Raw genomic sequence first — 144,179 nt, forward strand, 5'->3', positions numbered from 1 at the left:
TCTTGTGTGGAGAATAATCAGAGCTCGTCTACATCATGTTTTTAACGTTGACATAATAGGACAGTTCATTATAACTTTTCTTAATTGAAAGCTATAATCATACATACAATCCTATAGGCTATCTTTGATCTCTTTCAATTCATTATTAATTACATAACAAAACTAAAAAAATTATATTGATATATTTCGTATAAAAAGATATCAATAACATTAAATTTGTTGTCTTACAATATAATAATCTATTTTCTTATCAAATGGTTAATAAGATTGAAAACTGGATTCATAGACACAATCTTATAGGCTCTCTTTGACCCATTACATATTAAAATTATTCAATTCCATCATTAATTACATAACTAAATTACATTGGTATCTTCATTATCAAAAGATACTGATAACATTAAATTTGTAGTCTTACAATATAGTAACCAATTTTCTTATGAATTGCTCAATATGATTGAAAGCTAAAATAATAGGTTTATTGTATTGTTTTAGAGCCTATCTTTAACGTTGTGCATATTAATATTATTCAAATTCATTACTAATTACTTGTCAAAATTATATTAATGTCTTTAATATTGAAATAATACAATAAATAATTGATATTAAATATTTGTGTTCCTTTACTTATTAAACAACTACCAATAAGTTTGAAAGCTACAATGACAAGTTTATTGTCTTATATGATAGCCTCAAAGATGCATGGATTATTCTATTATATTGTCTATTATAAAATTGGGCTATTTTGAGATCTCCCCAATTCAAATAGTATTGATAGCATAAGGTTTATACTCTTACAATATAATAAAAAATTAAATAAAAATCCTAATGAATTACTTTTTGAAAATTTACTAAACTTGTGTTGTAATGGGATTTTCCATGTACAATTGATTATATAATCTATCACATGATTGATTTATATTAGTATCCTTCCTCTACAAATGATATCGTTAGTATAAAGTTTGTAGCCTTAAAAAATAATAGAGAATTAGAATAAAATTTTAATTAAAACATTACTTATTGAACAACAACTACTAATTTATTAGCACTTGTCCAATAAGTTTAAAAGCTATAATGATGGGTCTATTATCTTATAGACTATCCTTAACCTCCTATAGGTTAATATTATTCCATTCTATCATTTATTACATAATTGGGTGATATTGATACCCTCCATATTAAATTGGCATCAATTGCATAAAATTTAGAATCTTAAAGTATAATAAAGAATTGGAATAAAATCTTTTTGATTAAGGCTTAAATAGGTTTTGAAGGGACCTTGAAACCCATATAGCCTTACTTGCAAGATTTTCAAGACTACATAACCAATCAAAACAACTACTGAAAAGAAAGTAGCCCCCAAAACATAATCTTTATAGAAAAAATTTCAATCTATCCATAATAGCAAATAACACTACCACTAAACTAGCAACAACCCAAAAGTAATACTACTAAAGACATAAATAGTAGCACACAACCAAAAAGAACATCAGTGACCAACATGAGCCAAAGACAACACCAAATTGAGCATATGCACAAAGATGGTGTACAAAATAGTGGACACCATGAAAAAAAAGTCAAAAGTACACATAATGTGTACTTTTGATCAAATCTCAAAATGGGCCTTGGCTCATTAACTATTGATCTCTCTAACTATTATTGTCTATTAGTATCAACCACTTACTCATTTACTAGGAAGAGTTAGATGGTCATCACTACAACCAAGCTACTCTATATAGGTCGTCATGTAAAGACTTGTATATAGACTTGTATACCGAGCTCTATAGGAGTTGAGCAAGTATGTGGTCGTTGAGTATTCTCAATGTAAGCTGAGTCTAATGTTGACCAATAAGTTCAAGCATATGCAAGCCAAGTTATATAGAAGGTACCGAGCATAGAAGAGATCGAGCATCAACAACATATATAGTAAGTGTTGAGTGTTAGAAATAGTAATTTTCGAGCAATGTCGAATTTGCATTCAACTCAAGAATGATACAAACTTTGAGGTAAATCATTTCAAGCTAACATGGACATGGTATTTAATACTTGTAGTTTTTTTTACAGAGAATTTTATGCATTTTATGACGTGGGTCACAAACCCCTATGTTGTGTGATGAACATATCAAATGGATAGGTAAAACAAGGAGGCATCTAGAAAAATCTTTATGAAATCTTTAAAGAGGTTAGAACTTGACCTATTTTGATATAGTTAGATGGTATGGTGAAGAGTATGATATGAAGAAGCAAACAAGCTATTCATATGATTCATGTGTGAATGTCTGAACAATGCACTAGAGGCAAAAGTTTTGTTATTCCAGAACAAAGCATGTGACCTAGTCAAGTAGTGAACAATAGAAGAGCCATATCAAACCAGAGATAATATCATATTGGAAAGAGGAGATCCAACATTAGCTTATAAAAAAAAATTGAGGATCAAGTATTGAACCAATTTTAACAGATTGAGCCAGGGTAAATCAATTAATAAAGTGGTCTTAACAGATCTTTGTAAATCTCCTAACAATGTCTTTAATTTGTTGTAAGTGTGAAATCCTCTAATAGGGAAAGATCTAACAGTCTCAAAATCTTTTAACAGGGTAGACCCCTCATAGGGTAGATCATTGGATATGGTCAAATACTCTAACCCTAACAAGTTAACTTTATTACTACAGTATTGATGATTTGTGGGTGTCATCCCCACTTTAGTTTTACCTTCATTCTAAACTGTTTCTAGTTAACCAAAATCTTTGTGTCATGTTATCTCTTTTCATGCATGTGAATGATAGATTAGATCTTTAGGCTATTACAGCTTGATTTTATAAGTTATGCATGCATAAGAAATTCGATATGAGATGGTAAATATGGTGAATGCATTATAGAATTGTTGAATAGGTTAAAGTGTTATAGATCTTGATTCATCCCATCCCCCTCCCCCCACCCCTCTTAGTATCTTGGTGTCTAATTAAGACTTCCAACAATTGGTACCAGAGCTAAGTTCTCTTAGAGAATCTTAACAACTTGGAGTTTAGATCTTGGAAATGGGGACTTTTAGATAGGATAGAAGTATTGACAATCAAGTGACTGAAATTCAGCTCTTACTAGAGAAACTTGAGACAACAAGACAAGATATAAAGAAGTCCCTAAAAAGGAGAAAGGAATTGGCTATTCAAGATAAACAATATCATTATGAAGATTTTGAAATTGAAGGAATGTTTGAAGAAATCAATCCAAAGGACACAACATTTGTAGATCTACTAGGAAAGAACAAACTCCTATATGAAGAAGTCAAAGGACTAAAAAGGGAACATGAGATTTAATTAGTAAAGTTGTATGAAGTAACTGAGTAAAAGAAGAAAGATGAGGAAGACAAGGTTGTTGCTGAGGAAGAAAAAAGAGTAATGTCAACTAGACTTGAAGAAAGGATATTTGATATAAAAAGGCTCAAAAACACTCAACTTGACATGATGAATCAACTGATGATTGCAAATCAAAAGTTGAACAAAAAGGATGTGGAAATACAAAATCTAATATCGCAAAAGGACTTACTGAAGAATTAACTAAAAAATAAAAAAGAACTCTTGGATAGATTCAACAAGCCAAATGAAGCAATAAAATACTTTGAAGAACTCATGTGAGGTCATCTGGAAACACTACTAGATCTAGACACTCATCAATCGAGCAAGGAGAATCATCTTGGAATGGAGAACTGAGAAATGCAAAGTCAAAGGGAAAACCAACATGTTATCATTGTGGAAAACATGGTCATATTACAAATATTTGTAAAAGCAAAAATGATATGCAAAGTCCTAAACCTAAATTTACTGGTTATTGTTTTTATTGCAAGAAGCAAGGACATCAAATACATGAGTGTAAGTCAAGAATGAAGAATATATCTACTGCACCTATATTTGAAGGCTATTGTTACAATTGTCAAAAGTATGGACATAGAACATATGAATGCAAATCACAAACAAAAACCTACTGTACTAATCAAAGGGAGAACCATGCACCTAACAATGTATGTTTGAAATGTCACAAGTTTGGACATTCAAGCAAATACTATAGAACTCAAGTGACATCAACAAATCAAAAAAATACCAAGGGTAAAGGAAAAGTGGATATTGATCAAATAAGGAAGGAGATGACTCAAGCATGGAAAAAAAAGACATAAGATGGAAATAGTGGAATGAATGGAGTTGAGAACACCCAATCCAATGAAGAGGTGATCACATCATCTCAAAATAAGTAAGAAATATATGTATGGAGCTGTATATCTAATGATACATCTTACATCATTTCTTAACATAAAATATGAAAAAGTTCATATTTGCATAAGTAAAGATGCATAAGAAAAAATTAATGAAAGGATTAATGAAAAAGAATCATTTGCATAGTGAATGTCAAACATCAATAAAATTGTTTGTATTAATCAAGAATTGCAATATGGACTAAGCACTTTAGAAGCTAAATTGTTGTATAGGCCAAGTTAGATGGAAGATATTGAGTTGTATAGTGAAGACCTAGTTCAAAGGCACAACGTCAACTAAGACAACTAGCTTCCACCTACTTGAGTACACAATATTAATGGAGAACCTAAATTGAGAGAAATGAAGTATATATCAAAATATTAAGGCATTATTTCATACCTTGCATACAAAATTCAAGAGAATAGAGCAATTTGAGTGAAAAGAAATCACAAGGCAATTAAAGAGAAAATTTGAGACAAGAAGATTGATCGAGTGAAGATCTAAGCTGTGTCAAGTAGTCCTAAGGAAAAAATTCTTGAAACCCTAACAAAGAAAAAATGGCTACTTCATCATCTGCAAAAAAGGTTCAAGGAGTAGAGGTTAGTAAGATTCAATTGGCAAGGAGTGACACTTGTCCTCTACCTATATTTCATGATATTCTTGAAGTCGCAATGAAAAGTGATTCAATGAGTGCATTATCTTTAATACCACCCAAGGTAATCATGATACATGATGTGCAAAGTTGCTACATGTGTAATATTGGAGAATTAGGCAATTATGAAATTCAAGAAGATTATGAGGAATTGTGTGATGAAGGATTTTTGAAGGAGGATTTCAAAATTGTCGAGAGAAAAGGCTTAAATCATCTCCTAGAGTTCCCAAGGAATTTCAAGATCGAATGGATCAAGGTTGTGCTGAGCAGGATCCATGTCATGAAGTTTTGGCTACACAATGGACCAATTGAAATAACCAAGAAAATGATTCACAAGTGGTGTAGGAGCATCTAAGATCTAAGGTCAAGGGCTTGGCACATTTTGGCTTGTAGATGGTTCTAGCTAACCATCACTAAAAAAGGGCTAAATAGAAAGATCCAAGGGTGTGACTAGGGTTAGATAGGTAGGTGAATGAATGAGGAGTTGTTAGGTAGCAAATATTGCTTATAATGGTTTGCATAGGTCAAGGGTTGACCAAGAGTCAACCAAAAACTCTAATGTTGATGAATGGTGTTAAAAATTAGTTTTAGACCATATGGAACCCATATGTAAGGTTTTTTTGATTCATACAAGGTTAGAGGGAAACATTGCAAAAGTTGCATTTGACAACTTTTTGCCCAAACTAAATGAACTTGCATTTTTCAGTTGTTGAGTCCATACAGGAGGTTTCAACACATGAACAAACACTATATAATACCATCACATGCCCAGGAGAAGGGTTGGTCTTTAGATTGTACGAATTGGAGTTGAAGCAATAACACAAATTTGAAACATTTTTTGTTACTATCAACTTGCATACCCTAACATCAAATGTGAAGGGATTGAATAGACTTTCTTTATTTCATGGTAAGTTAGAGGTTTTAATGTAGTTAGTTTTGCATCATTTTTGGTATCTTGAAGTATTAACTAGGTAGGTGTTTTAAATTCATTTTTCCATTGTATAATTCACTGTCTTGTTTTGAGTTGCCACAAGAGAAATGAGTCTTTCTTGAATTCCATCGATCAAATCACTATGATCCTCTAGAATCAAGAAGAGAACTCTATAAATAATGTACAAATCCATTTTGAGGTGCTAAGAAGTTGGTTAGCTATAATTTCAAGCATACCCTAAGCAAGCCTAGTGTACCCGACTAGGAGTTTCATGCTGTTGTAGAGCTAGCAATTGAGTGATTGGGATTGATTTGTGCCAATACAAGAAGGGGAGGTGGAGAACAAGGTGTAGAGATATCTTGAACCAATTTTGGTGATCAAGAAAAACCATTTGGTGAGGCTTTGAATTCAGTACTAGCTATGGTCTATTCAAACCCTCAAAACCCTTAAAAATAGGGTATTTTACCTAAGGTCAAGTATGGGAAGGTTGGAAGTTTGAAACCTGCATAATCTTGAAGGTTTTTAAAAAGGGTATCTAGATCATTAGATAGTTTGGATGGTTTTTTTCAAGTTTTAGGAGTTATGGGTTATAAACCTTGACATGAGCCCTAATGGGGGGCTCTTAGGGCTACTAGGCCTAACAAGAGAAATTAGGAGTTTGGTGGAGTGGGTTTGTGAGCCAAGGCCCAAGATTTCTAAGGAATCTTATATCAAGCTTGAGGAAGAAATTTTTATTAATTTTGGATGCTACATAGAGATTTATGTCTTACCTTGCAAGGTAACAAGAAATTCCTAGTTAGGAGCCTTGGCGAGTTAAGGGAGAAAAGAAGTGAAGTACAAATTGGTGTAATAGATCTTGTAGAAGAGGAAGATTGTGAGAGATCCTCTTGGGAATAGGGTCAAGTAGTAACCATATAGGAATAGGATAAGCCTTAGAGAGTTTGGGTAATTGAGACCTAGAATAGAAAATTTGGATCTAGTTACATCAACAAGGTTATATGCTAGACAAGAAGAAGACAATGAGAAGTCTGAGTTGTGAGGAAGTTGAAGCAAATAGAGGTGTTGAGTGGAATGGAAGAGGGTTTTCCATCACAACATTCTAAATGCATTGATTGAATTTGTAGTGAGATTCATTTCTCGCAAATTCTATCAATCTAGCAAGTTGAACAATGTACCATGTATGGAAGTGAATAAAGGATGGAAGATAGTCATGAAAGATCATGAATATGATCTTGCCGAGCTGCAGAAGAATAATTAATAGAAAACCTAAAAGTCATCAGAAAGGAAAATAATTCAATATGTAAATTTGGTTCACTTGTCATGTTTATTTTCTTTTACATTTAGAAATATTTTTTTGGTATTGGAAACATCATTTGGGAACAAGGAGAACCAACAATAAGGAAAAGAAATTAGTATATAACTCAATTAGGAGAGAACTTTGAGAATATCATGGATACATATTTTGAAGAATTCAGATAAAGAATGCGGATGCGGATGAGGATACTAGAAGATTTGGTAATGAAAAATTATAATGATTTATATTTCTTGGTAGACACAGATAACGCATAGGTGCAGGTAGTTAAGCCGAGGAAGGCATGAATAAAATCATTTGATTATGAGATTGAAAGTGACACAATTAATGCAAACATTGTTGCATTACTAAAAGAAGATATTGACAATGAAGCAGAACCTTTTGGGAAGTATGAAGAAGTTAAGGAAAGAATCATGACAGCTATTAAGATAGCTTCCAAGGAAAAAAAGAGGAAGAAAATGATTGAATACCTAGAGGCAAAGCTAGGCACCCAAGACAAGAGAAATGCACCCCTATAGATTACATAAGGTCTTGGAGAAGATGAAGAAAATGGTAGTGGTGATGAGGAAGATGAAGAAGGAGTCAAGGGTAAAGCCTTAGTTGTTGTCACACCACCTACCAAAAAGGTTAAAGGAACTACAAAGAAGCCAGTGGTGACACCCCTCTCTCCTTCACCACCTACCAAACCAAGGACTAGGGCAACAACTAGGGTCCAACAATCTATAAAACAAAGAGTAGTAGAGACTACTGAGTCTAGTGGGTCAAATTAAAGAGAAGAAGATTGGTTAAAGGACCACCCATAAGGAGAATAAAAACCATTGATGAGGTATGTGCCAACCTAAGAAAATCTTTAGGATTATCTAGTTTTAGATTTATAAAGTATGATGCATTGGATAATACTGATAGAAAAAAAGTTGAGGAGACCATTATACATATGACGAAAAAATCATAAATTAGCTCCAAATGAAGTAGAGAAAAAGATACCTATATATTTTTTAAATAGATTTGATAGGAGGTGGCAGTAGGTAGAAGAAGAAGAAGAGAAAAACATTAGAACTAGCACATTTGCCAAGGTTATGCTTGATCTGTCATAAGAACATAAGGATGCATTTTTGGAGAGATATAGGAACATATTTGTTCCTAATTGCAAAATAAGATTGATGTTGTAATTCAACAAAATGAGTTACTCTAGAAGAGTATTTTTGGTCTCACAACAAAAGAAAATAATATTGAGACACTTACTATGCAATATGTTGAGAGTGATAAAATGAGCTCAAGTGTATCGAGTCTACATGAAAACATGTCACCAATTCATGCTAAAACCCCTAACACTCTAGAGAAGCCCTTAGAAGAAAACAAGGAGGAGAATGAGGAAGAAGAAATTGATAAACAAACTAGTGTAAACATTTCTACCAAAGGTCAAGAAGGACAAGATGTGTTAGTACCTCACATTGAGATAAATAGGGAGGAAACTAAGATAGTGGTAAGTGCACCTATTTTTGTCTCTAGCACTGATGCAGAAACACAACCAAGTGGTGATACCCCCTCACCATCTCCCAAAGTAGTGTTGAGTAGCAACACTTCTACACCTCGCACAAGGAAAGAAAGAAAGGACCTCTCTTAAGATATTGAATTTAGTCTTGATGAAGTGATTGAGATGCCATAATTAGATTTGGAAAATCTCACTCTTGAGAATTTTTTTTTTTTTTTGCAATAAATTTTGGCAAAGAAATAGAAACAGGAAGAGCTAAAGAGAGAACATCAACAAAGTTAGGTACTACATGATGTTAGAGTATTTTTGTTGAGATATTTGATATTCAAAATTTTTATGGGAAAGCCCCAATAATTTCCTAGCTTGTAAATATCATTGAACAAATAAATGATGGAGATATTGAATCCAATGAGAAATTAATGTATTGATCTACAAAGAAATTTGAGAAGAAGGTTATAGAAAAAATCTGTACAATAATTGTCGAGAACAAAGTTCAATTGTAGGAATGTGTACAACACACAACTAAACTAATTTAGAAAGTACAAGATTTGTACAATATTTTACATGATGTGGTAAGATTCACCAGTGATCTTCAAGAAAATATCGAGAAAATTTAGGTTGACATGAAGAAAACAAGAAACACTATTTTGTAGCCAGTTCAATCTAGCTCCCAACACTATAATAAGTTATTGAATGCTCAAGGAAAATTGGCCGAGCTTTAGGAAACTAATAGCAGCATGAGATCATAATTGATCTTTACTCAATTAAAGTTGATAATTCATATGGAGGTTATGTAGAAAGAAATCAAATCAGCCCAAGATCTTATTAATGAAGATCATAATCTTTTAGTGACTGGCAGTTTAATTGATTTGGTAGCTAGGTTATAGTTGCATAATCACACTTTGGAATCAGGAAGAGCCACTTGGGATCATGTAATTTCTATGATCACCCAAGTACACAAACCTTTTATTAAAAAATATAGTTTGATTCCACCCATTCAAACCCAACGATAGCCATAAGTGACAATAAAAGGGGTAAATGGAATAGTAATGATGATTACATATCTTGAATGGTGAAAAGAAGAAAAGAACAAGGGAATGCAATGATAATAAGAGTTCAAAAAGAAACATAAGAAAATCAAAATGTAGAAGGCAATCAAAATATGATACTAAAATAATCAGACTACTTAGAGTCATGTGTATACATTGTTCATTATTTATTTATTCAACACAAGTCAAAGTTTTTGTAGTTATACTTTTGAACTAAGTCATAGGCTTAGAGGGAGTACTCATATTTTTAACGAATGTAATCATGAAAAATATTTTTTTCCACTAATGTCAAAGGAGGAGATTGTTGATCTCTCTAACTATTTTTGTCTATTAGTGTCAACCACTTATTCATATACTAGGCAGAGTCAGATAGTCATCACTGCAGCTGAGCTACTCTATATAGGCCAAGTCATGCAAAGAGTTATATATGCACTTGTATATTGATCTCTATAAGAGTTGAGCAAGTATGTGGTCATTGAGTATTCTTAATGTAAGCTGAGTTACACAAAAGGTACTGAGCATAGTAGATACCAAGCATCAACAACATATACAGTGAGTGTCCAGTGTCAGAAATAATAATTGCTAGGCAACACAGAATTTATGTTCAATATAGGAATGATACAAATTTTGAGGTAAAAAATTTCAAGCTAACATGAACATGATATTTAGTACTTGTAGATTTTATTACAAGGCATTTTACATATTTTATGATGTGGATCATAGATCCCTAATTTCTGTGATGAATGAATCAGTACAAGAGGCAAAACAAGGAAGCATCTAGAAAACTCTTCATGAAATATTTATATAGGAAAGAACTTGACCTATGCTGATATAGTTATATGGTATGGTGAAGAGTATGATATGAAGGAGAAATCAAGTTATTCATATGATTCATGTGCATATGTATGAACATTATGTTATTCTAGAATAGAGCAAGTGACCTAGTCAAACAGTGAAGGATAGAAGAGCCATATTAGATCAGAGATCAGATCAGTTTGGAAATAGGAGATCCAATATCAGCTTATCAGAGAAAACTAAGGATTAGGTATTGAGCCACATTTAACAAATTGAGTCAAGGTAAATCTATTAACAGAGTGGTGTTAATAGATCTTTGTAAATCTCCTAATAGAGTCCTTACTTTTTTGTAAGTGTAAAATCCTCTAACAAGGTGAGATCTATTAGTCTCAAAATATTTTAATAGGGCATAACCCTCAAAGGGTAGATCATTGTATATGGTCAAACATTGTAGGGTATGTGCAGGATCATGTTCAACCAAACTATGGCCTTAAGTGGCAGTGAAAAACCAACAAATCAGGGTTATGTCAACTTGACACATAATTTTAAAGTGGTTATGGACTTTATGTAAAAAAGTTGTAAGAAAATAATCTGTAGGAATTGAATGTAGTTTCTAAACTACTAGGCCTTATCAGGAGAAAAAAATAATTGATTGGTAAAAAGTTTGAATTTTAATGCAGTACTACGAAAATTTCAGGGCAAAAATAAAAATTAGGTGTATGTATGACCACCTTAATCAAAATCAAATAATAATATTTTTAAAATATAATTATAGATATGAAAAGTAGACTCATGCCCAGATGTGATGCATATTTTTTGGTATTTTTATTCCAAATAAATAATAAAATATAAATTTTCTACCAAAACTTTTTCGAAAAAAAAAACTCCTGTGTTTGACCACCTTAACTAATAGAAAATTTTACCAAATTTAATTTTTTTTTTTTTTTCTTATACTACGTGAAGCATAGAATGTGACGCAACTTTTAGATTTAAAAAATGTTATACCATTTGAAAGTTATAGCTATTTTTCAATCAGTATGTCAATAAGCACTTTACAATAATCTTCATTGATAATTAACTAATAAATACTTATCGAACTTAGAATTTGACAGAAATTATATCGACAGATTCTCAAAAGCGATATTAAAAAGCCCTTTTCATTTCATTCAATTTCGATCAAAATAACATTGTCAAACAACTACTCGAAGTCTGAGTATCACTAAAACCCTCTTCAAACACGTATTTTGGGTTCACCGGGTAGGCTTGGTAAATACCAAGCCTAATTAGATATCGGATTTGAAATCGGATATCCGATATGGCTCGACGAATTTTGGTGAAAAATTTGAAATCCCAACCCATCCCATTTTGGAGGGAAAATCGGATTTCAGAGTTATAGCTTATAATTTATAATTTATTTTTGTTATATTACTATGTAAATATGTATTATAATATATTATATATATAATAACATAATGTAAAGATATAACATATAATATATTAATATATAATAATATATTATGTTATTCTCATTATAATCTATAAATATAATTTATATTATTATTATTTTTACTAAATATAATAACATAATATTTTTATTAAATATAATAACCTTATATATATATATGTTATTAATATATATGTATATTATTAATATATATGAGTCAAAGGGGGTCATAGGTTGACCTATGACACCCTTCGACTCATTATATAACGACATATGTCCCTAGGGGTCCTAAGACCCCTAGTGACATATTAGAATCGTTCCTAAGGACAGATTAGAATCATTCTTATGGGTCAAAGGGGGTCATAGGTTGACCTATAACCCCCTTTGACACATTATATGACAACATATGTCCCTAGGGGTCCTAGGACCCCTAGGGACATATTAGAATCGTTCATATAGGTCAAAAGGCGTCATAGGTTGACCTATGACCCCCTTCGACCCATTACATGACGACATATGTTCCTAAGGATCCTAGCACCCCTAGGGACATATTAGAATCATTCATATGGGTCGAAGGGGGTCATAGGTTGACATATGATCCCCTTCGACCCATTACATAATGACATATGTCCCTAGAGGTCCTAGGACCCCTAGGGACATATTAGAATAGTTCTTATGGGTCGAAGGGGGTCATACGTTGACCTATGACCCCCTTCGACACATTACATAATGACATATGTCCCTAGGGGTCCTAGGACCCCTAGGGACATATTAGAATCATTCGTATGGGTCAAAGGGGGTCATAGGTTGACCTATGACCCCCTTCGACCCATTACATGAAGACATTTGTCTCTAGGGTTCTTAGGACCCCTAGGGACATATTAGAATCGTTCATATGGGTCAAAGGGGGTTAGAGGGTGACCTAGGACCACCATCGACCCATTAAATGATGACATATGTCCCTAGGGGTCCTAGGACCCCTAGGGACATATTAGAATTTTTCATATGAATCAACCATTAAATGATGACATATGTCCTTAGGGGTCCTAAGACACCTAGGGACATATTAGAATTGTTCATATGGGTCAAAGGGGGTCATAGGTTGACCTATGACCCGTTTTGACCCATTACATGACCACATATGTCTCGAGGACCCCTAGGGACATATGAGAATCATTCTTATGGGTCAAAGAGGGTCATAGGTCCCTTCGACACATTACATTATGGCATATGTCCCTAGGGGTCCTAGGTCCCCTAAGGACATATTAGAATCGTTCATATGGGTCGAAGGGAGTCATAGGTTGACCTATGATCCCCTTTGACCCATTAAATGATGACATATGTCCTCAAGGGTCCTAAGACCCCTAAGGACATATTAGAATTGTTCATATAGGTCAAAGGGGGTCATAGGTTGACCTATGACCCCATTTGACCCATTACATGATGACAAATGTCCCTACGACCCCTAGGGACATATGAGAATCATTCTTATGAGTCAAAGGGGGTCATAGGTTGACCTATGACCCCCTTCAACGCATTACATAATGACATATTTTCCTAGGGGTCCTCCTAGGACCCCTAGGGAAATATTAAAATCATTCTTATGGGTCAAATGTGATCATAGGTTGACCTATGACCTACTTCAACACATTACATGATGACATATGTCCCTTGGGGTCCTTGAAACCCTAGAGACATATTAGAATCATTCTTATAGGTCTAAGGGGGTCATAGGTCACCCATTACAAGATGACATATGTCCCTAGGGGTCCTAGGGCCCCTAAGTACATATTAGAATGCTTCTTATGGGTTAAAGAGGGTTATAGGTTGACCTATGACCCCCTTCGATAAATTACATAACGACATATGTTCAAAGGGGTCCTAGGAACGCTAGGGACATATTAGAATCATTCTTATGGGTCAAAGGAGATCATAGGTTGACCTATGAGCCCCTTTGACCCTTTACATGACGAAATATGTCCCTAGGGGTCCTAGGACTCCTAGGGACATATTAGAATCATTCTTATGGGTCAAAGGGGGTCATAGGGTGACCTATGACACCCTTTAACCCATTACATGAAGATATATGTCCCTAGGGGTCCTAGGACCCCTAGGGACATATTAGAATCATTCTTATGGGTCAAACGGGGTCATAGGTCAACCTATGACCCCCCTTGACCCATTACATGATGACATATGTCCCTACAGGTCATAAGACACCTAGGAACATATTAGAATTATTTATAAGGGTCATTCGACCCATTAAATGATGACATATGTCCCTAGGGATCGTAAAAACCCTAGGGACATATTAGAATTGTTCATATGGGTCAAAGGAGGTCATAGGTTGACCTATGACCCCCTTTGACCCATTAAATGATGACAGATTTTTTTAGGGGTCCTAGGACCCCTAAGGACATATTAGAATTGTTCATATAGGTCAAACAGGGTCATAGGTTGACCTATGACCCCCTTTGACCCACTACATGATGAAATATGTCCCTAAGACCCCTAGGGAGATATGAGAATTGTTCTTATGAGTCAAAGGGTGTCAGAGGTTGATCTATGACCCCCTTCGACACATTACATGACAACATATTTCCCTATGGGTCCTAGGACCCTCAAGGACATATTAGAATCATTCATATGGGTCGAAGGCGGTCATAGGTTGACCTATGATCCCCTTCGACCCATTAAATAACAACATTTGTCCCTAAGGGCCTTAGGACCCCTAGGGACATATTAGAATTGTTCATATGGGTCAAAGGGGGACATAGGTTCGTCTATGACAACCTTTGACTCGTTACATGACAACATATGTCCTTAGGACCCGTAGGGACATATGACAATCATTCTTATAGGTCAAAGGGGGTCATAGGTTAACCCATGACCCCCCTTCAACACATTACATGATGACATATTCTTATGGGTCAAAGGTGGTCATAGGTTGAATTATGACCCACTTTGACCCATTACATGATGACATATGTCCTTAAGGGTCCTCAGAACCTTAGGGACATATTAGAATCGTTCTTATGGGTCTAAGGGGGTCATAGGTTGACCTATGACCCCCTTTGATCCTTACATGATGACATATGTACCTAGGAGTCCTATGACCCCTTAGGGACATATTAGAATACTTCTTATGGGTGAAAGGGGGTGATAGGTTGACCTATGACCCCCTTCAATGTATTACATGATGACATATGTCCAAAGGGGTCCTAGGACCCTTAGAAACATATTAGAATCATTCTTATGGGTCAAAGGGGGTCATAGGTTGAAGTATGACCCCCTTTGATCCTTTATATGATGACATATCTCTCTAGGAGTCCTACGACCCCTAGGTACATATTAGAATCATTCTTATGGATCAAAGGGGGTCATAGATTGACCTATGACCTCCTTCGACCAATTACATGACCACATATGTCCCTAGGGGTCCTAAACCCCTAGGGACATATTAGAATCGTTCTTATGGGTCAAAGGGGGTTATAGGGTGACTTATGGTCCCATTTGACCCATTAAATGATGATATATGTCCCTAGGGGTCCTAGGACCCTTAGGGACATATTAGAATCATTTTTTTGGGTCAAAGGGGGTCATAAGTTGACCTATGATCTCTTTTGACCCATTACATGATGACATATGTCCCTTGGAACCCCTAGGGACATATTAGAATGTTTCATATGGATCAAAGGGGGTCATAGGTTGACCTATGACCCCTTTCGACCCGTTAAATGATGACATATATCCGTAGCGATCCTAAGACCCCTAGGGACATTAGAATCGGTCATATGGGTCAAAGGGGGTCATAGGTTGACTGATCACCCCCTTCAACCAATTACATGACGACATATGTCCCTAGGGTTCTTAGGACCCCTAGGGACATATAAGAATTGTTCTTATGGGTCAAAGGTGGTCATAGGTTGACCTATGACCCACTTTGACCCATTACATGATGACACATGTCCCTAGGGATCCTAGGAACCCTAAGGACATATTAGAATCATTCTTATGCGTTTAAGGGGGTCATAGGTTGACCTATGGCCCCCTTTAACCCATTACATGACGACATATGTCCCTAAGGGGTCCTAAGAACCGTAGGCACATATTATAATCATTCTTATGGGTCAAAGTGGGCCATAGGGCGACCTATTATCCCCTTTGATCTATAAAATGGTGAAATATGTTCTTAGGGGTCCTAGGACCCCTTAGTAGATATTAGAATCGTTCTTATGGGTCGAAGGGGGTCATAAGTCAATCTATAAGCCACTTTGACCCATATGAATGATTCTAATATGTCCCTAGGGATCCTAGGACCCCTAGGGACATATGTCATCATGTAATAGGTCGAAGGGAGTCATAGGTCAAACTATGACCCCCTTTGACCCATATGAACAATTCTAATATGTCCCTAGGGGTCCTAGAACCCCTAGGGACATATGTCATCATGTAATCGGTCGAAGGAGGTCTTAGGGGTTATAGTTCAACCTATGACCCCCTTGAACTCATAAGAATAATTTTAATATATCTTTAGGGGTCCTAGGACTGCTAGGGACATATGTCATCATTTAAAGCGTCAAAGGGACCCATGACCCCCTTTGACCCACAAGAATGATTCTAATATGTCATTAGGGGTCCTAGCACCCATAGGGACAAATGTCATCATTTAATGGGTTAAAGGGGGTCATAGGTCAACCTATGAACCCTGTTGATCTATAAGAACAATTCTAATATGTCCCTAGGGGTTATAGGACCTGTAGGGACATATGTCATCATTTATTGGGTCAAAGGGGGTCATTGGTAAACCTATGACCCCCTTTGACCCATATGAATGATTTTAATATGTCCCTAAAGATCTTAAGACCCCTGGGGACATATGTTATCATATAATGGGTTGAACGGGGTCATAGGTCAACCTATGACCCACTTTAATCCATATGAATGATTCTAATATGTCCGTAGGGATCCTAGGACACTTGGGGACATATGTCCTCATGTAATGGGTTGAAGATTCTAATATGTCCCTAGGGGTCCTAGGATCCCTAGGGATATATGTTGTCATTTAATGGGTCAAAGGGGTTCATAGGTCAACCTATGACCTCTTTTGACCCATATAAAGCATTCTAATATGTCCTTAGGGGTCCTAGGACCCCTAGGGATATATGTTGTCATGTAATGGGTCAAAAGGGAATATAAGTCATCTTATGACCCCCTTTGACCCATAAGAACAATTGTAATATGTCCTTAAGGGTCTTAGGACCCCTAGCTATATATGTCATCATTTAATGGGTCGAAGGGGGTCATAGGTCAACCTATGACACCTTTTGACTCATATGAAGCATTCTAATATGTCCCTAGGTGTCCTAGGACCCCTAGTGACATATGTCATCATGTAATGTGTCGAAGTGGGTCATAAGTCAACCTATGACCCCCTTTAATCCATAAGAATGATTCTAATATGTCCCTAGGGCTCTTAGGATCCCTAGGGACATATATCATCATGTAATGGGTCAAAGGGGGTCATAGGTCAACTTATGATCCCCTTTGACCCATATGAATGAATCTAATATGTTTCTAGGGATCCTAGGACCCGTAGGGACATATCTTGTCTTGTAATATGTCGAAGGGGGTCATAGGTTAACCTATGACCCCATTTGAGTCATAAGAATGATTCTAATATGGCCCTAGGGGTCCTAAGACCCCTAGGGAGATATGTCATCATTTAATGGGCTGAAGTAGGTCATAGATCAACCTATGACCTCCTTTGAACCATATGAAGCATTCTAATATGTCCCTAGGGGTCCTAGGACCCCTATGGACATATGTCGTTACGTAATCGGTTGAAGGGGGTCATAGCTCACCCTATGACCCGCTTTGACCCATTAGAAAGATTCTAATATGTTCCTAGGGGTCCTAAGACCCCTAAAGACATATGTCATCATGTAATGGGTCAAAGGGGATCATAGGTCAACCTATGACCCCCTTTGACCCATAAGAACGATTCTAATATGTCCCTAGGGGTCCTAGGACCCCTAGGGATATATGTCATCATTTAATGGATCGAAGGGGGTTATAAGTCAACTTATGACACCGTTTGACCCATAAGAATGATTCTAATATATGCCTAGGGTTCCTAGGACCCCTAGGGACATATGTCATCATTTAATAGGTCAAATGGGGTCATACGTCACCCTATAACCCCCTTTGACCCATAAGAATGATTGTAATATGTCCCTAGGGGTCCTAGGACCCCTAGGGACATATGTCATCATGTAATAGGTCGAAGGGGTCATAGGTCAACCTATGACCCCCTTTGATCCATAAGAATTATTCTAATATGTCCCTAGGGGTCATAGGACCCTCAAGGATATATGTTGTCATTTAATGGGTCGAAGGGGATCATAGGTCAACTTATGACACCCCTTGACCCATATGAAGTATTCTAATATGTCCCTAAGTGTCCTAGGACCCCTAGGGACATATGTCATCATTTAATGGGTCAAAGAGTTTGATACATAAGAATGATTCTAATATCTCTCTAGGGGTCTTAGGACCCCTAGGGACATATGTCATCATGTAATTGGTTCAATGGGGTCATAGGTCAACCTATGACCCTTTTTAAACCATAAAAATCATTCTAATATGTCCCTAGGGTTCCTAAGACCCCTAGGGTCATATGTCATCATTTAATGGGTCAAAGGGGTTCATAGGTTAACTTATGACCCCCTTTGACACATATGAAGCATTCTAATATGTCTGTAGGGGTCCTAGGATCCCTAAGGACTAATGTTGTCATGTAATAGTTCGAAGGGTGTCATAAGTCATCTTATGACCTCGTTTGACCCATATGAAGCATTCTAATATGTCCCTAGGGGTCCTAGGACCCCTAGGGACATATGTCATCATGTAATGTCTCGAAGGTGGTCATAGGTCAACCTATGACTCCCTTTGACCCATACGAAAGATTCTAATATGTCCCTAGGGGTCCTAGGACCCCTAAGAACATATGTCATTATTTAATGTGTTGAAGACCTATGACCCCCTTTGATCCATATGAACTATTCTAATATTTCTCTATGGGTCCTAGGACCCCTAGGGACATATGTCATCATGTAATGTGTTAAAGGACCTATGACCCCCTTTGACCCATATGAAAGATTCTAATATGTCCTTAGGGCTCCTAAGACCCTTAGGGATAGGTGTCATTGTGTAATCCACATGAACAATTCTAAGACATCCCTAGGCGTCCTAAGACCCCTAGGGACATATGTCGTCATGTAATGGGTTAAAGGGGGTCATAGGTCAACCTATGACCCCCTTTGACCCATAAGAATGATTCTAATATGTCCCTAGGGGTCCTATGATCCCTAGGGACATATGTCATCATTTAATGGGTCGAAGGGGGTCATAGGTCGACCTATGACTCCCTTTGACCCATATGAATGAATATAATATGTTCACCCATAGGGACATATGTCATCATGCAATATGTCAAAGGGGGTCATAGGTTAACTTGTGACCCCCTTTGAGCCATAAAAATGATTATAATATGTCCCTAGGGGTCCTAGGACCCCTAGGGAGATATGTAGTCATTTAATGGGTTGAAGGGGGTCATATTTCAACCTATGACCCCCTTTGACCCATATGAAGCATTCTAATATGTCTCTAGGGGTCCTAGGACCCCTATGAACATATGTCAATAGGTAATGGGTCGAAGGGGGTCATAGGTCACCCTATGACCCCTTTTGACCCATTAGAAGGATTCTAATATGTCCTTAGGGGTCTTAGGACCCCTAGGGACATATGTCATCATGTAATGGGTCGAAGGGGGTCATAGGTTAAACTATGACCCCCTTTGACCTATAAGAACGATTCTAATATGTCCTTAGGAGTCCTAACACCCCTAGGGACAAATGTCCTCATTTAATGGGTTAAAGGGGGTCATAGGTCAACCTATGACCCCTGTTGATCTATAAGAACGATTCTAATATGTCCCTAGGGGTCCTAAGATCGGCAGAGACATATGTCGTCATTGAATGGGTCAAAAGGAGTCATTGGTCATTGGTAAACCTATGACCCCCTTTGACCCATATGAATGATTCTAATATGTCCATAGGGATCCTAGGACCCCTGGGGACATATATCATCATATAATGGGTCGAACGCGGTCACAGGTCAACCTATGAGGCACTTTAACTCATATGAATGATTCTAATATGTCCCTAGGGATCCTAGGACCCCTAGGGACATATGTCATCATGTAATTGGTCAAAGATTCTAATATGTCTATAGGGGTCCTAGGACCCCTAAGGATATATGTTGTCATTTAATGGGTTGAAGGGGGTCATAGGTCAACCTATAACTCTCTTTAACCCATATGAAGCATTCTAATATGTCTCTAGGGGTCCTAGGACCCCTAGGGACATATGTCATCATGTAATGGGTCAGAGGGTGTTATAGGTCAACCTATGACCCCCTTTGACCCATAAGAACGATTGTAATATGTCCCTAGGGGTTCTAGGACCCCTAGCTATATATGTTATCATTTAATAGGTCGAAGGGGGTCATAGGTCAACCTATGACACCCTTTGACCCATATGAAGCATTATAATATGTCCTTAGGTGTCCTTGGACCCCTAGGGACATATGTCATCATGTAATGTGTCGAAGTGGGTCATAAGTCAACCTATGACCCTCTTTGACCCATAAAAACAATTCTAATATGTCACTAGAGGTCCTAGGACCCCTAGGGACATATATCATCATGTAATGGGTTGAAGGGGGTCATAGGTCACCCTATGAGCCCCTTTGACCCATAAGAATGATTCTAATATGTCTCTAGGGGTCCTAGGTGATGCAAGAGCATCCTGGGTTGCCTTGTTATCCTGCTCTTTTTGCTTCTTTTGTATTTGGTGCCAAGTTTAGGTGTCGAGTTACTGTATCACTCTTCAAGTGTTAAGTTACTGTGACACTCGTCAGGTGTCGAGCTGCTGTCGCACTCTTTAGGTGCCAAGTTCCTGTTGTACTCTTCAAGTGTTGAGCTCCTATCACACTCTTCAGGTGCTGAGTTCCTGTCGCACTCTTCAGGTGCTGAGTTACTGTGGCACTCTTTAGGTGTCGAGCTCCTGTCGCACTCTTCAAGTGCCGAGTTCTGGTCGCACTCTTTAGGTGCCGAGTTACTGTAGCACTCTTCAGGTGCCAAGTTAATGTAGCATTCCTTTAGATGTTGAGTTACCCAGTGTATGCCGAGTGCCAGTATTTAGATGCGATTTCTGCAAGCTGACTTGCAAGAATTATTTCATTTGCGACATTTAATTTAAAATCTTTTCTTGGGATGAGTCCAAACCATTGTTGGGTCGACCCTCCTCTCATGTAATGTTCTAGAATGTTCTGTAAGCTTTTTTGGTGAGTATAAATAGAGAGTTTAGGCTTAGAAGCTAAGTAAGTTTTTGACAAGAAGGAAAGTTTTGAGGGAGCAGAACTGAAAGTGCAAATTTTTTGTTGGATATTTGAATGTGAATATATGGTAATTGGTTGTAACCCAAAAGGCCTCACAGCTGGGCATGTATGAAGATATTTTGGTGAATCAATAGAAGTATTTCCCTCTTCTCCTCCTTTGGTTACTGTCCACTTGTGTTTACTTCCGTTATGTTTACTCTTGAAGGGTGGTTTGGATAGCTAGGTGACCCTTTGGCCCTGGTTATTCATCCTTTGCCTGCGTCAGTTGGTATCAGAGCTTGGGATTCATCCTTGTAGAGATTGGATCATCTAAAACCCTGATTTGGGTTTGGTTGTAGGGTGGCAGATCTGTGGATTTGACCTATAACTTGTAGAGGGTTATGATCTTGCAGGAACCAGATTTGTAAAGATGGTTCATGGTAGAGGAAATCATGTTGATAATACTATATTGGATTAGTTGAGATAAATTGCAGCCATATTAGATGCTATGGAGACAACCCAGAGGAGAGGAGCACATCTTGATGATGTAAGTGATGATGAAGTAGTAACACCAAACCATAATCCATAACCTCAAGAAGACCAAGATGAAGCAAGATTGTTGAGAGTACTGTCTAGAGCGAATTCAAAGCCTACTATAGAATTTGTTCCTTATGATGGAAAATTGGACAATAATGTTGTACTAGATTGGATCTCTGATATGGAGAAGTTCTTTGAGTATGAAAACACTCCTGATAATAGAAAGGTGAAGATTGCAGTCACTAGGTTGAAAGGTCATGCATCATTATGGTGGGAACACTTGCAAACTGATAGACGAAGGAGAGGAAAGGAGAAGATCAAAACTTGGACAAAGATAGTGAACAAGGTAAAGAACAAATTCCTTTATGCTGATTACCAAGTTAGCTTGTTGAGAAAGATGCAAAATTTGAAACAAAAAGACATGACTGTGAAAGAGTATATTGAGGAATTCTATAGACCGGACATCAGATCTTGACATGTGGATGATGATGTTGAGAAAATTGCAAAGTACATTAATGGATTGAGATCTGGAATACAAGATGAAATAAGTTTTGTGAAGCTGGAAAGTGTAGAAGAATCATATCAATATGCCTTGAAAGTTGAGTTGATCCTGACAAAGAAGCATGAACAAAGAAAGAGAGGTAGAGGTGGTAGATTCCAGAGAGGCAGAGGTAGATCTTATGGAGAAAGTGACAGATCCAATAGTTCTATATAGGATAAAGACAAATCTGAATGGAAGAATGATGACAAAGGCAAGACTGAATGGAAAAGTGGTAATTCTTACTAAGGAGGCACTAATTCTTATAGAGGAAGAGGTAATTCTTATTCTAGAGGTGGATTTCATGGTAATTGTTTTAGATGTGGTAAAGAGGGACATAGATCTTTTGAATGTAGATCCTCTGAAAGTAGACAAGGTAACCGAAATGCTATGATACAAGAAGATGATGAGGGTTCACCAAGTGGACCTGAGGCTAGAGAAAATTTGATGGTGAGAAGAACCTTATGTAATAAGGGAGGTAATGAGGAACCTATTCTAAGGAGAATTCTTTTCAAGACAAGATGTAAGATGGCTAGAAAATGCTGTAAAGTGATCATTAACAGTGGAAGTTCTACAAATCTAGCATTAGAAGAGCTAGTTACAAAGTTTTAGTTGTAGAGGCTGAAACATCCCAAACCTTATCATGTTTCATGGATCAAAGATGAGCATAAGATATTGGTAAGTGAGAAATGCCTTGTGAAATTCGAAATTGGACATTATGTTGATGAAGTTTTGTGTGATATTATGCTGATGGATTGTTGTCATATTTTGTTGGGTAGATCTTGGCAATATGATAGATATGTTGTACATGATGGAAGATTGAATCAATATACTCTTTGGGTAAATGGGAAGAAACAAACATTGTTGCCTTTGATTGAAGTTCCAGATGAGGTTGATTGTACTGCTATAAAAATTTTCATGGTTAATGGGAAACAATTTGAAAAAGAAGTAAAAAAGAATCAAGTTTGTTTTGCTATAATTCTAAGAAAATTGAGTTTTGTCAATGGAGACCAAGTGCCAAAAAACAATGTTAACCAAGTGCCAGTCAAAGGTGACCGAGTGATAGATGGTAGTATTGACCAAGTGCCAGGAGAAATTGCAGAGTTACTGAATGAGTATAAAGGCATTATTGCTGAAGATATTCCTGATGGTTTACCTCCAATAAGAAGTATAAGTCATTGTATGGACCTGATCCCTAGAGCTATTTTGCCAAACAAAGCACCATATCGATTGACACCTATAGAGAATGAAGAACTTAACAGACAAGTGCATGAACTATTGCAGAAAGGTTTGATCAGAGAAAGCTTGAGTCCATGTGCTGTACCTACTGTATTAGCACCTAAAAAGAATTTAGAATGGAGAATGTGTACTGATTCCAGAGCCATTAACAAGATAACAGTGAAATATAGGTTTCTTATGCCAAGAATGGATGACATAATGGATTGTTTGAGTGGAGCAAAGTATTTTACCAAGATTGATTTGAAGAGTGGCTATCATTAGATCAGAATCAGAGAAGGTGATGAATGGAAGACTACTTTCAAGATAAAAGATGGTTTGTATGAATGGTTGGTTATTCCTTTTGGTTTGACTAATGCACCTAGTACTTTCATGAGGTTGATGAATGAAGTTCTGAAAAGATTCTTGGGTAAGTTTGTGATCATTTATTTGGATGATATTATGATATTCAGCAAGACTAAGGAAGAACATCTTGAGCATATTAGGCAAGTATTGTAGAGGTTGAAAGAGGAAAAGTTGATGATTAATCTAAAAAAGTGTTCTTTTATGCAAGAAGAGATTGTGTATTTGGGGTTTGTGATTTTAGCTGATGGTTTGAAGATGGATCCTAAAAAGGTTAAAGAAATTTTGGAATGGCCTACACCTGAGAATGTGAGTGAGGTAAGATCATTTCATGGTTTGGCTAGTTTTTATAGAAAGTTTAAAAAGAATTCCAGTGCTATTTGTAATGCTATGACTGAAACAATGAGGGGAGATAAAAAGGAACTCAAGTGGATGCATGGAGTTGATAAGAGTTTTGAGACTTTGGAACAAAAGGGTGTTGAATTACCTGTATTGGCTTTACCTGATTTCAACAAAGTATTTCAAGTTGAATGTGATACAAGTGGTAATGCAATAGGATCTATATTAAGTCAAGAAGGTAAGCATGTTGCTTTCTTTAGTGAAAAGTTGAATGATGCTAAAAGGAAATATTCTGTGTATGATCAAGAATTCTATGTCATTGTTCATGCATTGAAGAAATGGAGACATTATTTGATGCCTAAGGAGTTTATGTTGTACACTGATCATAAAGCTTTACAATACTTGGGAAGTCAACATAAATTGAATCAAAGACATATGAAGTGGGTTGAGTATTTGCAAAGTTTTACATTTGTGATCAAGCATAAGAGTGGAGTTACTAACAAAGTTGCTGATGCATTGAGTAGAAGACATTCTTTGTTGACTGAAATGAAGGTTGAAGTTCTCATTTTTGATGAGATGAAAGAGTTATATGATGTTGATCCTAATTTTTTTGAGGCGTGGAGAGAGTGTAGAGCACCAAATCTAACAGATCACATAAGTAAGTATGATGAGTATTTCATTCAAGAAGGTATGTTGTTCAAAGGCATTCAATTGTGTATTCCTAGAAGTCCTATGAGGTTGAATTTGATTAAGGAAAAGCATATTAGTGGATTAGCTAGACATTTTGGAATTGATAAAACATTGAGTTTGCTGAAAGAGAAATATTATTGGCCACAAATGTATAAGGATGTTCAGAAATTTGTAAAGAGCTGTGGAGTTTGTCAAGTTGCAAAGGGAGTGAGTCAAAATACTAGTTTGTATACACCTATTACTATTCCTGAGAAACCTTGGACTGATATCAGTATGGATTTTGTTCCTGGATTGCCTAAAATGGTAAAGGGGTATGATTCCATATTTGTTGTAGTGGATAGATTTTCTAAGATGGCTCATTTTATACCATGTAAGAAGACATCAGATGCTGAGCATGTTGCTGAACTTTCTTTAAAGAGATTGTGAGATTGCATAGATTACCAAGAAGCATTATTTCAGATAGAGACAATAAGTTTGTTGGTTATTTTTGGAAGACTTTATGGAAGAAGATGGGTACTAAATTGAAGTTTAGTTCTACATTCCATCCACAAACAGATGGACAGACAGAGGTTGTAAATAGAAGCTTGGGTAATTTGGTGAGATGTTTAGTTGAGAATAAGCCAAGAAATTGGGAGATGGTATTGGCACAAGCTGAATTTGCATATAACAATTCTGTGAATAGGAGTACAGGGAAGACACCTTTTGAGATTGTTACTGGAATGCATCCTAGAGGTATATCAGATTTGAGAGATGTTGTTGGTGAAGAAAAGAAAAGCGCTACAGGAGAAGAATTTGCTGACTTTATGGAGTCCTTGTATAGAGAAGTGAAGTTGAGGTTGGAACAAAGTAATCAGAAGTATAAGGAGAATGCTGATCAGTCTAGAAGACACCATGATTTTTAGGTTGGTGATGAGGTGATGGTTCATCTAAAGAAAGGAAGATTCCCAGTTGGAAGATATAGCAAGTTGACGATGAAGAAATTTGGACCTTGTAAGATCCTGAAGAAGTTTGACAGTGGTAATGCTTATGAAGTTGAGTTACCTGATGACATGGATATATCTCCTATATTTAACATTGTTGATTTGTATAAGTATCATGAGTTAGAGGATGAAGTTGTTATACTAGATGATTATCCTAAGAAATAGATTGAGGAAGTTGAACAGATATTGGATCAGAGAGTTGGTAAGAGTACAAGAGAAAAATATTACTATGAATATTTGGTGAAGTGGAAGAATAGACCTATTGAAGATGCTTCATGGATTTTTCAATTTGAGTTGGATTCAACTCAGGTTGGTACATCTCAATGATTTAGGAGAATCATTTCTTCCAACCTCGGTTGTCTGATACAGGAGCATCCTAGGTTGCCTTGTTATCCTGCTATTTTTGCTTCTTTTGCAGTTGGTGCCGAGTTCAGGTGCCAAGTTATTGTAGCACTCTTTAGGTGCTGAGTTATTGTGGCATGCTTTAGGTACCGAGCTCCTGTTGCACTCTTCAGGTGCCAAGTTCCTGTCACACTCTTCAAGTGCTAAGCTCTTGTCGCACTCTTCAGGTGTCGAGCTCCTATCACACTCTTCAAGTGCCGAGTTACTATGGCACTCTTCAGGTGTCGAGCTCCTGTCACACTCTTCAGGTGCTGAGTTCCTGTCGCATTCTTCAGGTGCTGAGTTACTATAGCACTCTTCAAGTGCTGAGTTCATGTAGCATTCATTCATATGCCGAGTTACCCAGTGTATGTTGAGTGCCAATATTTGGATGTGATTTCTGCGACCTGACTTGTAGGAATTATTTCATTTGCGACATTGAATTTAAGATCTTTTCTTGGGATGAGTCTAGACCGTTGTTGGGTCGGCCCTCCTCTTATGTAATGTCCTAGAATGTTCTATAAGCCATTTTGGTGAGTATAAATAGAGAGTTTAGGCTTAGAAGCTAAGTAAGTTTTTGAGAAGAAGGAAAGTTTTGAGGGAGCAGAACTGAAAGTGCAAATTTTCTGTTGGATCTTTGAATGTGAATGTATGGTAATTGGCCATAACCCAGAGGCCCTCACAACTGGGCATGTATGAAGATATTTTGATGACTCAATAGAAGTATTTCCCTCTTCTCCTCCTTTGGTTTATGTCCACTTGTGTTTACTTCCATTGTGTTTACTCTTGCAGGGTGGTTTGGATAGCTGGGTGAGCCTTTGGCCTTGGTTATTCATCCTTTGCCTGTGTCACTAGGACCCCTAGAGACATATGTCATCATTTAATGGGTCAAAGGAGGTCATAGGATGACCTATGACCCCCTTTGACCCATATGAAGCATTCTAATATGTCCCTAGGGGTCCTAGGACCCCTAGGGACATATGTCATCATGTAATGTGTCAAAGGGGGTCATAGTTCACCCTATGACCCCCTTCAAACCATATGAAAGATTCTAATATATCCTTATGGGTCTTAGGACCCTTAGGGACATATGTCATCGTGGAATGTGTCAAAGGGGGTCATATGTCACCCTATGATCCCCTTCGACGCATATGAATGATTCTAATATGTCCCTAGGGGTCTTAGGACCCATAAGGACATATGTCATCGTGGAATGTGTCGAAGGTGGTCATAGGTCACCCTATGACCCCCTTCAACCCATATGAATGATTTTAATATGTCCCTAAGGGTCCTAGGACCCCTAGGGATAAATGTCATCTTGTAATATGTCGAAATGCTTCATAGGTCATCTTGTGACCCCCTTCGACCCATATAAACTATTCTAATATGTCCCTTAGAGACATATGTCATCATGGAATGTGTCGAAAGGGGTCATAGGTCATCTTGTGAGCCCTTTCGACCCATATAAATGAATCCACTAGAAATAATATAGTAAAAATAATAATAATATAGTATAACAATCATATATATATATATAGATAATTTATAGATTATAATAATAATAACATAATATATTATTATATATTAATAATATAAGTCATAATATTAATAATATATTATAGATTATAATTTACATATGATAATAATAATAATAATATATTATAGATTATAATTTATATATGATAATAATAATAATATATTATAATTATATATATTATATTTATAGATAATAATAATAATAATAACATAATATATTATTATATATTAATAGATTATATATTATATCTTTATGTTATGTTATTATTATTATTATTTTTATATATATAATATTATATTATTATATAATATATAGATTATATATTATTTTATATATAATAGTTATGTTATTATATTATATATTTATAGATTATATATTATATCTTTACATATTTCATAACTCAAATTAGTTATATCACTTACAAATTTGTTTTTCCCTCTAATTTTTGTGCCTTTTCCCTCCAATTTTTATGCCGCCGATGTCAGATATTGGATCTCATATCGGATATCCGATATGAGATTCGATATCCGATCTCATATCGAATATCTGATCTCAAATCAGATATCTGATAAGGCTTGGGCCTTACTTTCCAAGTTTGGTACCTGGATAGGTGAAAAGAAGTTAGAGCGGATTTTGAAGCGCTTTTAGATGTGTTCAAACTCTATTTTTTTTCACATTGCCACTTTTTGGCACACCATGATCCTGCACATACCCTGCAACCCTAATAGGTTAAATTTGTTATTGTAGTAGTGAAGATTTGTGGGTGTCATCCTCAGCATAGTTTTACCTTCATTCTGAAGTATTTCTGGGTAACCAAAATCTTTGTGCCATATAATTGCTTTTCATGTATGTGAATGATATATTAGATCTATATGCTATTACAATTTTATTTTATAAGTTATGCATGCATATAAATTGGATATCAGATGGCAAATCTGGTGAATGCATTATATAATTGTTGAAAAGGTTAAAGTGTTACAGATCCTTGTTCATCCCCATCTTAGTATCTTGGTGTCCAATTAAGACTTTCAATAGTTAATGAGCCAAGAAAAATATTTTTAAAATTTGAACTTAATTTCAAGTAGATCTAGATTTCAATGCTTTTGTGGATCTATAGGCTCAAACACATGCCTAAAGGATCAAGCAAGAGAAAAGTGTGGCTATATATCAACTAATTACAAAATGTTCAATTGAGGAGAAAATATTGCAATGATAAAGAATTAAACTAGCCATGGAGAATCTAGTTATGAGTTCTATTAAGAATGAACCTATTAATGGACAACTCAGGACTAAGAGACAAAGCTTTCTTGGTTAGTGGGAAAGAGTGGGAAGAGTTTCTTGGACCCATAAAAAAGATTACAGATAAGAACTTGAAGAGATATGAAGGGGAAAACAATAAAGGAAATAAGTAAGATATGGATGTGAGCGTATGTTAGATGATGATGATGATGATGATGAATAATCACCATTTACTAGTAGCTCAAGTATTGATAAAAGGTCTTCAGGTCACATGTACTTAGAAACAAAATTTTAAGGGGTCATATGAGATTTTAAGGGATCTTCAGGGGTCCTAATGTCCATTTTGACACACTAGGACCCCTCATGACTTCTTCTGATACATTAGAGCCAACAAGTCTCTAGAAGTACTTATATTTTTCAATGGAGGAGATACACCCATTGGATTTGCAATAATCTTAGATAGCTCACCTTAATTGATGTCACTAGTTCTGAAGCTTTCTCCCAACTAGACCTCCTTATCCCTTTATAGTACCTACATGAAAATAGAAATCCTAAGTTTAGTGATAAGATCTAAAAATAAATTGAAAAAAAAGGTGCACTAAAACACAACTTAACATGATCTTATAAAAAAATATTGGAGGGATGAAAAAATTTAAATCATTCCGATTGTCAAAAGCCATATCAACCCAACTTGATTCAAAAGTGTTATTTGTATCTTGACTTGATACTTATGTTCATCTCTAGGTTAGTCTATTCTTGTTCTTTTTCTTTTTATTCTGAAGAATTTTGTGAATTAGGATTCAATGGTTGCACAAAAGCTTCATGATAAATTCAAAAGAAATATTTATTTTACAGAAGCAATAGTATTTACAGAAAATTGGCACTGATGCAAACCTAAATACCCCATTAACATATAGAGTCATTATTACATACTAAAATGCAAATACTTATATAGATATTTATTACAATGGAAACAACATCATCTATACAAGTGAAAAAATGATTGAAACATATGAAATTAAGAGTACCACATAAGATGATGTGTTGGAAACTACAATTGGAACAATTTTAATGCTGTCATTTATGTCAAACCTTACTTAAGCATTACCGAGAAAAAGATTAAGGAACTTATGTATCAATCAACCAAAATAGTATTAGGTGAGTGTTGGTAATGGATGAGAAAAATGAAGGTAAATTGAAGTAATGACCGTGAACAATATTAACCAAGCGATCCACTGTAAGTCAAGCTAGACAAATTAGTAGTGACCGAGTTGGAGAACATAGTGATGACTAAATGTCAACAAATTAATAGTTTATGAAAAAATCAAGATTTGAGTCTGACACAATTGAATTTACAAATTAGTCAAAACACATAAAAGATAAGGATTGATGAGCTAGAGTATTTAATACATGAATAGACTTTGTTATGAGATCTAAGGTGGGGATTCAATGAGAATTTTCTAGAATTTTTAAAGAAGGTGAAGAGGGAAAAAATGATGGATAGATTCAATGAATATGATCAAACCCTAAGATCTATAGTTATGTCTAAGAAGAAAAATATTCAACCTATCTATTTAAGGAGACATAAGATATTTTCTAAGGTTGTTCATTGGAAAAATTGTGAAGAATAGAGTTGCAAAGGAAAAGTGAGAAGTTAGTGAAAGAGGGATTGCTTGAAGGGTTGCCAAGCAGATCAAAGATGTAGATTGTGATGAAGTGCAATCAATAAACTAGGAATGAGCTGAATAGAGATATGAACTTGTAAAGTGAGTTGTATTTTATCAGATCAACATAGCCATTACTTTCTAACCTTTGTAGTAGTAAAATACTTTAATCAAGGTTGACCTAACAGTCATATTTTAAATCCTTCAATCAAGGTGACATTCCCTTGGAATATTCTAAATACCTCTAACAAGGCCACTCCTAATAAGGTGATTAAATTCTATAATAGGGTCACACCTAATAGTGAATTTCATAATTTTTAATAGGGTTTGTTCTTAACCAAGCTTACTTCAGAAGAGTGAAAAGTGGTAGCATGTTTCTTGTTGGTTTTTCCAAAATTGGGTTTTCATGTTAAATTCTAGTGTCAAGATGTGTGAAAGTTATTTTCATGTTTCATGTTATTTAGTGTTATATGTTTCTATTATTCAGCATATACTAAACAAAGAGCTAAGTGATAATATGAATAAGTTCAATTACTAATGAATTTTTATATTGGTTGAGTGGATTTATGAGTTTGATTAAGTTGTTTGAAGTTGTTAAAAGTTGAATTGGTACATCTAGATTTGAGGATAACTATTTTACATTGTCTCTCAATTATTCTAATCATTCTAACAATTGGTATCAGGTCCTTTGGTTCTTGTAAGTAAATTTTGAAGGGACTAAAGATTAAGGTCAAGATGTAAAAAGGAGAGGTACCCAAACTAAACAAAGAGAACTTCACAACATGGAAATGTCTAATGAGATTGCATCTATCTAGAGTTGGAGATTCTGCACTATACTACTTGGATAATGAATACATAGAATTTCCTAGACCCATGATAATTGAGAAAATCAAAGAGAAGAAAGAGTATAATCAAATGATGATAGATCTAACATCTTCCCTAAGTTATGTTGTATTTGATGATGTGAAGGATTGAACTAAAGAAAATGTGGGATAAGTTGGAACAAATTCATGGAGGAGACATAAATGTATTAAGGGATAAAGTTGAAAGTTTTAGAGGAAAGTTTGATGACATGAGAATGATAGAAGGAGATACTATTGCACAATATTATAGCCAAATCAAAGAAGTGGTGAATGCAATTAGAGGTGCTGGAGTAGACATATCTAAAGAGACTATGATAAGCAAGGTATTAATAACTTTACTTACTATCTATTCTATTAGTATCTACAATACAAGAATTGAGATGTACACTTGATAATGATTTTACCTTGGCTAGTCTAATTTGTAGACTCACTACATTTGAATTGTCAAATTTTGATAATTATACACCTTCTAGTGTTGAATGCTCTTTTAAGTCTCAACTAAACCTTGATGGATCTAAAAGACAGAAAAGTTCAAAAATTAAGCCTTTGGACATCGATAGTGAATCAAATGATGATGTTGACAATCTAGAAGCATTATTGGCAAGAAGGCTACTAAGAAGAAAAGGAAAATACAAAGGTAAACTTCCTATAACCTATTTTACATGCAATAAGGTTGGTCATATTGTTGCAAGATGTCCTAATAGAGATGAAAAGGAGGAGAGGAACGAAAACCAATACTAAGGAAGGGAAAATAATAGAGATAATCAAGGTACCAAAGAATACAAGGGAAAATGTAAGAAATCTTATTACATTACTGAAGAAGATGCTTAAGAAAGTGATCTTGATGAACATGACGAAGAAGTTGTTTATGTTGCAATAAAAAATAAATTTGATGAAGACAATTTTTTTGAGTAAACTACTCTTATTTTACATGTGAGTAAGAATGATAGATGGATAATTGATAGTGGGTTCTCACATCACATGGTTAGTGATACAAGTAAGTTTGAAAAGATAGAACACTATAATGGAAGTTGTGTTAAGTTTGGAAATGATGCACCATGTTATGTGAAAGGGAAAGGATATATTATTTTAAATGACAAGATCATATGTGATAATGCATATTGGGTTGATGGATTGAAATATAATCTATTGAGTGTGACACAACTTAATAGTTTAGGATACCAAGTTTAATTTCAAAACAAGAAGCTACAAATATATGATACTAGTGGTGAATTGATTGGAAGTGGAGAGAAAATAAGAGGTAACTTGTTCTATCAGAACTATCCTTAAATACATGTTTATTTACACAATCTAAAGATGTTTGGTTATAGAATAAGAGGCTATTTCATGTGAACTTTGATAATTAAATATGCATTATAAAGACAAAAAGAGTAAGAGGATTATCAAGATTGAGAAAACCTAATAAAGTGATCCACAAACAATGTCAAATGGGAAAAATGAAAAAGTCTAGTTTCAAGAGCAAGACCTATTCTTTTGATGATATTTTGGAGTTGGTCCATACTAATTTGTGTGGTTCTATTGGAGTGCAAAGTTATTATGGTGACAAGTACTTTATCCTTTTCATTGATGATTTCTTTAGAATGATGAATGTGATGTTTCTTAAAGAAAAAAAAGATGCTTTTCAAATATTTAAATATTATTTGGCTAGAGTTGAAAAGGAAATAGGTAAAAGTCTAAAATGTTTGAGATCAAATAGAGGAGATGAATTCATATTTTAGGAGTTTAATACATTCTACAATTATAAAGGAATCAAAAGACAAATGCCTACACCAAAGGCTCTACCACAAAATGGGATAGCTAAAAGAAGAAATAGATCAATCATGGAATTCCCATGAACAGTGATGGTGGAAAAGAATATTTCACAAAATTATTGGAAAGAAGTTGTAAGTATTTTTTTTGTACATTGAACCGATTTCAAGTCAAGAAAGGTACCAACAAAACCTCTTTTGAACTGTGGTATGGCTATGAACCTAATGTAAAATATTTCAAAGTTTTTAAAATCAAGTATTATATATTAAAAGATTCAAGAAAAGGAAAAATTGATGAAAAGAGTGATGAAAGTATATTATTAAAGAATATTCCACTAAAAGAAAGTCATACAAGTGTTTGAATACTAATACTAATGAAATTGTGAAAAGTGAAAATGTTAGAGTTGATGAATTTTCTGAAAAAGAATGAAGAAGAATGCATGAAGGAACCTAAAGATTAAAAAAAATTGCATACATCTATGAAGGAGAACCAAGTACCTTACTTGAACACAAGAAGGAGACTCCCGAGTATTAGTAGACATGAACTTCTAACCAACACCATAGAAGCTCTACTAAGCATCAGCAAGCTACTGAGTATTAGGATATAGGAGCCAAGTCACAAAGAGAGGAGACTGAACACTAGACAAAGGAAGCTGAGTTATAGTAGAAAAAACCTACAGTAGATGAGAAAGTTGGACCAAGTGAACCACAATAAGGAGAAGGAATATCTGAAACTATTTTAGAAAAATATGTGAGAAGACATTATACACTAAAACAAATCATTGGAGAAAAAGATTCAGGAGTCATAAAAAGAATTTTTTTAAAGAATGATACATGTTTACTATGTGAGTTTGAGCCAATAATAGTTAAAGATGCATTGGAGAATGAATATTACATTAGAGCAATGAATGAGGAGATTGATCAAATTGAGAAGAACAAAATATGGACATTGGTATAGAGGCCAAAGGATAAGAATATGATTGGAACCAAGTGGGTATCAACAAACAAGTTGAATGATAAAGGTGAAATTATAAGAAAAAAATCAACATTGGTTTTTAATGGCTATGCATAAGAGGAAGGAATTGACTATGGAGAGACATTTTCCCTAGTTGCAAGGTTGAAAGTGAGAACATTACTTGCATTTTCTTCTTACAAAGGCTCCAAGGTATATCAAATAGATGTTAAATCTGCATCTTTGAATGAAATATTGGATGAAAAAGTCTACATTAAATAACCTAAAGGATTTGTTGAACCTAGCTAGAAGAACATAGTATGTAAGTTGCAAATAGCATTGTATGCTTTGAAACAAGTTCCTAGAGCATATTATCAAAGTTGCATACATATTTGGTAAAAAATGGTTTTACAAGAACTAATGATAATAACAATTTGTATATGAAGAGTGAACCCAAGGATAAAATATTGTTAGCTAAAATATTTGTTGATGATATCATTTTTTGAGGACATGATTTATTGTGCAAATCATTTTTTAATGAGATGAAGAAATAATTTGAAATGTGAATGTTTGGAGAGATAAAATTCTTTGTTGGTTTGAAAGTCTATCAAATGAAAGGAGGAATATATAATACACAATCAAAGTATATCAAGGAGATACTGAAAAACCTTTGGAAGAGAAGGTTCAAGACCAGTTGGAACACCTATGGCTATTGGACAAAAAATTTCAAAGAATGATGATTCTGCTGAAATAAATCAGACATTGCATAGGTCAATGATTGGGAAATTGCAATATGTTATTCATAGCATACTTGACAGTGCATTAGTTTTTGGGCTTGTTGTAATAATCCTAATGAAAATAACATGATGGTTGTGAAAATGATATTGAAATATTTGGAAGGAACATAACACTATATTTTATGGTATAAGAAGAATGACAAGTTTGAGCTAAAAGTGTATGCAAATACTGATTGGGTTGGAAATATTGATGATATGAAGAGTACAAGTGTAGATGCTTTCTTTCTATGCAAGATAATGAGGTCATGGAAAAGTAAGAAGAAAAATTGTATTTCACAATCCACAACAGAAGCTGAATATGTTGTAGTAGTAGTTAATTGTTCAAACATTTTGTGGATCAAACAATTGTTTGAAGGTATGAAGGAAGAGATTACTAAACCTATGTTGTTATATTGTGATAACAAAAGTGCTATAAACATATCTAAGAATGCCATAATGCACACAAAGACAAGGAACATTAGAATTAACTATCATTACTTAAGGGAGTTAGTGCATGACACATAAGTAAGACTAGAATATATTAATACCAAGGAGGAAATAGATAATATATTCACTAAGGAATTACCTAAGGATTAATTTTCATTTTTAAGAGTTAAGTTAGGGTCAATTACCCTATCTAAAGATAATGAAGAAGAGATGCAACACTGCATTAATTGTTATGATCATAATATCTTATAGATTGATGCAAGGGATTACACTTTAGGAGCTACATAAAGTTGTGAAAAGAAGGATAGTAGTATGAGTTAATGAACATGCAATTAGACACATGGGGATACATTAAAAGAAAAATATAATCAAAGATTAAAGAGGGAGAAATAATTCAAAGTCCAATTGAAATACAAAATGTGATAAAGAGGGAAATATGTACAGAGGATGATGTCTTTGCCATTCTTGTCAAAGAGGGAGAAGATGAATGTCAAGTTACCATCCAATATCAAAAAGGGAGATAGTACAATTGGTATCATAAAGAGAATTGTAAAGGAGAATATGAAGCATATTAGAGATTTCATGGATGAGAATTAGAATAAAACCAAGGATATTAATGAAGATTTGATACAAAACATAAATGGAGTTTATAGTAAAAATCAATTGAACACTTTTTCCATTTCATTTTAACTAAAGGTGTTTCCATCAATGCAAAAGAGGGATATTGTTGAAAAATACAATTAGAAATTTTTTTATGTTTTCATTAATGTCAAACCTTACTATTAAGACATTTGCTAACAATGTAGAGTGCTCTATTAGGTGATTGATGAAGAGGGTTTAAAAAGAGAAAGACAAACTAGTAAAGTGTTGAATAAAGAGGTGTAAGTATGATTGAAATACAAAAGGAACTTGGTAAGTTAGTATTTGATAAGATAATATGTTGTTTGATCATTGTATTAAGTAAAGAAGAACAAAGAATTGAAGTGTAGAAGAGATGATTGATAGAAGCCAAGAAGTTGAGTAAAACATGAGTTTGACCAATTGATGGGTTACTAGATCAATGAAGAAGTTAAGAATTACCAAATAATATTAAGGAACTTGCATATTAGCTAAGAATAATAGTATTAGATGACTATTGGTAATGGATGAGTGAAATGAAGGTAAATTGAAGTAGTGATCAAGCACAATATTAGTCAAGTAAGCCAGTGTTACTTGAGTGAGATATTAGTAGTGATTGAGCTACCTAGTAATGACTAATTTGAAGAAAATATTGATGATTGAGTGTCAAAAAATTAATAGTTAGTGAAAAATTCAATTTGAGGATGACACAATTGAATTTACAGATTAGTCAAAATACATAAAAGATAAGGATTGATGAGATAGAGTATTTACTGCATAAATTGAGTTTGTTAAGTGATCTAAGAAAAGGATTTAATGATAAGTTTCTAGAAGTTTAAAAGAATAAGAAGGAAAAAACAATGGACAAATTTAATGAATCTGATAAAAACCCTAAGATCTATAGTTATGTTTAAGAGACAAAAGATTAAACCTATCTATTGAATGATACATAAGAGATGTTTTGAGGTTGTAGGCTGGTGAACTTGTGAAGAAAAAAGTTGTAAAGGAAAAGTGAGAAGTTAGTCAATGAACTAGGAATGAGCCAAATGGGTATATGAACTTGCAAAGTGAGTTCTATTTTATCAGATCAACCTAGTTGTTACTTTCTAACAATTGTGGCAATAAAATCCTCTAATCAAGGTCAAACTAAAAATCATATTATAAATTCATCAATCAAAGTGACATTATGATAGAATGTTCTAAAGACCTCTAACAAGGCCACTCCTAACAAGGTGATTAAATCCTTTAACAATCTCATGCTTAATAGTGCATTTTGTAACCTTTTATAGGGTTGTTTCTTAACTGAGCTCACTTTAGAAGAGTGAAAAGTGGTAACATGTTGCTTGTTGGTTTTCCCAAATTGGGTTTCCACATTAAATCCTGGTGTCATACATATGTGAATGTTGTGTTCATGTTTCATGTTATTTACTATTATATGTTTATGTTATTTGTCATATTTTAAACATAGAGCTAAGTGATAATATAAATAAGTTGGACTACTAATGAATTGCTATATTAGTCAAGTGGATTTATGAGTTTGAATAAGTTGCTTGAAGTTGTTAAAATTTGAAATGGTACATTTGGACTCAAGTATAATTGATTCACACCTTGTCTTGGTTATTCTAATCATTCTAACATAATGATGACTATATTTCTATGACCTCTAAATCTAGTGGTGGTGGTGTATTGATAGGATCTTATGATTCCTAGTCTAATTATTCTAAAGATTGTTGAGACTGAGAAGATCTACTTAACATTCATCTTGGTTGCACTTAACACATGATATGTGTGTGAGCTTATGCAAGATTATGATAATGAAAACTCACCATCTACTAGTATCTCAAGTAGTGATAGAAGGTCTTCAATGAACTTTCACTCAAAAACAACATTTTAAGGGATCTTATGGGGTCTTAAGGGATCTTAAGGGGTCCTAATGTCCCTTTCAATACACTAGGGCCCCTTATGACCCCTTTTGACACATTAGAGCCACAAGGCTATGTAAACACTTATATTTGTCAATGGAGGAGATACACCCATTAGAGTTTTAATGCCTTTATATCTAAAGAGAGGAATGAAAGGGGTATTGAAGGAAGGAGAGAGAGAGAGAGAGAGAGAGAGAGAGAGAGAGAGAGAGAGAGAGAGAGAGAGAGAGAGAGAGAGAGAAGAAAAGGAAAAATTATGATTAAGATGAAACGAGCAAGTACTAGACTATTAAAGAGATCAAATGTATTGCCTCTCCCATTTGACTTCTGTAAGTTATCATGATGGATGCAACCTTATTGATCTCTCCTTGAGAAGGGATCATGATTGGGCCATTGAGTGGTCTACACCATTGAGGTAATTGGTTTTAGGTTATTGTATCAGTTGCTTTGATTATGCTTATGGTTGATTTACAAGGTTATGATGTGTTAGATGGTTCATTGAGGTTTTTGCCAGTGGTTACTAGGATTGATGTGGTATAATGATGTTGTTTTGTGATTATCCATAGATGTGTGCAAATATTCCATTGTGTTCTATTATCTTGCTACACAGGACTAGGTTTTTGTAGCAATGGTTAGTCATGTTTCTGACCATGTTTGCTTATGTGTTTTAAGTGCCTTTTTATGTTGTTTACACAATAATTATTAAATTATTAAATTATTAGAAATGGATTTTCCATGTTGGATTCATTGGTTATGTGTTGTAGATATTTACCTTGTTATATTTTGATCTAAGCGATACTTGTTACTCATGTTGTGTTTTATATTTGAGATGACCTAAGGTGCAGATGTTATACTTTGATGTTATATGTTTTGGGATGTTATGCATAGGGGATGGCTAGGACCTTCAAGGTCTCATGATGCTATTATGGTTGGGAGGAACCATGTACATAGTTTGTTATTTTAGTACATTGTGATGTTTCTTTCAGTCATTTTCCTTCACTACTATGTTAGGTGGTTAGATGCAGTTTTCATCTTTTAGTTATTTAGTTTAAGTGTCTTCACCTTGATTGTGGATTTGGTACGCTCCGATGTGTAGGAAAGTCATTCCTTAGCTTTTTACCTTGTGTTTTTCTAGCATGCTTTTGTGAATCCTCGTGTGAGATTTTGCTTTCTTGTGTGAGAGTGCAAATGTTCACGTGGTGTGCTACGTTTCTTTGACTAGCTTATTGCACTTCCTTGTGTGAACCCTAGCATCATTATAGTGCCTTTTGGCTATTAGACCAACATTTACTTATGCAAGAGGGTTTTTCCTGGCATGGCATGGTGTAATTTCTCATGTGAAAGGTACTTCCTTGTCTGAGACTAGAAGTTGTGTTTTCTTATGCCAAAACTAGGGGGCATCTCCTCTAATTTTTAGAGAACAAAATTTGGTCTTTTGAGCACCCTTTTGGAATGCTAGTGGTTCCATGCTTTGATAGATAAGAGATTTTGTGTCCTAATGTTGTCTTTGGTTTTTGTTCTTTAGTTTGGTCATGTTAGTTAAGTAGTGGCATGTGGAGATCTATTGCTTGCTAAGATTGTTAGTGAAGTCTTTTGTTGCAATCTTTGTGATCCCTGTATGATGTTGTCTTGTGCATTCATACTTGTAATTTTTTATTATCTTGGCTTGAATTGAATCCTTGTTCCAAGGATCTCCAGGCAGGGCATTACATTAAATTTCTACAATCCCTCATATTACATTGATTCATTTCTAGATTTTATTGTGTTAGTAATTTTACTATCAATGTTTTGAATCACACTACATGATCCATCATTATGATGAGAGAGAGAAAGAGATTTAAAAAAAAGTGAGTTGCAAATGACAACTGATCAAAAGATAAAGGGACCAAGGAAAGAGAGATTGCACACAAACCTAGGTAAAATTAAAATAATAGAAACTATGGCTAAAGAAGGAACCACAAGGATCACACCGGAATGATAAAATAGAAAAGAAAGAACATGAAACGTAAAATTGAGCACACAAGAAATAAATGATCCTTATGGTACCTTTCTTAATCATCTTCTCAATTATTTTATTTGTACCTAGGTGTGTGTGCAATCTCTCTTTCCTTGGTCCCTTTATCTTTTAGTTAGTCAACATCTACAACTCACTTTGTTTTGCATTTCTTTCTCTCTTTCATCCTGATGATGGATCACGTAGTGTTAATAAAAAATTTGATGGTAAATATTTTAACACAATTGAATCCAGAAACAAATCAATGTAAGTAATAGACTATCATGGAAACCTTGTGATAAAGATGGAATCTCTAACTACTAAACTTTCATGAAAGAACTGTGATGAATATGACACCTACAACTACAAGACTATTGTGGAAGACTTGCGATGCAGACGACAACACAACTACTAGATTGTCATGGAAAAAATGTGATGAAGATGGAACCTACAACTTCTATACTATCATGAAAAACTTGTGATGAAGATGACACCTCAAAATACTAGCCTATCATGGAAAAATTGTGATGAAGATGACACCTACAACTACTAGACTATCATAAGAAACTTGTGATGATGATGGAACCTACAACTACTAGACTGTCATGGAAAAGTTGTGATGGAGATGGAACCTCCAACTACTAGACTATCATGAAAAACTTTTGATGAATATGGAATCTCCAACTACTAGTTTGTCATGGAAAAATCATGCTGAAGACGATACCTGCAACTACTAGACTATCATGAAAAACTTGTGATGAAGATGGTACCTCCAAAAACTAGATTATCATGGAAAACTTGTGATGAAGATGACACCTACAACTACTAGACTATCTTGGAAAAATTGTGGTGAAGATGACACCTAAAACTAATAGGTCATGTCATGGAAAAATTGTGATGAATATGAAAACTCTAACTACTTGACTGACATGGAAAACTTGTGATGAAGATAACACCTCCAAATACTAGACTATCATGGAAATTTTTTTCTGAAGATGACACCTCAAACTACTATAATGTTATAGAAAAATTTATATCTCTTATTTCAAATTGTATGAGAGAGAGAGAGAGATAGAGAGAGAGAGAGAGGTACCTCCACAATTATATCCATACATTCACTAGAGCACTTGTTAACATGTTTCATTGTTTTAGGATCTACACTAAATTGGCTATCAATATTGAGCACCAAGTTTTCTTTCATCTTGACAAGAGCTCCAATAATTTATCTAGCCATTCGAGAAGAATATTGCTACATAGGTATTCTTATTTGTCATGGTATTGCACCCTTGGCTTAATTTTAGACCCTTCTTCCTCCTATTCTTTAAATACACACAAAAACCCATCACTAAATTTTTCTACTTGATAAAAATAAAGGAGAAGGTTGACTAAAATGAATCAACATACCTTTGAGCCTGCACATGAAGTCTATCATTTCTTCATAATATAATTTATCTTCTTGTTCAACCACACAAATATTTCTCATATATACTGACCTTCCATTGTAGTGTTGTTTTTTAATTGGGTTTTTCTTATAAGGGTTGCCATTTGGATGAATGACAAACTAAATAATTCCAAGATCCATAGTCTAAGTTCCAAAAGCTAAACTTTCCTTGATAGAATTAGAATTAGAATCTTTATAGAAAATCCACCGTGCATTGTCCCTCCACCAAACTCTTTCTATGGTGGGATTTGGGTAGTCTTTCGTTTTACACATGTTTTTCTTATAGTTTTTTTTTCTGATTACTCTCACAATATTCTAGGCTAGCAATGAAGGGATAAAAAATGTGATGGTTCAATGTGTCCCATGCATGGCTCATTCAATGAGTGAAACTCAAGATTTAGAATTTTTTTTAAGTGCCCTAGTTGATCCAATTATTTATTTGATGAAATCAATTCATTTTTGGGTAGTTACTTCATTAGCTAAGCCTAATTAGGCCTATTAGGCCCCTAAATAATTGACTATACTTTTACATAGATATAACAACATCCTATTATTGCTAGTATAGTGATAGGAAGCATAACACAACCACTTTTTTTAATACAAAAACATGATCATGTTAAGGCTTTGTAATAGGCCAGTTAAACTACCTAAATGTTTGGATTGATTTTTCCCTCCATTTTTCATTTCTTTAGACATTTTTTCATCTTCTAATATAAATTCTCATCTTTGACTTCATTAGGTTTGCAAATTGTGAAGTGGGCATCTCTAAAATTACCACCATAATCTCACATATTTTCTTACCTTTCTAACCATATATTTTTAATATTTTTTGGACAAGATTAGCATTATGAAGTTAATTTTTCTATTTCAGTATCTTCACAATCCTCTCAGACATATGTCTATCATTTTTTTAATAAATTTTGATCTACTTAACTAAATGGAAAATAAATTATATATTATTTTTCTACACTTGATTATATACACTTTTAAAAATAATGTTGATTCTAGATTATTTTGATGCAAGTTATGCCAGATGCATGAAGAGGTACCAGAATTTCAGGATGGAATCACTTCAAAAAATCATAGAAAAACATACATGTTAGAAAAATATGAAAAAATAAAAAATTTCTAGATCTCACTCTTAACTATCATCCTACCAAAGGGTTTTTCAAAATACTAAATATAATTTTTTTTTTTGAGCACATGGAAATAGCCATGTTATGCTTTTTAGCAAAAAATAGAAATAGTTGTTTGTGCACATGGGGTTTGACCCTCTTAATCTTATCCATTTAAAAAAAACCTTAGTAGTTTAGAAACTAGATTCATAGTACTACAATTTTGTGTTTTATACATTTTCTCATTTTAAGTGCATAAACCTAAAATGGGTTTACCAAGATCAAGTTTACTTGTTTTCAGAAAAAAGGTGTCCACTTATACCCCCATTTTTAACACCATCTTGTTGTACACATCCAATTACATAAACTTGTTGAGAAGGATAGTAGTTTCCTTCTCAATTTCTTCTAGCCTCATAAAGGCTTTATCCATTTTGAACTATTTCTTCAAATTTTCACTATTAATCTTTATCATGTTTGATCTTGTACATTTTCTCAGTCTAGAAAACTACCCTCCAAAGACTCCTTAATTTATCCAAGTTTATGATTTTTTGGTTGTCAATCAGATTATGGAGATTTTTCAACTTAACCAAAGAATATTTCAGGCCTTTGTGATTGTGCAAAAGAATTGAAATCAAATGTTAGCATTTCTTAATGATTTAAATAATTGCTAATAATTGATTGGTTGTTGTTCAATAATCTTGGAAGCTAGAATGCTACATACATATCTTATAAGACATCTTCAACCTCATAGATGTTAGGATTACTCTATTTCATAATCAATCACATAGTTGAACTATACTGATATACTCCTTATACAATTGAAAATAGTGACAAAAAGTTTGTATTCTTAACATATAGTAAGAAACTAAAATTAAATCTTACTATTTTATAATAACTTAAGCTAACAAATTTAGTTCTAATAAATAATATTTTTACTTATATATTAGGTCCTTTACAATGATTTATGTTTTTTTAAGTTAGCTTTCCTAAATGATCTCTGATATTAAACGTTTTACCAAGAATACTTTTACTAATCAATTTTCTAAATTAACTCAACTTGTTATTTATGACAGACTAATTTTGTAAACTAACCTAATTACATTTCAAATGATTAAAATATTAAAACTAGATTATGCATTAAATGTGTTGCTTTTGAAATAATCCAATAATGACATTGATAAGGACATTGAGTATATTAGATAAATACTACTGTACTGATTTTTATGTGTAATCAAAGTACATGAAATTTTGTGTGGAAATGAAGGAATGATGATCGAACCATCTTTAAACTTGAAAGTTGTAAGATGAAATTTATTTTATTGGAATTAGCTACTATTAAACTTTAGATCTCCACTTATCTAATAATTTGCAATGGAATAGTAATGGATAGAAATGTTTGATGTTGAATATGTCTTGTAGTAATTTTATATTTCGAGTGAGGTTCACTTACTTTTACATTGTGTTTGTTTCTTTCCTCTTTCCTACAAGCCAAAAATTGATAGTCACCTTTATTTGTTTTATGAAATTCAATGACGATTTGGTCATTTTAATATCTTTCATTTAACTTTTAGAGATAACTTTTGGTCATAACTTTTATTTAATTTGTGAAACATTCATAATTCTTTTAAATTTAAATATTTTGAAACTAATATTAGTTATAATATTAAATGTTTTATTTATAATATAATAGTGTAAATAATCTAATTTTAATATTAATTATTGTTCACTAATTTAAGATACAATCATGTTGATAATAAATAAAAAATCAATTTATTATATAGATATAAATATTTTAAAATTAGAAAATAATTCTAAATTAGTAATATTTGAAAAAGAATTCACAAATTTTGATGATTTGTTAATAAATACAAGAGCCATATTGATGGTTTAGTAAAAGAAATAGTTTATCATTTCATATGATCTAATACATTTTTAACTTCTCAGATACAAATCAAAAGTGGAACCTACTAGCAACCTTTGTAGTTTAAGTTTTTCACTCTTTCTTCTTGGTATAATTCAAAATAAATTATACCCTTATTGGTAGGTTACTAGTCAAGTACTCAAATGTTGGGGGGGGGGGGGGGGAGAGGGTGGAGAATCAATACCCTTCAATTCATCAAAACTTAAGCAACTTTTATGCCTTAAACCAATAAACTATCAAACCCTTATATTGATATTCCTTTATATGATCGATAAAATTATCAATTGGTTATGTATTCATATAATTTAGTGCAATTTAATAAATAACTAAAAATAAATAAAACTCATGAACTTATAGCACAATATTTTAGTCTCACAAAAAACTCTTGTTTAGAGGGAAAAAGTACAGTGGGGATGGTACACACAACTCATCACTATAGTAACAAGGTGCCTCATTATTAATAAAAAATCAATTTATTATATAGATATAAATATTTTAAACTTAAAAAATAATTCTAAATTAGTAATATTTGAAAAAAATTCACAAATTTTGATGATTTGTTAATAAATACAAGAGCCATGTTGATGGTTTAGTAAAAGGAGTAGTCTATCACTTCATATAGTCTAATACATTTTAAACTTCTCTGATACAAATCAAAAGTGGAACCTACTAGCAACCTTTGTAGTTTAAGTTTTTCACTCTTTTCTTCCTGGTATAATTCAAAATAAATTATACCCTTATTGGTAGGTTACTAGGCAGGTACTCAAATGGAGGGAGAGGGTGTGGAGAATCATCAAAACTTAAGCAACTTTTATGCCTTAAACCAATAAACTATCAATTCATGAAAACTTAAGCAACTTTTATGCCTTAAACCAATAAACTATCAAACCCTTATATTGATATTCCTTTATATAATCAATAAAATTATCGATTGGTTATGTATTCATATAATTTAGTGCAATTTAATGTAAAGTAACTAAAAATAAATAAAACTCATGAAATCATAGCACAATATTTTAGTCTTGTAAAAAACTCTTGTTTAGAGGGAAAAACTACAGTGGCGATGGTACCCACAACTCATCACTATAGTAATAAGGTGCCTCATTAAGAGCTTACAATAATGTCATCTTTTGAATGACTACACCCTACTAAAGCTATCTAATACCTTGTTAGGAGCATCAATAGTCCTATTGAAAATTGGTTTATTAAGAAATTGAATCCTACAAATATAGTGTTCACCCTGTTAAAGGATTTACAATAAGTTCTAAGGAATAACTTCTTAGTTCTATTAAAGACCACCTTGTTAAAGGATTTATAAATCTTTTTGAGAAACTTACCAAGCATAAACAACTATTGGAAACTACAATTGGAACAATTATTGTGTTGTCATTGATGTCAAATCTATTGATGAGACAATTTGCTATTTAATCTAAATGCCATATCTATTTGATTGATGAAGAGAATTTGAGAAGTGGTTCATAATAAAAGCATCTAGAGGAAATATTGAGTTATGAAGAAGAAACTACATATGAACATTTGATTAGTTAGACTTTGACAAGACAAAGTGATTGTTTAAATTATATTGATAGAGGAGAAAACAGTAATGTTCAAGTCTTGACAGTTTAACAAAAGATAGATCACTTATTTAATCTTGACCAAGTAATAGAGTAAAAGAATAAGGAATGCTGATTTACATGCCAAGTGATTCTAGTGTCAACTGAGTCCTAGTAAGTGCCAAGAAAATTCAATGTTGACCAAGGATCAGTATCGATCGAGTGACAATGTTGATGCTCAGCAAGAAGTTCTATAGTGACCAAGGAATTTAGTGATGACTGAGTGTCAGAATGTAGTGTTGTCCAAGGAATATCATTTTAATTATTTGTGAGAAACTGTAATTTCCAAATGACTAAGTTTATTTCTTTGGATATGGGAAATGTGTTGAAGATAAGGATCAATGAGTTGAATCATCTAATTTTAGGAGAGGATTAGGTAAATGATTTAAGAGATTAATTCAAGGAGAAGTTTGTAGAAAAGAAGAGAGAAATAGAATGGAATTTTGATACATTGTATTTGATGGATATAATCATGAACCCTAAGATCTATGGTGTTGATTAAGTGACAAAGATCAGAACTACATATTTAAAGAGGTACAGAGGTAAAATTGTAGTTGAGTTGAGTGCATGTGTGTGTGTGTCTATGAGTTGTGCACATGTGAAGGAGTTCTAGAAATTTGGATCTATTATCCATATTGTTACTATCAAATCTAAATAGAAGGCTTAATTGAGAAGTGAAAGGTGATTGCTTGAAGGGTTGCCAAGTGAATCTAAGATTGAGATGACAATAGAGGCTAGAAAATGAATCAGTATTAGGAGCTAAAAAGATATCTGAACATGCAAAGTGAGTTATACTAAATAGATCAAACCTATTGTTACTTTCTAATCATTGTAAATAGTATTTGAAATCCTTTAATCAAGTTTGACCTAATATTCATAAGGACCTAACAGTCTATGTAATTTTTTAAAACTATGTTACATTCTAATGGAATGTTCTAATTTCCTCTAACACAACCACTCCTAATAGGGAGATTAAATCCTTTAAAAAGGTTATATTAATAGTGTGTATTGTAACCTTTAACTAGGTTGGCTCTTAATAGGGCTCACTTTAGAAGAGTGGAAATTGGTGATATGTTGCTAGTAGTTTTTTCCAAATTGAATTTCCACGTAAAATCATAGTGTCAAACTTGTATGAATGTTATTGTGATATTTTATTGATTTAATTTTACATTCTATAAGTGTGTTATTTATAGAATAGTGGATAGCTAGTTAACGTTTCTAAGAATTTATAGTAGAGGCCGAGCAATGTAATGATATGATCCAAAATTGTTTAAGTGTTTGTTTGTTCAATTGGCACATTTGGACCTTGGATAAATAATTCACCCCACTCTCAATTATTATAAATATTCTCATAATTGGTATTAGAGTGTTGGTTCTTGTAGAAAGAAGTTTGAAGATATAAGAAATAGGTCCCAAAGTTGAACAAAGAAAACTTTCCTGCATTGAAGAAGTTGATGAGGCTACATATAGCTAGTATTAGTGATGCTACATTGGAGGTTTCAGATAATGCATATGTGGACATAACTATATTCCCTCTGACTACTCAAAAACTAAAAGAAAAGAAAGAACACAATCAAGCAATGTTGAAAATTCCTTCAGCCCTAAGATATGCTAAGTTTGATGACCTAAAGAAATAAAATGATTAAAAGGAAATCTAGGATAAACTAAAGACCATCTATGGAGGAGATAATAATGTCTTGAGAGAAAAATGAGAAAGTCCCAGAGGTAAGTTTGATGAGATGAAAATAATAGAAGGTGAGAACATAGTGAAACACTATACAAAAATCAAAGAAGTTGTCAATGCTATTAGATGAGCTAATGCAAATATTGAAGATGAAACAATTATTAATGTAAATAATTATTATTTACACTTTACTTAAGTTTACTTAGGATAAGTGCATTATTTTATTATTTATTAGGTTAGACACCTAGGAGTTTACATACTCATATGAGTTATCTTGTTGACAACACATGAGTAAGCAATTATAATTTAGCACATGGTATTTATAACATTGGAGTTTGCATAATTAACTGAGTTGTCATGTTGACAACACAGTTATTCATACTCTTAATTAAGCACATGGTCTCTATAACATAATTTTACATGACACACCTTTGCAGGCTTATCCTCTCATCATCGCACTAAATCCTGTACTTAATGGAGGATAATCCACTCTTGGTGGACATGTGCTTAGTTGTGAGGCTTATCATATTGCTAACTCCTAGACATTCTAGAAGCATTTCAAAGGCTTTTATATGTAGGAACTCCTAGTGTACCATTCAATCGATTAAATATCATATTGTTATTCTGATCATACTCTGTTGGTCTATTTTGTGCTAGTTATTGAGCTTCTTGTTCTTGGGTGATTTCACCCTAAGGAAAATTCTTACATGGTATCAAAGCCATAGAGGCATCATTTCATAGCCATTGGAGACCATTCTTGCTTCACCTCTCTAAGGACACCATGATTTAGATCTAGAGTATCCACAACTATTAGGAGCATCTAGAGCCAAAGCGGACCTCACAATTGTGTTCGGAGCATCAATTTAGTGAAAATTAACTATAAATTTGCCTATATTGGGCCATAGTCAAATTTGAGGCAAAATATTTTTGTAAATTGGCACTCGAAGGCCTAATTTGAAAATTTGGTACGATCATTTTTAGATCTACTTAGTTTATTTTTAGATCTATATTCATTTTCTCTGCAATTTCCAAATTTGTATTTTCAAATTTTTTTAGGCCTCTTCAGAGAATTTTTTTTTTTAGGAATTGGGTGGTGAAATCTTGTCCCCTGCAAGATATTTAGCAAAATATTTGATATTATTTCTAGATATTAGTAGTAGCCCTGCATGTAAACCACCAACCACACAATAAACCCGACAATACCACTTTACAAATCTAGCATATACCCCTCCAAACCAGTGGCCCTTGCATTTGCTTTAAGCATCCTAGGTTTTGGTATTTAAAAGCACTTTTGTTGAGCATGAGGTGCATGTGGGATAATTATCCCACACCCTACTAGACCCTTATCATGCCCACCATGGCTTCCTTTTCTATCCCACGCTACTTTTTTAAACTCCTAGTGGTCCTTCCCTGACTCCAACACTCTACAACTTTGTCGACATGAACACACCTCTAGGAGCCTTTTTTAAAAAATCCTCCTGACAATGACTATAAACAATCTCCTCTTGTGTCTGAAGTTAGTGATATAAAAAATTTTCTAGAAGTGACACATGGCTCCCTCTGTAGTGACTTTTCTGACCATGTCGACAGTTGTAACCTCCTACCACGCAACGCATCCATCAGTGCTAACGAAGTAATCATACACTACCACCTTAGCTACCTAGCTGAGTCATAATTTCCACATCAGCTATAGGATATGTCAACTCCACATAAGTAGATCCATATGCCACATTAGTGATGATGTGTACATTTTGTACAATGATGTCATCTACCACATCACTAGAGGACCCATTTTTTGCCAATGTCAACTAGTCACTATGTTAAAATTGATGGTCATTTAACTATCAATCATAGGTCAAATTGAACTGCTGTAACAACCATTTGGACATCAAATTTAACCTTGCTATTTTCTAATTAGAGTCCTCTCCAGATTTAGTTTTGATTTGACAGTCCAAATTTGGGAGGCCATATCTCAGTCATCCGGGCTCCAAATTAGGTGTAATTTTTTAAAAATTTGGCTAGAATTTTCTAAACTTTTTAGTGTTGCTATTATTTTCTATTTTTGGTGCATGAATTTGTTAGAAATTTTAGTTTTTGGTGACTATACCTATCCAATCCTGCATCTTTTAACTTCAAATGCTCTATATGAGCTCATCTAGACTCCAAATCAGGTTCCATTTTTTTGAATATTTTTTTTATCTACTTTCCAAATTTGTAATCAGATTATAGGCTTGTATGGACAAAAATACCACTTCCAAAATTAGCTCCTTTCTTTGTGTTGTATTGCTTCAAAATTGTTGTACATTGCTTAGTTCTAGATTTGGACTCCAAGAAGAGGTTGTAAATAGTAAATCAGAAGTCCACTAAGACCAAAATTAGCAAGTGGCTATTGTAATTGCACTAAGTATAAAGTGCCAAAATCTTTCATTTGGGGGGGGGGGGGGGGGGTTTGATTAAGTGATTAGGGTGGGTGTCTCTTGGTGTTGTGTTCCTCTTTTCATGTCATTATCTTTCATTTCTTGCATCATGGGAAATATTAACATTCCAAAATTAACACCACATAACTATGCCACATGGTCTATTAAAATATGGTGTAAATTGATGCATAATGAAGTTTCTCAATATGTAGATGGTTCCCTTCCTAAACCAACAGGTGATAAAGTATCCAAAAGTGATATTGATGCTTGGGTAAAGGCAGATAGGATAGCCCTATGTGATATTAGGATGGGGGTTGAAGGCAAGATCCTCTATCAGATCACAAAGTATAATATATCCAAGGAAGCTTGGGATGCTCTCAAAAACCTATATGGTAAAGTGACTGAGGAGGATGTTTACAAAATTGAAGATGAGCTTGTCTCCCAAGATCCTAAGACCTTTGATTCAATACAAGATTTTATCATTAATGTGCATGAATTAAGAACAAAACTTACTAATTATTGTAGTCCTATTAAAGATGATAGGCTGATCTATCTCATTCATAATAAGTTGCCATCTAAGTTCTCCACATTTGTCTCTTCTTTAAACACCACAAAGACTACCATGGGAGCTTCCTATAAGAAAATCACCTTTGATGATTATGCTAAGGTGTTAGAAGATGAACAAACTAAGTTTACAATAATGGGGATTCTCAAGTCATCAAAGTCTAAGGCATTGATGGCTAATAATGAGGGTTCTCAAAATTCAACTAGTCAAAGTTCAAACAAAAGGAAAGTGAAAAAAGAAGAAGTGGAAGAATAAAAAATAAGAGGATACAAAAAAGACAAAACCAACATCAAATCAACAAGGTAAGTCTTCCTTAAACACAAAAAAAAAGGGGGACACTTATTAGGAGAAGAAAAAGTGTGCCTATTGTAAGAAGATGTGTCATGATGAACATCAGTGTTATCACAAGCACATTGATGAGTTGAAGAACATCATGAAGAAACACAATGTTCCACTACCTAATGCTTATAAGGAGAAAGGATATTCATCTTTAGATTCTAAGGGAAAAAGACATGCTTTACTTACAAACACTATTAGTTAGGGAGAATGGATCATTGATTTAGGTGCCACACATCATATGGGAGAGATTTTTCTTCGATGACACATTCAAAGGTACCACACATCTTTGTAGGTGATGAAACTAAGGTGGAAGTTGAAGGTAAAGGTGAAGTTGAGATGATGTTCTATATATTCCTAATCTTACCTCCAACCTTCTTTCAGTCTACCAAATGACTCACTATGTAAGGGGAAATAAAGTTGAATTTATTCTAGATTTAGTGGTAGTGAAAAGCATCAAGGATGACTTAATGATTGCAATAGGTGAAGCCAATCATGATTCAAGTCTTTACACTTTCTCCTCCTTTGTGCCAAAATAAAATGCACAAGCCCTTTTATTATATTCAAATAGAAAAAGTAAACTATGGCATGAGAGATTTGGACATCTCAATTGTAGATATCTTCAATAGCTTAGTAACAAGAAAATGGTTAATGGTCTACCTCAAGTCTAGTTTTTAGAAGGTGTTTATTTAGGTTTCTCACTTGGAAAACATCCAAAAAATTGTATGAAAAGGGGAAGTCTTGGAGAGCACAATGTGTACTTGAATTAGTTCATAGTGATGTGGCAGGACCATTTCCAGTGTCATCATTTGGAAAGTCTTGCTATGTACTCACCTTCATATATGACTACTCTCACTTTACTTGGGTCTTCTTCATGTCTCATAAGAGGGAAGTGTTTGAAAAATTTCTCATCGTCAAGGCTCAAGTGGAAAAATAGTTAAGGAAAGCCATCAAATTTCTTTGAATAGATAATGGAGGGAGTATATGAACACAAGACTAATAGAATTTTTCACTCAAGAGGGAATTGAACTTCACTACCACAACAAAATGGTGTTTCTGAAAGGAAAAATAGAACTCTCAAAGAGATGACCACTTGCATGCTACTAAACAAGTCTCTTGAGCAAGTCTTTTAGGCTGAAGCAGTGAACTATGCTAACTATATTAAGAATAGAAGTTCTCATAAAGCTTTGGATGGTGTAACTCCTTTTGAAGCATGGATTGATAGGAAACCTATGGTTACACACTTCAAATTCTTTGGTTGTCTAGCGTGAGCATGAATACCTCTACAGAAATGCAAGGCATTGAAAGCACAAAACAAACCTTGCATCTTTGTTGGATTTGTAGACTCACATAAAGCCTACAAGTTAATGGATCTAGAGACACATGATATATTTTATGAGAGAAGTGTAAATTTTGAAGAAATTTGTCCAAGCTTTACTTATTCAACTCCTCCTTCTTCCTTCTTCATTGAAGAGAGTGATAGTGATAATAGTGACTTGGAAGATGTTCATCCCCAACCAACCCAGAGGCATCAACTAGTTGAGATTGAGGATACTTCTACATCTTCTTCAATATACCTAGATGGGATAAACAAACATTAGATGTGATAGGACCATTGAAAGGGAATCCTTCAAATTTAAGGAGGACAAGATCACAACACAACTCACTCCAACATGCTTATATTATAGTTTCTTTAGATCCATAATCATTTAAAGAAGAATCAAGTATCCTAGAATGTGATAGAGAAATGGAGGAAGAGTATAATTCTCTTATGAGAAATGATATGCAAAACTTAGTATCTCTTCCTAAGGGAAGAAAATTAGTTTGGTGTAAGTGGATCTATCGAAACAAATTCATAGTAGATGGAAGAGATGATAAACATAAGGCTTGACATTGCAAAAGGTTTCTCTTAGGTACTTGACATTGATTACACTGAAACCTTTGTACCAATGACAAAAATGAATTCCATTTATTTGACACTAGCTATAGCAATAGCTCAATAATGGGTTGTTCATCAAATGGATGTGAAGAGTGCATTTTTGAATAGGGATCTTCATGAGGAGATTTATATGGAGTAGCCACAGGGGTTCATACAAGATGCTACCTTGGTTTACAAATTGAAGAAGTCTATTTATGGACTTAAACAAGCTCCAAGAGCTTGGTATGCCAAGATGGATTCTTTCCTTCTCTCCAAAGGGTTAACCAAATGTCATTCTGATTTGAATGTCTACATTCTTCAGAGGGATGATTCACATTTTCTTCTTGTGCTTTATGTTGATGACTTGATCATTGCAGGAAGCACAACATCCATTATTGATAGTGTCAAGGCTACTTTGCAGGATAGGTTTTTGATGATAGACTTGGGTCTACTACACTCTTTCTTTAGTATTGAGATACATTAGTCATCATCAAGAATAATATTATCACAACCCAAGTATGCTCTTGATCTTCTTGCTCAATTTCACATGAGTGACTGCAAGGTTGCATCTACATCATTCCTTTCAGGTGTCAAGTTAGAAACAAAGTGTTCCACTCCACTTGTTGATGTGACTTTGTATAGACAATTGGTTGGAAGCCCCATCTACTTGGCACATACACACCTTGACATCTCATTTGTAGTTGGCATGGTTTCTCATTTCATGCAAGAGCCATGTGAACTTCACTAAAAGGTAGCCAAACAAATCTTGCACTATATCTAGGGTACACATACACATGGGATACACTATGTATTTAGTACTAAACTTTAGTTAGTGGGTTATATAGACTCAAACTATGTAGGAGATATTGATTCTCACAAGTCCACTTTAGGATATATGTTTCATCTTGGTTTTGATCCCATTTGTTGATAGAGTAAAAAGTAGAACACTATTGCTCTTTCATTAACTGAGGTTGAGTATTGAGGAGCTGTGAATGTGACAATAGAGGCTACACGACTAGAAAATATTTTGAAAGAGTTTGGTTTTGATATACCCAGACCCACAATCATCCATTGTGATAACCATAATGCTATTGAGATCTCAAAACATCCAGTTCAACATCAACACACCAAACATATTGAGATTCATATGCACTACATTCGAGAGTTGATTCATGAGTAGGTCATCACATTGCAATATTTTCCTATTGAGTAGTAGGTAGCTAACATCTTCACCAAGCCCTTCATAGAGGTCAAGTATCTTCATTTGTGAGATCTCGTGGGGGTGAGGGATTTTCACCATGGGGGTTCACATGATCCTTCTCTTCTATATTGTAAATATCTATCTTTTTGGGGGAGGGTTTTTCCCATGAGGTTTTCCAACTTTCTCCATTTGTAGAGAGATTTCATTGCATTTATACTTGGGTACCTAACATGGCCTAGTAGCCAAGACCCATTGTGCATTTTCATCATAGCTTTTGTGTGCTTAAGTGCATTCCCCTAAGTTTCACTTAGGGGGGTGTTAGTGTAAATAATTATTATTTACACTTTACTTAAGTTTACTAAGGATAAATACATTATTTTATTATTTATTATGATAGAAACCTAGGAGTTTGTGTACTTATATGAGTTGTCTTGTTGACAACATAGGAGTAAGAAACTCTAATTTAGCACATGGTGTCTACAACACTAAAATTTTCATAATAAACTAAGTTGTAATGTTGACAACATATTTGTTCACACTCTTAATTAAACACATGGTGTCTACAACATAATTTTACATGACACACCTTTGTAGGCTTATCCTCTCATCATCACACTAACTCCTAAGCTTAATGGAGGATAATCCACTCTTGGTGGACATGTGCTTAGTTGTGAGGCTTATCATATTTCTAACTCCTAGACATTCTAGAAGCATTCTAGAGGCCTTTGTATTTAGGCACTCCTTGTGTACTATTCAATCAATCGAATATCATATTGTTATTCTGATCATACTTTGTTGGTTTTTTTTGTGCTAATTATTGAGCTTCTTGGTCTTGGGTGATTTTTCCCTAAGGAAAATTCTTACAACAATAACCAACAAGTTATTGAGAACTCTAATTCCTATTTATGCTATTAGGGTTTCTACAATACAAGAGCTAAGATGTACACTAGGTAATAACCTAACTTTGGAAGATGTAATTGGTAGGCTTACTACTTTTGAGATGTCAAATTTTTATAATTACACTTCTACTACTATTGAATATGCTTTTGAATCACAATTGGTTCCTAGCAAGAAAAGAAAGGGAAAACATGTGAATAATGATAGTGATACTTTTGATGATGAAATTGATGAACTTGAGGTACTAATAGCTAGGAGATTTGGAAGAGGCAAAGGAAAATATAAAGGTAAACTTTTGTTAATCTATTTTTCATGCAACAAAGTTCATCATATTTCTATAAGGTGTCCTAATAGAGAGGGCAAGGATGAAAGAAAAGAAAACAAGTACAAAGTAATGGGATATGACTGAGACTTCAAGAAGAACAAGGACTATAGGGAAAAAGGTAATAAATCTTGTTACATTAATACAGAAGAAATTGGTACTGAATCTAAAAGTAATGATGAAGAGGTAGTTTATGTTTCTATGAAAATAAGACTATGATAAAGATGAGAAAACTGCTCTAGTCTCTTATATGAAAAAAAGTGGTTGATGGATAATTGATAGTGGTTTCTCTAATTTCATGACTAGTGATAGAAGTAATTTTGAGGAAATTGGACCATAAAAGAGTGGCTACATTAAATTTGGTAATGATGTTCTATGTCTTGTGAAAGGTAAAGAGAAAATTCAACTAACTGATAAAATTAAATGTGAAAATATTTACTAGGTTGAAGGACTTAACTATAATATCTTGAGTATTTAATAATTAAAAAAACTAAGATATAGATTTGGATTCCATCACATAAAGGCCAAAGTAGTTGATGTTGATGGTAAACTAATTAGAAGTGGTAACCAAACAAGATGTAACTTGTTCTACCTAGATTTATTTGAGAGACATGTTTGTTTTTATAATATGAAGATATTTGTTATGACACAAAAGGTTATGTCATGTAAACTTTGACAATTTGGTTAGCATTAGAAAAATGAAAAGAGTAAGAGGTTTGCCAAAATTGAAGAAACTTGACAATACTATGCATAAGCAATGTCAATTGGGAAAAATGGTAAAGTCTAATTTCAAGAGCAAAACATGTTCATATGATGATATTTTGGAATTGGTTCATATTGACTTGTGTGGACCTATTGGAGTTCAAAGCTACCATGGAGATAAATATTTCATTCTATTTGTTGATGACTACTCTAGAATGATGACTATGATGTTTCTTAAAGAAAAATATGATGCTTTTCAACTATTTAAGTGGTTTTTGACTAGAGTTGAATGGAGACAAGGAAGAGTTTGAAGTGTTTGAGATCTGATAGAGGTGGTGAATTCATTTCCAATGAGTTTGATATATTTTACAATAACAGAGGAATCAAAAGATAGATGTCTACACCTATTAGCTCTCCTCAAAATGGAATAGCTGAAAGAAAAAAATATCAATTATGGATTGTACTAGAACATTAATAATGGAGAAGAATGTATCACAAAAATATTGGAGAGAATCTATAAATACAACTATTTATACTCTGAATAAAGTGCAAGTTAAGAAAGATACAAATGCTACACCTTTTGAATTATGGTATGGTTATGCACCTAATGTGAAATATTTCAATTTTTTTGGAAGAAAATGTTACATAATTAAAGACAATAGGAATGGGAAACTTGAAAAGTGATGAAAGTATATTACTAGGATATTCCACCAAGAGTAAACCTTATAAGTGTTTGAACTCTAACACTAACAAAGTTGTGGGAAGTGCAAATGTGAAAATTGATGAATACATAGAGAAAAATGAAGTTGAATGTAAGAAAAAACCTAAATATTACAACTCATTCATATATGTGAATGATAGTGCTCTAGGCATCCACCTAAAAAAGAAATAAAAGATACAAATCCTCAATAGACTAGGAATGCTAGGATGTAACAACCAGTTGTTGAGCAACATACTGTGGATGTTGAGAAATAGATAAAGAGTACCAAGTCATAGATAAAGGAAGTAGAACAACATGAAGACAATGTCAAGTGTAAAAAACTTGAACCAGAACCTGAACATAAAGGAATTATAAGCTTGAAATTATTTTTCAAGATGAATTTATTGAAGAATAGACAAGGAAACAGCCTATGTTAGAAAAAATTGTGAGAAGACATCATGCACCTAAATAGTCAAGTGTTATGACAAGAAAATAACTCAGAAGTGATACATGCTTATTTTGTGAGTTTGAGCTGAAATCTATGAAAGATGCTTTGGGGAATGAAGATTGGAAAAAGCTATGACTATAGAAATTTAATAGATTGAAAAGAAAAAAAATGGTCTCTAGTACCCAGACCTAAAGACAAAAATGTTATTGAAAAAAAATGGGTATTTAGGAAGAAGCTGAATGCAAAAGGTGAAGTCACAAGGAATAAAGCTAGATTGGTATGCAAAGGATATGTACAAGATGAAGGTACTGAATATGGGGAAGCATTTACCCCTATAGCAAGATTAGAAGAAGTAAGAAAATTGATTGCATACTTTTCTTATAAAGGATTCAAGGTATATCAAATGGATGTCAAATTTGCATTTATGAATGGGATAGTAGAAGTATACATAGAATAGCCTGAAGGATTTTTGGATCCTAACAAGAAGAACATGGTATGAAAATTGCACAAATTTTTATGTGGGTTGAAACAAGCCCCTAGAGCATGGTATAAAAGGCTACATAATTATCTGGTGAAGATTGGTTTTGTAAGGACAAATGAAACAAAAATCTATATTTGAAGACTATAAAGAATAATGAGGTATTGTTATTTTAAATTTTTGTTGATGATATCATATTTGGACAAAAGGAAGCATTATGAAAAACTTTTTTTGATGGAATAAAGAAGGAAATTGAAATGTCAATGTTTGGTCAGATCAAATTTTTTGTTCATTTATAAATTTATCAAATGAAGCATGGTATCTTCATTACTTAGTCCAAATATATCAAGGAGATGCTAAAAAAATTTGGGATGGAAGATTCCAAACTAGTGGGTACACCTATGGTTATTGGACACAAACTATCTAAGAATGATAGTTCTACTGATGTGAACTAGATATAATATAGATTAGTGATTTGTAAACTATAATATGTTGTTCATAGAAGACTAGATATTGCATTAGTTGTTGGGATAATTGCTAGATTTTCAACAAGGCCTAAGGAAAATCATATTATGGAAGTAAAGAGAATACCGAGATAAATGTAAGGAACAAAAAACTATGGATTGTATTACAAGAAGAGTGATAAGTTTGAACTAAATTTATTTACTGATTTTGATTGGGAAAGAAATGTTAATGATTGGAAGAGAAAAAATGGTGGTGCATTTTTTCTAGGAAAGAGACTAATTCATGGACAAGCAATAAGAAAAACTATATTTCCCAATCAACAACTAAAGTTGAGTATGTGGTAGCAGCAGTAAATTTTTCAAATGCCATTTGGATCAAACAATTATTGAAAGGTATGAAGGAAGAGATTAATGATCCATTGGTTATCTATTGTGATAAGACAAGTGCTATTAATATATCAAAGAAATATATTATGCACACAAATAAAAAACACATTTCTATCAAGTATCATTACTTGAGAGAACTAGTTCAAGATGTTGGAATTAACAATGGGAAAGTAAACTATGATAGGTGGGGGGGTGAATCAGCACTTCAAAACCTAAACCATAAAAACATTCACCACACATCCATCTCATAATTTATCATGTAAATTGAAATAGCTAGCTACACATATTCATCCATAGCATGAAACAAATAACACATAACATAATAAATTTGTTCCCCATAAACCCTCCAATGAGAAGGTAAAACTAGAGTGAGGATAACATGCACATATCCTGACTACTACAGTTTTAAAGTGTATCTAATGAAGCTTACAATTTTTTGACCATATACTATGATCTACCTTGTGAAAGGTCTTCCCTATTAAAGGCTTACAAATATTGTTAAATCTTACCTTGTTAAAGTATTTCAACACCCTGGCTAAAACTGTGCCTTTTTAGAGGCCTTAAATTTCCAATAAACCAAGTACCCTATTAAAGGATTTACAAAACCCTGTTTAAACTATTTGGTAAATAAATTTTCACTAATTCACCTATTAGAATGTTTAACCCTTGATACTTTGGTTAGTACCTCTTTGCTAGATATCAGATCTCCTCTTTCTTGATGTGTACTTGATCCTTTTGATTAGATGTATCTCTTCTATCCTTTAACTACTTTTCTCTATTCTCTCCACCTAATTCGATAATTCATATCTTTCTCATAATCTCCTTAGTCACCATGAATGTTCTCTCTATACTTAGCATTCACCCTTCTCTTCTCATCTGTGTATTCAAACTCATTAGGGTTTTCCCTCCTTAAGAAGACTTAGGTGAGTTAGGATTAGGAAGGAATCAATGATTTTGATTCACCCAATTTTCCACTTAGAACATCCCTTAATCTGATTGGTTGCATTTACTACATAGGGTTTCTCAATCTACCTCCATATATATCTTCTAGAATCGTAAAACAATCATTAAGTTAGCCTAGAAATAGTTTACATAGGAGTTTGTGCCATTATAAACAACTATGCCAAAAACTATTTACTTAGCACTTAGAACTCTGATGTTTGACATTCACTATATCCTTAATGTTGGAACTTGACTCCTAAATGACTCGACATCCACTATTTTACTCAACATATGAATCACTTGAAATATATGTCTTGCTTGTCACTTGAGTGACTTGGCACATAGCATGTGCTCAACACATACTATTGCTCCACACTAACTATATATTATTCAACATACACTACTTACTCAACACATACAAAGTTCAATTAAGTAATGACTTAAGTGTTTTGTCACTACTTTGTCAAAACCAAAATGAGATAAGAAATCTCCCCATTTGACATGAGTGGAAACAAACTTTATAATGTATATACAACCTATCTTATGTGCATAACTTAGATAATCTGTATCTTATACAAAGTTTCAAAATTTCAAAATTTTGTACAACTGATGACTTAACTATCATACCTCTCCAAAATTTTATAACACCCCCTAAGTTGAGTGTTCCTTTCTATTATTGAATTCTATATAACCCCTACTAAGTAAATATGTAATATTGTTGTTGTCCCCCATTTCTATCTCAAAACTGTGTTCCCTATTGATTTTTTGAAATAAAGATGGTTTCAAATTACCCCGATGAGAATAAAGTACATCTAGGGGCGGCTAACTCCCATCTTCAACATACCATTTCAAACACCAGGCCAACTATAAGATTAGACCCTTCTTCTACTTTAGCCTCTAAAAAACCTAGGTTGATGGACCTCAGATTCAATTTATATGGTACCAGTGCTAAAAATATTCTTGAATCTTTTAACAATAGATTTAACCCTTATTCCTCCTACTAACTCATGCAATAACATAGATCTACAATAGCTAAATGCAAGACAATGCAATTCATAAGCCGAGTGAGGGCTTTCTATTTTAGCTCTTTAAACATAAAATATAAAGATGATTTGAATTTGATTTGATTTTATGTGGGTGGGGAAAGTAGAGGAAAACCAAGTATGGACAACAAGCTAATGATATTATAGCTGATTAGTGCCTGATCCATTAGGTAATTCACAAATCTCTCTCATGTATTTTGGATATCTAAGACATGTATCCTATGCCAAGACTCCAAATCTATCCATTTACCTTGTAAATTGACTATCAATGTTCAATCTAGATCTCATTCTTACATGATATCCTTCTTAATAAACTTGCAACCCTGTTGATTTCCATGAAGTATTTACCTAACTTGTTGAATTAAAAGAAACAATGAAACAACATACAACCTTAAGGGACTGCAACTATGACCTAGAATCTTTATTAAAAAATCATAAAACATTGCAAATCACTGACAAAGGAGACAAGATCTAAAATGAAACTCAACACTTATTGTTCTTTCTTTTGAATTCCTTGAAATAATACATGAAAATGCATGAAATTGACTCACAAAATGCCTATTAAACTAGACTATATAATAAACATATGCCATTATACAAGAGAGAAAATGGTAGAAATGAGAAATTGATGGGATGGGAAGGGGGCATCATAGCCAAAGCATAGATTCATGGTCTGGGTCTGGAACCAGCACATCCTAGATACTTTCCATTCAAACTATATCAATTCCATGAAACCATTTCTGCTTCAGTTTTCAACTCCTAACTTTTCCCCAACTTTTTCCAATCTCTAATGAAAGAGAGAGAGATACATATTTAGGATGAAAAAATTCAATCCTAACCTAGAAAATATGTTCATTTCCTCCTTCATTTCACTAAAAGATCTGAGTCTTCAATCATGACTCCAACTTTAGTCCTAAAATTCAGCCCAACTGGAAAAAGAAATATCCATCATAACTAAAAATTGGAGCCAAATTATACTAGATTGGCATAATATTCTCAAGATTAACCCAACAGACCTTTTTCCATGTGTTTTTACCATGTCTATAACTGCATTTTCAATTTTTGCCCATGTCACTGAGAAGGCCCAAATTTTAAATTTGTACTTATAACTTGAACTAGTGACTCCCTGTACAAAAAAAAAAAATCAATAATCGAAAAGCTCATCTTCTCTCAAGTCGAAGGATATATAATATGCCTATATCCACTTATCAAGAACTCCTGGAATCTCAATTTGAAAAACATACCCCTACTGAAGGTCTCTAGTCTGCATTTGGCCATTTTAAATTTTTATCCAAAAATTTAAAATTTCCTAATTATTTAACTTTAGGTTATATCCTTTCTCAATTTAAAAAAATTGTACGTGCCATTTTTGAGAAAATATTAAATAAAATAACATTTTAAAAACATTTTACCTTTTCCTTCCAACTTCTATTTTAGGTCAAACCCCCTTTGATTAGGCTTCCATGTGGCAGCATCTTATTGGCCCTTCGACTGTCCAGTCAACTATATTTTGATCACCTTATCAACACCTACCTCATCACCACCACATGGAATTTTTTGATTAGCTGAGAGCTGCACTCACCATGTGATTGCTAACTCGAGCCCCGCTGCCACATGTTGATTAGGTGCTTTCCTGCATGCATAGTCAGTAGCTACCACATCACATGCTAGAATGTGCCTTTGCAACATGTGGCATACTACACCATGTTAGTACCTCATAATCCATTCTAAGATGGAAACCCTTGCCACTTGTCACTATCTACTTTGCTCACAGGTCACCACATGTCCATTTCTTATTCATCTGGATTTCACATCACTACCAAATAATAGGGGCCCACTGCCATGTGGTGCTTAGGTCCTTTACCACATTATCTATTTTCCTTGCAACTCCACAATGCGAGAATGCACCAACCGCTAGATCTTGCCACATGGCAAGATCTGGAGCATCTGCGTGTCATGACTTGGTAGGCAATTCCACATCAATATTGCTTTGTCATCATGTTGGTTCAAAATTTTGGCCTTTGTCCATGGTTAGCCATGGGTTCCACCTTGCAACTCGTAGCTTCCAAAAGGTCATGTCTCTCAAGACACTTAAGAAGTGAGCATTATTGTATTTAAAACACAAAATTCCCCACCTCGGCATGAATGTGGGATAATGCTTTATAAGAAAATCCCCTTCTTTGTGAGATTTAAAGTGGCCTTGGCCTTGGATGCTCACTTAGATAATGATACCCATGCCTAACTACAATCAATCCCCAGGCTACCAATGCAAACTATGATCTAATCTTCTCTGATGATGATCCCAGTTAAAATGGGGACGAATTTGAATATTATTGAGGTTAGATCTATACCTAAATACACTCTGTACTCTCACCTTTACAAATTAAAAATTGGTATCCCTCTAGTTTAATCAATATTGTCATTTGTGGAGACACACAATTTATTTATACAAAAATGCAGTCAATTTGGACTCCTACAATTTCTTTGCCTACGGCTTACACCTTTCAGCACTCACATGATCTTCCATCATTAGGAATGCATTGTTCCATGGTGATATTGGCATCTTGATTGTGTAAAACTAAATCAATGATTAAATATTTTATCATCAAAGACAAATTTTGTGCCATCACATTCTACTTCAAATGTAATTTGACTTCAATTTCATATTTGTAACTTGGGCAGTTTTAAACTTTAGCAGCAGGGTCTCCTTGAAACCCTGATTGGATGAATGGAAAAAGAACAAACTATGACCATTTTTTCAGCAACTGTTGGTGGTATCAATGGTGTTAGCCTTCCATCTATGATAATGTGTCCCTTCTCGCACTTTTTATCCTCCGCTGCTAGTAGTTCCCTAAGGTTACAACTCAGCACTAGCTCTGACATTCAAAACATAGTGGCAATCTAATTTCTAATTTAAAAAAGCATGACTCTTTGATGTTCATGAATCTTGCCTCTCCAACATGGGCATTTTTGGCTTCATATTTGGACTACGTTCTCTTGATTACACAAGTGGTTTATTGATTTCCCAACATCACAAGTCTTCACTGGGTCATCAAAAGGAAATTAGCCAAGAGCATGTAGCAATGTTATTAGAAGTTTAACAATTGTATCAACTTAACTCTAACAAGTCATCTCATTCTCTATGCTATTTAAATTTCAAGGAACTAGCTTTTGATTTGTGTTCTAGTCATTTTAACACATTTCAAAGTCTATTTGCTAGTTCTTAGAAATTACAAAATCTGATTGCAAACCAACTCCAATGGGCTTTCTTGTACTGTTCTCTTTCTGTTTACAAGCATGACTCTAATCCATTACTTCCATAAGTTTGTTCCTAAAATTTTTTTCTATAATAGAACTAGAAGACTGTTGGCGCTAAAAATTGCATGGTCAATTTTGAGCACCATTGAGAAAATTTGGTCATATAAATGCTTTTAAATGCCTCTGTACCTGACTGTACCTGTGAGGCCCCTAAGGTGTTTAATGTTTCTAACATTCTCCATTCAGTCTACTTAAGTGTTCCATTATGTTAATTTAAGATTTTGAGCTGTTTGGCAAAGTCTTGTTTTGAGTTGGTGTCATTTCTGCATTTTACCCTAAGTGTCAAACAATGACAGGAGGCTATGTTTGCCATTGAATATCTCGCACCCAGAAATGTTTCATGACTTGCCACTTTGGGAGTGTTTAGTGTCCATACCCAAGAACCCTTTTTTTAGATTTTGAGGTGTTTCGAGTCCATTTGTATAGGTTTTGAATCACTCAAAGTTGGTCATTCACTATTTTCTTACATTTGCACTTTGCACATTTTTCTGGGAAGCCCTGTTTGACATGCTATAACTTTGACCCGGTTCACCCAAACATTGAAATTATTATTGTGTTGCATTCTAGATGTTAAAGAATTGTTATGTTTCAAGTTTTAGCTTATGATGAATCTGTTTGATCAGTTTTCAAACGCGATTCCAAACACAATTTCTATCTTTTTACTGGTGTCAGCATTTGCAGATTTGTCAGGACCCCTGTTCATGATGTCATTACTCAAAATTTGTGATTGGCTAGATCAAATGGATTGTACCACTATGTTTTCCTCTAAAAATACTTTAAGTGTGCTAGTTTGCAAGTCATGATGAATCTATTTGCACACTTTTCTAGGTCAATTCTGTTTGCAAAAAATGCTTTCTATCAGTGTTTCCAATCCGCAAATTTTGAGTAACCCACTTTGACTGATCGCCATTTGCGCCTAGTTATTTTTCATGATCCAAAATTGTAGAGTCATAATATCCTCATGATAGAGAACTAGTGTCCTAGTTTTTGTCTTCCAAAGTGTCAGTTTGCCTAGTTTTCCAAGCCAATTCCAAACCTAGTTTATCGCTTTCTAACATGCTTTCGTGCAGGTAATTCTGAAGGGGTGACTTTGACGGTCAATATCTTTTGACCCTGGATTCTTCATGAGATGAGATTTGACAGGCTGAAAGTATGTGGAGCAGAGAATCAATGTGCCAATTTTCAGGACTCAGTCAGGTGTTTGGATAAGTTTTTAAGGCCAATCAACGAACCTCCTAATGCAAATTCATAGTTTGCAAAATAATGGTAAAGCCAATTTTGAATGATTTTTCAGAGGGTCAAATGTGTCTTGGATTAGTACGAGGTGATCAGTGTATCAATCTGAGAATCTAGTTGTTCGGGAATGAATTTTTTTTTAGTTGGACCCATTTTGGGGTCCGACTGGTTTCTCCAGATTAATAAAATGATAGAGGATGATATTTGGTTTCATGAAATGATTGAGTGAACATGATTCAAGAACAATGGAACCTCATTATAGTTATTGAAAGTAGAGATCATGGCAATATAAATGAAAAAAGGTGAACATGCCTTTAAAAAAGATGGAAACCATTTGCAGCCATGGGTTATAAAAGAAAGCAATCAGTCAAAAAGCTACAACAATGAAGGATCCACAGGCACCAAGTATGGATACCATGCCAATAGTAGAAAAGAGTCTCCACACCATTGAAGGGAGATGAGTAGACCCACAAATTTGAATGGGGAGCTCCACCAAAGGAGACTATATGCTCAAAAGGCAACCCGTATCAAAATAGGGGAGGCATCATCTAATGAAACAACAATAGTGTTGAATAATGAGCTCAGCGTGTGGAGGGAATGAAGTTGCTACAACCCATAAAAAAGGCTGCTCAATAGGTATGAAATGAAAAAATTTGTAGAGAAATAGAGAAGCACATGCGTAGTCAAGAGAAACAGAGGTAGTATTAACACAAACTTTGCCCATGCCATAAAATAGAGAAGGGCGTTAAAAAGGTAAGATCCATGCAGGGGGAGCAGGTTTGAACAAGCTGCCCACATCAAGAAAATAGACTCATTGCATTCAAATTATGAAGGAGCCTCTCATGTGAGCAATGAAGGCTTAGCATGTGAAAGTAGAGATAGCCACCATAAGCAAACAGACTAACAACAAAAATGTTGAAGACAGAGTTTCATGTGAGTGCAAAGTAGGAATAGGGGAGGAAGTTAGCCAATAAAGAATTGAGTCTTCACGCTAAACTAGGAAGAAGACAGAGTAGCATCTCACGTAGAACAGGCTTTGAGAACATAGGAGATGTCTAAGAACAAGCAACCACGACATCAAATGAAGAAAGCTGCCCAGAAAGATGTTGCCCATAAAAAGGAGTAGAATGAGAGCATAAACAGGCAGTCAATGCTAGTTTGGAAGCGATAGTAATGAGAATCTTTTGAAAGCTAAAGCTACGACATAAAGGCAAGGCATGTGAGGAGATTAAAAGGAGGCACCAAGCATGAAGCCACCCCACCCATGCGAAGAAAACCATAGTCTACGTAAGTCAAGGGAAAGGTATTTAGCATAGAATTTGATAGAGGAGAATCCCTACATGAAAACCATGGACTTCAATACCAGAGCAAGGAGAAAGCTGCTATTTTTCAACCAGAAAAAGGGTGTGAGTACCCACGTTATAATAGAGGAACTCCATGCTAAGTGATAGAGTCTGCACCTTGAAAGATAAAAAGGGGATCAGTGTGATGAAAATGTAGTCATAAAGGAGAGAACAGAGACAAAGTATTTAAACAAAATTTGTCCCACATTCTTTGTGAAAATTGTTTTAGAGTTGTTTAAATACAACTTTACACGTTAAGCTCTACGAATTGAAGTAAGAGGCTTTTGGAAGCCATGGAGTGTGTGTGGGACCCATGAAGCTAACCCAGGTGATGTCAACAAGATGAGTACCAAAATTTTAATAGAAGAAATAAAGTAGTTGATGTGGCGAGAGATGAACATGATCGCACCACGTGGCAGATCGAACAGTGCCTGCATTCCTGCAAAAATAAGTTGTGAGGACATTAAATAATGTGGGAAAGTGGGTTGTCACCACATGGTGACGGCTCGCAGTGGGTGCTGAGTTGGTGATCGAGAGAAAGTTGAGATAGGAGGTGCTCAAATTGTGACACATGTCACGATCTGAAGGATGGCACTTTCTCACAAAAATAAGATGCACGTTAGTTTAAAATTGCAGGAAAGTGGGATTTTTCCATGTGTCACTGGGCCTGCTAAAATGATGATATGGCATCTAATGCAGAGGTCGAACATTCAAACATTGCCACATGGCAAAAATTCAGTCAAAGACTAGTTGACTGCAGGGGAGAAATAAGGAAAAAGTAAATAGTTTTTGTTGTTTATTTTTGTGCCCCCACCAAAGTTTAAATTTCAAATGCCTACCTGCCAAAGGCTAGTCCCCAGGTTTAGTGTTATTTTAATGCTTGAGAAATACCAAAAATTTAAAAGGATTAAAAGCTTAGTGTATTTCATTTTTCCTTTCGCGAGCCCGCAAGTTCACGACCGTAAGATTTTAGAGGATCAACGATCGCCGCATTCCTGCATTATCAAGTTGCGAGGAAGTTAAATAATGTGAGAATCCCCCTTTCTAACGTGTGGACATGTGACATCACACGGGGTCTTGGCCAAGTTTCAACGTGCAAGTTCCTCATTGTCGGACCAAGATAGATCTACAGTTCCCCACTTCCCTGCATTATCAAGATGTGTGACCTTTAAATAATGCAGGAAAGTGGTAGGTGGGTCCATGTTCCTTCTATGGGTCATAGGTTGGATAGATTGTGGCTGAGTTTTCAGATCGATTGGTGCCTGCTTCCCTACATTTTGAGCCTTGTCAGACCTTTTGACAATGTAGAAAAGTGGGCTGTTGATGAGTGTCTCAAGTGTTGTCATGGTGGATGGTCATGCAGGTCTAGAAAATTAAAAAATTCAAAAAAGTGGGTGGAGGACACATGTCCTAGAAAGGTAATGCTACGTAGTAATTGTTAAGAGCCGGCAGTTAATGTGACTGTTGTAGTCAGGGTTCACGAGGTTGATGCAGTTAGTAAAGGAAGGTATGGTCAACTCAGGAAGACTCTCCTAGGTGGAAAAATGAAATAGATGGGTTGATCCGCATGGCTCATCCTGGTGCTAGAGTTATGTTGGCCTGCTAATCATGCTAATTCATGAACCAAAAATAGGGGAGATTAGGTTTCTCCAAATGATTTGATCTCTGTGATCGATTCTAACCACCAGAAGTAAATGCTGAACAAGGAAAGAACATTCCATCGCCCCCCAGTTGATCCATCTACTTGGTTAGAGCATAGTTATGGCACCATTTCTATCTTCTCAAGGCACTTTGTTGCAACAAAGATCAGATTTTCTTCAGATACCCATGATTGTTCCCTGCAGGACTTAATGGCAGGTTGTTGCAGGATAATTTTGGAGGGAAAATCTCAGTTATGCCTGCACTATAAAGGAAATTTTTGTAGATTTTGTTAAGGTCGATCATTCTTTGTTGTTCTTTGATGTTTCTCTGCAACTCTAGTGTAAAAATTCCCTTTGCCTCTAAACTGTATGATTCTTGCTTTATCTCCTTCAGCCATTGGTATGAAAGTGCAAGAACTCTTTGCCTTCACCATTATTTTGTGGAAGTCTATAATCTATGTGACTGTATCTCTTTTTGCCTATGAATGATAATATAAATGAATCTCTCCTCCTTGTGTCATTTATCTTGGTTTTCTAATCTGCATGTGATTATTTGATTAAAATAAATCTGAATGTGTAATATCCTTAGTTTCATTTTCGTTCAATAGTGCATATATGGGCAGAGATTGGTCTGAACACTCTATTTTGGTGCATCACCTCTTTAGATTAGATTAGGTAGATTTGATTTCATGCTCTCCTTCTCCCTTTTCCTCTCCAAGAGTAGTTAGGTGCATCCTGATAGTAAGAGGAAGCTAGCCTTCTCCGAAGACTCAACCTCACAGTTTAATTCCCACAGCTTGGAGGTTGTTTCCATGTTTTACTAGGTTGTCCTGATGCATAGGCTTTGGACAAGGGTGAAAAACTAAGTGACAACAATTTTTGGCATGCTCGGTGGGACAAGATCTCAAAAAATTTCAAGCCTACTAGTGTCTAAAGAGAAGATTTCAAGATCAATACTAAGGAGATAGTACTGGCTTCAATGTTCAAGCTTTGAAGAGGCTCATTCTTCAAGTACTTGGCGACTCTAAGCTTCAATACATATATGGTTCTAGGCCAAAGTTGCAGTGATTCATGCCCAGAGCTAAAACAATGGCATCTTCTAGAGGTAAGTTTCAGTATCAAGAGCTTTCATTTTCAAACTCTAGAAGAAGGAAGACTAGAGTATCCTTATCACTAGTTAGGAGTGTAGTAGTAACAAATACCTCTACAAGATCTATCTCTACTCCTCCTGCTATTAGATCTTAGCCTAGACTACCATCAGTACACATCAATAGATCACTTGTCTCTATGGCGTTGCCTAGAGCTCATACTTTTGCCACCTTTAATGGTGGGAGTCCTCTCTTATTAGTCCAAAGACATGACATACTAGTAGCTACCCTCAAAAGTCTACCTGAGTTTACTGGTGAAACTTCTATCTCTCCCTAAGAACATATTCAAGAGGATGCAAATGTTTGTAATATTCATGGTATTATAGAGGATGATGTTGTAGTTAGACTCCTAGCCTCATCCTTGAAAGGAAAAGCACTACAATGGTATAGAGGTTTAGCTCATGGTTCTATAACAGATTGGGATGGATTAGGAGTAGGATTGTGCAAACATTTTGAGGATAAAAGTGACTACTTGTCACTTTTAGAATAGTTGACCACTATAAAAAGAGCCCCCCATGAATGTATGACCAATTTTAATTATAGATTTCAAAAGACATGGGATAGAATACCTACTTCAGTGAAGCCTACCCCTGGTAATGCCTTGTTGCATTATCTTAGAGCTTTCAACAGTGATATTGCCACTACAATCCAAACTATGGGAGGAGATGCCTTGCCTAATGCTTATGACATAGCAATAAGGGTAGAAAATATATTTATACAAGGAGGTAAGCTAGCCCCAAGGCCTCCTATTCCTTTCTTTCATGATGTTCCAAATCATCAACCAATAGTGGCTCCTCTTCCCACAACTTCTACATCACAATTCCTTGTCCTAGTCCCCCAGGCTTCCATGTCTTCAAATGGGATAGATGAAATCAAGGAGATGATGCAATCTTTGATGCAGAACATGGAAAAAAGAGAGAAGAACCTTGATAAAAGATTGCAAGATCAGGGGAAGAAGTTAGAAGATCAAGGAAATAGGCTAGAGGACAATTTCTCTATGATGCAAAAAATGAGCAACAAGGTGGTGACTTTAGAAAGATAGCAAGCTCAAAGTAGTAAGCCTCATCAATTGCAATATCAAGCTCCCAATAGTGGTAGGCCTCCAAATCCTAATCATTGGAGTAATTATTTTGTTCAGAGTAGGCAGGGTGGCCATGCTTCAACCTCAAATGTAAACCTAAGTAGGGCCATAGTCCCTCAAAATAATATGGCTCAAGATCAAGATTTTTGTCCCTCCTACAACTACTCCTATGCCTATTGCATGTGTCAGAAGGCTAAATCTTTCATGGATTTGATATTCCAAGAACATGCAACAAAGAAATCATACAAAGAGGACCAAGTTAAGGATGCCTCATATGTGCAAAGACAGGGTGATTGCTCTTTTATGAATCATCAAATGGAGGAGCATTGTAATGTAAACCATGATTCCATTGCTCATAACACTAGAAGCAAAAGAAGAGCTATGGAAGATGCTATTCCTCCTCCCAATTAGGCCTTAACATCAAATGCAATACCTCATGAGCAAGCAGCAAATGAGCAATCAAGTACCTTTCAGTAGCAAAGGCAAATTCATGGCAAAAAGGATGCAAGTGATCCTCAGGCTATTCCATCTCAACCTCATATAACTGCAGCTCCCAAGGTTTCTACCAAAGCACCTACTATACCATTCAGTGTGGTAGAGAAAATGAAGAAGAAAAATGTTAATATCTCCATGTGGGATGCTATTGCTACTATACCCATGCAAAAGAGGTTGCTGCAACAAGAATTGGGAAGAATTGAACCAAAGGATCAAACACTTAGTGTGGAAAGTGCCAAAAGCCTAGTACAACTAGCAAGGGAAGTAGAAACAAGCAAAAAGGTTAGACCTCCTCCATTCTATGTTTCTCTAATTATAGGGGGCAAGTTAGTTCATAATTGCATGATTGATTCAAGGGCTGGCAGTTCAGTGATGCCTAGGTGTGTTGCTGATGCTTTAGGAATGAAATATGAGAACATTGTTAGGGATGTATTATAATTGGATGGTAGTACTATCAATACTGTAGGGATCCTTAGTAATGTGTAGATGGCCTTACATCCATGCCCTAGTTGTATTGTAACCTAAGATATCTCTATTGCTGAGGTCAAGCCATATTTTGCCATCTGTTTGTCAAGAGATTTTACTTCTCAAATAGGTGGTTACATATCTCTGATTGGTCATATATGTTTTTTAAAATGAGATATGGAGCCAATGCTTCAATGAGAGTAGAGCCTCAAGCCCTCTATCATACTAAAACCTACACCCCCAATCCTATTAGCATGAATTTCCCTATCCTAGAGATGGATGAGAATGACATAGTGAATGAGCCCACCACTTCCCTAGTAGAGATACCTAATTTTTTCTTGGATGAGTGGGCTAATGCATATCAATTTGACCCTATGTCAAAAACCCTTGAGACAGGTCTCAGTACATATTGTATATTGGAAAAAGATGCTCTAGTTCCCAATCTTGTGGAGACTAAAAAAGATATGAGTGGGATATGGAGTATGTACTTTGATGGCTCAAGAAATAAAAATGGATCAGGAGCTAGTGTGATGTTGATTTCTCCTATACAAGTAAGGTACTACTTCTCCTTTAGGATACAATTCAATTGCACTAATAATGTAGCTGAGTATGAATCCTTGATTCAAGGTCTCCTACTTGCTCAAAGAAGAGGAATCCAAGCCTTAAGGGTGTATGGGGATAGTGATTTGGTGGTTAATCAATTGAGAAATCAGAATATCACCAAGAATGGTTTGCTCAAGTCTTATAAAAATAGAGTATGGGATTTGCTTGAAGGTTTCAATGCATTTAGTATTCAAAGCATCCCTAGAAAATAAAATAGACATGCTGATAGACTTGCAGCAATAGGTGCATCTTATGATGTGCTAGGGAATCTTGAGAAGGAGAAGAAGCAACAAATCAGAGTGGTAGTAAGGGTTGCCATCCCTAATAAAAAAATCCATTGGCAGGTGTTTGAGTCTGATGAGAAAATTGTTAGCTTCTTGAAGAATGAGGCAAAGTTTTCAGATAGAAACCAGTTGAGACTGCAGGATCAGTATGGTGATCGGATCATTCATCTCAGTTCTAACAAATTTCCTAAGGGTATCATTACCTTAGAAAGTATTTTTAATCTTGATGACCAAGTAAGAGGTAGGGTCATGAACCTAGCTACTGATGAAAGTGCCTACACTCCAGTCATGATTGCTAGTGGAAAGTCCTTAAACATGGGTAAGGTATGCTCCAAAATTGAGCAAGAAAATTTTATTCATTTGTGTCAAGAATTTAATGATGTGTTTTCTTGGACATATGATGATTTAAAGGGTTTTGACCCTAGGTTGTTTGAACATACCATTGACCTAGTTGATAATGTAAAACTAGTTTGACAAAAACAAAGACCAGTGAATCGCAAGATTGAACCCCTAATGAGAAAAGAGCTATCCAAGTTGATTGAGGCCAACATAATTTTTCCCATCAAACACTCATCATGGGTAGCAAACCTTGTCCCTGTTAGGAAGAAGAATGGGGAAATTAGATTTTGTGTGGATTTTAGGGACCTTAACCAAGCCTCCCTTAAAGATCACCATCCTCTACCTTCTATGGAGCAGATTTTGTCCAAGGTTAGTGGTTCAAAGAGATTTTCATTTCTTGATGGATTCTCTAGTTACAATCAAGTACTGGTTAAAGAGTCTAATAGGTACAAGACTACATTTACCACTAAGTGGGGTACCTATGCTTATTGTAAAATGCCATTTGGGCTAACCAATGTAGGTGCCATGTTTCAGAAGGCAATGGAGATGGCTTTCAAAAAATTGATTGACATGTTTGTATTAGTCTACCTTGATGATATCACTGTGTATTCAAAGGATGTAGATGATCATTTTGATCATCTCAGACAAGTATTCTTAAGGTGTAGAGATTTTGGGGTTTCTCTTAACCCAAGCAAGTGTGTCTTTGCTTCTAATCAAGGAAAATTACTAGGATACATTGTATCTAAGGATGGCTTAAGCATTGATCCAGAGAGAACAAGAGCAATAGTTGCCCTTCCTCTTCCTAAACATAAGAAAGGGTTGCAAAGTTTCCTTGGTAGGATAAATTTTGTGAGAAGATTTATTCCAAATCTTGCTACCATGGTGAAACCTCTTACAACTATGCTCAAGAAAGGTATGGTCTTTACATGGACCAAGGAAGGGAAGGAGAGTTTTGAAGAGATCAAGATAGCCATAGCCTTAGCCCCTACTCTCATGAATCAAAATTTTGAGAAAGATTTCATTCTTTACACCTTAGGTGGTGAGTCAAGTATCTCTACTATCTTGACTCAAACAAACAACAAGAATGAAGAGCAGCCTATAGCCTTCTTTAGTGAAGGGCTCAAGGAGTATGAAGATAGGTACAACTATGTAGAGAAGCAAGCCCTTGTAGTTATTAGAGTTCTAAAGAAATTCAGACACCTCCTATCCCACAATAAGATCCATTTGTTAGTACCCCATGCTAGTGTCAAGGATTTCCTTTTGAACAAAGATGTTAGTGAGAAAAGAGCTGGCTAGATTACTAAGGTAATGGAATATGATGTTGACATTTAGATTACCAAGCTGGTAAGAGGGAAAGGATTGTGTAAATAGATGTTATCATCTTAGGAACTTGATGAGGAGGCTACTATGATATTAACAGAAGAACAAGAGGTGAGAAATGGTGACCCATGGAGTTGGATGGATGACATGAAGAATTTCTTATTAGGTAATGGATACCCTCAAGGGTTGGACAAAGCTAAAAGGAGACTATATAGATTGCAGTCAATTCCTTATGTCATAGTTGATGGTATCCTTTTAGAAAAGATTTTAATGGAGCCCTATTAAGATTCCTTGATATGGACCAGGCTGAAAGAATGATCAAGGAGCTTCATGATGGTCTTGATGGTGGCCACTTCTTAGTAAGAACAACTGCAATGAAGGTCATGAGGGCTGGTTATTACTGGCCATCTTTGTTTCATGATTGTCATAAATATGTAAGGAAGTGTAAAAAATGTGCCTTCTTCTCTAGCAAACAAAGACTCGCAGCTCTTCCCCTTCATCCTATTCAGGTAGACCAACCTTTCACTCAATGGGGATTGGATTTCATAGGCCCTATCAATCCTCCTTCTAGTTTTGGTCACAAGTGGATTTTAGCTGCTACAAATTACTTTACTAGATGGATAGAGGAAGTTGCATTGAAGGATGCCACTAAATATTCAGTTGTTGAGTTCCTTGATGGAATTGTGACCAAGTTTGGTGCCCCTTCAACTATAATTTTAGATAATGCAAAGTCTTTTGTTAGAGCTTAGATCTATGCATGGGCAATGGATCATAATATCTATTTGAGTACATCCTCAAATTACTATCCTGAGGGTAATGGTTTAGTTGAGTCATCCAACAAGAACTTGATTAGGATCATGAAAAGAAAAATAGAGGATAACTAAAGGTGTTGGCATAAAAAGCTGAGGATAGCACTATGGGTTGATAGGATAACACCTAAAAGATCAATAGGGAACTCTCCATTCATGTTAGTATATGGTAGAGAGGCAAGGATTCCAATTTCATTGGAATTTCCATCCTAGAGCTAGCTCATCAGCTGGAGTTGATTGAAGATGATGCCATGATAGTGAGGAAGGCAGAGCTAATAGAGCTAGAAGAAAAGAGAAATACAACTATGCAGACCCTAGAGACACACCAAAAATAGGTGAAAAGGAGCTTTGATAGGAAGGCTAGGGTCAGAATCTTTAGGGAGGGAGATTTAGTTTTAAAATGGGATGTAGATAGGGAAAAACCAAGAAGACACTCAGTTTAATGCATTATGGAGTAGCCCCTATCTAATTATCAGTTGCAAATAGGCCAATGCTTTCCAATTAAGCAAGCTTGATGGTGAGATTTTGCCCATCCCATTCAATGGGATCTATCTCAAGCCTTGTTTCTAAGGGTTTGAGATTCCATGTACATAGTTAGTTTAGTTCTGTTTCTCTATTTGTTTCCTGTTATCCAAGAAGTGCATGAGCATAGGTTTGTCTCTATGAGATAGCAAGTTCGGAAGTTTTGAAGGTTGCAGAAGAAGTTTTGGTCTCTGATTCCAATTGTAGAGATAGGGTTTCTAGATTTTTCTTCTTAGAGGTAGGGTTAGGGTTTATTAGTGTTTAGAATCTACTTATTTTATGACTCTATACCCCAATGGATACTTTAGGCCACTGGTCTTATGCATAGCGGGCTAACATCGCTTGTGAGTTGCCAGACATGTTGTTTATTTTTGCACCCCCGCCAAAGTTTAAATTTCAAATGCCTGCCTGCCAATGGCTAGTCCCCAGGTTTAGTGTTATTTTAATGCCTGAGAAATAACAAAAATTTAAAATGATTAAAACCTTAGTGTATTTCATTTTCCTTTCGCGGGCTCGCAAGTTCACGACCGTCAGATTTCAGAGGATCAACAATCACCGCATTCCCGCATTATCAAGTTGCAAGGAAGTTGAATAATAAGAGAATCCCCCTTTTTGACGTGTGGACAAGTGACATCACACGAGGTCTTTTCCAAGTTTCAACGCGCAAGTTCTTCATCGTTGAATCGAGATAGATCTACGGTTCCCCACTTCCCCACATTATCAAGATGCATAACCTTTAAATAATGTGTGAAAGCCTTTTTGCAATGCATGGTAGGTGGGTTTGTGTTCCTTCTATGGGCCGTAGGGTGGACAGATGGTGGTTGAGCTGTCAGATCAATTGGTGCAAGCTTCCCTACCTTCTGAGCCTTGTCAGACCTTCTAACAATGCAGAAAAGTGGGCTGTTGACGCATGTCTTAGGCGATGTCATGGTGGATGGTCATGCAGGTCTAGAAGTACAAGTGACAAGCACCATCAGATCTAAGAAGATGAAGGGCTAGCGCTTCCCCGCATTATGAAGTTACGAGGAAGTTAAATAATGTGAGGAAGCAGTTTGGCCACACTTGTCTCATTGACATCATGGGCCCACTTTCTTAGAAGATATCAACAGATGGCTTGTCTTTCGTGGTAGCTATCAAGTAGGTCATAGTACAAAGGAGAATCTTATTGGCCCACCGAATTGGCTAGGTATGCAGCTCTGCATAGATTTGGATCATTGTCAGATTTCAGAGGATCAACGGTCGATACATACTCGCATTATGGAGATGCAAGAAAATTTAAAAATTTGGGAAAATGGGTGGAGGGTACGTTTCCTAGGTGACGTCATTAGCCTACCCTCCTTGTAGGAAGATACTTGTTATGTCCTCACCATCTGATGTGATCTGATCCACAGCTGAGGCTTCCCCGAATTATCAAGATGCAAGAAAATTAAAAAATGCAAGAAAGCGGGTAGCCACCACGTGTTTGTGTGGGGCCAATTTCTCTGTGGACTGCTAGTTGGATGCTAGGTGTTGTCTAGTGTGGTATGGATTGCTGAGGTGGCACTAGGTGTGATGGGCCCAGGGCAGCAATGAGCGCAGTACATGAAGGAGTTTCTCGATCGTTGATTTCATGGAGATCAATGATCGACGCTTCCCCGCATTATAGAGATGCAAGAAAATTAAAAAATGTGGGAAAGTGGGTGGAGGACATGTGTCCCAAGAAGGTAATGCTAGGTGGTAACTATTGCCAGTGGTTAATGTGACTGTCACAGTCAAGGTTCGTGAGGTCAACGCAGTTAGTAAAGGAAGGCATGGTCAACTTAGGAAGACTCTACTATGTGGCAAAATGAAAAAGATGGGTTGATCCACATGGCTCATCTTGGTGCCAGGGTTATGTTGATGTACTGATCATGCTAATTCACAAACCAGAAATAAAGGAGATTAGGTTTTATCATGCGATTTGATATCTACGATAAATTCTAACTGCTAGAAGTAAATGTTGAACGAGGAAAGAGCATTCCACCGCCCCCCAGTTGATCCATCTATTTGGTCAGAGCATAGTTATGGTGCTATTTTTGTCTTCTCAAGGAACTTTGTTGCAACAAAGATCAAATTTTCTTTAGATCCCCATAATTGTTGCCTGCAAGACTTAATGGTAGGTGGTTGCAGGACAATTTTGGAGGGAAAATCTCAGTTATACCTGCACTATAAAGGCTATTTTTGTAGATTTTGTTAAGGTCGATCATTCTTCATTGTTCTTTGCTATTGCTTTGTAACTCTAGTATAAAAATTCTATTTACCTTTGAACTGTATGATTCTTGCTTTATCTCCTTCAACCATTGGTATGAAAGTGCAAGAACTCTTTGCCTTTGCCATTGTTTTGTGGAAGTTTGTAATCTGCATGACTGTATCTCTTTTGGGTTGTGAATGATAATATAAGTGAATATCTCCTCCTTGTGTCATTTATCTTGGTCTTCTTATATGCATATGATTATTTGATTGACATAAGTCTGAATGTGCAATATCTTTAGTTTCATTCTGGTTCAATAGTGCATATATGGGCAGAGATTGGTCTGAACACTATATTTTGGTGCATCACCTCTTTAGATCAGATTAGGTAGATTTTCTTTCATGCTCTCCTTCTCCCTTTTCCTCTCCAAGAGTAGTTAGGTGCATCCTAATAGTAAGAGGAATTTTTCCTTCTCCAGAGACTCAACCTCATAGTTCAAGTCCCACAACTTGGAGGTTGTTTCCATGTTTCACTAGGTTGTCCTTATGCATAGGCTTTGAACAATGGTGCAAACCTAAGTGACAACAATTTTTAAAAGTGATATTCTTAAAATTATTTCTCTCATATGCACGTTCAAATCTTGTAAATGCAAAACAAGGCATTTATTCTAAAGTTTAAACTTTAGATTGAATTAAATTTTTTGAAAAATTTTAAAATTCAAAGATGTAGACATGAGTTCCTGTAATGGACACCCTTGGATGTCCCCAAAAACTAAACCAAATTGCTGAATGGAATTATGTCAAACAGTTTGCATTCAACTTCTTAAAACCCCTTATAACTCTGAAAATCAAATGTTTATTTGTTTGTTGTGTTTTGTGCATGGAATTGGTATCATACAACATAAACAAGAAAGAAACTACAATAATATGCAAAGTGGAAATGAATGGCTGCTAATAAAATGTTATTTTCAGAATTCATAAAACCAAATATATGGCAGATTTATCAACTCACTAATTACTTCAGCAGTATTGACATAATACTCCAGCCCATGCTTCTGAACTTGCTGCTACAATAATTTGTCCTTCAATCAGTCCACTACCTTCATAATACCATTCCCTCAAAGTGGCATAAGCGTCGGACAAGTAGGGAAGAAGATATGAGCAAAATATCAAATCTACTTGTAGCCAGAAATACAACTAAACTGCTTGATAATGAAGCCAATAAGAAAGAATTCCAAAGGCCAAACCCCAAGGGAATGACATCTAGAATGTTACAAGAGAGGATAGATGTCCTCAAATGCCAAGAACAAATCTACAACTCACACACCAATTTCTTCTCATATTCAACCTGTCTAATGAAGCTACAAATGCTTCCTTTTATTCTATTCCCACAGGTCCCCTCAACTCATATGGGAAATGTGGGATAAAAGATGTGTAATATAAAACATATATTAAAATACCCCTTATGTCTCCCTTGGGTACACATCACAATAAAATAAATATTAAAGTGACACTTTAATATTTTACAATTAAATTAGACGTTACTTTAATAAAACTTCAGGAATTAAAATGTATTAGCAATCGAACTCTGAATAATGTGAGTGATAGCTCATCGGAAAGCTCTCACCGAGGAGTATTGAATCCAATCACCAAAATTGACTTGCACTGTGTCCTGTTGACTTACTAAAAATAGTAAGTATGCTTGAAACTGAGTAAATCAACTTCGTTTTGGCCCAAACTGGGAATGACTAGGCCAAAACACTCCAAGATCCCATTAAACCCTTCGTTAGCCCTCAGGACCATGTAGAACAAGGCTAACACAAACACACTTGGTCAACTACTAAAATGGGGACATTACAATCTGCCCCCCTTGAAATTGCTTGTCCTCAAGCAATCTCAGTCAAGCCTGCTGAATAACCTGCTCACTCTCCCATGTAGAATCTTCCTTCGGCAGGTATTTCCATTTGACCAAATACTCCTTCAATATCCTGTTTCTAAGCTTCCTCTCTCTGGTATCCACAATAGCCTCAGGTACTAACACAAGCTTCCCCTCCTCATCCAAAGGGGGTAAATCTGCAGAAGGCACTACACTCTGACCAATGGCTTTCTTAAGCCTAGACACATGAAACACATTGTGCACTCGATTGCCCTCTGGAAGCTCAAGCTCATAGGCGACTTTGCCCACTTTGCGAATCACCCTGTAGGGACCATAAAATCTAGGTTTCAACTTTTCAGCTCCACTCTTCTTGAGCGATGACTGTCTATATGGTTGTAGCCTCAAGTAAACCATATCCCCTACCTTGAAGCTACGCTCTATTCGGTGCTGATCAGCATATAATTTTTGTTGATTTTGGGCCTGTTGTATATTCTCTTTGAGCACTTTCAAGATGTCCTAACTATCCTGCAATAAGTTTTTGGCTTTGGGCACTCTACTGTCCCCCAAAACTAAATCCATGAAGCTAGGTGCTTCATAACTATAAATTGCCATGAAAGGAGTCATCTTGATGGACATATGATAAGTGGTGTTATAAAAATACTCTCCCATATGCAACCATCTGATCCAAGCTTTTTTTTGTGTAGTTACATAGTTCCTCAAATATCCTTCCGCCCATTTATTCACAATCTCTATTTGCCCATCTGTTTGCGGATGATAACTAGTGCTAGGTGTAAGATCTGTACCACACAACCTAAATAAATCTTGCCAAAAAACACTCATAAACTTACTATCCTGGTCGCTGACAATGAATCTGGGTAGCCCATGTAACTTGAATATCTCTTTAAAGAAAAGATCTGCCACCTGTGCTGATGTGTAAGTGGACGGAATAACAAAGAAGTGAGAAAACTTCATCAAGCGGTCCACCACCACATAGATGCAATCCCTTCCCTGCACTCATGGTAAACCAGTGATGAAGTCCATCAAAATACTTTCCCATTTCCTATTAGGAATGGGCAAGGGCTGTAATAAACCTACAGGAAATGTGTGTTCTCCCTTATTCTGTTGACAAACCATACACTCCCTGACATACCTCTGAACATCATCCTTGAGCCCTTTCCATGAAAACCACTCTCGGATCTGCCTATAGGTCTTGAAGACCCCCGGATGTCCTACTGTGGGTGCATCATGAAATGCCTTCAGTATCGCCTCTCTCAAATGTGATGACGAAATCAAATAAACCCTGTCCTGAACTCTGATCAATCCATCTATCACCTCATAGCGATCATCCTATATGGTACTTGAAATCAATCCAGAAGCCCAAGCATCTCTAAAATACTCTGCTATAATCCAATCTCTCCAATCTCCTAAAATCTCTGCCAGAGCACATAAGTGAGGTCTCCGAGATAAGGCATCAGCCACCACATTTTTCTTACCTTTGACAAAGTCTATGTCAAAGTCATAAGCCTACAATTTAGTCACCCATTTTTGTTGCCGGTCATTAAGATCACGCTGGCTCATGAAGTATTTAATACTGTTGTGATCAGTCTTGATCACAAAATGTCCACCTGCCAAATATGATCAAAATTTGGCCAATGCATGCATTATGGCCATCATCTCCCGGTCATAGACAGAATAACTTTTCTCAACTCCTCGGAGCTTCCTACTCTCGAATGTAATGGGATGCTTCTCCTACATCAATACTACTCCAATCCCATCACCTGATGCATCACAATGAAGCTCAAAAGGCTTTGTGAAATTTGGTAGAGCTAGAACTAGACATGAAGACATTACCTACTTGAAATGCTCAAAACACCTCTGTGCTGCCCCTGTCCACACGAAGGCTCCTTTCCTGGTAAGATCTGTCAAGGGTGTAGCAATCTGTGAGAATCCCTTAACAAACCTTCTATACAAACTACATAAACCAAAGAATCCCTTAAGCTGTGTAAGGTTTGTGGGAGTAGGCCACTCTACAATAGCTCTAATCTTTTCAGGATCAACCCAAACGCCATCTGCACTAATGATATGCCCCAGGTAAAGGAGCTCAGTCATGCCAAACTCACATTTAGATTCCTTGGTATACAATGACTCTCTCTCTAGAATAGATAACACCTCCTCCAGATGATGTAAGTGCTCCTCCCAGGTCTTACTAAAGACCAAGATGTCATCAAAGAAGATCAAGACAAATCTCCTCAGCTGCTTCCTGAATACCTGGTTCATACAACTTTGAAATGTAGCAGGTGCATTGGTTAGACCAAATGGCATAACCATGAACTCAAAGTGGCCATAGTGACATTGGAAGGCTATTTTCTCAATGTCCTTTGCTCTCATCCTGATCTGATGGTATCCGGATCGCAAATCAATTTTGGTGAAGAAGCATTCCCCATGCAACTCATCAATCCTAGGAATGGGATACCTATTTTAAATTTTTTTTTATTCAGTGCCCTGTAATCGATGCACATGCGCATCGTCCCATCCTTCTTCTTTACCAATACTACTGCTGAAGCAAAAGGGCTCTTACTGGGCCTGATATGCCCCATCTCCAACAAATCCTTAATCGCCTTCTCTATCTCATCCTTGTGTTTCTTAGGATGATGATAGGGAGTAATCATAACTGGTTTGGCTCCCTCCTCGAGCTCAATAACATGTTCCATCCCTCTATCAGGAGGAACCCCATGAGGAATATCGCTAAATACTTTAGCGTGTCTATCAAGTATCTTCTGGACATCTAGTGGATGAATCTTTTCTTGTGGCTCTGGTGAAGTTGGCATAATGTGGCACTCTGCCACCCACTCTATGTCATCATGATGAAAAAGTCTCTGCATTCTCCTCAAGGACACTATTCTGCAACCTCCATCTGAAAGCCCTCTAAGTACCACAGTTCTCCCCTCATGCTGGAATCTCATCTCCAATTTTGCTAGATTGAGTGTGAACTCAACTAGTGAAGCCATCCATGTCATGCCGAGGATGACATCATAATCTCCCATGTCCACAACATAGAACTCATCCTCCAACTCGTAGCCATCTCCAAACCTGATGCAAAGATTAGATATCTTCCGAGTGCATAATAACTTATCACCATTAGCCACCATGACTCTAAACCCATCATGCTCCTCTGTCTGTAACCCTCTCCTGGCTACCAACTATGCATCTATGAAGTTATGTGTAGCCCCAGTGTTAATAAGAGATATCACTTTCTACCCCTGGATAGTACCCCTGACCTTAAATGTGATTGCCTTTTGGGTCCCTGTCAAGCGTGCCAACGATCTATCATCCTTAGGAATGTTGCTCTCCTCTATAGTGTTACCCTCATCTGAATCGGAGTGCTGATCCTCCCCTTCTGACTCTGACTCTTCTGCTGAAAAATACTCCATTTGATTTGCCTTAGCCTTGAGAGAACATTTATGAGATAAGTCCCAAGGCTCTCTACAATGGAAGCACAACTTCTTCTTTCGAAGTTCATTCAAGGTTTCATTGTCTAGTCCTTTTGATCCTTCTTTGGGTTTGCTATACTCTTTCTGAAATGATTTTTTTTCTTTGTCCTTGTGGTAGGAAGAATCTGTTGAATGGTTTTTTCCTTTGTATACCGAAGGGGCTAAATCTCGTGCCTTTTTAGTTGCTTCAGCTAACGTGAGTGGATCATGTACCTTCACCCAACCTCATAATGGATCAGCAAGACCATCACAAAATAACACCACCAATCTCCTAGGAGAGATATCGGTAACAAGTACAGACAAGCGCTAAAACTTGGCAATGTAAGCATCCACAGAACCTGACTGTTTTAATTGTGCTAGCTCCTTGAAATGTAACTCGGTATCCTTAGTGTCAAATCTCCCGATCAATGTTTTGGTGAATTCCTCATAGGATGTAATCTGATTATGCCCCAAAGTCACCATGCCATGATGCCACCATTCATGTGCAACGCCATCCAAGTTCATAGCTGCATACTTGATAGCCTCCTCCTCAGGCATAGGATTTAGCTGCAAGTATGTATCTACCTTTTGCACCCAAGCTCGTGCAGTCATCTTCCCTGAAGCATCATAATAAGGTAAAGAAAGTTTTCCAACTTTCTTCCTCAGCTCAAAGTTTTGATTCCTCCCTCCTGCTTTAGGCATGTGTCTCATCCTCAAGTCCATATAATCTCTAAGAGAAATATCCTCCTAAAACTTTGGTCCACTAGCCTCCCAGTCCCTCCTAAACTGATCCTGTAACTCGGTAATCTACGGTTCGTTTACTGGATGAACCAGATCTCTGGGTGGAAAAGTGGGTAGAAGAGGTCTCGAGCTCACAGTCTGTGTTGGGTGTACAACGTGTCTAAAGTTATCAGCCTCATTCTCATTGTTGCTGTGTCCATTATTACCATTAATGTTATTCTCAGGACCATTGTTGTTGCCTTGGCCTTCATGGTTATTCTTTCCCCCATTGTTATTGTTTCCCTCATTGTTATTGTTTCTGTTGTTGGCATCACCTGGATTAATATTGACACCCATCTGTCTAGCCATGAGCTACAACATCATGTCCATTTGCCTATTCTGCTCCTACTGCATACGCTGCCCCTACTCTAATGTATCCAGTAACTGTCGAAATAGTACCTCCCCTTGATCTGGACTAGCATTTCTGCCTCTGCCTAATCCTGTATTCTTGTCATCTCGATCAACCATATTATTGTCCTGATCACAGAATATCTCCTCTGTGTCTGTATGGTTGAATTCAATGTCCCCCTGCACGGATGTACTAGACTGTTTGCTTTGCAAGTCTGAAATCCTATTTTGTCTTGCTCTGGTATCGTGGAAATTATAAGACCCCTGTCGCATGCTCAAACATAAATGCTTAGCCTGTGTTTTTTACTTACTTTTTCCCTCTATCCGGCTGTTCCAAATTCCCTATAAGACCTCCACAGGATGGCAGGACTTATAGCTCTGATACCACTGTAATGGACACCCTTAGATGTCCCCAAAAACTAAACCAAATTGCTGAAAGGAATTATGTCAAATAGTTTGCATTCAACTTCTTAAAACCCCTTATAACTCCGAAAATCAAACGTTTATTTGTTTGTTGTGTTTCGTGCATGGAATTGGTATCATACAACATAAACAAGAAAGAAACTACAATAATATGCAAAGTGGAAATGAACGGCTGCTAATAAAATGTTATTTTCAGAATTCATAAAACCAAATACATGGCAGATTTATCAACTCACTAATTACTTCAGCAGTATTGACATAATACTCCAGCCCATGCTTCCAAACTTGCTGCTACAATACTTTTTCCTTCAATCAGTCCACTACCTTCATAATACCATTCCCTCAAAGCGGCATAAGCGTCGGACAAGTAGGGAAGAAGATATGAGAAAAATATCAAATCTGCCTGTAGCTGGAAATGCAACTAAACTGCCTGATAATGAAGCCAATAAGAAAGAATTCCAAAGGCCAAACCCCAAGGGAATGACATCTAGAATGTTACAAGAGAGGATAGATGTCCTCAAATTCCAAGAACAAAGCTGCAACTCACACACCAATTTCTTCTCATATTCAACCTGTCTAATGAAGCCACAAATGCTTCCTTTTATTCTATTCCCACGGGTCCCCTCAACTCATATGGGCAATGTGGGATAAAAGATGTGTAATATAAAACATATATTAAAATACCCCTTATGTCTCCCTTGGGTACACATCACCATAAAATAAATATTAAAGTAACACTTTAATATTTTACAATTAAATTAGACGTTACTTTAATAAAACTTCAGGCATTAAAATGTATTAGCAATCAGACTCCAAATAATGTGAGTGATAGCTCATCGAAAAGCTCTCACCGAGGAGTATTGAATCCAATCACCAAAATTGACCTGCACTGTGTCCTGTCGACTTACTAAAAATAGTAAGTATGCCTGAAACTGAGTAAATCAACTTTGTTTTGGCCCAAACTGGAAATGACTAGGCCAAAACACTCCAAGATCCCATTAAACCCTTCGTTAGCCCTCGGGACCATGTAGAACAAGGCTAACGCACACACACTTGGTCAACTGCTAAAATGGGGACATTACAGTTCCTACCAGAGTAGTCATTTTCAAACTGATATTCTGGAGGCTCCTGGAAGGAAAAATAGGCGATGTTATATACCGCCGGAACTAGGAAGAGATGACCTTTCTGATTCTAGAGTTAGTTTTTGCACAGGAAGTAGCTAGTACATGTTACAAGGGGATTTGTCTCAGGTACCTAAATTGCAACTGTATTTAGGTATGAAAGTTCAAAATTAATTCCTAGCATGGTGATGACCTGAATATGGTTAAAAGGTAGTAAAAACTCAGTTTGGGTCAAAATTTGTTTAGATTCATTTAGTAAAAATTGAGATTTCACCAGCATTTCTATGAGCAAATCAGATATTTTGGCAAACAAGTTTTCATCATTTAGAAAAGGATATTTTGCAAATAGGTTACAGTAATGATGAAACCAAATCAACTCAGATGGGAAGAAAGAAGAAAGAGGTTTTTCAGTTGCCAGAAGATTGAACTTCAAGTGGACACTTGTCAAGTAAAGATCAGATATGAGAATTCTTTCTCTTCTATATATTTCATTCTTTGTAGGGGTTCTAGTCTTTGGAGAAAAACCAGTCACTATTGAGATACCAGGTTTTGGATCCAATTTTGATGTGTTCCCATACTGTGATACCATACATTCTTTAGCAAATTTCTCTTGTATGAATAGTAGTAGGAAGATAAATACAGATAGTTCAGATTTGTTAGGTTGTTTCATGTCTTTCATTTCATGCATATGACTGTATAATTTCAAATAAATAATGCAAAGAACAACAAATGATTAAGTTTCAGTTGAATCTTGTCTCCATTCTCAATGAGTTTCAATGTTTTACGATCTCTGAACAAAGAGCTTATGTCATAGTTGCAGTCCCTTAAGATTGTATGTTGTTTCATTTTTGTTGATAATTCAAGGAATTTTTTAAATGCTTCATAGAAATCAACAGGGTTGCAAATTTATTAAGGAGGATATTAGGCAAGAATGAGATTTAAACTGAACATAGATGTCTATTTACAAGTTAAATAGATAGATCTATATCTGTAGATACACATATGTCTTAGATATTTATATGCATGTTTGTGATCCATGAATTTTCTTAATGGATTAGGCACTGATCAGCTATAGGATCATAAATTTCTTATTGCTGCATATTTGAGAGTTTTTTGAAATCAACATTATTAATCAAACGTTCTTTCCATTTTATGTTGAAGGACCTAAATTTTTAACCCTCACTCAACTTGTGAATACTCTAGATTTGCATTTAGCTACTATAGATCTGTGTCATTTCATGAGTTACTAGTGTAGACACCTAAAATCCCTTAGAAAATAAAGTATTTTTATCCCTGATGACATCATCATTAATTAATTAATTTATTTATTTTTATGCCATTAAATCCTTTTGTCTTAATTAAAAATATTTAATTAAGGAATCCCTCCCAAAAATTTTTAAATCTTATTTAAACATTATTTCCTTATTTATTGATTATTTAATTAATAAATTCATCAAAAATCCCAAAATAAATATTTAATTTATTTTTTGTCCAAAACTTGGCCAATTTCCTTAAGACCACTAACCTCTTCCAAAATCTTCTAATCCTTCTTTAATTTTGATCAAAGGCTAATCCCATCATTTTCTACCCCTAATCCCAACTCAAAATATTTAACTAAGGTTAAATATTAATTCTCATATTTATTAAAAATGTTTTAATAAATATCTGCTCAAACCAAACCTATGAGATAAATAAACTTTATTTATCCTAACTCTAAGCCTATCCCTAAACCCCCTTCTTAGCCTAATCTAGCCCATCCACCCATACTAACCAAGCTTAGCTACTAACTCACCCACCCTTATTGAATGCCATCCACTTGCATATCTCTAACAAGCTTAGTCTAATCCTAAATCACCTCTAATCCCACCCCTAACCTTGTCACATTCCCTAAGCAAGCTTAAGACTTTCCTAAGCCAAGCAAAGTCAACAATCTCAACTCCCTCCAAAATATCCTAACCACCAAACCATGAATGCTCTTACAAGGCCATAAAGACTCTTACAAGCCCATTCATTACTCTTACAAGCCATTTATGAAGGGTCTTTATGAAGATATTATCCCTTGAGCCTCCTTTGTTGACTCATTGTTGCCCTTTCCTCCATCCACTCACCATGTGACATGTGTCACTTCCTGATTGGTTGTAAAGAAGCACAATCCATGTGCTCTCCTCTCATGCAATCTGAGCCCTCCACAAGCTTTTCTCCATCCTTGCATCTTATCCCTCCATCCCTCAAGCCCTTTGCCTATAAATTGAATCCCCTCCCAAGCCATTTCATCACAATCCTTGAGCTAAAGTTATAATGTTAGTTTGAGAAGCCAAAATCCATACTTTTTGCATACATCCACACCCAAATTCCAAGAATCCATTGAAGCTAGCTTGAGTATCTTGAGAACACATCCCAAATCCTATCAAATAGACTCATCCCAAAAATAAGAAAGGTCTCATTGAGAGAGCCTCTTAATGGTTCATATTTTCAATTAAGGGCTTGTCTTAGTCTCTCATATATGTTATATTGATCTTGTTAGTTAATGTTTTATTCTCTTAATAGATTAGTATTTCTTGCTAACATATTAGTATACACAACTAGTAGATATAAGGGTTTTATTTGCTTAATAGATTCAGGGATATGTTTTTGCACTGGTACGGTATCATTGGAATCTAAGGTCTACCTGCCTAGGTTTAGTAGAGCCTAAAGTAGAAGAAGGGTCATGCCTTATAGTTGGCCTATTGTCAGAAATGGCATGTTGAAAATGGGAGTTAGCTACCCCTAGATTTGTCACTTTCTTAGTGGGATAATTGAAAATCCTCCAGCATTTTCAAACACCAACAAAGACATTGATGATAATTTTATTGTAGTGAGAGCTATAAATTCATAATTTTATTGGTTTGTGATAGGGAACGAGTTGATTTATGGAGTCCCTTTTTGACATACAAGCCATTTCAACACAAATCATGGAGCATCCCATATCAGATATCTCTTAGGTTAGTTACTAGATTGAGTGCCTCCATTAAGATTAATCTTGATGGTATTGATATATACCTCATTATATTTCATGAAAAAAACCTTATACAATATTTTCCTTAGAAATACCAATTTTCAAATACTTTTAGTAATCTAAAACATTCTATCACCCTGAAGAAATTAGTTGGACCCTAAAGTGGGTCCCACTAATTTTTTTTCGTTTTCAAACAACTAAATCCTCAGAGTGGCCTATTGAAAATCTAAAAATGATTTGATCAAAACTCAATCACTGTTGCATCACTTAGAGACTGATTTTCAACCCTTCTTGCAAACTATCAACTTCATGTCAAGAGGTCCTTTGATGAATTTTGAAAACTCACAAAAACAACTGACCAGACTTTGAAAATGGACACATTGATTCTCTGTTATGCATACTTTTACCATATCAAATCTTGTTTCATGAAAAAATCTTTGTGAAAAGATATTGACTGCAAAATTTGCCTTCTCAGAATTACCTACAAGAAAACATGTCAGAAAACCATAAAACATATTTGGATTTGGCTCTAAAAATTGGAAAACTGACACTTGGGGAAATGAAAAATAGGGCGTTAGTTCACTATCATGAGGACAACATGGATCTATAATTAGGGCTCATGAGAAATAATAGGATGGAAATGGAAAGTGGTCAAAATGGGCTACGTAGAATTTGCAGACTGAAAACATGGCAGAAAAGCATTTTTTACAAATGGAATGGACCTAGGAAAGTGTGCAGATAGATTTGTCAAGATTTAAGAATTGGCATACTTGAAGTATTTTTAGAATAGAACACAATGGTAAAATCCATTCAATCCCACCTATCAAATATTTTGAGATATAACATCATCAATAAGGGCACTGACTAATCTGCATTTATTGACACTAGTAAAAAGTTACAAATTGCATTTGGAATCACATTTGAAAACTGATCAAATGGATTCGTCATAAGCTCAAACTTGAAACATATCAAGTCTCTAACCTCTAAAATGCAATGCATAAGGAATTTTCTCATTTGATCAATTGGGTCAATGTTATAAAAAGTCAAACAAGGCTTCCCAGAATTCAAAACAATTTACATCATCATGACAACAATAAATGACCAACTTCAAGGGATTCAAAACCTAGTCAAACAGATTTTAAATGACTTGAAATCTAAAAAAATAGTTCTTTGGTGTGGAAAATAAACACTCCCAAAGCAGTGAGTCATGAAACATTACTGGGTGTGAGATATTCACATGCAAACATGGCCTCTTGTTGTTGTTTGACACTTGGGCAAAAATGCAGAATTGGACATTGCTCAAAATGGACTTCATAGAATGACTCGAAAATGAAATTTATCTTCACAAAACACATAGATGTACTAAATGCAAGGTGTTAAAAACATTAAACACCTCTTAGGCCTCATAAGTATAGCTAGGTACATATGCATTAAAAAGAGCTTAAGGGCTTAATTTTTTCAATGGTACTCAAAATTAGGGCTTGAATTTTGAGTCCCGACAGTGGCTTTGTCTGAGTATGCATGTCCCTTGCAGACACGAAAAGGATTCTAATCTTTGGAAGAAGAAAACCACATACCTAACAACAAAAATATCTCTCAAACAACTTTATCAAAAACAAAAACAACTGCTCCTAGTATGTACAAATGATGGCCCCAAGCCACTAGAAAGTTTTCAAAACTCCTTATCTTTGTCATATACCTAATTCACATTAAAATTTTCTTGAGGTGAACTAAAATTATCATTCTCCTTTGTTTCACCCAACACATCAACACTTTCAATCACTTCATTAGCAAAAGCAAAATTATTATCATCACTTTCATACTACACGTATAAATCAACACTAACTTCTACATCATGCTTACTATGAAAATATGAATCAGCATGATAATAGCTACTAATATTTAAACTAAAACTGGTCATCACTAACTAGTTCATGGACACCTTCAAATGGAAATACAAAAGTTTGGTATTCTACTTCATTCATCAAGTTACATGAATCAAATTATAACTCACCTTTTGCATCCGGATATGAAGAAAATATAAAATCTGATTTCTGCTCATTTGTAATATCAATACTCCATAAATTAGACTAAACATTCATTTCCCTCTTCACAGTCAAAGAATTGATTAGATACCAAATCACAAGAATCATCATGAAATTCCATGTTCACAATATGTTGATATGTATCAATGTTTTCTTCAAATAACTCATTAGAATGAACTACTTCATTATTATTACTTTCCTCATCATATGTGCAATCAAAATGTATCTCAACCTAATGAAAATAGGAAGAAAATGAACCAAAAAGAGACCCTATCTCTATATCTTTCATCTCAACATAGAAGTCATCATGTATATTGATATACAAACTACCATCACATACACCTCCAAAAATTGACATAGCATATTCTAAAACTATATCTTCTTCAACATCAAATTTAGGGGAAATGACTTCATCATATGAAGAGGAAAAACATGGAAAAGCACAAACATCCTTGGATATATTTACATACCTTTCAAAATCATGAGCCAACAAATATGAAATCTCATCAACACTTAACAAGACTTCATTACTAGTTTCTTTTCCTTGGCTGTGATTATTATCTGGATAGCTTGACATATTTATAACAGAAAACTTGTTAATAATACATTCTAAAAAATTAGAACTTTGATCATCCCATAAGTATTCTTCTTTAAACAATACCTCAATAGCTGGTATCTTAGCACATTCACATTCATCACTAGAAGAAAGACTCTTGCCACTGTTACACTTTTCCTCTTCTTTATAATCATCATCATAACAAAATGAATCCACATTATGCATGTCATCAAATTACTGATTAGTATCTTTTGATTCATAAAACTAAGACTCTTCATCTTCAATATCATTTTCAAATAATTCATTGCATTCATTAACATTAGATTCATTAGCATTCAAAGCACCTTCAATCTTCATGATAAAATCTTGGAATTAAAAAATCTTATCTAACCTTGAATTTGCTAACCAATCAATTGAATGTGGCATAAATTTTTTTGAAAGTACCATTGGTTGTGAAGACTACTCTAGTTTGATATGCCCATCAAGATTCATAACTATTGATTTAAACTTCATGTAAATTTGAAATTTACTAAGACCCTTAATATCACCAATTATGTTTCTTATCATTATGATAGTCATATCATGAATATTTCTTTTTAGCTTAGCAATATTTGCATGAACACTTTCAAGAGTTGGTACATCACTTTCAGACCTAGACTTTGAATCCATCTTATAAAATATTAAACCCCTACCTCTATTTTCTTAGTGCTGAACACACTAGATGGAGGCAACCATTTTGTTTATTCAACATTCATGAAGCACAAATACATGAAAATTGAAAATACCTTTATGTGTTGCTGCATGAAACCTTAGATTTGCTGATTGGCACTATGTAAACATAAAATCCTTCACATCGTAGATAAAATCCTTGTAGAGCTACCACCTCCTTGAATAGGAAAGTGAAATCATAGTAGTGATTTACCTTTTGAAATCAACTACTTCATCATATACAAACAACCACATAAACTATCAATCAAGAAACTTATACTTCCTCTTTCCCAACAAACTAGATCTACCCATAAATACTGAAAGCCTCTGATATTAAAATAAATTATGCACTAGCAAAAAGATTTAGACTAGAGTCACCACTCACACTTAGTGAGAAAAAATTTGAAACAATTTGTCACTTGTAAATTTTGAACTAGACTTTCAATATAAAAAACTTGCAGATCATTAACACCTTGAAAAGAGAATACACTTCATAAATTAATTCTTGACTCTGAACTTTTCTTAACAAAACTTGCATAACCTAAACTAATTGAAGATAGACTTATAATAGTCATAGAACACAAGTTACATCCAATTTTAAAACATACTTCTGTCCATGAATAAAGCTTAACTGGAGAACAAAAAACTTTAGTAGAGAAATGGAAAACACCTCAAAGCCATACTATTGTAGCAAATTTTTCCTACTGTGTTGAATCTTCTTCAAATTCTCAAAGTTTTTCTATCATACAGATGCAGGAAATGCTATTTATACTAGAGATTCTAGTACTTTTAACAAGGTGTATTGCCATCTTATCTCCCTAGTAGAGTCACCATTTTGTTGGTGTTTTGAAACAATGATAATTTCAAAATTAGCCCAATGAGAATAAAGTACATCAAGGGGTAGCTAACTCCCATCTTCAATGCACCATTTCAGACACTAGGCCAACTATAAGGCTAGACTCTTCTTCTATTTCAGGCTCTGCAAAACCTAGGCAGGTGGACCTCAGATTCAATTTATATGGTACCACTGCTAAACATATTATTGAATCTTTTAACAATAGATTTGACCCTTATTTCTCCTATTGACTTATGTAGTAACATAGATCTATAATAGCTAAATGCAAGACAATGCAATTCATAAGCTGAATGAGGGAATTCTCTTTTAGCTCTTCAAATATAAAATATAAAGATGTTTTGAATTTGATTTGATTTTATGTGGGTGGAGAAAGTAGAGGAAAACTAAGTATGGACAAAAAGCTAATGATCTTGTAGCTGATCAATGCCAGATCCATTAGGTAATTCACAAATCTCTCTCATGTATTTTCGACATCCAAGACACATATCCTATGCCAAGACTCTAGATCTATCTATTTGCCTTGTAAATTGACTATCAATCTTCAATCTAGATCTCATTCTTACCTAATATCCTTCTCAATAAATTTGCAACCTTGTTGATTTTCATGAAGCATTTATATAACTTGTTGAATTATAAGTAACAATGAAACAACATACAACCTTAAGTGACTGCAACTATGACCTAGACTCTTTGTTCAAAGATCATAAAATATTGCAAATCAATAACAAAGGAGACAAGATCTAAAAGGAAACTCAACACCTACTATTCTTTGTATTGATTTCCTTGAAGTAATACATGAAAATGCATGAAATTGACTCACAAAATACCTAATAAACCAGACTATACAATAAAAATATGCTATCATACAAGAAAGAAAATGGTGGAAATGAGAAACTAATGGGATGGGAAGGGGGTATCATAGCCAAAGCATAGCTTCATGGTCTAGGTTTGGAACTAGCACATCCTAGATACTTTCCATTTAGATATATCAATTCCACAAAACCATTTCTACTTTAGTTTTCAACTCCTAACTTTTCCCCAACTTTTTCCAACCTCTAATGAAAGAGAAAAAGATACATATATAGGATGAAAGAATTCAATCCTAACCTAGAAAATATTTTCATTTCCTCCATTTCACCAAAAGATCCGATTCTTCAATCATGACTCCAACTTCAATCCCGAAATTCAACCCAACTAGAAAAACAAATATAACTGAAAGTTGGAGCCAAATTATACCAGATTGGAAAAATATTCTCAAGATTAACCCAAGAGACCTTTTACCATGTGTTTTTACCATGGCTATAATTGCATTTTCAATTTTTGCCCATGTTACTGAGAAGGCCCAAATTTTATATTTCTACTTATAACTTGAACCAGTTACTCCCTATGTGAAAAAAAACTCCATAATTAGAGAGTTTGTCTTCTCCCAGTTTCGATGATATATAATATACCTATATTTGCTTATCAAGAACTCTTAGAATCTTAGTTTGAAAAACATACCCCTACTGGAGGTCTCTAGTCTACATTTAGCCATTTTAAAATTTTATCCAAAAATTTAAAATCTCCAAACTTTTGGCTTTAGGTTATATCCTTTCTCAATTTAAAAAATTGTACATGCCATTTTTGAGAAAATATTTAAAAAAATGACATTTAAATTTTTTTTTATTTTTTCCTTCTAGCTTCCATTTTGGGTCAAACCCCCTTTGACATGGCAACATCTTATTGGCCCTCTGACTATCTAGTAAACTGCATTGTCATCACCTTATCCACACCCACCATGATACTGCCATGTGGTAATTTTTGATTAGTTGAGAACTACACCCACCTTGTCATCGCTGACTCGAGCCTCGACACCGCATGTCAGCTAGGCACTTTCCCACAAGCATAGCTAGTAGCTACCATGTTGCATCTGAGAATGCACCTTTGTGACATGTGGCACACTACGCCACATTAGCACCTTGTAATCTATGCTAAGTTGGAAACCCTCGCTAGTTGTTACTATTTGCTTTGCTCAAAGGTCACTGTGCGTCCATTTCTTATTTTTTTATAGTTCACATCACTGTCAAATCACTGGGGCCCATTTCCATGTGGTGCTTAGATGCTTTACTGCATTATCTATCTTCCTTGCAACTCCATAATGCAAGAATGCATTGACCACTAGATCTTACCATGTGGCTAGATCTGGAGCATCCACATGTCATAACTTGGTAGTCAATTCCACATCAATGGTACTTTGTCATCACGTTGGGTCAAAATTTTGGCCTTTGTCCATGGCTAGCCATAGGCCCCACCTTGCAACTCACAACTTCCAAAAACCAGTGTCTTTCAAGACACTTAAGAAGTGAGTGTTTTTTTATTTAAAATAAAAAATTCCCCACCTCGGCACGAATGTGGGATAATGCTATATAAGAAAATCCCCTTCTTTATGAGATTTAAAGTAGCCTTGGCATTGGATGCTCACTCAAATAATGATACCCATGCCTAACTACAATCAATCCGCTTGGCTACCAATACAGACTATGATGTGAACTTCTCTGACGATGATCTCAATTAAAGTTGGGATGAATCTAAATATTATTGAGGTCAGATCTATACCTCAATACACTCTGTACTCTGACCTTTACAAATTAAAAATGATATTAGTCTAGTTTAATTAATATTGTCATTTGTGGAGGCACATAGTTTATATATATAAAAATGCACTTGAATTGTGACTCTTGTAGTTTCTTTATTTGTGACTTACACCTTTCAACACTCACGTGATCTTCCATCTTTAGGAATGCATTGTTCATGGTGATATTGGCATCTCAACTACATAAATCTACATCAGTGATCAAATTTTTTTCCTCCAAAGACAAAGTCTGTACCATCACATTCTACTTCAAATGTGATTTGACTTCAATTTCACATTTGTAACTTGGGTGGTTTTAAACTTCAGCAGTAGGGTCTCCTTGCAACCTGATTGGCTGACTAGAAAAAGTGCAGACTTTGACTATTTTGTTAGCGGCTATTGGAGACATCAATGGTGCTAGCCCTCCATCTATGCTAACATCTCCCTTCTCATGCTTTTTTTCCTCTTGCCGCTAGTCATTCCTTCAAGCTACAACTCAATGCTGGTTCTAACATTCAAAACACAATGGCAATCTACTTTCTAATTACAAAAAGCATGACTCTTTGATGTTCGTGAATCTTGCCTCTCTGACATGGTAATTTTCTACTTGATATGTGGATTGTGTTCTCCTAATTATGCAAGTGGTTTTGTAATTTTCCAACATCACAAGTCTTCAATGCATCAATACCAAAAGTTAGTTCTCCAAGAGCACGTAGCAATGTTATTAGAAGTTCAACAATTGTACCAACTTAAGTATGTCCAGTCATATCATTCTCTATGCTATTTACATTTGAAGGAACTAGCTTTTTATTTGTGTTCTAGTTATTTTAACACATTTCAAAGTCTTTTTTTTGGTTCCTAGAAATTACAAAATCTGATTGCAAGCTAGCTCAAATGGGCTTGCTTGTATTATTCTCTTTCTATTTAGGAGCATGACCCTGATCCATTGCTTCCATAAGTTTGTTTTTGAGAATATTTTCTATAATAAAACTAGAAGGAAATGATGAAAATATTCTTGTAGTGAGAGCCATAACTTCATAATTTTGGTGGGGTGTGATAGGGAATGAGTTGATTTATGGAGTTCCTTTTTGACATACAAGGCATTTCAACACAAATCATGGAGCACCCCATATCAGATATCTCTTAGGATAGTTACTAGACTGAGTTCCTCCATCAAGACTAATCTTGATAGTATTGATAAATACCTCATTATATTCATGAAAAAAACCTTATGCAATATTTTCCTTAGAAATATCAATTTTCAAATACTTTTAGTACTCCAAAACATTCCATCAACCTGAAGAAATTAGTCGGACCACAAAGTGGGTCTGGCTAATTTTTTTTTGTTTTCAAATAACTGAATCCTCAGAGTGGTCTATTGAACATCTAAAAATGATTTGATCGAAACTCAATCACTATTGCATCACTTAGAGTGATTTTCAACCCTTCCTGCAAACTGTCAACTTTGTGCCAAGAGGTCCTTTGATTAGCTTTGAAAACTTACCAAAACAACTGACTAGACTCTAAAAATTGACACACTAATTTTTAGTTCTGCATACTTTTACCACATCAAATCTCATATCATGAGGAACTCTCGGTCCAAAGATATTGACTGCTAAAGTTTCCCTCTCATAACTACCTACAAGAAAATGTGTCAAAAAACCATAAATCACATTTAGATTTGGCTCTAAAAATTGGGGAAAATAACACTTGGAGAAACAAAAACTAGGGTGTTAGTTCACTATCATGAGGAAAAAATGGATGTATAATTAGGGCTCATGATGAATAACAAGATGCAAATGGCAAGCCATCAAAGTGGACTACTTAGAATTTGTTGACTAGAAACATGACAGAAAGGCATTTTTTGTGAATGGAATGGACTTGGGAAAGTGTGTAGATGAATTTGTCAAGATTTGGGAATTGGCATAATTGAAGTATTTTTATAGTAGAACACAATGGTACAATCTATTTGATCTCACCTATCATGAATTTTGAGATATAACATCACGAACAAGGGTACTAACTAATTTGCATTTATTGACACCATTAAAAAGTTACAAATTGCATTTGGAATCATCTATGAAAATTGATCAAATAGCTTTGTCATAAGCTCAAACTTGGAACATAGCAAGTCTCTAACCTCTAAAATGCAATGCAAAAGAAATTTTCTAATTTTGGTCAATTGGGTCAAAGTTATAACAAGTCAAATAGGGCTTCCAAAAATTTAGAACAATTTACATCATCATGACAACAATAAATGACCAAATTTGAGGGACTCAAAACCTAGTCAAACGGATTCAAAATGACTCAAAATCTAGAAAAAAAGGTTGTGTGATATGGACATTAAACACTCCCAAAGTGGTGAGTAATGAAATATTACTGGGTGTGAGATATTCACATGCAAACATGGCCTCTTGTTGGTGTTTGACACTTGGGCAAAAATGTAGAATTGGACATTGCTCAAAATGGGCTTCACAGAATGACTCAGAATCATTATCTTCATGAAACACATAGATGTATTGAATGCAAAGACCTCTTAGGCCTCATAAGTAAAACCGGGTACATATGCATTAAAAAGTACTTAAGGGCTTAATTTTTTGAATGGTACTCAAAATCAGGGCTTCAATTTTGAGTCCCAACATTCCCCTTGCTTATAAAAACCTTATAATCCCCATTTTTGACGCTTGTATCATTTGGATGGTACATTGATAGTGTGTTTTTCCAAAAAAAATTGTGGACCTCCATAATTATTTTCAATTCTGCATCCCAGTTATTGCATGCTACCTCTAGAGATTGGTATTAAACATCTAGCTGGCCAACAAGGTCAACTAAGCCATCATGTGTAGAATGTTGATTATCTTTCTTCAAAAATATTTCAACAAAGGCTAGTTCCTTATTCAATTCTTTCATGTGTTTGGGAAATATGGACTAGATACTAATCAAGGTAACCATGATGTTTGCATCTTGTGAATGTAATGTTGCTGGCTAACCTTGAGTAGAAAGTAATCTTAGAAAATGAGTTTGGCTTTGCCTAGGAGATAGTTTCAATGTTGTACTTGTGGATTATAGATATGCTTGTAGTTAGTCAATAGCCCTCTTTACTTCTTGTATGAATAAATTCACATCACAAAGCTTTGTGTATAGAGAAAATATATTCTCCAACACCTTTTTCACATCCTCCATTTTGGTTGATAAGTCAACCTATTGTAGTGCAATAACACTAAAAATATTTTCAAGAACTTTAGAGTAAAACTTCTTTTCAGACCATTCTAGAAGTTTAACATTGTAGGCTAGGTCTTTATCCTTGTTCTTATAAACTATATCTACTAGTTGCTCAATGATTGGTTTCTCTTCACTTGTATTTGGTAGACTAAATGCATCAAGAAATATCTCATTGATGTCATGAAGTATTGGCTTCTACTTATGCTCTCATCTAAGCAACTCTTTTTGTTTCTTCCTTTCAAGAACTTCCTATAGAATATGGTCCACCTCATAATAGGTGTATGATAATCATGCCCAAATACTTACTTAGGAATAGTTAAAATTCAATCTAAAGATTAATTCTCCCACCATGAGGTGCATTTAATTTTTCAACCCAGGGACATATACTTGAAATGGTTGGCACGATATGTGCACTAGGTTCCTTGAAGAGTCATTATGCCTATGCTAGAGGAAAGTAACACACTTAACTCCTTACTAAAATGAATGCTAGAAATATAACTCTATGCTAAACTATATTTCAACCTTGACCATCCACTATAACTTCTCTTGCAAATGTTGTAGGAACATTCACAAAGTATAATGATGTAGGAAGAAACTATAAATTCTATTTGAAATGTTAGAAATGATAATAATAAATATACACTACTCTAATCTAATCTACCTCCCAAGTGGGCCCCCTTGGTTGGCTTCGTCTAACCTACTAACACAAAATATAAACCAAAAATTACTTCATTATATTTCAACTCCTTACATAAGAACAATACATAAAACTATAGATAACTTGCTAAAAGATACAATAATGTATTTCCATAAACTTTTTTAACCTTCTAAAACTATTGATCCAATCCTATAAATAGAGGATCGACACTTATTCTAAAATAGAAAATAAAAGAAACTAACTGAAGGTCCATTAGAGAAGAACAAGGAAATATAAAAACTGACAAAATAAGCAATAAAGTTTGGATGACTAATTCAACACAATAGTAAATGTAGAGGGAATATAGCAACACTTCATCCCTGTATTCCTAGAATAATTGTTCCTCCTTTGAAGTAGTCATGTCTTTAGGTGCCATAATGATTCTTTCACCATAGCTGGGCCTTGCCACTCCTCCTTGAATGTTGTCGACCACTCTCTGACTTCTCCCTTTCCTAGCAAGTTAGTTGTGATTGCAAAAATATTTACACAAATAAGCATAATCAAACTAAATCCATTTATTAGAACACACATTTAGATGGTTATATGAAATACTACATTATATGTCTAATATTGGCAAAATATGACATAACTATCTACCCATGGTTTAATAATTCTATCTGAACTTTATCATAAGTTCAACTAGTTATGAGTTCACAAATGTCTTGACAGTATTAAAAATAGAGTATTAAAATTAATATAAAATAGAGGTAATAATTGTCCTCATCATCTTCCATCTGGTAAGTTGAATGCTTGTCCTCTCTTAGTTGTCCCTCACCTATTACTCTTGTAAGTGTAGTAGAATCCTCTTGTTTTTTCCCAAACTTCCCTCCTGTGATCCTCCTGCAAACTGTCAAGTTGGTTAGAGTTGATGTCATATTGGGGCCAAAGGAGCATTGGTGGTTGCTTCATTAATAGACACCAAATTTCTTGTTTAATTTTCCTTCTTAGCTGCATGTATTTTGGTGGATGATGAAGGGTTGCCTCAAGGTTGATAGGGTTATATGATTTTGACCTTCTGAATCCCTCAGGTCGTCTACTCCATCTACTTCTGGCATTGGCCGTGACTCCTTGAAATAAAAGGTAAGGCATATTGTCATACTTTGCATACACTATTGTTTTGGCCTAAAATATTTGTTTTCTTATTTCCTTTTGAATATCGACATAGGTTAGCCTAAACCAATCCCTAAGGACTTCTTCTAGTGTATTGCTTTCTACTCTTAATGGTAGGGGTTCTGTTCTCTATAGTTGTTCATTTGTCTATCATAGTTGGCCTCATTATGCATCAAAGACATTAGGGCCCTAAGGTTTATATCTCCTATATAAAGTAGAGGGTTCAATTGAGTTTCTGTAGGGATAATGAAATTATGTAGATACAATTCAAAGAGTAAATTTTGCTTCCATGATAGAAGAGTCTAGTACAAACCATAAAATTCTTGAGCTGACCTAAATTCTATATCTATATGTTTGAGGGTCATCAACAGGTGGAATAAGAGGAATTATTCTTTTAAATACATGGCATAAATCCTAGGTGGTGGCCTACATATAATTATTTTGTCAGCCAACTTAAGGGCATATCCATCTTTTTCTTTTGTCTCACCAATTTCTCTTTTAATTTTAAAATTTCTTCACCTTGTTTTGTTACTACCTTATTCATTTTATTTTTCTCTTCTTCCCATAGGGTTATTGTTAAGACATGTTTATTATATAGCTTAAAAAGGAGCATTTGTAAGCTAATTGGGCCACTTTCTTCATCCAATTATTTTTCTTCCTTTGTTCCCTCCATGCGCATTCTAAGAAGCTTGTAAACCATGTTTACTTATAGAACTAGGGCAACTTTTGAACAAGCTAGCTAGTTCATTATTGGGTCTTCTTCTACTTCACAACTTGGGGTATTCTGTTGGCTTATTTGGGAATCATTTTGGCATTCATTCATCTCAACTTTATATTTCTCATCAGGATTTTGAGGAATGTCTAGAATTTTAGGTTGGTTGGGGGAATCATCTACGATAACTTGTACTAGAGGTTCTTCATTAGATTGTTTAGGTAAAGTGGACTGTGTTTTTCGAGGGCACTTTATGAAATTGTCCTCTCATTCTAGGGCTTCTTCATACAGGGGTATCTTCAAGCACCGAATCCTTTTTCTTACTAACCCTCTTTTCTATTTCTACTACGAGAGTAGCTGCTACAAGAACCAACTTTATTTTCTTCCATTTGGAGACTATAGGGTTTCATTTTTTTGTTGCAAAAATTGAAGTTTCTTCTTGTAATTACCATTTTCTTTTTTCTCAGGTAGAAGTAGGTATATTTCTCATTTGAGTGGGTAAAGGCACATTTTTTGTTTTCACACCTTGGGTACCTTGCTCAATAACTATGTCAATGGAGACTGCATTATCTTTACTAGACTACACATTAGGGGCAATTTGAGGCTACATGATTTTATGCTAGACAAATTATGCCCATGACATAGGAGAGATGTCCCTAAGAGATCTTTCTATGAGAAATTTAATTAGGGTATGGTGAGTAAAAAAATTATCCTTTCCTTTCTGGGGTTCCTCAACACTAATGCATAACATATTGAACAAGAAATTAGGGATATTTAATGAAAAATTATGCCTTACATAACTGAGTAACTTAAAATGATGTGCGTGAAAATTAGAAAATATTTGTTCATAGACAAAATACCTAATAATATGCATGGCCAACTCATTGTATGGTGGTAGAAGAGACATTCTTTTGTACCCTTACTTAGTAATATCCAATAGAGGGTCACCTGGTAGGGAAAACTAGGCCCTAGCTAATCTAGCATTGTGCGCATTGGGGTACTGTTCCCTTGTTGTTGGTAGCCCAGTTACTTTTTCTATTCATTCCTTTGTGGCAATGAATATCAATTTGCATACTATTGCTTCAGCTTCCTCAAATGTATTTGTAAATTCAATAGCTACCTCTTCATCAAACTTTATTAATTTCAAAAAATATCCTAGCTAGCCACATGCATTGAATCTTCTTACTACTTATACATCATAAAGTAAAACACTATGTTATGCTGGTTCACAAAAATATAATTGACCTCCCACTTGTGCTTACTAATCTGAACCTTTCATCTATTTTCAACAATTACCCTCTTCCCTTCTATGAATTTTATACTATTTTTATAAAACTACAAACCCTTTTCACACTCTTTGGGTGTTTTTGTCATGATCAATAATAATGTGGTTTTAATAGAATGAATCATAGATACACACAAATCACTTAAAAATTTGATTTGAGTCACATCTAATTTAACTCAAGTCACATCTTAGTCTAAAAATGAGAGATTATTTGGGAATAAAGGTATGACGCTTGACACTTGCAAACTATGGCAACTAGATTTTAATAAAACAAAAGGAAAGTACATATTTGAGGATCTTTAATGAGTAAATAGAAATGTCATTTGGAATTAGTAACCTTCCTTAGCCACTACAAAACATGGAAAAGTGTCCTTAGTTGTCATACTTGGCATGAGGTACAAAACTAGAATAATGCTACAATGATATATTTAATGCATTAGCAGATATAACCAACTAAATCTATTCACTAAAAATGAATAAACTTTGAAAAGCTTATACTTGTCAATTTTATTATTGCACATGCCAGGTAAAGGTGGGAAAAGTGGAAGAATGACAACAACAACATATGTTAGTGACCTCACCATAGTATTGAAAGCATGGAAAAATGATGATGTGGAAGGTGGCTGGCTGGTAGAGAAAGAGATGAAATGAGTTGAAAAAGAAGAATTTAGAAAGTGAATGGAGAATTGAAAATTATGTAAACAATTTTTTTTTATTATGGGCATGCTCAAAGGAATTCTTATTGAAGAGCTATAGGAATAAGGTTAGCACCCTCTGCTATAGGAAGTGTTACCTATTGTGCATTTGAAACTGGTTGTTGAAATTGTTGCAGGAAGTCTTCTTTCATTTGGGGCTGGTGATACAACTTTAGCCAATGTCCATTGACTAATAACTTGAAGTATACTAGATCAATTATGGTTAATTGGACTACTCCATTTGCAAATACATGGCTTATTTCATAGGGACCCAACCATTATGTTTGTAGCTTGCCTAGTATTTCTTTGAATCTAGAATCATCAAGTAATGCCCAATCTCTAACTTGAAATTGCTTACTCTTAATGTGGGAGTCATGTCATTGTTTCTTCTTCTTCTATATGATTTTTGTGCATTGTAGGATAGACTTGCTCATTTCATTTGAAGAACTAAGATGCAATAAGCACTCTCTCTATGCTATAGGAAGACCAATGTTTAAATCCAAAGCTATTCTTAAAGTTTTGTGTTCTAAATAAATGGGTAGCATTGCTAATTTTCCATACAATAGTTTGAATGGTGTGAACCTTATGGTGGTCTTCTATGTTGTTTGATATGCCTAGACAACTTCTTGTAGTCTGCTACTCCAATCTTTGCAGTGCAAATGAACTATCTTTTTTAGCTTTTATCTTTCAATTTGTAACTTTTTCTTGTCCATTAGTTTGAGAATGATAGGGGATTGATTTTTTATTTCTGCTATTATATTCATTCATGAGCTATGTTATTAGATTGGAAGTAAATTAAGCACCCTCATCAGTAAAAAGTTGTCTAGGTATGCCATATCTAGTAAATATTTCTTCATACATAAATTCAAAAAATTAATGGTCATAGGCATGCTTCATGGCTTTGACTTCAACCCATTTGTCAGGTAGTTAGTGCAGATGAGGATGTATGATTTCCCATTGGATGGAGGATCTATTGGACCAATGGAGTCCATGCCCCATTTTTTGAATGGTACTACCACCACTTGTGGATTGAGAGGCACTTCATCTAATCTTGTTGGTCAACCCATCCTCTAATATTTATCACACTTTTGTGTATAACTAGATGCATCTTTATGAAGTGTAGGCCAATACTAACTAGTTCTTAAAACCTTCAACACTATTCTTTTTGTTGCAAAGTGCCCCTTCATTATTCATTATGACATGAATGTAGAATGTCATATATCTCATCTTCTCAGACACATCTCTCCATAACTTGATCAGGTCTAGTGTAAAATAGTGTGTTATCAATCCAAGAGAAATGGAAGCTTTTCTCTACAAGCAGCCTCTTATCGTTATAAAAGAAATGTGTAGGCATTATGTTAGCTACAATGTAATTAGCTATTCCTACATATGATGGGGTTTGGACATCAATAAGAAATAAATGCTCATTTAGAAATGTATCATCTATCAAAGTAGTATCTTCTTCATCATGGTGGATTTTGGATAGATAATCAACTACCACATTCACTTTCCTAGGTTTGTCAATGATTGTGATACCAAATTCCTGCAAAAGGAGTAGCCATCTTGCTAACCTACTTGTGATGATAGGTTTGTTCATGAGATACTTAATTATCACATGGTCAATATGAACAAATATGGGATAACTAGTTACATAATGCCATAATTATTTAGAGCATAAACTACTACTAATAGTTCTTTTTTAGTCATTGTATAGTTTGACACTAGTCCATGAAGGCTCTTACTGATATAGTAAATTGCATTTTCAAGGTTTTGAGATTTTTGTCCTAGGACTGTACCTATGGCATATTCAAAAGCTTCTATATGTATTTGAAAAGACAAAGTTCAATCAAGACCCCTAAGTATTGGTGCAATTGCCAACATTGACTTGAGCTGCCAAAAGGACACATCAAATTCCTTTGTTCAAGCAAATTTAGCCTCTTTGGTAGGCAAAGTATATAGAGGACTAGCTATTTGACTAAAATTTTGGATAAAACTAGGAAAGATCTAACTTCTTTTTTCTTTGTGGGAATAGGAAGTGTGAGAATTACCTCTATTTAGGTAGGGTCTATCTAGATTCCAACTTCAGAGATAAAATGTCCCAAGACCATGTCTTCCTACATCATCATAAAGAATTTCTCACTGTTGAGAGATAGGTTGTGTTCTTCACATTATATTAGTACTTTCTCAAAGTTCTTTAGGGCTTTCTCAAATATGACACCGAATGTAGTGAAGTCATCCATGTATATCTCCATGGAATCATGTGATATGTCAGCAAAGATGCTAATTAAAACTCTCTAAAAAGTAGCATGTGCATTATATAATCCAAATGGCAATAGAAAATAAGCACAGGTACCCCAAGGACATGTAAATATGGTCTTCTCTTGATCTTTTGGAGCAATACTTATCTGATTGTAACCACTGTACCCATCCAGAAATGGGAAGTATTTCTTTCCTGCCAAAGTATCCAAAACTTGGTGAATAAAGGGCAAAGGAAAGTGATCCTTCTTTGTGGCATTATTTAACTCTATGTAATCTACACATATCTACTACTTACCTCCTTTCTTAGGTACAAAAACTAATGGTGATACCCATTTGCTATCAGAGATGAATCTCTTAACTATTTTGTGCAATACTAGATTTATTCTCCTTTTAGGTTAACAGAGTGTCAAGCTTCCATCATTGATGTAGATGCTATGGGTGTAGAGTTTAGGGCTCAGTCCTACCATATCCCCATAATCCCAAGCAAATTATTCTTCATGCTGATTGAGGAGCTTGGTTAATAATCCCAATAGTGATTGGGACAACTTGTTTTTCACATGGAGATTATGACCAGGAGAAAGTTCTATAGTAGTTTTTAACTCTACCATTGACACTTTTGGTATTGGAGTTTTAGCTACTTAACTTGGTAGTAATTGATCAATTATCATAGGGCTTGCTAGGTAGACAGTCTAAATAGATACATAGCTTTAAAATAGAACTCTCACTAATATATCTGACCACTATATATTCATTGGTAAGAATGCCTTGTATTACATCATCTTCCTCCTACATTTTTAGAAAAGAGTGCTTATGCAACATCATGAGCTAGGCTAAAAAATTCAACTCTTCCTCTTTTTCCCCTAAATCTAGCCAAATAGGTTCTCCCAAGTTTGGCTAGGGTTGGGCAAGTAGATATAGTGCTAGCTCTATTATAGCTTGACCATTTTAAATTTTCATACTACTTGATCTGCAATTAATTTTATCATTAGTGGTGGCTAACTAGGGTCTCCCTAATATGATAGGATAACTAGAAATTTTACTTTAGGTGATAGGATAAGAAAATCAACAAGGTATTCCCATGAATCTAAAGTCTCTATCACATCTTTTATGAGACCACCCGGAGTGATAGTTGAACTATCAGCAAATTGTAACACTATGGGAGTTGTCCTTAAGCCTTCTATGTGTAACCTATGCATTATATCTTTACTCATCACATTTATAGCTACTCCCAAATAACCTAAAGCATTTTCACAACCTATACATTTATGATTATATTAACTATTGGACTATTAGGATCTAAATACTTTGGCATCACTACCTTCCCTAACATGGTATATGCTAATTCCTTGACAACATGAACTATTTGAGGATCTTTCTTCTTAAACCTTGGCTTTTTAAGGCATGCTTCCTTAATAGCCTTTACATAAAGAGGGATGTCCTTGATAGCTTGGAATAGAGGGATTTGGATGTGCATGTTTTTTAGCTATTCAACAATATCAAATGTCTCTTCCTCTTGGGATATAGATTTCTCTTTATTTAGCTTATATGGAAAGGGAGGATTCACTGAGGTGTGGTCAGTAGTCCTATTAGGTACATCAGTTGGTAGGTTGGTATTTGATATTGTAGCTTCTGGAAGTAGTGTTGCAAGAGTGTTTGTAACTTCCATGATAATAAGATATTTTGGTGTAGGTAAAGTTGTACTAGATCTCAAATGGATGTCAAATATCTCTATTGAATAAGTAGGACACTACTAAGTATCAGTAGTGTATGTTTGCTACTAATGTTGCTTGTTGTTTGGATTTGGTTGAGATTGAGTAGGAAATTGGTTTGGCCTAGGATTAACATTATTTGGTGCAAGAAGTGGCATTATTACAGGTGGTTGCACTGGAGGCCCCCTCCATTGGTTATTTTTTTGACAATTTCCTTGCAGTGGTTGCCATTGATTCTGCAAATTTTTTTACTAGTTATTTTGTTGATTAGGCTACTGGTTGTTTTGCTAGTTTTGTCATTGATTATTTTCTAATTAGGCCACTAGTGATTTTACTAGTTTTTCAAAGGAGGTTGGAATTACTGAGAAGGATTTTGATAACTTTGGTTTTGCTCCTAATTATTGTAAAGATTTGAAAATTGTAGAGGATCTTGAGGCATACCTTGTCTTGAAGCCCATGGTCGACATTGAGCAATGATGGATACTTGATCATTGTCCCTGTCTATCTTTATGCACTCAGTTGGAGAATGTTGATTCTCTAGATTGGCTACCAGCTTACATGTGCAGTCTTGCTTTTGTTTGTGGTACTGAGGATAATACTCTACCAATCATGATTCGGCCTCTGCATGCTTCTTCTTTACAATCATAGTCTCAAGATTTGTAGAAACATTATTTATGATGTCCTACTTGAAATCTAAGAGTAAATTAGATATCTCAAGCTTTTAAATGCCCTAATTGATCCCTTTAGTGACTGTGGACTGGTACCCTCTTCCTTTCTTCACAGTTGACCTTGAGTAGTTAAGACTGACTTTTTTGAGGTTATCCCAAGAAGATTATTAAATATCACTATTAGCCATCAGGTCTAATTCTTCTAAACAATTATTGTTTACCCTTCTCAAGAAGATTAGTTTCAATGAATCCTCTGCCAATACATGCTGGGGGTTCTTCTGTATTGTGAACAAAACATGTGAAACACAGTCTTCCAATGTTTCATCCTTCTTTTTAAATATTCTAAAAATGTCATCTCCCTTTGTATCACTCCCCTTGTAGTAATCTTTGTATTTCTCTAGAAATAGAGTCTGTATTTCATCCTAGGTACCTACTGCATTAGGTCCTAACCACATGAACCATCGTAAGGCTAATTCTTTCAATATTGCTGGAAACGACTTGAGCTTGTGGGCATCAGTGTTATAGTCAAAGCTATGATAGAGTATGTTAAACTCAAACAATAAAATATTAGGATCCTCAGTTAGAAGGTCATAAAACTTTGGAAGAGTGGTCATGGATATATTTTTGAGATTATCATTGTTAATGAGGCTTGGGAGAGGAATGGAAAAGTAGGGTATGCTATTATTGTAGGTATTTGATTATGGGATTGCTTCTAAAAAGGAGCATTAGCTATATGATTGTTAACAACAAGTAGATTTGGACTAGAACTATGAAGAAAGCTAGTCAAAATTCTAGCAAAAGGTTGAAGACCAGTTATATCCAAAGATTCTACTCTAGAATAAGATGCTGCAGGAAAATCAAGACTTTCATCCTCAAAGGAAACTCAACTTCTTTAATTTTGTCATTCAAATTAATATAACCTCATGGAATAAATCTTCCATATTCATCTCATTGTCTTCCTCTTAGATGCATGCAATTGAATTCTTCATGCTTGTGAAGCAATTTTTAGGACTACAAATCTCTATTTAAAAAAAAACAAGCTATATAAAAAAAACTATGACTCAAAAAGGTGTTCCTAGCTTGACACCATCCTCAGTAACAATGCAAAAAATGGTCCACCTCACAATAGGTGTGTGATAGTCGTGTGCAAAATCTTACTTAGGAATAGTTTATTCAATCTAAGGATTACTTTTCCCACCATGAGATGCATTTAATTTGTCAACCTAGGGACATATACTTGAAATGGTCGATAGGATATGTGCACTAGGTTCCTTGAAGAGTCAATATGCTTATGATGTAAGAAAGTAGCACACTTAACTCTTTATTGAAATGAATGCTAGAAATTAAACTCTATGCTAACCTATATTTCAACCCAGACCATCCACTATAACTACTCTTGTAGATGCTATAGGAACATTCATAAAGTACGATGCTATAGGAAGAAACTGTAACTTCTACCTAAAATATTGGAAATGCTTGAAATAAATATACACTACTCTAATCTAATCCACCTCCCAAGTGGCCCCCCTTGGTTGGCTTTTCTTAATCTACTAATGTAGAATGCAAACCAATAATTACTTTATTATATTTCAAAAACTCCTTGCATAAGAACAATACATAAAACTATAGATAATTTGCTACAAGATACAATAACATTCTTCCATAAACTTTTTTAACCTTCTAAAAAAATTGATCCAATCCCTATAAATAGAGGATTGACACTTATTCTAAAATAGAAAAGAAAATAAACTGATTGATGATCTGCTAGAGAAGAAGAGGAAATATAACAACCTGCAGAATAAGAAATAAAGTTTGGGTGACTAATTCAACACCATAGTAAATGTAGAGGGAATATAGGAACACTTCATCCTTGTATTCCTAGAATAATGGCTCCTCCTTTGTAGTGGACTTCTCTTCTCATGCCATAATTATTTTGCCATCATAGTTAGGCCTTGATGCTCCTTCTTAAATGTTGTCAACCACTCTCCATCTTCTCCCTTTCCTAGCAAGTTAGTTGCAATTGCATAAATATTTATGCAAATAAGCATAATCAAACTAAATATAGATATTAGAACACACATTTTGATGGTTATATGAAATATTGCATTATATGAATAATATTGACAAAATATGACATAAATATCTACGAAATGTCCCATTTCTAATTTTATATGATATTTAAAGCCTCTAATCAAATCTTTAAGATCAAACAACCAATCTTTCAAAGATCCACCAATTTCTCAATAAACCCCAAATCGGGTATGCCGGAAATAGTGCAAAAAACTTCACAGCTTCACATATTATTAGTAAATCTGAAAGTGGACATTTTTATAGAAATTTCAGCAGCATAACAGCCTACAAAATGACATTTTCAGATCTGTACAACATTTACACAACAGCTCCCAAACTGAGGATAAAAACAATGCTCATCGGGCTCCTGAAAACAACATAGAATAGCTCGGAAACACCACAAAAATACTAATAATCTATCACAGAAGTATAATCATGAAAAAATACATATATTAAACACTATTTTAACATCTAAAAGTCTGAAATACAGCAGCAACCAAAACTGATATGAAATACTGAACCAAAAATACTAAACTCTTACAAAAAACACACTTGAAAAACCACAAATATGCACTGTTCAGCACAAAGGAAAACTCTGCATGAGCATGCACATGAAATGGCTTCAAACTCCCATCCTTAGCCTTCTTGGAAACCTGAAAACTCCCATTCTTGGGTCTCCTTTTCCACAGGTTTGGCAGCCTCTGAAAAATAACAAAGAAATGAGCAAAAATCAAGTTCTAAAATGAGCCCAAAATGCCTCCAAACCCCTTAAAAGAGGGCATAACCCCAACTCACATACAAGAGGGGTTAATAAAACATATTTTAATAATAATTTTCATTTATTAGTCCATTAGCTTCCAAAGATTATCCCCTTTTTTCAAAACTTCACTTTTTTGGGCCTGCCTGCCTTAGCAAAGATTATTATTTTTAATTATTTGAAAAGGGGACATGACAAGTCCTCCCCTTCCAAATATTGCTTGTCCTCAAGAAATGGCTAAACAATAAACCAATCAATCCACTTGGATCCCAAATGTAGTCATGAACTATACTATTGTCAATTAACACAGGCTCCTACAATATCCTCTGCAATATAACCAAGAGGAATCCATAATCAAACTGACAATTACTGCTCAACCAAACTCCAAAGTCACAACTTCCATAGTCAGAAACCCACAAGACACAAACTCTTAGAACATCAAAACCCAAGTAAGGTGGACAAATCAAACTGCCAACATAGTAAATACCATCAACACATTCCACTAGCCTATATGGAGTGTACAATCCAACTTTGCAACAATGGTGAATGCTCCCGAATGAAACTGTACCAAGTATGGAGAATCCACACACTGTACAACTCCTGTAGTCAACACAACTCTATAGATCACCAACCACTATCTCATAACCATAACTCCCATGCACCCCTGATGGTGAAAAGCCATCACAAGATAAACAGCAAGAATTGGAACCCAAACAAAATTTTCCTACCATCAACTCCTCAACACAAGGATCAAATGCTAACTGATGTACATACCTTGCAATATAATGTTGATAAAAAAAACCAACCTTAATCAATAGGTCACCATGAACAAGTGACACAACCCATTGTGACTGATCACTAGCTAAGTCAGGAGATGTCATAGCCAAAGGAGTAGAATCAATAACAACACCCACTGAAGCACTTCAAAACTCCTACTCTAAGTCATGTATTATCAAGCTGTCAACTACAAAACCTATCACCATGTCATGCCCATCACAACTTTCATCCTGAGGCATCAAACTATCCCATAACTTATGATAAGCATTAGGAACCAAAGTACATCTCTGTATCATCATCTCATCAACATGGTCATCAAAGGTAAATTGATGAGCATACCTCACAATGTAATGCTGATAGAATGCGCCAATCTCAGTCAGTGGCTTAGACTGCAATCCAGATGTAACTAACTAGAATTGATCACTAACCAAGTTGGAACTGACGACTACCTCTGAAGACATCGCCAAGGGAGTAGTATTACTAGCAGGAACCATGCCAACTGTCAGCTCAACAACATCACACATGGTCTTTGATACATCATCTCTAGTCTTCGTGCCATTAGTACTAGAGGTCACCACCATGTCAGGCATACCACAACAATTTATTGTAGCACCCAAATCAATTGAACCTAACTCTAGTGGGGACAAACTTGATATGCCAATGTTAGTATCAAGGATGGATGCATCCCCATCTCCACTGTCTTTGACATTCTTGACCATGGACATCCTCGGATCACCAGACACCATAGCTTGTGACTGTATAGAATCTGGTAAAGACTGTAGTTGCTCTAACTCCATGGTCACCTTAGCCAAATGAAATTGTGACTCCTTGAAAGCCAACTGTGTACTCTCAAGAATCTCAAAAGTCACCTCAAGCTACTGAGTAGGCTCACTCACCTCATCTTCCTTAGCCAACAATGCATCGTATGCTATACTGCCCCACTCCATAAGATAATCTCTATCGGCTACCAACTGCATATAATTTTGTCTCAAAATTTGGATAGCCTCCCATAAAGAGTGGAACTCTGTCAAGGAAACATAAGTGCCTCCTTGCTCATCACTAGTAGGAGAACCCATCCATAAACTGCTAACAACTGACAAGCAGCATCAAAATGCTGGCAAGCGATAGCAATGTCTTGCTCACTAACTCTCAACTGATTAGACACATGATGGCACTGGCTAGACTATCTCCTACAAACCTCCTCTGATGCACTATCTAAAGGAGTATCCTCAAAGTTACTAGTCTCTAGAGTATTATCATCCATATCCTGTGAATCAACTCCAAGGCTCATATCAACATATGGAGTATCAAAAACTGTAGCACTGATGTCTAACTCCTCTGTACCAAAAGAAATTGCCAAGGAAACTAAGTTTTCAAAACTACCCACTGCATCCTCCTAGATGCCATCAATGCCAATATGATCCTAGGACTCATCTATACACACTGCCAAATATGAAAGATCATCAACACATTCTAGCAAGTATGGTCCACTAGATATATGAACAAAGCCCAACACCGGTGTATAAAAACTAATACCAGCATTGACAAGATACTAGCATAAGAAAAGACAACACCATGCAATCTGCTAATCAGATCCATGACAGAACCTAAACAAACACTGCTACCAAAAAGTGTTAAAGATCTCCAGTCAACTGAATCCCAAATGCCAATATAACAATCTTGAGTCCATATCTGTAAACTAGAATCAGCTGGTAACTCAAGAAAACTCCTCACCTGAGTAATATGACCAATAACAACTAACTCCACATACCTGTCATGATGAGATAATGAAGTCACAATACTATCTTTGTTCACTTTCAGCCGGCAAGACAAATCATGTGAAGTACTACCAGCCTCAACCTCATGTGTCGAAGCATTTAACTGTGCCTGGTACTCTTTATCAGAAAAGTCATGAATGCTTAATGTCTGCTCATCTCTACTAGGTATCTCACCATCATGCACAACAACATCCTCATAATCATCATCTAAAACCACTATGCTGTAGTCACTACCTGTTGTAACTATACCATCCTAAATACCTGTGACATCACCCTTTGACAACCTGTATACAATTGTCTCAATTTGAGTATCAAGTTGACCATTACTACCAATCTACGTAATATCCTTTCTCACTACCTCCTGTGGTAGAGTAGAATTTGAGACCTCAGCCTGGCTATAAGCTAGTTTGTCAAACTCCTCATGCAAGTTCTTGGTAATTGTGTCATCTGCCCTATGAGAAAATTTGCCAAATAGAAATCCAGTCAACTTATCCACCTTAGTTGGGTCGAACAACATGTCATTCATTATACGGTGGTGCTCAACCAACTGTTCAGACATATCATGGCTTATTTTCCTAAGTTTATCTCGAATTTCTAAATAACCATCCTTTCTATTGTTATGACTCTGGATATCAATTGTCCAAGATCGTGTCCTCTGAGACTCTGTACCATACCTGTCCATTCTAGATAAATTAGAGTGTAACCCCAATAGGTTATACCTTCTTCAAACACCAAGAACTAACATGCAATTGATTAGAAGTAGCATGCAACCATTGATTTTGACATGCAGCTGATTAGAAGCAACATGCAACCACCAAATTCACCAAGAACTAACATGCAAATGATTAGAAGTAGCATGCAACCATAGATTTTGACATGCATCTGATTAGAAGCAACATGAAACCACCAAATTCACCAAGAACTAACATGAAAATGATTAGAAGTAGCATGCAACCATAAATTTTGACATGCAAGATTTGGGTAGTTGTCAAAATTGACATGCAAACTTCTACAAACCCTTAGGCTAGGAAGATAATAGCTCTAATACCACTGAAATGTCCTATTTTTGATTTTATATGATATTTCAAGCCTCTAATCAGATCTTTAAGATCAAACAACCAATCTTTCAAAGATCCACCAATTTCTCAATAAACCCCAAATCGGGTATGCTGGAAATAGTGCCAAAAACTTCACAGCTTCACATATTATTAGTAAATCTGAAAGTGGAAATTTTTATAGAAATTTCTGTAGAATAATAGCCTACAAAATGACATTTTCAGATTTATACAACATTTACACAACAGCTCCCAAATGGAGGATAAAAACAATGCTCATCGGGCTCCCGAAAACAATATAGAATAGCCCAGAAACACCACAAAAACACTAATAATCTATCAAAGAAGTATAATCATGACCAAATAAATATATTCAACTCTATTTTAACATCTAAAAGTCTGAAATACAGCAGAAACCCAAAATGATATGAAATACTCAATTAGAAACACCAAACTCTTACAAAAAACACACCCGAAAAACCATAAATTTGCACTGTTCAGCACAAAGGAAAACTCTACATGAGCATGCACATGAAATGGCTTCAAACTCCTATCCTTAGCCTTCCTATAAACCTGAAAACTCCTATTCTTGGGTCTCCTTCTCCACAGGTTTGGCAGCCTCTGAAGAATAACAAAGAAATGAGCAAAAATCAAGTTTTGGAATGAGCCCAAAATGCCTCCAAACCCCTTAAAAGAGGGCATAACCCTAACTCACGTCCAATAGGGGTTAATAAAACATATTTTAATAATAATTTTCATTTATTAGTCCATTAGCTTCCAAATATTATCCCCTTTTTCCGAAACTTCACCTTTTTGGGCCTGCTTGCCTTAGCATAGATTATTATTTTTAATTTTTTGAAAAGGGGACATGACAATCTACCCATGGCTTAATAGTTCTATATAGAGTTTATCATAATTTCAACTAGTTATGAGTTCACAAATTTCTTGGCAGTATTAAAAATAGAGTATTAAAATTAATATAAAATAGAGACAATAATTGGACTCATCAAAATACTCATTTGTTTTATGGTGATTGATGCAATAACAAACTTTGGTAGTTCAATCACCTCATCTAAGTTTACATCTCCATAATATGTACTATCAACATACTTAGATGTGCTAGGACTAGGCCTTGATATCTATAAGGGTGTAGCATTTGTACTCATTTGTTGAAAAGTTTGACTAGTAGGAGGTGATATAGAATATGGTAGGGTAACCAAGGTCTATATAGCAATATATTCCTCTATCTTAATACTCAAAACTAACTCTTTAGTCCTATCCTTCTCCTTCTCTTTGTTTTCATCTTCACTTAGAAAATGTGAGATAGGTGCAGGGATGGCTTCCTAACATATGTGAACTTATGTCTCATCCTTCTTAATAGCTAAGACCACTTATAGTGAACAATTTGGCACTAATGTACTAGCATATGGTGTCAGTATATCCTTTTCCTTATATACCATAATGGGCATTCTAATTTTTACTTCTATAGATTGAGGTGTCACTTTGGATGTTTCTTTTGATTTCTCCCCTATAGATGCCAAGTCTTCCTTCTCAATCTCATCTACTCTCACCAATATAGAATGACTACAAATTTTTGCTATAGTGGTGGAGTCAATCAAAAATTTATTTATGTCTTCCTCTATCAATGGATTGATGTTTTGAGAAGAGTTGTCAAGAAGATTTTTTATTTGTATTGAATCTTGCTCACTCACTTGGTCTACATGTGGAGGACTAGCACTCGACACTTGTACCTTAGGTACACTTTGATCATCTTGCTACTCATCATCAACTATGGTATCTACTATTGTTTTTTTTTTATTACCTCTCACATGACCATCCTTGACTTGGAATTATTGTCCTTGTACATCTTTCTTATCTCCAACTTCTTGAGGAGCTTGGTCACTTGGCTTTGCTTTTGTCAACCTATAGATAACTTTCCATATCTAGGTGCTCTGTTTGACAACCTCTTCAACATTATTTTACAAAATATTAAAAGCTCTATATTTAGGGGAAAATCTCCCCTTGAATTTTCTCATGGCTCTTGTGATCATTGATTTATCAAAAGTAGGCATTGCTTTAGCAAGTGTAGTCTCCCTAATCTATCTTTCTAGTGTTAGACTATAGTGCCACTTTTGGTCAACTCAATCATAAAGACTCTTCGATAGAGAGTTGGAAATATCTATAGGTTTGGTTTTTTAATGTATCCATCATCTTATATATAGCTTTTTCCACCTTATTTTGATCAATATTTCTTAACTTATCAAATACAATTTGTGTAAAACCTGACAATTTTGCATTATTCTTAACATTTTCACACAAGTTGTTTATATTTGATGAGGGATTGTGGCTTACCACCTTAAATTAATTGATGTCATATGATTCTATTCTCTTCTCATCTAACTCCATTGTAGGAGTGTATTTTCTCCATGCATATGTCTTTTTTGTAGGCTGACTCAACTCTACTAAGGCAATAGATCTCTTTCCTTTTGGTTTATCTACCTCCTTTAGTTGGTTGGTGGCTGCCCTTCTTCTTTACCTAGTAACAAGTACTGTTGGCTTCTATTGTGAAAGTTTCACAGGATTCTTCTTAGGTTTCTCCACTTTAGTCTCCTTTTGTTTCCTCTTCCTCATTTCAGCTAGGTTAGGTTCTTCCTCAACTTCTTCTCCTCGACACCTTCAAAATTCTCTTCTTGATCTTCTCCTTGGCCTTGAGTGAGCACCGTGGGGATTCAACTTGATGTTCTTCTTCATCATTTTTATCTTCTTTCTTCCTCTCCCCCATAACCAAATCTCTCTTGTATCTTCTTTATAAGCTTATTTTTCTTCCTTATTATAGTAGTTGTCTTCAAATAAATTGTGATTCTTGATTTTTCTTCCTCACAGTTTCCAATGAGGTGGTACTCTTCTCAACTTATTTTTCCAATAGTATTATGATGGTTGTAGATGCCTCATCCACATTGATTTCATAAGATAGTGGCTTGAACCATCTAACCCTAGGTATTATAACCTGTACATATGTATAATCAACATTAACAAAGAAGGAAACATCATTATAATGTTTCTCAACTAGTGATATTGGAATCCTTAGTCTTTGCTTCATAGACTTCTTAAAATCTTCAAAGTAACTTGTCATTACTATTTCAAATTTCTCTCCAAGTTTCTCTATCAAATCTAAAATCTACACTATCACTGGCCTATTGGTCTTCTATGCTATTTGACCAAATTTAGGAAAAGTATTCTGCACATAGAAGAATATGCAAACAACAAATGAACCAAATTTGCATTGTTGACTCTTTGTATTTCTTATAACTTCCAAGTTTTTTGATAACTGCTGAAGTGGTAACTCTTCAAGGTCATAAGTGTGGTCCTTATTGACTATCTTGTAACCCAAATAGATAGCCATGGAAGATAGACTATTCAATATGCTCAATTGAAAGAACTTGTGAGAAATTACTCCAATTGTAAAGTCAATTAGGGGATCATAAATTGTATCTATGGACATCCCTCTCTTATTCCACACTGCCCCTGTATTTCTCTCAATTACCTCCTTTGCATCATTTTGCATGGTTTTGGGTCTATCTAGGGTTGGATACCTTGTCAGTCATTTGATGATCCTTTAAGTGGTCTTAATGGGTCCATTCTCCAACCAAATGAAAATTTCATGAATATGGCTCGCAAAAATGCATATCCAATCATTCTTAAAGAATTGGGAAAAATCTAGGGCACAATTTAACCCTTTCTATTCTAAAATCTTGTACTCTTCCCTCAAGACTCCATTATCACATAATTAACTATATGCATCTCGTATTTTCATGTAGCCAAGATGTCCTATCTTTCCAGTGTAGAAACATCTGATAACTTGTATCATTAAAACTTGTGGTCATATCATTGATAGCACACCAAACAGTCTCCCTTATATGCTATCTCAGGAATAGATCAGAGGGGTGGTTTTCTAATTTCATTATTAATTAATTGAAAATTAATAAAATCTTTCCCTTCCTTCCTAACATTTGAAGAAGAGCTAGATGACATTTATGTAACTAGGGTTTGCAAAAACTCAAATTGTGGAAACTCAACACTCAATAAATACCTCATGAATATAATGAATGATAAAAAGTAACAACTAAAACTAGTTTGCAAACACTTGAATATTTTCTCCTCAATTTTCCTTAAGCTCTTCATATAGTCTTTAATCACTGATGAATGCAAATGAGAAATTTTTTTTTTATAACCCTTGATACTCAATAGTAAATTCTTAATGCTTATACAGTTGTAAGCTTGTCTGTCATAGGATTTCCACTCACTCAATGTAGACACAATTTTCACTACACTAAGTAACTACACTACAATGAGTTTGGCTACTACTAAAATAATTCCATCAGTCGGAAACAAAATGAAAACTAACAAAACTATAGATTTCTTCTAAGTTCTAATCAATACATTACATCTTAATTCATGCATATATTATCTTTTCAAAACATAGATTTTTTGAATTGATGTATGAAATAATTTTGAAATATCAGCTCCACATATACCTTTTGATTGCCTAGTTGGTGGTGATGTGATCAACTACTCCATTGGATGAAGTGACCTCATTTGAGCTTGATGCGCTAAAATATTCCTTCTTCCATATTTTGTTCAACTACACTTTGACCTTCTTAACACTAACCTTGTCTTTTCCTTTATTATTTCCACTACTCAACATTGGTGGCTTAGTTGGATAGTTGCTATTGATATGACTAATCTTCAAAAAAATAAAGCATGTAGTCTTACTCAACCATCTATTATAGTTGTCTCTAAAATGTGTTCTAATGCAATTCTCAAAAAAATTTCCACACTCTTGACAATAGTGACAAATATAACCTATGTTGTAATCCCAATTATAGGATTTTCCATTGTGTTGTACCTTTGTCTGCATGTTTGATGTCCACTTGGCATTAGATCTATATTTATATGCTTTATGTCCATACTTTTGACAATTGTGTCAATATACTTCAAATATTTATGTGGTTAAGGTATTTTTCCTACATTCATGGTCCTGATGTACTTGTTTGTTTTACTTATGATAGTAACCCTTGAATTTTTGGTTAGTGTTCTGATTTGAATTGTTGTTCTTGCAAACATATGTTGTATGACCTAACTTTCCACAATTATGACAAGTGGGTTTATAGTTCTTACCTTTGTTGTTTCTTTATTCACCACTTTTAGATGATTCTCCTTCCTTAGTGTTGGTGTATCCCAATCTAGTAGTATCATTGTTAGATCTAGGAGATCTCATCAATTCCTCAAAGTATTTGATGACTTCACTGGGTTTGTTGAATATTTCAAAAAATTCTTTTTCTCTTCTTAGTTCATTCCTCAGTCATTCATGTTGTAACTTTAGGGTTGTGATCTAATGTCCTTTCCATCCACTTCATGATTTATAATCACTGATTGATTCATTGTATCTAGTTGCATGGTTGTAATTCTTTGTACCTCTAATCTTCTACTTTATTGGATAGTGTTATTTTGTCATCTTCAAACATGAATTTTTCTTCATCAACTTTCCTTTTCTACTCAGTTACCTCACATAACAATACTAATTGGACTTCTTGTTCTATCTTAAGATTTTTGACCTCTTCAGTTAAGGCACCATTGTTCTCCATTAGATTTGCAATTGTTGAATCAAACTCACTTGAGTATCCATCTACAAAAAAATTTAGTATTATCTTCTTCTTGGTAATGTGTGTAATTTTCCTTAATAGCTATCTCTTTCCTTCTCTTCAATTAGTGCTTCAACTCATCTCTTGCTTCATTGAGTTGGTGTAGGGAAAGCTAGATTTCAATCTTCTAGTTCTCAATAGTCTTTCCCAACTTGTAGACTTCCATCTTCAAGATCTTTCCTCAAAGCTAAAAATATTTCCTTTCTAGAGAACCTGGCTTTGATACAAATTTTTGGAATTAACAATGGGAAAGTAAACAAGTAAACTATGAGAGGGGGGAGTGGGGTTGAATCAACACTTCAAAATTTTAACTATAAAAACATTCACCACACACCCATCTCATAATTTATTATGTAAATTGAAATAGCTAGCTACACATGTTCATCCATAGCATGAAACAAATAACACATAGTGTACAATAATTTTATTATCTAGAAGCCCTCTAATAAGAAGGTAAAACTAGAGTGGGGATGACACCCACAACTCTTCACTACTACAATTGTAAAGTGTATCATTGTTTGACCATAAACTATGATCTACCCTATGAAAGGTCTGCCTTGTTTAAGACTTACAAGGACTATTAAATCTTACCCTTTTAAAGGATTTCAATACCCTACTAAAAGTGTTCCTTACTAGAGGACTTAAACTTGTAATAAAACAAGAACCCTATTAAAGGATTTATGAAAGCCTGTTAAGACTACTTGGTTAAGATATTTTTAATGATTCACCTATTAGAATGCTTTAGCCTTGATATCAAATCTCCTCTTTCCTAATATGTACTTGATTCTCTTGATTAAATGTATCTCTTCTATCCTTTAACTTCTCTGCTGTATTCTCTCTAATTGATTCTGCAATTCATATTTCTTGTTGGAGTTCTTTTTGGGTAAGGAACATAACAAGAGGGTTTAAACCTAATACCAAGAAGCATAAGATAGGGAAAAGCCTAAGGATGAGTTAAATCCTGTATTCAATAGGGCTAAATCTTAGTTTTGGGCCAACAATAATAGACTCATCAAGACTCACTTCACTTTAGGCTCTATAGGGCTAAGGCCGGCAAACCTTAGGGATTGATCTTATTAACTTGATATTCTTCTCTTCAAGACTATCCCCTATGGTAGAAGTGGTCAATATTCTTCTATGATTTTCTTATAAACTTCCAGATTATAGTAGCTAATTATAACCAAAGGGAAATTAGATGAAAATAAGTAATGATTAACAATTCTAGTTCATCATTACGTAGAATGGTAAATTTATTTGTTTTTTTGTTATGTATTTTTTGCAATTAGGTGAATCATCAATTTGTTCTTGAACTTTACTTGACCAATATTTTATCCATTGAGATATAGAGTCAAAACCAACAAAATTGGACCTATTTAATCAACTTGTAATTAAATTTTTCAATAGTGAGCTCTAAACTTCATTCTTGTCATAACGTTCTTATAAACCCTAAACCATATCAATTATAGAGAGTGATTATCTAATTCTTTGAATTAGAAGCAATTAGTAAGAGATATACAACTTATGTGAATTGCATTAAACTAAATGAAACTTGTTCATTTCTATCTCAAGATCATAGATATATAAGAAAGGAGACAAAACTCAAAGACATAGAAAGATAGAGAATTTCCTTCTTGTATTGATTTCCTTTGGAAATGCTTACAATACTAATAGAGACTGAGAAATAACTCAGAACTTGACAACTAATATTCAGTCTTCACTATATACATTAAAGTATACAAAAACTGATTACAATCATATAGTTACAAAAAAATGGATGGACTATAAAAAGGCATAAGAAAATAGGAAAATTCCATAGATAGCTGACCTCTACTCCACATCTTGGGAATCCTTAAATAGGATTGCAACAAGCTATAGATGGGAGGAGGACACATGTCAAAATCTAGATGGATAGAAATAAAGATAAAACATAAAAAAAATGATATGCAAGACATTTCTCAGAGCTTGATCCAAAAAAAGGAAGTAGCTAAAAAAGTCAATAGGTGAAAATTAATGTCATGATTTTTTGACTTTACCCCTCTTCATCCTTTACTATCTTTAGCAAAATATCTCAACAACCTCCCACCAGTAGTGCTTTGATTTCTTCTACTAGTTTTGAAAAATAGATCTCCCTTTTGGTGGGTCACTCTATAGTTCTAACCTCTTCTAGGTCCTTAGTGGCTTTAGTCCACTTGGCATCTGTAATTGCTTTAGACTCAAAATATTTATTTAAGTCTATCTCTACTCTGAATAGGGAGTCAATCAATTTATTATAAGGGGTATCAGAACTATCCTCAAAAATTGCCATAGTGGCCTCCAGAGTCAAAATGACACCTAAGGAATTAGACCATTGTTTCCATTCTCTCATTGTACTAGTGGCATCCAAAATTGGTGGTATACAGGGATGAATTCCTTGAGATAAAACTTTTAGTTCACCTTGTATAAATTGTAATTTAATAGTAAAGAAGCCAATTAATTATTTGACTACCTCTAAGCCCTCCTTCGTTGTGATTATCTTATCAGGAAAATTTAGCTTTTTAGCCATCAATACAATAAGCCTCTCTAAAAATTGTGTATATGGCCCCCACAAATTAAATGTGGGTGATAGCCATGAAAGTGCCTCATTACCAAATTGCTCAGCACTTTGTAAAGAAATATAAAAATTGTGAGTCTATTGTGATATATCCTTAAGAGTTTCAATCCTGTGGCTCATCAAATATTTAAGTATAATAGTCCTTACCTCATTTCCTTGCTGAGTAGGTGGAGCATTAGTGGTCATTCTTCTTGGTTCTATTGTATCCTCTCCCTCCAAAACATTTATTTGTGTTGGGGCCTTAGTTGTGTCCCTAGCTAGTTGCTCCTAATCTTTTTGCTCTTGTCTCTATTCTTTAGCAACCACCTACTTTTCATTTATAGGCTTCTCTCTAAGAGATGCAACCTCAGCCTCTAGTTCTTGGACCTTAGCCTCAAGCTCTAAAATTTTCTCCTTATACACATGACTTTTTCTAAACTCATCCTCATAGAGATTCCTTACATCAATATAATCATGTATGGACTTGGAAAGTCTAGTCTCAATATCCTCTACCTTAGCCTTATTCATGAATGAGAAATGCTTCATGGCCTTTGAGATTTCTATAATAGAGGTGCACTATATAGTCTATACAATCATGTTACCTTGTTCTATTCTCTACACATCCATCAACTTTGGTTTATTTGATGATTGAGCCATGCTCCAAATTGCCAAAGATTTGGTATCTATGTTGAATCCAATTCATCTCTATAGTCCATCATCACCAAATGCCTCATATGAGATGGCATTCTCCTATGTCCTTATTTGATCAAACATAAATGTTTGCTTCAAATCCCATCAGGGTACTAACAACATACCACCCCTTTGCACAAGGTCTCTTGCCTCCTCTAAAGTCATTATTTCACTCTTAGGATCATAGGCCTATAGCTTCTCAACTAGTTCTAACTTCTTTGATTCTCCTGGTTTCACCTTTAGCACCAACTCACTCTACTTTACCTTATATAAAAATCTCTTGAACTCGGTCAATTTGATGAATTCATCATCCTATATGAATTTTTTGGCTTGAATGATCCTATCATCTAGCCTTGCTACTACTAGTTCCAAGTCTATGATTATTCTCTAAATTACATTAATTGCCTTAAGTTAGCAAAATACTAACTATTGCCTACTAAAATCTATAGGGTCCTCTGTTTCACTTCTATAGGGATATGGACAACTTTATATTTCTTATTCCCTTTTGTGACCCATGATGCCTCAAGAGTTTCATCTTCCTCTATTTCTAGAGTCACATCAAGTTTAGGATTGTTTGGGTACACCCTCTCTTCTTCTCCCATAGGTCCCTTTAGCATCTTGGCCATGATTTTAGCATAGTCAGTGACCATCTTCCTAATCCTATGAGGATAGGGGATATCTAAATAAAATCCCTTAAAATTGGGTCCAATTCTCTTCATGTCCCTCTCCACCCTCAAAAAATAATCCAAATTTGTTAATTTATCAACTACCTCACCCTATGCAACTATATTTGGAATAACATCCTCATGTGGTAGCTTCTTGGTGCTAGGAAACACATAATTCCTTATTTCTTTAAGGGTGATCTTCATCCAATTATTAGGATCATAAATCTTGTAGGAACTAATTGAGAGGTTGTAGTGGTGGAGGAAACAATGGATTTGATCAAGGGCCTCTTTTCCAATTGAAAAGTCCCCCAACTTGAAACATCTACACAAGAAAGTGCCTTTATGCACTTTAGGCCCTAGATACTTCCTATTGACCATAAACAACTACCATATGAATTCCATTATACCCAACCTAGGGGGAATAAACTTTGGTAATATGTGGGGTGGATGGGGATAACCATAGACTCTCATAAGAAAAAAAGTTAAAAATAAGAATATGTTCCCCCAATTATGGTCTAATCTATTACCCTTAAGAAGCAGGGTTGGTCTCAGCAATTTTTTCAAAATCTTAGGTGCCCTAAAATAACCTTGATCTATTATTCTCATTATCATAGTACTTAAATTATTAAAGAATGAAATAAAATTTAAAAAATGATAATTATTGTCCCATACCTGTGTCCACAATTGAACTAGTAGCTCTCCATTTGCATTAGTGGTATGATCAATGAAATTAGGGCTTATGTAACCCATATTCTTGTACAAGATCAAGTGCATCGGTAGTGAATAGTGATGGAGCTTGAAATATTTCAATTCTCCACTTTGGGCTAGGGTAATATTTTCCTTCATCACCTCCAAAATATATTCAACATAATCATACTCCCCCCCATGGTAGGAGTCTTGCATGTCTTTGGAAATAATAAATTCAGCACCATACATAATATCAATTCCATCTTTTCCAACCACCTTATGGACACCATATACTATTTTTACAAAGTAATTTTTGAATTTTTCCAAAGACATCATCTTCTCCACCTTCTTAGGGTAATGACCCACACTCTTTAGGTCCACAGGGATATGGTGTAGCATATATTTCCCTATATAATCTTTTGTATTTCTCTCAATTTTTTTTTTGTAGATCCTCCAAGTCTATAGGCTATCCCATGGCTCCATCTAATCCAAAAGCTTTAATGAATGAAGTACAATCAAGTGTACAGAGGATAGTTCCATGTCTACTATGGAAAGATTCGGTGGCTTAATTATATGATCATATTAGGGCCTTAACCAAGTCTACATCCACAAAAACCTCTGGAAAGATCAACTTTGCTAGGTTATTCTTCCATGGATTACACACTAGGATCTTCTTCTCCTTGTTATGATAAAAGTATTTGAATATCTCAGAACTCATGACTCTAGGGTATGTAGCATCGTAATGTAGGATGTCAACCCTAATTGGACAAGTAATTATTTTTTAAACAAAAAAATTCTTTCCTTCAATTCTATACAAACTTCTGAGGTTATGCATTTCATATTACATATTACTATTAGCCAATTTTCAACAACTAAATGTCAATCTTGCTTAGTATCATGACCCACTTAGCTAACCTTCCTATTACAGCTACCATGCTAAGTATTTTAGTGAACCAATTTAAGAAACTAGTCACGTAGTATGAGCAAGCATGTAGTGCCTCAACTTTTGGGAAGCAAAGACAACTTCCAAAAAAGCCTTCTAAATGATACTATAATTTATTTCATAAGAAATCAAAATGCAACTTAGATATTAGATAGCTCTTTCCTTGTTATCATTGTCTTCTTGAGCTAGAAAGATACCAAGAGATGACTCTTTTGCTAAGATGTACAAAATAAGAGGCTTCCTATAGATAGGAGGCATCAAGATTAGTGGATTATCAAGGTAATTCTTTACTCATGTTAGACTCTAATCACAATCTTGGCTAAAGTTGCATTTCACACCTTTATGAAGAGTCTTAGTAAAAGGTTATGACCTATTCGCAAGCTATGAGATGAATTTACAAATGGATTGAAGTCTTTCTTGTAAGCCCCTCATTTTATTGATAGTGTGAGGTTGAGGCATGTCCATGATTGCTTGAAATTTCTCACAATCTACCTCAATTCCTTTCATAGACATAATGTAACCAAGTAGTCTCCCATATGTTATGACAAATGAACATTTCTTGGGGTTAAATCTCAGGATAAATTGCTCCATATGATCTAGGATGGGTCCCAAATCTTGAAGGGTGAGTTTTGCATTTTGTTCTTTTAACCAAAGTATCATCGACATAGTCCTCCATTGTCTTATACATCATATCATGGAAAATTGTAGTAACTACCCTCTCATACATGGCACCAACATTTTTAGACAAAATGGCATCACATTCCAATAGAAGGTTCCCCATGCACAAGTGAAAGCAGTGTTTTCCTGATCTTCTAGTGCAATTTTAATCTTATTATAACTAGAAAATATGTCCATGAGTGAGTATATTTCATATCCTACCATCATATCCACTATTATATCAATGTTAGGGAGTGGAAAATCATCCTTTAGACATGCTATGTTCAAATCTTAAAAATTTGTACAAATTCTAATAGATTTTTCATGTTTGGAGACTGGAATAATGTTGGAAATCCATTCAGCATAATCAATAGCATGGATGAAACCAACTTTTAGAAGCTTTTTCACTTTAGCTTTGACAAGTAATGCAACATAGGGATACATTTTCCTAAGTTTTTGTTTGACTAGTTTAACTCCTAGTGCAATAGATAAATGGTGCATTATGAGATCAGGATCCAAGCTTTCCATGTCTTGTTATGTCCATGCAAAATTTATCTTTTTCTCCTAGACAAAGGCAATGAATTCCTCTTTTTCTTCTAGAGATAATGACTATGCAAGATGTATCATGCTAGTTTGTTCCTCTTTTCCCAAGTTGATTAGCTATGTTAGTTCTATCAACACTAATGATCTTTCCTAAAAATTACTAGGAAGTGCATCAAATATCTTATTTTTAGGTGCCTCAGAGAGGTTTTCACCTTTAAACATGTCTTTTATTTTTACTATTTTAGGTTTTGATAATGCCACAATGTGGTTTTCACCATTAGACCTTTTATTTCTTTTCTTTTTAATTATGTGATTGAGATATTTGATGTCAGCTTTAGTCATGTTGACTCTTTGTTCACTAGTAGAAGATGTTACGAGTTTGACAAAATTTAAGTATTAGCCAAGAGCATAGTCATTCTAGAATGCAGGGACTTCACTAGATCCATTGGAATTCTAGTCTATGAGCTTTACATAGGTGAGTGAAAGAGATGTGGTGGGCTCAATAATGTTCATAGTATAATCATCAACTACTTGGACAAGTAATTTGATACATAGAATGGTTTCATCTACAAGTGTGTTTGAATGTCTTTGAGTTCTAACATCATTAATTGAAGACTTGATGACACTAGTTGGATGAGTCTCATCCAACCTAACCCTAGATGATTCACCTACTTCAAGCTATTTCATAGACATGAACTTGATCTATATCTTTGTCTCTAGTTGCTTCCAATATATATTTGAATTCATATTCTTGAGAATTTATGTTGCATGGTGATATATTATAGAGTTCCTTAGTAGTAATAGGGACCCATTCTCCTTTGTCATCTAGATTTTTACAAATTTTTTCAAAAATGAAAGCATGATTGTACTCTCCTTGTTCATGTTGGGTATGGGGAGAATTGGTAGTGTTATTAGAAGAATCACTATCACCATCCATACTACTAACACATGGTACAAAGTTGTCTACTTTTGCAAAGAATTTAGTAAGATTAGTAGGGGTTGGATAAGGATAAGGATCCTCATCATCCTCATGGTCATCTAACTCAACTTGTGAGTCATTTTTAGATGAACTCTCAAGTTCTAGTATAAATTTGTTAATCCGTAGATGGAAGGGAATTTTCTTGAAGTCTAGACCAGATGTATATCAAGTTCCTAGCTATTACTTTGATAGGATCAATTAGAACATTTTTGTTACATCCAATCAAACCAAACCATTTTTAGCCAAATAATTTCATAATTTTAAGACTTGGACCATACATTTTAGGGGTAATTTCATGAGACTATTGTGTGAGGTCAGCTGGAGTTTCCTCTTTGTATATCCATGCAAAAACAGCTCTATTTTTATCTTCCTCCTTGAGTGGTATAGTAGCTTTAACAAAGGTACCATTTTACTTATTTTTAGGTGATAAAACAAGAGATATCTTCACTTTAGATGGTCTACCATAATGATGGGGAGACTCAGGAAGAGATGTCAAAGACATAACTGGTTCTTTGTGATATTTACCCATCCCAGTTTCTTTTAGCTTGAGTGACTACTCAATTTGTTTTATCTTATCATCATGATAGTCTATAGATTCCTTATTAGTAGGTATAAAGCTTTCAGAAAATTTCAACATGTTACAGGTGTAGCTAGTATTTATAGGTATGGTGACTTTAGAGTTGTGAAATAGAAATTTGATACATTGATGTAAGTTGAAGGTGCAGCTTGCATTTCATGTATCCACTATCTCCCTAGTAGGATGTTGTATGGTAATGGGATATTAAGGACTTGACAAGTGACATCCCTTTCTATAGGATCAACTTAGAGAGGCAATACAACAAGACTTGAAGATTTATGCTCGACTTTGTCATATGCCTTGATGGTTATCTTGTGAAGAGGATCAACAAATTGTTTAGAATATCCCAATTGTTTGAGTAGAGTAGTAGAGACAATGTTTAAACCAGCCCCATTATCAATAAGAACATGAAAAACACATTTTTGGTGTATCATGACTTCAATGTGTAATGGTTGGTTATGTAGATGGTTTAGTGAATTTTTGTCCTTCTCAAAGAAGGACATATAGTAAGGTGTGGTTAGATGACCTACCATAGATTGAAACCTATCAAGATCAAGATCTTGAGGTATGTTTTCCTCACTGAGGGCTTTGTTGAGAATCTTCTTATGAGTAGGTGAGATATTGAGCAATTTAAAGATCATTATTTGAGCATTTGTTCATTGTAATTGATCAAGGATACTATAGCTAGTAGTTGTATAAGATGTTGCAATTTTTGTCCCCTTGCCAAATTAACTAGCAAGAGGTTTGTCTTTGTGTTGTTCAACTTAAGAGAAGGGGATGTAGGGCCTTTAAGAACTACCTTGGCACAAGAACATTTAACAACATTGGCACATAATTGTGATGGTTCATTTTCAGATGTATTGGATGTAGCACCCCTTAAGACAAATGGTGTCTTAGGTTTAGTTATGTCTTGTTTTCGCTTGATGATGATAACATCACATTACTCAAAATCCATAGGTTCAACCATGTTGATCACATCATCATCATTAGAGTACATATAGTTAACCTTGTTATGAGTTTTCTATTTCAAGTTTTCTCCTTTTTCATAAGATGAGAATGGTTCCTTGAAAGCCCTATGATCTAAGTTCTTATTATGTCCATCCACAAAAATGTTACCATTTGTAATTAATTCTTGAACTTTGTGATGTAGGTTGATGTAATTTTTGGTTTTCTGACCTTTGTTGTGATGATATTTTCAAAATGTACTTTTATTCCTTTGTGATGTAGGTTGATGTAATTTTTGGTTTTGTGACCTTTGTTTTGATGATATTTACAAAATGTACTTTTATTCCACCCTGACATTTGTGGTTGTGAATCATAAGGAAGAGAGTTATGCAATGGAGAAATGATCTTGTTTTGTACAAAGGTCTTATAGATCACATCTAGAGGTTCAACAAGAGGTGTATATTCTCATTTTTGGTGTGTAACCCAAGATGAGTTCTTTGGTTTGTTTCCAAACATCTTGTTGTCAAAAGGAGGTTTATCAATGTTCTTGGATGCTTTGAGATTGTCTATAAGATTGAAAGCTACTTTAGCAAGTTTAGGAGTAATGTTGTCAACAACTCCATCATGTACTTCCTCTTAGTTCTTATTCACATACTTAGATTTATCCTTATTAGAGGTTGATCCTTGTTTGGTGTCATTTTGAAGGGTTATTTTTCCCTTTTTGACCATGAATTCCTCTATATGGATAGCTTTTGTGACCATGTCTTCAAAGGTGTAGGGACCTTGAAGTTGAAATTTATACCCAAAGTCAGGTAAAAGATTAAACGTAAAGATGTCAAGTCTTTCCATTTTAGGGATCTTTCATGAATATTTGGTGTAGAGATGTCTCCATCTTTGAAGAAAGGTGAGGAAAGGTGAGGAAAGGTTCCCCAACCTTCTATTTAAGATTACACAAGTCATGTATGTTAACTGGATGTTGTATGTTGTGTGAGTACTATTAGACAAATGGGTTAGTAATCTCATCAAATGTTGCGATTCTAGTGGGCAACCACAAAAAACCATTTCATGGCTTGACCACCTAGACTTCATGGGAATAGACACATGAGATATGTTTGATTATGCATAAATTCCATAGATAAGGCACTAAATTCTTGCAAATAATCTTGGGGATCTAAAGTTCTAAAGTATTTATCATACTTGGGTAACTCAACTCCTCTTGGAAAATGGGGCATATCTATACTCTTAGTGAAAGGAAATGAACAAAGAGTGTCTAGGGTGTATGCTTTGATTGGTTTGTCCTTATCACACATCATTTAGGCTAACTATTCTAGCAAGATCTTTATTTATTTTTGCAACTTAGACATTTCAGTTTCCTCTTTAGGTGTAATGATTTTTTTGACATCTAAGTGATGAGGGAGCTTGGCTCCCTCTTGAGAAAGTTTGAGAAAGTATTTCTCTTTCTTTTCATTAAGAAAGATTTCCATGACTTTTTGGAAGTGTTTATCCTTACAAAATCTTTCAACGTCTTGAAGAAGTATCTCTTCTTTTTCCTCATTCTCATTAGTAAAAGGTTCTTTATGTCTTTCATTCCTTTGGTGATCTTTTTCTCGAGTATGTTCTCCATTTTCTTGGTCTTGATTAGCCATTTTAGGAATGTAATAAATTTAAGTGTATGTTAGTTGAAAAGATCTCTTGAATAATAATTTAGCTATGTTATTTGGACATGTATGTGATTTTCTAGTTTTAGGATCCTCTTGAAACAAGGGATTTCTAGTTTGTTGTAAGTTTATGGAAAACATTCTTTGAACATGAGGGGATTTAAGTGGTGAAGGAGATTGTGAAGACTTGTCACTAGATATACTAAATACAAACCATGTATAAGCTCAGAAGTGGCCTCTACTATGATTACAACTCTTAGCTCTACCTCATCTAAGTTTATGGGGATGAGACATGTTTCCACTCCTTGTTGCAATAGTCATAGACAATGACCAAAAGAAAAAGCCTAGATAAGGACCACACTAGAATGTATCCTCAAAGTGAGATAAGAGTGTTGTATACTTAGGCATGAGTTATCTAAGTAATGGCTAGAAAAACCAAGATTTATGACTATCGTGACATAAAGTATGAAAAATACAAAAGAATAGAATAAGATAACTAAGTGAGGAGATGAGTTCATGTGTAGAGTGCAAGTTGTGAACTAAGCAAGAAGTCATTGTTTGACACTATGTATAGATAGAGAAATGATCAAATATTGTGGACATGGATTAGACTTAGAACATAGATAACTCTAACATAATAGTTTGATAATTTTAGGACAAGATCCCGCATGAGGATTCATAGAGAACTATGCGAGAAAGCACAATGAACTAGATGAAGTTTCAGAACAACAAATTTTTAGTAGTTTTCTCATGCAAGGACTTACATAGAGCTACTTGAGGATTTGATAGTTTGAATAAAAGATAGAATTTTGACATCAATATATAGTTTTTGGTAACAAATTGTATGGAAATTCATAGACATCATGTGAGGAATTGTAAAGAACCCTGTGAAAAAGTGCTTATAAGGAATTTTCTCACACAAAAATTCACAAAATTGCATGCAAGAAGAGGGACAAACTGATAGCTTTTGACTAAACTTGAAGGGATTATCAATGGTTTTGATAGTTATAAATAGAAGAGTGATTTTTATAGTTTTTAGGTAGATATCAGCATAGTTTTTAGGTTTTGGACATCATTTTGGTTTTCAACTAGACAGTTGTTTTCAGACATGGGAAGCAAGCAGTAGTCACAAACAATCCAACCAAGGACAAAGCAACTCAGAGGGAGGAAGAGTCTTGACCTTTTGTTTGTTTGAAAGATTTGGACAAGTTTAAAGACTCAAAAATGACACACTTCATCCCTATAACCAAAAATGGTAGAGGAAACAAAACCTTTGTCTCACAACTTATGTGCTCGAATTCACCTCACACAACTGTGTCACCCCAGTAGAGGGTGCCTATGTTTTTGGTGTATTCCAAGGACTCAATAACATATAAATTGAATGAACACCCTTGTGGAAGGGGACAAGTGCCTATACCACCTTCCAATATCTAGGTACAGGCCTATGGTGAGCATCAATAGGAGAGATTCTTCCCCCTCCTTGACAAAGTTTATGCCAACTTTTAGAGATAAACCAGCTAGCAACTAACTAAGAGGTTTTTCTTGGCTTCCATTCATATTAACCCCTAATGGCTTCACAAATAAAATTGAGGCCAGAAGTCCACACTAGCATGTGTAAGTGCACACACTTGACTAGCAAGGATGGGTTTGTTGCCGACCAGTGTAGTATACAACACCTCTTCTTGATATGTGATATTAGAATGAAGAAGAGGGAATTAAAATTGGCTTTGGAATTTTTTTCTCAACAAAGCTTCTTTGTTATAGTGAATTAGAATCTCCAATGAAAGGAGTGTGTTCACTTGGGTCATTTCCAGAGGTTGGATCACTCTGGAAAGCCCTCTAAAGGTTAACTCAAATTGGTGGTTCAGATCTTTGGGTCTAGATTTTTGATTTCCTACAAGGGGAAAGAGATTCCTCTACCTCATTACCTTACCCAAACACATAGAACATGTTCATCACTAAGTTAGCTTATCAATCCCAACTTGCCCTATTCCAAGACTTTGATCCCCTAAAAGGAAATCATCATCTCTTCATTAAAGGCTTTTCTTGAGAGAACCACTAACTTTTTTGCCTCCCATGGGTACTATCTTCCAAAGGCATCTAGATTTATGATTTACTCTTGGGCATCACTTCCACGTAGTAAACAACATACTTCCCTATTCCTTTGTCTAGAGCCCTATGAAGTTCACAAGCCCTATTAAACTAATTCACCACCCTTCTTAGTTATTCTAAATATTTTAACAAAAACAAGATATTTGACCATTACAAGCCTATCATCTTTGTTTAATAGGCCATCTTAAGTCATCACTATTAATTCATTCACCTGATAGCTTTTTATACTATTCAACTATTCCTTCTTACAATAGCTAATTGTATGCAAGAAATGTGGGCCTCTAAATTCACATACACTTCAACGTGGTCATTATCTAAGGGATCATCTTGGGATGAACATGAGATTATTCATCTCAAATGTCCAATAGTTCAATCTATTACCTCCAAAGTAGAATGATTATGCTATTACTCTAAGACCGAGAAGCTAGCAACTAGACATCTAGAATGAAGGATTTTGTATAGCTAAATGAGATGCAATATTAATATAGATGATATGTAATTATTAATCTAGAAATAAGAAAGAAAAATTAATTTATATATATGCATATTAATCTATATGAAAGAAATATAAAAATGTAGGCTAACAATGTGAAAATGCTTGAGTCAGCAATTCAACATAAGTTCAATAAAAATCAATTATTAACACTTGAAATAAGTAATTGAGGGCTTCTTAAATAGAACCCAAGAATTTGATCAATGGTCAAAATCTGAGAGAATGGACAGTTGAGATATTGAGAAAATTCAGTCAGAATAGAAAGTTTCCTTATGAAAATGAAGTTAACTGATTGCTTTCAAGTAGAATTAGTAGTTAACCAATTTAATTCTTTTTCTTATTTCAATCAACTCAAATTTTCCATTTCTAAACTAAAGAGAAGATTTGGAAAATATATTTAATTTATTAAAGTAGAATATGACCTCATAAATGGATATTCTTAATTAATTGAATAATTAAATTCAACAATTAGAATGAGGATATATCTTATTAAATCAAATACATTTAATTCCTTAATGTGCATTTTAGCAAAAAGGGTAGATTTAATCTCATCAAAGTACTAGGACTTATAATTAAATTAATACAATTAATAGGTTTACCTTTGCTAATTCAATTAGACTTAGAAATTAAATAAGATTTGTGGTTAATATAGATTTATGATTTTTTGCATTTGACACTTAGGTCAAGTAGAGATTATCAAAATCATAATTGCTTAGTAAAATAGGACTTAAAAGAAACTAGAATTGGTTTAGCATGGTGATGTTCCAATTATGGGGTATTGCACTAATCACTATTCCTTACATATGTAACACTATCTCATAACTTTTCCTTCTCATTCTCACTCTTTCTCCTTCTTCCCCTTTTTTCTTTATTGATATCTCCTTTTTATTTCTTGACCTATTTAAGGTTTCTCAATATTTTTATAGACCACTTTTGGCATTTTCTCTTAGCTTCATTAATATGCTTAGTTATTGTTGATATAACCTTTTATGGTTTTGATATAACATCAAGTATTTCTAATAAAACTTTCCAAGTCGATAGTTTCCTTATGTGTAACTTAGTCTTTTCACCTATTTCCAGTAATGACAACCTTTAAAATATTTACTAAAGGGTTCTAGGATTTTTTCAAGTTAAAAATCTTCCTCCTTTACATTAATGGAAAAAATATATCATTACTACCTCATATATATTTGATCATGTTACCAATATAACTCTACTACTCTAGCTCTATTACTCCCCCTTTTGGTCTTACTCCCTCATATATCATCTTTGTACTTTTCTCCCTATATATATTTAATCCTTTATAAAATTTATGTTATCATATAATCCATATTGACCCTTTGGCAAGACATATTATCAATTAGTGAGAAAACACCTAAGTTATACAAGAAGGTTAATGCTACAATTGAGCTTTCCATCAGACAATGTGTTTCAATGTAGCTTGAGTAGTTCAAGGGTATGCTATGTTAATTGAGCCCATAGCATAAACAAAGTTATCAATGGAAACCAAGTTCTAAGTGTGAAATAAATTCACAATTCTCACCAAGTTCTCATTATGAACCGAACTACCAGTTCAAGTTAATATGCCCCACTATGACTTGAGCTCACTTTATCGCTTGAGCATCAACATAACACCAAAGTATACAATATAGCCCAAACATCAAAATTTGGCTAATTTGAAGGAATAATTTGGTTATTGTGAAGATATCTCTTGTGTGAGCTTACTTGGAGTGAAGTTATTGTTTGATGGATATATAAGGAAGATAAAGTATTGGTATAATCAAGAAAAGAAGTGAATATGGCATACAAAAGGAAGAAAAATAAAATTGAGTAAGCATGTTACAAAGCAATATAAAGGTCAGAGTAGAGACTTATCTATCACAACTAGGTGATCATATTATTCAAAGGATGTATTTCAGCAATCATAGTTGCAAAGAAAGGATTGACCTAGTGATCCATCCTAACAATTGCATTAGTCAAATCCTCTAACTAGGTGGACCTAGTATTCCTTTGTAAAACTCTTAACAATGTACATAATTAATTGTAATGTAAAAACCTTTCACAAGGTGAACTTAATAGTCCTTCATAGTCCTAACAGAGTAGATCACCAGAATTGATCAATTATAAGCCCTAATAGGCCAACTTTATTACTGCAGTAATGAAGCATTGTGGGTGTCATCCCTTTCCTAGTTTTACCTATTCTTTGAGAGGTCTTTGGGTTACCAAATATTGTGTCAAAGTGTTATGGTGTTCATTTCTTGATTTCTTTATGTTCATATATGAAAGTGGATTAGATTATGTAAGAACATAGTTTAGGAAAATAAATACTAATATGAGATTTTATGTATGCAAAAGGATATGTCATTTAGCAAAAAATTGTATGAATAGAGCCACAACTAATTTTGGTGAAGAAAACAAAGGAAAATCCAAGATTGAAGAGATCATAACTCTGATGACTTAGAAATGGGTGAGGAAATGATAGGAAAGCATAAGGGAAGACAATGAAGCTATTATCATCAAAGATAATGAGCTGGGTGAAGCATCCATATCCAACTAAGTAGTCAAGGAGATGGCTGGAACTGAGAATTTAGGGAAGATTCTACATCAATTCTAGATATGCAAGAAAGAATAGTTCAAACCTAGATATTCATATGCACTAGGTTAAGCAAGGGAGCTATGTTCTAACCAAGTTAAAACCTAGTTGTAACTAAGGTATCAATCATCTTTGAGCAAAGCCAAGATAGAAATCAGTTCTAATCAAGTTTACCAATAATTAGTTCATGTCAATTTAATGATTCAAATACTTTTTTGAATCATCCCAGCTACCATTGTACAATTCATCTATGAGGCCCTAAAATTTTGAAATTTCTCATAAAAGGAAAAATTGAGCATTTATTATTTTACCTTACATTCAGAATTTAGATTGTGCGAAGTGATTTTGAACCCCTGAGTGATCAAGAGAAAAAAATTATTGGAATAAAATTTATAGGAAAATTTATCTATAGTTGTGGATTTATCATTCACCAAGTGTCATGGCATCCAACTCTAGTTCAAAAGAAAAGAAGGGTTCTAAGATGTTACTAAAGAACACAATATGCAAGGTGCCAACATTCAATCTCTACCCTACAATTTCTAAGAAGAAAGATCTACTAAGAGCCCACTCATGTATTCCTCCTAAGGTACTATTGATAAAAAAATATTAGAACATTCTATCATTGTATGATTTAGTATTTGATTTCATTTGAGATAAATGAAACATACAATTAACTATGAAAGAATGGAGTACTAAAGCTTGAACATAAATATATGGAAGTAAAGGGTTTGAAACATGCCTTGTATATGCCACAAAATTTTTAACTAAAATGGATTACATTTGTCCTTAGTAGGGTTTATGACATGTGCTTTTCACTTGAGAAACCTGTTAAGATCACTAAGAAGATGATTCAACAAGTTATGAGCTACCCAATGTTGGATAGATCCAAGACTACTAAAACCATATCTCATGGTGAGCTTGCTTAGAAAAACCTAGCAGAATTAGATGGTAGAGGTATGAAATTGAATGCCACTCACATGGAAATCAAAATTTGGATTCATGTTGACTAGCCCACAAGATCTTTAGTTCAAGTAGGCTAAACATTGTACCTTGTGAGGTAGTTGACTTAGCATTCAAATTAGTGAAGAACAACTTATCCTTTGACCTTGCCAAGTTGTAGTTGAGCCAACTAGGCAAGAACATGGATATCATTTAAGAAAAAAATAAGAATGTATGTAAATATGGCTCTCTTCTTGTATGTTTATTTTTCTATGTGCAAAAATTCTTTCCATCTAAGAATAATGTTGTATAGAGTAAGGATAGACTAGTTATTTATCAGATCAATGGTTTGGGAGAAAATTTTGATAGTATAATGGATGCATAGTTTGAAATTTTCAAAGAGAAGATGTAGAATAGGTTCATAATTACTAAATAATTGGCTATTTCTTAGATTATGACAATACTCACATTCAAGTAGTCATACCTAGGACATCATGGGTAAAACCTTTGGGACATGAAGTAAACATTGATGAAACTAAGGATATCATAGAGGCTCTTCTGAATGAGCCATTTGACCCTAAAGATACATATTTTGGCACATATTTGGAGGCCAAAACTAGGATATATCTAGAAATAGAGATTATTTAAATTCTAAAGAGAGGAAAGAAGGGGATGAAACCATTAAGAAGAAACTAGATAAGAAGGATGATCCTCTTATTCTCAAAGAGGGAAAAGGAGAAGATGAGTAAGAAGAAGAAGAGGAAGAAGAACCTCCAAAGAAGAAGGGGAAAGTGATCAAAACAACACCAAAGAAAGCTACACCTATGAAGGTAGATACTCCTATGATCACCACTTCAAGGAAGTTCAAAAGAAAATTGAAGGTTTAGGATGATGATGAGGAATAAAACATTCCTATCATTCAACTAAAGAAGTCCCTATTAACCTTTGAGTAGAAATTAAAAATATTGAAGAAAGAAAGTGGCATGGTAGGTTTCAAGTACATAAAATATGAATCTAGATACAAGGATGAGAAACAATAAATAGACGATTCTTTGGTTGAGAAGATAGCTAAATGGAAATATGATCCAAATGAACTAAAGAGCCAAACTCTAGATGTCATACTCAAGGCTATAACACAAAGATGGACCAATTCTATGAAAATAGAAAGGGACATCAGAGAATAAACTTTGAAGAGTATCACACCACATTTCACAAAAGAAAAAATCAAGGAGACCATGAAAAAACATGAAAATAGGAAGACTCCTAGATTCAAGGCATTTCAAATTTTATCTAATAATATTTAAGAGGTTATCCAATCCACAACAAATTTATGGAAAACCATTTTTGAGGAAGAGAATAAGATAGAAAAATATGAAGTGCTAGATGTAAAGACTATCGAAGAGTTAGATAGAGAAATAATGGAAGCTACTATGATTTCCTCTCTACCCTCCACTCCAAGTGAAGGCATTACTTCATCAAGTTTAGAGAAGAAAAAGAAGGAGAAACAAAGTCTTGCATCCACCCAAGTAGAAACTAAGTAGTAGTCTCTTACTACCTCTAGGACAAGCTTAATCGAGAAAAAATTAGAAAAGGATGAGGATAAGATTGACAAAGAATGCAAATTAGAAACTAAGAATCAACTAAGTGGAGAAGAGAAGAAGGAAGAAGATAATGGGAAAGAAATCATAGTTTCTCCATGTGCAAAAGGAAAGGAAAAGGAAAAGATTTATGATGAGATTGAACTTGATACCAAGATTGTGATTCCAAATTGGGATTAATCCAATCTCTCTACTGAAAAGATGGAGATTTTAAGTAAACTATGGATGAAAAGAGCACATCAGAGGGAAATAAAAGTAGAAAGGGATAGAGGAAAGGTTCTTGAAGATATCAAGGACATAGTTTTGGATGTGATGCAAATTGAGGTAAATAATGAGGCCCCTATTATTAGCAATTAATTAATATTGTACATAAATTCAATAAGGACATAGATGGCTAGGACAAACATCTGCAAAGTGCAAAAAGAAAATTTTAAAATAAAGTTTTGGAGAATGTAGCAAAGAAGATTGCTATTGATCAAGTGGAATTATCCACTCTCATTGGTACTCTAGAAGGATTTGTAAATATTTTTTTTTTCTCTATTTACAAAACTATGTGATACCTCAATTTTCATGAAGAAAATAAAAGATAAACTGCCCAATATTGATGAAGCCTTAAATAATAGTGCTAGTCAGTTAGCACATGACCTGAGTTCTAGCTCCAATCATTTTGTAAATGATAGATTTTTGATAGATTTATAGGAAAATTTATTGAGGGAAGAAGTTATAATTAGGGTAATAGTATCAGACATTTGAAGTATGATACTTTCTCACATGGATGTGATGCAGAAACATCTTGCACATGCAAAGACATTAGTTCATGACACAAAATTTTTAGCTGCAAATTTTATGATGGACTTATAAGTTGAACTTCAAATTGACCTATACATTTTCAAGGTATTGAAGGAAAATTGGGATAAAAATATATCTTTAATTTTTAAAGTGCATCATGACTTCCTTGCTCATTTTGGTATAACCTTGTAAAGATATGTTTATGGAAATTGTAACAAAAATAAGCAAGAAAATATTGTAGATAATATACAATAGGAAAAATTATAGAGGAATATGTATAAGGGAAATGTATATTTATATGTAAAGAAAATGATTAGATGTGTAGATAAACAATTTTTTTTTGAAAAATCCAAAATTCAATTCAATTGTGACCAAGCTACAACATTTTTTAGTTCAAATTGAGCTATAGAACCAAGAACATGGAAATGGGAAGTTTGACAGAAAATATTTGGTTAAGACATTTTTTATTACTAATATATCTACTCAAAATAAGTGTTTTTGTAATGAATGCAAAAGGGGGAGATTGTTCACCCTATTTAAAGACATATTGTCCTACAAGGTTGATTAATACTACAATTGAGCTTTACATTAGACAACATGTTTTAGTGTAGCTTGAGTAGATCAAGGATATACTATGTTAACTAAGATCATAGTATAAATTGAGTTATCAATTTTATTAGTGGAAACCAAGTTATAAGTGTGAATTGATTTCCCTACTCTTGCCAAGTTCTTAGTACAAATAGAGCTACTAGTTTAAGTCAATGTACTCCAACATCCCCTAAGCTCACTATATCCCCTAAGCATCAGTATAAAACCAAAGTGTACAATGTGGCCCGAGCATAAATAGTTGGCTAACTTGATGGTATAATTTGGTTATTATGAAGATATCTCTTCTGTGAGTTGACTTGGAGTGAAGTTATTGTTTGATGAATATATATGGAAGACAAATTATTGGTCTAATCAAAAAAATAATTATGGGACTTGGATTCAAACCATTTTTTTGGGTCTCCCTAATACTAAGTCATCATCATCTAAGAATGTGAATGTTTCAAATGATGAAAAAGCATCTAAGAACACCTAACCTGAGACCATAGAACTAACATCCAACATTGATTTCCTTGATACCTCCTTTGGCCTTAACCACATTTTTGATCTTGATGAACTACCCATACAAGATAAGAACATCACTAGCAATTTTATTGGCCCTTTAGTTCATCTAAAATCTTGTGAAAAAAATTGTTGGGACCCAATCCCTCCCTCATCTAAACATGACACTTATGATCCTTTTGATAGTATACATCTATCCTTTTCTTTGGAAAAATCTTATTCAACACCAATGATGGCATTTCCCTAGTTTACCCTGAACTCATTGATTGGGACCAACAAGGACCACCAACATTTGACTAGTTTAAAAATGATGACTCCATCATAGAATTCTTTGAGCTCTATGAAGACTTACCACAAGGTGATCACAAGTTAGGATTATCCATTGACCTAAATTTCATGGCATATTTTGGGGAGTCAACTCCATCTTCTAGTTGTAAAATTGGAAAAATAACAAAAAAAGACAAAAGTAGATCTCTCCATGAAAATTGAAAGCTGCCATTAGACCATGAAAATTAAAAAATAAAGGATGTATCCAAGGGTAAAAACCTCTTTGAGGTACTCAAGGATGGAATATTGGACATACCCCATTAAAAGAAATATTAGCCTTACTTGTGGAAATGATAGAAGAGATAGATCTGGGAACACCTAACAACCCTAAGATCATACATTTTGCAACCTCCTTATCACCAGCAGAAAGAGATGAGTTTGTTAGATTCTTTTTAGAGAGGTAGATCAACTTTGCCTAGTCTTATGTAGAAATGTTAGGATTAGATCCTAAACTAGTTCTTCATCACTTGCCACTAAAGCTAGGAATGAAACCAACGAAGCAAAAGTTGAGAAAGATGCATCCTCAAGTTGCTCTCCTTGTGAAAGCTGAATTGAAGAAATTATTGGATGTCAGCTTCATAAGATCCATTCATTATGAAGAGTGGATATCTAATCTAGTACTAGTAAGAAAACACTCTAGGGGCATCCAAATATGCACTGACTTCCATGATCTTAACAAGGCATTTCCTAAGGATGATTTTCCTTTACCAAATATATACATCATTGTAGACATGACAACTGGATATGAGGTTTTATCATTGATGGATAAATTTTTCGGCTATAATTAGATAATAATAGCTCCTGAAGATCAACACAAAATATCTCTCACGTTCCCTTGGGGAACATAATACTAGAATGTTATGCCATTTGGCCTCAAAAATGCTAGGGCAACATATAAAAGAGCAATGACTACCATCTTCCATAATTTCATGAACATCCTAATGAAAGACTATGTAGATGACTTACTTTGAAATCCCCTCAACGAAGGGATCATTTGGACATCCTAGAGTAGATATTCAATAGAATGGAAGGCTAAAAGCTCTATTTGAATCCCAAAAAGTGTGTGTTCAGTGCTATTTTTGGAAAGCTCCTAGTATACATTATTTCTCAATGAGGCATCCAAGTGGATCCTAAGAAAGTAAAAGAAATACTTGAAATGCCTCCTCCAAAATATCTAAGAACATTAAGAAGTCTACATGGTATATTACAATCTATCCATAGAGTCATTGCATAACTAGCAGATAAGTGTCACTCCTTTCAACATCTATTACGTAAAGGAATATCATTTCAATGGAACAACCAATATGAAGAATCTATTCAATATCTCAAAGACTATCTTCTACATCCACTAGTTTTAGTGGCTCCTATTCTAAGAAAACCATTCATTCTATACATATCTGCCATAGAAACAACATTAGGAGCTCTCTTAACACAAAATTATGAACATGGAAGAGAGTGAGCCATTTACTACATCAACATAAAACTTGTGGGATATGAACTAAATTATTTACTCATTCAATGAGCATGCCTTGTCATCGTCTTTACAACCTAAAAGCTAAGATATCACATGGTCACTAAGATTGATCCATTAAAGTATCTCCTCAGCAAGGCCACTCTCACAGGGTGCTTGGCCAAATGGGTTATGATCCTTAGTGAATTCAACATAAAGTATGTGAATAGAAAGTTAATCAAAGGGAAAGTGATAGAAAATCAATTAGAAGAAGCGTCTAGGGTAAAAGCACAAACCTATGTCACCTTTTATGAAGAAACGTGATATCAGAATGCAATAGTTCAACATTAATGACCAAAAAAATGGTATTTGTGTTTAGAATTTGAAAATGATGTAAACTGATGAAATGTGTAGAATTGGATGAGCTTTATGTCTATCATTTTAAAAAAAAATTTTGAGTACGAATTTATTCATTTCTTTTATTTTGAAGTCCCTTTTTTAACTATAAAAAATATAGGGTGTAGTTCCCGTCAAAAAATAAAATGCAAATCATGTTTTTTTGTTTTGATTTGAAAATATCTTATAGATGACATGTATATCTAGTGCACAAAAAAAGAAATAATTATTTTTTATCTATATTTTCTTTGTTATAAGTACTCAAGCTCAACCTTCTCAGAAGCCAACAGTTTTTTCCTCCTATCAAAACTTCCTAATCAAATCTACACCTTCTTGAGAAAAAATTACATATTCATGAAGAGGACTCTCTCCTCTAGAGATAAATATAATTTTTTTTTTTTTTTGGTATGATTTACTATTTATTCCCTTTTTTTAATTGAGCATCTTCTGAAATGTTGAAATATCGACTTATAATATTTTTAAATTCTAACATATTATAACTAATCAAAACACTCAAAAATGTATATAATGATGATATTGAATCTAAGATCTATAAAAGGGTATTTTTAGTTTTTGAATAAAATTGAGTTTTGATAGAGAAATGAAATTTGACCAAAATAGGTTTTGATATCACAAATGGTGACACAGATCTGTGCTTTTACCCTCTATGATAGATGATCATCCCATGTTGATAGATTTACCAAATGAAGCCATCTTTAACATGGATATAGCTAATGAATGGAAGCTTTACTTTGATGGATCACATACTAGAAATGGTTCAGGAGCTGGCATTATGTTTATCACTCCATAAAGTTACATAATCCCCAAGTCATATTAGATAGCATTCAATCATACAAAAAACATAAAAAAATATGAGGCAATGATTATAGGATTGAAGCTAGTTGTCCAATAGAACATACAACATTTGCAAACTTTTGGTGATTCCTAGTTAGTCATCCGCTAATTCGATGATGACTATGAAACCAAAGATGACAAGTTAATGCCCTATAAATAGATGGTAGATTTCCTTAAATCAAAATTTGTCAATATATATTTTTATGAGGAATAAAAAATAGGAAAGCTGACACTATGGCTACTATTGCTTCTATGATTGATATGCCTCAAAATGTGGAGCATTGTTAGTTCCTTATAGATCAACTTTTGATTCCAGCATTTGAACTATCTCAATCATAGTTCATGTTTGAACTTTTTGGTCCCAATTCCCCTTGGTATCAAGACATCTATGATTACCTACATACCCAAATCCTACCCCCTAACTTATCCAAGAATGAATTTCAAGCCTTTATCTACCAAGCCACTAGATATTTCATCATTGGTGACAACCTTTACAAGAGATCTTTTAACCAAACCCTTTTCAAATGCCCTGACTCACAAGAAACTTAAACTTCCTTATATGAGGTTCACAAAGGTATATGTGGAGATCATTTCAATGGTTTGAGTCTAGCCAAGAAGTTGGTATAAGCTAGCTATTATTGGCCCACCATGGAACAAGATGCATATGATTTTTCCCAAACATTTTATAAGTGCTAGATACATAGTAATCTGATCCATGCACCAACACAAGAATT

Source organism: Cupressus sempervirens, chromosome 11, assembly GCF_028749045.1.
Source record: "Cupressus sempervirens isolate cs-2001-9-10 chromosome 11, ASM2874904v1, whole genome shotgun sequence".
Taxonomy (NCBI): Eukaryota; Viridiplantae; Streptophyta; class Pinopsida; order Cupressales; family Cupressaceae; genus Cupressus; species Cupressus sempervirens.